Source organism: Pan troglodytes, chromosome 11 (genome assembly GCF_028858775.2).
Source record: "Pan troglodytes isolate AG18354 chromosome 11, NHGRI_mPanTro3-v2.0_pri, whole genome shotgun sequence".
Taxonomy (NCBI): domain Eukaryota; kingdom Metazoa; phylum Chordata; class Mammalia; order Primates; family Hominidae; genus Pan; species Pan troglodytes.
Window position 1 is genome coordinate 26,853,438 of NC_072409.2, and position 103,405 is coordinate 26,956,842.

The 103,405-nt window shown below is 43.5% G+C and overlaps 2 protein-coding genes across 5 annotated transcripts; one reads left to right on the forward strand and one right to left on the reverse strand.

Annotated features, from left to right (window-relative positions):
* Positions 1-16,900: 16,900 nt before the first annotated feature.
* PTGR1 (prostaglandin reductase 1) lies at positions 16,901-55,416 on the forward strand. 2 transcript variants are annotated; one of them, XM_001148123.6, is made up of 10 exons: positions 16,901-17,163; positions 20,920-21,035; positions 24,078-24,123; positions 25,356-25,412; positions 32,226-32,393; positions 34,801-34,918; positions 39,453-39,608; positions 43,558-43,666; positions 48,168-48,286; positions 55,153-55,416. In XM_001148123.6, the coding sequence occupies exons 2-10, from the start codon at positions 20,930-20,932 to the stop codon at positions 55,261-55,263; spliced, it is 990 nt and encodes a 329-aa protein (XP_001148123.1). In that variant the 5' UTR covers positions 16,901-17,163; positions 20,920-20,929; the 3' UTR covers positions 55,264-55,416. The 2 variants fall into 2 exon arrangements, with proteins under 2 accessions (XP_001148123.1, XP_001148051.1); XM_001148051.7 differs by lacking the exon at positions 16,901-17,163 and adding an exon at positions 17,299-17,427.
* Positions 41,308-93,077, reverse strand: ZNF483 (zinc finger protein 483). 3 transcript variants are annotated; one of them, XM_054658942.2, is made up of 7 exons: positions 92,988-93,077; positions 90,425-90,967; positions 87,239-87,327; positions 84,330-84,456; positions 83,842-83,934; positions 52,726-52,844; positions 41,774-42,033 (listed from the first exon to the last, which is right to left on the reverse strand). In XM_054658942.2, the coding sequence occupies exons 2-6, from the start codon at positions 90,837-90,839 to the stop codon at positions 52,738-52,740; spliced, it is 831 nt and encodes a 276-aa protein (XP_054514917.1). In that variant the 5' UTR covers positions 90,840-90,967; positions 92,988-93,077; the 3' UTR covers positions 41,774-42,033; positions 52,726-52,737. The 3 variants fall into 3 exon arrangements, with proteins under 3 accessions (XP_016816910.1, XP_054514917.1, XP_528388.4); XM_016961421.4 differs by lacking the exon at positions 52,726-52,844 and having other exon boundaries at positions 41,308-42,033; XM_528388.8 differs by lacking the exons at positions 41,774-42,033; positions 52,726-52,844 and adding an exon at positions 73,494-76,547.
* Positions 93,078-103,405: the final 10,328 nt, after the last annotated feature.

The following is a 103,405-nucleotide window of genomic DNA, read 5'->3' on the forward strand; positions in this document are numbered from 1 at the left end:
CCATTGTCCTCATATTCAGGATCAAGCATACAGATTGATGGAGAAAAGATAGTGTCTCACTGGATTAATTCATTGTTGGATGGGGAAGGTGGGAAGCTCAGCTCATGCTTCCACAGCAGATTCTACCCTGACAAAATCTTACTCCAAAATTGGCATTTAAGCACACAAGTGTTATAGCTTCTGGCACTCATTTCATACAGTCTCACCCCAAACACTGCATGATCTGACTCTCATTCTCCTTGAGTTTCTATTCCAGAACATCACCTGGCACATTTAACCTGTAGTTCAGGTTCTTCCACCCCCGAGATAGCTCTGCAAAAATCGTAGTTTTAGTATCCGGCTATTTGCAGCCCAGGCTGCATTGCTCTGTTCAATTTGTCCTAGGTCCTCAGCTTCTTTCTTTTTTTAGGGACTCTTTTTTTTTCTTTTAGAATTCTAGGTTGGAGGATGCAGGAGTATAAACTATCTTCTATGTATTCTCTTGCTCCAGTGTTTTCTGAAAGCAATTTTCCTTAGGGAGGTGCCTGGTAAATTCAAAATAGTTACTGTTAGCTTTCTGCCAGAAATATTCATCTTCGAACCTTCTTTTGACCCACAGCTCTGGTTCTGTAACTACGTCTGTCTCTACCATGTTCCTCTACTGTGGGAGGAAATTCCTGGGCCCAAACCTCTGTCAGCTTGCATTACTTCCATTCCTTGGCATCATTCTACTAGCCGGTTAGATGTCACAGTGGATATCATAGCTAGGTTGTGCCAGGTTTACAGCCCACCCTCAGTGCCCACCTCCCTGTGTGTCTATGTACATCAGCTGTCCTCCTGAGATGAGAATGACCCACAAGGAAGTGTTAATCTGCAGCTGTGCTTCAGGGACAAATGGTCAAAGAACCAATTACCTCCTCATTTGCAATTGGCTATATTCTTTTTCCTTTGCCATGCCTTGAATATATTTCTTGAATATAGACCAGTTAGAAGAGCTGCCAAGCTTTAACATATTTAATCCTAACTTCTGTGCATACACCATACAACATTAGAAATTCTGGTGGAAAATTTCCAGGACGAAATTTCTCTTAATGACTTCACTATTGCTAGAGGTTTTACTGATGTACAGAAGAGTTAACATAGCAAGCCTGATTGCGACGTTGGCCTTGGGCTGGTGTCTGGGAACTTGGACTTGAAGCGTGTCCCCACCATTCCCTAACTGACAAGGGTGGCCCATTCTGCCTAGACTGTACAAACAGTGTGGTTTATGCTGAACACCTGCCTTCCTCTGGGGGGTCTGGAATTTTGGTACATGCTAGGCAGAGGGTGCCTTATGTGACTAGACCCTAGTAAAACTTTGGATGTTGAGACTCTAATGGGTTTCCCTCTAATAAGCAGAAACATTGAATGCTTATTGCTGGGGAAATATATTTTCATTGCTGAAGAAAGAGTGCACTGTGCAATTCCTCGTGGAGGGAGGGGGCAGTAGGATGCCTGCCCATGGATTTCCCCAGGCTCCACCTGAGTCTTTCTCCCTCCTCATTACATTGCCGTAATAAACCTTAGCCATGAATACAACTATATTCTGGGTCCCGTGAGCCCTTCCAGTGACTCTCCAAACATAAGGTATCCTTGGGCACCCTCCACATGAGTAATTAGATTGATGAATCCCAATGTCTCCGATAGGGTCGAAGTCACTGGTGCCATCTCCCATCTATGTAACAAAGCTACTCAGTATGTCACAGAGAGTTTAATGAAGCCACTTGTTTAAGTTCTTACTTTTTTCTTTGTTGGTGTCCCCCTGAGCTGGAACTTGGGCATGAGCCCAAGAGTCTGGGCTGAAGTAAGATAAAAGTAACCAACACTGAGCTGAGCACTCACTTTTCCCCTTGATCTTGAACCACTTACTGTCTTTGTGCATCTTAACTCTCTTCCATACAAAGCATTCCTTTCCTACAAAATTTCTCTGCCTCTCATATAAATATTTAAAAATTATTGGCCGGGTGCGGTGTCTCACGCCTGTAATCCCAGCACTTTGGGAGGCCGAGGCGGGTGGATCACGAGGTCAGGAGATCGAGACCATCCTGGCTAATACGGTGAAACCCCGTCTCTACCAAAAATACAAAAAAATTAGCCAGGCGAGGTGGCGGGCACCTGTAGTCCCAGCTACTCGAGAGGCTGAGGCAGGAGAATGGCATGAATCTGGTAAGTGGAGCTTGTAGTGAGCCAAGATCGCGCCACTGCACTCCAGCCTGGGCAACAGAGTAAGACTCCATCTCAAAAAACAAAAAACAAAAAAACACAATTATTATTGTTAGGCTGGGTGCAGTGGCTCACACCTGTAATCCCAGCCCTTTGGGAGGCAGAGGCAGGTGGATCACTTTGAGCTCAGGAGTTCAAGACCAGCCTGGGCAACATGGCAAGACCACATCTCTACTAAAAATACAAAAATTAGCTGGGCTTGGTGGTGCGCACCTGTGGTCCCAGCTACTCAGGAGGCTGAGGCTGGAGAATTATTTGAACCTGGGAGGCAGAGGTTGCAGTGAGCTGAGATCATGCCACTGTACACCAGCCTAGGCGACAGAGTGAGGCCCTGTCTCAAAAAAATATATATATATATACATATATATAAAATTATTACTATTTTAGAGACAGAGTCTTACTCTGTCACCTGGGCTGAGGTACAGTGGTGTGATCATAGCTTTCTGCAGCCTCCAACTCCTGGGTTCAAGCAATCCTCCTGCTTCAGCCTCCTGAGTACCTGTGACTACAGGCATGCACCACCATGCCCCACTCATTTTTTTTTAAGTTTAGTAGAGATGGGGTCTCATTATATTGCCCAGGCTTGTTTTCAGATTCTTTTGAATGAAAAAATTAGGACACCACTGAGAGTTGCTAAAAAGTTCCTCCTAAGCGCCACTCATCCATCTGGTTATAAATCCAGGTAAGTAATCCAAATCAGCAGGTCCTACTCACCCTTACCCTTCCGACATAATTCACAAACCAAGGTAATAAGACCTCAATTAAGGAATGACGCCTGTTTCACAGTTCAGCATGACCAACAGCTGATAACTAAACAATGCCCCCAACCTGGCAAGTAAAACCCAAACATAACCCAAAGCCATCTGTGGGTGGCTCCTCTGCCCTTCCGAGGTCTGATTAAATTGGAACAAATCCAAGTTCTATGTTCCATGATAGTCCAAAGTTCTCCCACAATGCCTGTGAGCTCCCTGGGCTCGCCTCCTCCTGCGTCCTGCTAGCTATTTTTAAATGTGAGCTCTATTTTGTTCCAAGATCATTAGGATATTTAGCCCCTTCACCAATTTCCACAAGAAAATTAATTCATTCCAATATTCAGAGGTTCCTTTTTTATTTCTTAGCCAGTGATTAAGGAATCCATTATGTAACCCAGAGCCATTCTCTCTACTCTTTTCTTAAATTTTCCTTCTAAAATGGGGAGTTCCATTTTCTTAATTTTTCATTCTAAATTGGGGAGTTCCAATTTTTTTTTTCTCTCTCTCTTAGGCAAAGCAGTTCATGTCCTTCCTGGAAGTTTTAGTATCTGCCAGTACTGATGCCCAGTTTGCATTTTAAAAGCTCCTTCTAGCTGCTAGATGCTGAAAAGACTGAAAGGAGGCAAGGGGATAGGCAAAGGGACCAGTATCAGGTTATTTTAGGAGATGATGGTTGCTTGAACCAGGTAGTGGCAAGGCTCGTAAAGACAAGTGCATGAATAGGAATATTTTGGAGGAGATGCTGCAGTACTTGCTTATAGATTGGATTGTAGGTGGGTGTTAAGAGAGAAGAATCCCGGATAACTTGCCCACCTCTGGATTTGGCGCTGGAGGTCCCAATTACTAATGGAGAAGGCTAGGGAGAAGTAGGGTTGAGTGGTGTATAGCTAAGGCTTGGTTCAGTTGCTTGTAACAAAATGTCTGCTATACATAGTAGCTTAAACAAGTAATGGCGGCCAGGTGCGGTGGCTCACGCCTGTAATCCCAGCACTTTGGGAGGCCGAAGTGGGCAGATCACGAGGTCAGGAGATCGAGACCATCCTGGCTACCACGGTGAAACCCTGTATCTACTAAAAAAACAAAAAATTAGCCAGGTGTGGTGGCACGTGCCTGTAGACTCAGCTACTCGGGAGGCTGAGGCAGGAGAATCGCTTGAACCTGGGAGGCGGAGGTTGCAGTGAACCTAGATTGCACCACTGCACTCCAGCCTGGGCGACAGAGTGAGACTCCATCTCAAAAACAAAACAAAACAAAAAAACAAGTAGGGCATCATTTTTTTCCTGTAACATCCCAGAACTAATGTTGGGATCCCATGATGTTGTTTCCCAGGGTCCTTCTAACCTTCTGCTTTTTCACTCTCGGCTTGTGGACCTCATGATCATGAAGTGGCTGCTCTACTTCCGTGCATGTTCCATGCAGAAAAAAAAAAGAGAGAGTGTGTTCTGCCCACTTCTAAAAAGCTTTCCTGGAGGCCCTATCCAGTAACTTCTGCTCATACCTCCAGGCAGAATTGTCATGTGATCACTTCTAACAATAAAGGAGCTTGGCTGGCAATTTTTTAGCTAGACATGTTACTATTCTAAACAACATGGGGATACTTGCTAGCAAAGAACCAAGAGAGAATGCAGCTAGAAGCATCTGTTCCAGGTAGAAATCAGTTCAGTTTAGAACATGTTAAGTTTAAGATGCCATGGGGAAAATGTCCAGGTGACTTTTTTTTTTTTTTTTTAATTCTTGAGACAGAGTCTCCCTCTGCTCTGTCACCCAGACTGGAGTGCGGTGGCATGATCTCAGCTCACTGCAGCCTCAACCACCGGGTCTCAAGAGATCCTCTCACCTCAGCCTCCCGAGTAGCTGGGACTACAGGCACACCCCACCACATCTGGCTAATTTTTGTATTTTTCGTAGAGACGAGGTTTTGCCATGTTGCCCAGGCTGGACGCAGGAGGCTCTTCAGCCCATTAATCGATGGAGCGTGGAAGACATCCTGGGCAGGAGATATAAATTTGGGAGTGTTCAGTCTGCTGATGGCCTTTGTCTTTTTACTTGCAGTGGAAAGTATCCTAGTTGATTCAGAAGAGGTTAGTTATGCAGGAGAAAAGAAATAATCCAGGTAGCCTAGGAAGGTTAGGAGAAATGCATCCCAAGTACATTAACCTTTGGTAGGAGGAGAGAAGCTGCCTCCATTTTCACAGAAAGAAAAGTGAAAGATGGGCCCGGTGTGGTGGCACATGCCTGTAGTCGCAGCTAATCGGGAGGGTGAGGCAGGAGAAAGGCTTGAACCTGGGAGGCGGAGGTTGCAGTGAGCCGAGATTGTGTCACTGCACTCCAGCCTGGGCAACCCAGTGAGACCCTGTCTCAAAAACAGAAAGAAAGAGAGAGAGAGAGAGAGAAAGAGAGAAAGAGACAGAGAGAAAGAAAGAAAGAAGAAAGAAAGAAAGAAAGAAAGAAAGAAAGAAAGAAAGAAAGAAAGGAGTGAAGATGGATGCATATGCAGAAAAGTTTGTAGTCTTGACCATAAAAACACAAAGTCTCTGGTCTAATCTGTTTTAATCTCTCAGTGAAGCATCAGGTAAGAATAGTTGAGGGGTGAGGCTTGAGAACCGTGCGAAAGGATAAAATTGTCATCAAGTTTTGCGAGTAAGCAAATTTCCTGGAGAATCTCTGGGGTTACTGGGCAGTGTCGTGTGTGCCTTTGTGTCGTTTGTGATCATTAGAGGAAAACCAGTCAGTCTAGTTAAGTAATTTTCGCCAACAATGTTCAGGGGCTCATGGGAAGGCGTGGAAAAGTCAGTGATTGCTTTTATTCGGGGTTAGGGTTATGCCAGGCGTGACTGATGGAGGAAGAAAAAAGCAAGGAAGCTGAAAGCATTTGCCAGGGAGTGATTATAACAAAGCACCTTGGAATCTTTTTTTTTTTTTTTTGAGACAGGGTCTCTCTGTCACCCACGCTGGAGTGCAGTGGCGTGATTATAGCTCACTGCAGCATCGACTTCCTCAGGCCCAGGTTATCCTCCCTCTTCAGTCTCCCAGTTAGCTGGGACCACAGACATGCACCACCATACCTAGCTAATTAAAAAAAAAATTTCGTAGAGCTGGGGTTTCACCACATTGCCTATGCTGGTCTCAGACTCCTGGCCTTAGGCCATCCACCACCTCAACCTCCCAAAGTACTTGGATTACAGGTATGAGCCACTGCGCCCAGCTGGAATCCTATCTGAACTAAATTGAACTGAAATTTATGCCCACTCTGATAATAGTAATACAAAGCTAGAAAACCAGAACCAAGGAAAAAAGAGAACAGAAATAAAATACCCATAAACTGTTTAAGTTGAGCTTTATGCTGTGTCGACTCAGCCAACTCATGATTCCTGGTTCCTCTCCTGGCAGGAATCTTTTCATGAGGCCTGGCAAGTGTGGTGAACAAATTAGCAAACACCAGCATTGCATTTTAGCGCCAGCCAGAACAAGCATGCCCGGAAGTGTCCAGGCAGAGCTCTCAGCCTCAGCTTTGGGGACCCAACCAGGAAACGTTTCTTCTTCCCAGCCTTTCAGAAAGATCAAAGACTACAGACCACTCACTTCCTGACTCCCGTTTTCCTGCCAAAAGCTTCTAGCTGGGCAGGTAGTACTCTGGCAGGGAAATGGTTTGTTGTTGTCAAACCCCCGCCCCATACAAAGAGAATCTTGGGGAGCCAACATGGGGCTGGTGGGGTACATGTGAAATGAGATTGTCTGATGTCTGTGTGGAGGCAAGGAGATGGCAAGATGGGAGTGTGTGGTGCACACAAGTCAGTATCGGGGAGATGATAACCTGGAATGAAATCATGAGATAGCAAGCATAGCCCTCCACATACATTGTGTGGTCTCAGAATGCCAGGCAGGAGTTGCGGCTGGGAGACACTTCTGAGATGATGGAGTACAGTCCCGGGACCTCAGTGATGTGTGCAGAGTGGGGCATTAGGGAATACAAGACCATTTCGATTACACATAGGTACACACACATTCACCCTCACACCTAGATCACCACTAACAACCCAGATCCCTGGGTTCCCTGCTGCTACGGTCTAAATGTTTGTGTTCCCACAAAATTCATATGTTGAAATTCTAGTCCCAAGATAATGGTGTTAGTAGGTGGGGCCTTTAGGAGGTGATCAAGTCATGAGGGTGAAGTCTTTAGGGGATCTGAGTCCTCAGGAAAATCCTTTTCCAGAAGTATTTGCCTTTTCAGAACCTTTTATAGAAAACACTAATGTAGAAAACACCACTGCAAGAAATGCCTTTGAAGAAAACATTTTTATGGAAAATGCTACTATGCCAGAAGGCACCATCTCTGAAAACACAACCTACAATCATCCTCCTGCGGCAGATTCCGCTGGGACTGCGTTAAACTTAGAGACGACTGTTAAACAAACCAGTGAAACACAGTGGGAATACAACAACGTGGGCACTGACCTGTCCCCCGAGCCCAAAAGCTTCAATTACCCATTGCTCTCATCCCCAGGTGACCAGTTTGAAATTCAGCTAAACCAGCAGCTACGGTCCCTCATCCCCAACAATGATGTGAGAAGGCTTGTTTCTCATGTTATCCGGACCTTGAAGACGGACTGCACTGAGACCCATTTGCAACTGGCCTGTGCCAAGCTCATCTCTAGGACAGGCCTCCTAACGAAGCTTCTCAGTGAGCAGCAAGAATAGAGAACTGTATCAATGAGAGCACGGAAGCCCAGAGTGAACACAAAGAGCAGAAGTCGAATGAGGTGAGGACCACACAGAAACATGAGACCCAGACTTTCCCATCATTTAGCATATGCCAGGAAAGTGCCCACACAGAAGAACCTGGGACTCCCAGAGCATAGCTTGTCTTGGCCATGTAACTTTGGCCATGACAATGATCTCCCACTTTGCTCATTTAGAGAGTGAAATAGATTAGTACACAAGATAAACTGTAGGCCAGGTGCAAAGGCTCACACCTGTAATCCTAGCATTTTGGGAGGTTGAGGTGCGTGGATCACTTGACGTCAGGAGTTTGAGACCAGCTTGGTCAACATAGTGAAAACCTGTCTCCAGAAAAAATACAAGGATTAGCTGGGTGTGGTGACAAGTGCCTGTAGTCCCAGCTACTTGGGAGGCTGAGGTGGGAGGATCACCTGAGCCCAGGGAGGTAGAGTGTGTAGTGAACCGTGATGGTACCACTGTACTCCATCTAGCCTGGGCAACAGAGTAAGACCCTGTCTGAAAGAAATAAAAAAGAACCTGTAAGCTACTCACCTGTAGTACTGGGGTTTTGAATAGTTAGCTTTCATCCTCTTCATCCTTCTTGTTTTTTTTAAAAAAATGTTATTTCCTTTTTTTTTTTCTCACTAAAAAAGTTCCAGGATATGGCTATAACAACACACTCATCTCGAAAAAAACATTTTTATGGAAAACACTACTATGCCAGAAGGCACCATCTCTGAAAACACAACCTACAATCATCCTGCTGAGGCAGATTCCGCTGGAACTGCGTTCAACTGTGACTATAATAGTGTTGGGGGGTGCCGGGCATGGTGGCTCATGCCTGTAATCCCAACACTTTGGGAGGCCCAGGCGGGTGGATCATGAGGTCAGGAATTTGAGACCAGCCTAACCAACATGGTGAAACCCCGTCTCTACTAAAAATACAAAAATTAGCCAGGCGTGGTAGTGCATGCCTGTAATCCCAGCTACTCAGGAGGCTGAGGCAGGAGAATCACTTGAACCAGGGAGGCAGAGGTTGCAGTGAGCCGAGATCGTGCCATTGTACTCCAGGCTGGGTGACAAAGCAAGACTCCATCTCAAAAAAAAAAAAATAGTGTGTGTGGGGCGCACAGCAACATATTCAAGCTTATGTAGAAGGCATTTGAGGTTGGGACATGGAAAAATACTGAGGCACTGTGTGTATGTTATTTGTGCGTGAGAATGAAACTCCTCGACCCTGAAAACAGGACAGGGAGTGGAGTGTGTGGTGTGATAAGGAACGCTGAAAACAGCCTCCTGAGAATACGGTTTGAGTGCTCTTACAAGGCCACAGGTGTCTCACGACCTGACCTCAAGGCAAGCGGATCACCTGAGGTCAGGAGTTCCAGACCAGCCTGGCCAACATGGTGGGACCCCGTCTCTACTAAAAATACAAAAATTAGCTGGGCATAGTGGCTCATGCCTGTAATCCCAGCTACTCGGGAGGCTGAGGCACGAGAATCGCTTGAACCTGGGAAGTGGAAGCTGCAGTGAGCCGAGATTGTGCCACTGCACTCCAGCCTGGGTTACAGAGTGAGAATGTCTCAAAAAAAAAAAAAAGAAAAGAAAAAGAAAAAAGAAAAGAAAACATCATTTGCGTATACTCACAACTTAAAATAAGCAAATTAATAAGGCTGTGGCGGGTCGGGGGGCAGTTAAAAAAAGAAAATCTTTGACCAGGTGCAGTGGCTCATGCCTGTCATCCCAGCACTTTGGGAAGCCGAGGCTGGTGGATCACCTGTGGTCAGGAGTTCGAGACCAGCGTGACCAACATGGCAAAACCCCATCTCTACGAAAAATACAAAAATTAGATGGCGTGGTGGCGAGTGCCTATAATTCCAGCTACTTGGGAGGCTGAGGTAGGAGAATCATTTGAACCCAGGAGATGGAGGTTGCAGTGAGCCGAGACCACACTGTTGCACTCCAGCCTGGGCGACAAGAGAAAAACTCCATCTCAAAAAAAAAAAGAAAAGCAAAAAAACTTTGATTAATCTTATTCCTGATTCATTCCCTAAATCTTTTTTTTCCTTTTTTTTTTTTTTTTAGACAGTCTCACTTTGCCAGCCATGCTGGAAGGCGGTGGCACAATCATAGCACACTGCAGCCACAATCTCCCAAGCTTCAGGTGAGCCTCCCACCTCAGCCTCTCAAGTAGCTGGAACTACAGGCATGCCCCACCACACCCAAGTAATTTTTAAAATTTTTTGGTAGAGATGAGTTTCTCGCTATGTTGCCCATGCTGGTCTTGAACTCCTGAGTTCAAGCAATCCTCTCACCTTGGTCCCCCAAAGTGCTGGGATGACAGGAGTGACCCACTGCACCCGGCCACCATTCCCTAATTCTTTCCTAGAAAATTACCAAGTCAGAGGCTGCTTCAGAGAGATTCTGCCCCAAGTGGATTAGAACCACAGGGAGGCTCTCAATTTAAATTTACCTTCCTCTCATCCCACAAATGCCTGGACACAGAAACACTGCACCTAGTTATATTTTTAAAATTTATTTTAATTAACAAGTACAAATTATAAATATGTATGGAGTACAACATGATGTTTTGATATCTGTGTACATTGTGGACTGGCTACATCAAGCTTCTTAACATTTTATTACCACTGATGAGGTTAAAATATGCTAGTCTGGTGCACAGAGTAGTTAAGCTAAATGCACTTGAAAGATGGCAGGTGCAAGAAGATAGCTGTGATCTTCATGCTATTTCTTTTTTTTTTTTTGAGATGGAGTCTCACTGTGTTGCCCAGACTGGAGTGCAGTGGTGCAATCTTGGCTCACTGCAAGCTCCGCCTCTGGGGTTCACGCCATTCTCCTGCCTCAGCCTCCTGAGTTGCTGGGACTACAGGTGCCCGCCACCACACCCTGCTAATGTTTTTTTTTTATTATTTTTTTTGTATTTTTAGTAGAGACGGGGTTTCACCATGTTAGCCAGGATGGTCTCCATCTCCTGACCTCGTGATCCGCGTGCTTCAGCCTCCCAAAGTGCTGGGATGACAGCCTTGAGCCACCGCACCTGGCCTACTATAATATTTTTAAAATGTAAAAACCATTATTACCTTGCAGGCTGTACAAAAATAGGCAGTGGGCTGGATTTGGCCAGTTTGCCAACTCCTGATCTAATCTTTAGTTCATATTCAAATTTTACCCGTTGTTTCAACCATGATCTTTATAATTATCTGCGCCCCTCCCCAGCCATGTAATTCAGCTTCATCTCGTTATCATATCTCTTTAACAGTTCCTCAATCTTTCTTTGACTCCATGACCTTGACACTTTAGAAACTTACAAACTAGCTGTTTTGTAGAAGGTCCCCCAATTTGAGTTTGTCTGCTGTTTCCTCATGGCTAAATCCAGATTATGTATTTCAGTCAGGAAACCACAGAATTGATGTTGTGTCCTTCTCAAGGCATAATATGAGAAAGCACAGATAATATCTGTTGGTCTCATTGATGATATTGACTTTGACCTCTTATCTGTCAGGTTTTTCCACCGTAAAGTTACCTTTTTCCCCTTTAATAAACAATCTGTGAAGAGATAGGCTTAGAACATGTAGACACTCTGTTCCTTATTAAACTTTCACCTTCTTTTAGCTTTCATGATTCTTGCCTGAGTCAATTATTAATAAATGGTTTCAAAACTGTGGCATTCTACTGTCAGGAATTTTTTTTTTTTTTTTTTTTTCCTTGAGACAGGGTCTCTCTCACTCTGTGACCCAGGCTGGAGTGCAGTGATGCGATCTCAGCTCACTGCAACCTCCACCTCTCAGGCCCAAGCGATTCTCGTGCCTTAGCCTCCATAGTAGCTGGGACTATAGCTGTGTGCCACCATGCCAGGCTAACTTTTGTGTTTATAGAAGAGATGGGGTTTCGTCATGTTGGCCAAGGTGGTGTTGGACTCCTGGCCTCAAGTGATCCACCCACCTTGGCCTCCCAAAGTCCTGGGATTGCAGGCGTTGAGCCACTGAGCCCAGCCCTCCTTTTCTTACTTCTGTGTTTATGAACTCTTGGTAACTTATTTTAGGGGTGATAAAATATGTTCATCCATTAACATATTTTCTGTTACTTATTGATTGATTGATTTTTACCTTAAACTATTAAGGGTTAACCATTAACATGTTAATTGCTATCGTTAATTGTAGGGTGCTACAATAATAAAATGCTAATTTTATTGCCGGTTTTTATGTGCAGATTGTCTTAGATTTGGCCAATGGAAGCTCCTTTAAGGTGGTTTCTGTGTTCCTTTTGACACATCCCCTACTCTTTCGTGTTTCCATCATATTTTGCACACTTTCTTACTGACTGACGCAAAAGGATGTTTCAGGGTTTTTTTTGTACTTTCGTTGCCCTTGTCTCAGCCCAGCCATCCATCAAGAGGCAGAAGTCCCACCACAGAATTACAGCAGACGCTACCCAAGTGGAGACAGGAGGGTAGAAGGAGAGGCTGGAAGGGGAAGCTAGGATGAGATGACATTCCAAGACGTGCAGCATGTTTGCATGCCAGAAATGACATCGCTGATAGGGGTTTACAGAAATCTCATTAGTAATCTTCCCTAAGTTTGTTCTTACCTACAAAAGGAATCTACTTCACCTGTACTGGAAAGCTGAAAGTGCAGGGGGCCGAAGGCCCGTGGGACATGACCAACTCAGCATTCCGCTGGAGGCTATATGATCAAACAGCAAATTGTTTATCATGAATGCAGGATGTGGGCAAACTCACTGCCCTGCCACCAAAAGCTTTGCTGAGGGATATCACTCCCTGGCGCCGGGCTCTTTTGTACTCTTTGTACTCTTTCTCTTTATTTCTCAGACCGGCCGACACTTAGGGAAAATAGAAAGAACCTACGTGGAAATATTGGGGGTGAATTCCCCCGATAGTTATCTACTGAGAAAATTAGGGCCTATTGTTCAAAGGATGCAGTCTCGCAAGCCTGCTGTGAACCAGACGGCCGACTGACAATTACTCAACAATCACCCCTGCTTCTCGCTATCTCTTTTACCTAATAAATACGGAGGGCTGTGTAAAGCTCAGGACCCTTGTCCACTAGACGCTAGGTTCCCCCTGACTCCTTCTTCCAAATATACTCTTTTGTCTACTGTCTTTTATTCCCGCGTTTGCCCCCTTTGTTCAGTCCAATAGATCCGCGGCATAGTGGCACCCCCAACAGCAACAGAATTGGGCTGTCAACGTGAATGGAACAGAGAAAAGTGTAGGACTTTGACATGGACTGAGATTCAAATCTCAACCCTGCTACTGACTAGCTATGTGATCTTGTCTACGTTGTTTTACCTCTCAGACTTTCAGTTTCCTGAGGCTCCAAGGAAGATGATGGTAATATTTGCTTCTGAAACTGCCCCTATAAACTTTATAAAATTAGGCTGGGCACGGTGGCTCACACCTGTAATCCCAGGACTTTGGGAGGCTGAGGCGGGTGGATCACCTGAGGTCAGGAGTTCACGACCAGCCTGACCAATATAGTGAAACTCTGTCTCTACTAAAAATACAAAAATTAGCCTGGTGTGGTGGTGTGTGCCTGTAGGCCCAGCTACTCAGGAGGCTGAGACAGGAGAATTCCTTGAACCCGGGAGGTAGAGGTTGCAGTGAGCCAAGATCATGCCACTGCACCCCAGCCTGGGAGACAGAGCGACACTCCATCTCAAAAAATATATAAAATTAATCAGGAAAGAAGGGAGGGAGGGAGAAACAAAAACAAACCAAGCTGGCAGCAGGTTCAGCATTCATGATTAACTCGGCACACTCTCCCATCTGCTTCCTCACACTTTGGTGCCTATTGTTCTAGAATCACTAGACCCAGTTACAAGATTATAGTTCACCTTAACTGCTCTTTAAATAGCAACTCGAACATTATGAAATGTTGTTTTCACTTTGAGATATTCCTTCAGGTCCTGCATATGGAAGAAACTACTGATGTCAGCTGAAGGACCACACTGATGCAGCTGACCTGAAGGACTCCCCGAGGAGCTACCTCATCAAAAAATACAGTTTCCACTTTGCGATGATTTTATCCCCCTTGCCCCAACCGACCAGCAACCCCAATTTTCCAGCCCCTCACTCTCCACAATCCTCTTAAAGCCCCAGGCCAGAACTTCTTGGGAGACAGATTTGAGGGTTTCCTTCCACTTCCTTGCTGGGTGGCCTGTGATCATTAAACTCTTTCTTTGCTGCATCCCTGCTGTCTTAGTGTAATTGGTCTATACTATGCAGTGGGCATGCAAACCTGTTGATGGCCCTTCCTTGGGTCATCATGAGGACTAGAAATACTGGATACCAAGGGCTATTCTAGTGCAAGATTGCATCTCCTCTGTGCTGTGCAGAGAGGATAATCACTATCTCTTCAAACGCAGTGTTCCACATGTATTCAGGAATTCCTGCAATTATGAGACAAATATTACTGTTCGTTGTTATAATTATTTCTCAAGCATTATCCCACCAGACCAATGAAATGGAAGTTGTAGAGGAAAAAGTGGGGGACAAATCTGTCTGTTTTTGTTTGTTTGTTTGTTTTTGAGAAAGAGTCTTGCTCTGTCGCCCAGGCTGGAGTGCAGTGGCATGATCTTGCCTCACTGCAACCTCCACCTCCTGTATTCAAGTGATTCTCCAGCCTCAGCCTCCCAAGGAGCTGGGACTACAGACGCCTGCCACCATGCCCAGCTAATTTTTGTAGTTTTAGTAGGGATGGGGTTTCACCATGTTGGCCAGGCTGGTCTCGAACTTCTGACATCAAGTGATCCACCCACCTTGGCCTCCCAAAGTGCTGGGATTATAGGCATGAGCCACCACCCCTGACTAAGTCTGTCTGTTTTTGAAGTACAAAAAAAAAATCCAAAAGAAATTTCCACCAAACAGATAACAATGACTTTTGCTTTTTATAGTGTACACATCTGTATTATCTGAATTATTTGATAAAAAAGCATTTTTTAATTACTTGTTTGTTACTGCTTTATTGTTTTAAGTGAACTGTTCCCTCCACAGTTAGATCAGAACTCATTGAAACCTAAGATCAGAGAACTGAATTGAGTAGAGTTTTGTCTTGGGGTAAAGCAAAGGAAAATCTTTTTCCTTGATCCTTTATTCCATATTCTAACTCTCTGTGTGCGAGTATGTAACAGCTGTGATTTAACTTAATCACCATGACTTGACAAGCTGCAGCCTTTGAGATTGACTGAGTCATCAAGTTTGGGAAACAGATTTTGTTTGACCTGGTGCGGCCCAATCTTATCTGTATCTTCAATTTATGGACAAGTGAGTAAATATGTGAGCCACTCTGCGTTTCTGGCACTTTTTTCTCTTATTCTTACTTTGCAAAGACTTTTTATGCCTGCAATTTTATTAACACTTCTAATATCCAAAAGAAACAGTGATTCTGTAACAAGTTATCTTAAAAGAAAAAAAAAAGAGAGAAGCAGAATGCGATATGTAACCCAATACCGTTTCTATAAATTAAATGTATATGACCACAGTGCACATTATGTAAGAACATGGAAAAAAAAACTGTATGCAAATCAAATACATCACAGTAGTTACCTATAGTAGGAGGAGAAAAGCAGGAAATTGAGTTTTTTTGGTTTTCTTTTGAGACGGGATCTCACTTAGACACCCAGGCTAGAGTGCAGTGCCACGATCGCAGCTCGCTGCAGCCTCCACCTCCCAGGTTAAAGCTATGTTGCCCACACAAGTCTTGAATGCTTGGCCTCAAGTGGTCCTTTTGTCTCAGACTCCAAAAGTGCTAGGATTACAGGCATGAGCCACAGCACCCAGCCTGGGAATGGAGTTTTGTTTTATTTTAAGTTACATAAATTAATGAGAAGGGAGAGAGTGAGAAAGAAAGAATTTGGCAGACCAGTGGGGATAAAGTGCCACCAACTCTGATTAGTGTGAAGAATTCAACTCTCGGCATTGTGTTTTTAGGGTCCATCCAAGTTGCTTTATGTACATGGAACCCAGGGCTTCTGATGCTGCGTATATCCTGTGGCATGCGTCCACCACGCTTGGTCCACACACTCTGTTATGGGCTGAACTGTGTCTTCCCCAATTTCATGTGTTAAAATCCCCAAGTCCCAGTACTCAGAATGCAACTGTATTTGTAGACAGGGCCTTTAAAGAGGTAATTAAGGTTACATGAGGCCATATTAGTGAGCCCTAATCCATTTGACAGTATTTGAAGACAAGGCCTTCAAAGACGTGTTTAAGTTAAACGGAGGCTGACAAGTGGGGCTCTAATCCAATATGGCGGGTATCCTTACAAGGAGAGACATTGAGCCGGGTGTGGTGGTGGGCCTGTAATCCCAGCTTCTAGGGAGGCTGAAGGAGGATCACCTGAGTCCAGGAGTTCAAGGCTGCAATGAGCTATGATACCCACCATTGCACTCCAGCCTGGGTGACAGAGCAGGACCTCAAAATAATTAAAATTAAATAAATTAATTAAAGACATTGAATCTTCATAATGACTGGAAGTTAGGCATTCTTCTTATCCCCATCTTGCAGATGGCTGAACTGAGTGAGGCAAGGAGAAGGTAAGTAAGTCTTCGAAAGCTACACCACTAGTAAGTGGCAGGTGCAGGCTTCGAACCTGCAGTCGTCTAATACCAACGACTTAGCTTCACGTTCAACCCCTGCCTGAGACCACCTCTCCTTGCAGAAGCCAGGTCAAGGCCTCATGTTTGCTAGGGTGTGATGGGTGGGGTGCCTCAGTGGCAAGAGTGCTCACTCCTGCCTGGGGGAGTCTGGCAAGGGTTCACAGAGGTGACCTTGAATTGGCTGATGGAAGGCGAGTAGGTGTTCAGCAGGCGGACTGGGGACAGACAGGCAGGGTGTCTGCACCGCAGCCCTGGGCGAAACCTTGCACTGCGGGCAAGCGGCACGGCTGACGGGGAGCCAAGGGATCGGAGCCAGCACCGGGGGCTTATTAGAGCTGCGGCCGCCCCAGGCCCTGCCTTTGGACCCTTCCGGCCTGCTTGGCAGATGCCACGGTTGGTTCCCCCAAGGGGCATATTTCCGCCGGGCTCCAAATTAGGACCCCAGGCGGAGGTCCAGTGTCAGCTGGACAAAGTTCTGTTAGGAATTTTCCTATCAGGATTTCCCAACCCCCTACACGCACACAAACGGGCGCGCGGGCGCGCACGCACACACACGCACACATGCACACATACGCGCGCGCACATGCACATAGGCACACAGAGATACGCGCGCGCACACACACAAATGCACTCAGATTTCCCGGACCCTGGTTTTCCTCCTGTGACCCTTTCGGGGCCGGGCTCTCACCCTAAAGAAGCAGCCCCGCCCTGGGGCGGCCCCACCCTCTCTTGGTACCTGTCATAAGTCGGACCCCGGGCGCCCGGCTGCGCAGTCCCAGCCGCCTTCCCCAGGCAGTGGAACCTTCGGGCTCCTGTAAGTAGACCTCCTGCTTTCTTTCCTTCACTTTTCTCCCTCCTCTAACCCCCTTGCTTTCTTCCTGCCAAGTTTCTAGACGCCCCAGTGGAGGAGGTTTGCTCTTAGACCGCCTCCCCTTACGTCGAAATGACCGCTGGGTCTTGCACTCGGAGGATCTTGGGAGCCGAGGTCCCGACGCCTCCCGCCCCCGCAGTTCCTTGGAGAGCTTGGAGCCGCGCGCCGGAGGGAATAGGAAAGCTTGGTTACAACCCGGGACACCCGGTAGCTTCCTGCACCCGGGAGGGGGCTGGCCAGGGAACTTGCGGGACTGCACAACTGGGGGAGGGTAGAAGAAGAAAGATCGGGGTGGGGATTCGGGAATGGGCAAGCGGGCGGCGGGTGGCGGGTGGCGGGCGGCGGGCGGCGGGCGGCGAGGGTGGGAGCAAAGGGCGAGCGGCAAAGGCCGGGCGCCGCGCCAGGCCCCCTCCTCGGGCGGGCGAGACCTTCCTGGGACTTCGCCCCTCTGCGACCAGACCCTTTCCAGGAGGGCTTCTGGACTTGGAGCGAGTTTGGAAGCCCAGCGGTTGCTTTTTTGGGGAAAGGGACAAAGATGTGTGGACTCTAAAGAAGTTGAACTCATAGAAATAATGACTAGAATGATGGTTGCCAGAGGCTGGGAGCGGGTTCGGGGGGGAATGGGGGCTTGTTGGCCAAAGGGTACGAAGTTCAGAGACGAGAGGAGTAGGTTCTGAGATCTGTTGCACAGCAGAGTGACTAGAGCCAATAATGTGTATTTCGAAATAACAGAGTAAACTGCAAATGTCTCAACGTAAAAATGATACGTAAGGCGGGGCGCGGTGGCTCACGCCTGTAATCCCAGCACTATGGAAGGTCGAGGCGGGCGAATCATTTGAGCTCAGGAGTTCTAGACCAGTCTGGCCAATATGGGGAAACCCCGTCTTTACTAAAAGTACAAAAATTAGCTGGGCGTGGTGGCGGGCGCCTGTAATCCCAGCTACTCAGGAGGCTGAGACAGGAGAACCGCTTGAACCCGGGAGACGGAGGTTGCAGTGAGCTGAGATCGCGCCATTGCACTTCAGCCTGGGCGACAGAGCGAGACTCCGTCACAAAAAAAGTCTTAATTTTAAAAAAAGAAAAGAAGGAACAACCCCGGGCTGCAGATCAGACCGCCCCCCTGGCTCCCTCGCAATGCGGGAGTGCTCCCTCCAGGTCACCCGTGTCCCCTCCCGCGGCACCGGTGGGGGAGCTGGGGAGATCACTGGCAGCTCCAAATGGTTTCGTAACTGGATTGTTTGTAGCGGATGCACCCCCGGGAAGGCGCAGGTCCCAAGTGATTCGGCAGAGTTCAGTCCAAGCAGAACATCCTGAACCCCCAGCTCGGGGCAGCCTTCATCATCTTCCCTTGCTTTGGTGTAGCGTTCCAGCTTAAAATCGGTTTGGTGTGGAGTTTAAACTCAAATCCCTCCTGGGCCAAAGAAAATTCGCACCCGATGGCTGAGTGCAAGTGGTTCACACCTGTAATCCCAGCACTTTGGGAGACCGAGGCGGGCGGATCGCCTAGGCAACACAGTGAGGCTCCACTCTACAAGAAAAGAAAGAAAAAAAAGTATTTTTTTTTTTTTTTTAAATGCACCTGAAAATGGGGCGGAGCAGCGGCGCCCTCCGGTGGTTTTCAGGAGTTCTGAGACTGCCTTGAAATGCCTGGCTGTTTCCATCTGAAAGAGGTGCATGGACTTCTATCTATTGGGTTCTTTGTGTTTGATGCTTTTTCTTAGAATTCACTCCATGTGAGATGAGAAACGGAATGGAATATTCGCACTTCCGGTATCTGTTCAGTGCCGTAGAGAAACTCTAGCCTAGCAGTGGCTGGGAAGAATTTCTTTGTTGTTGTTGTTGTTTTGTGTTTTTTTGTTCTTTTTTTTTTGAGATGGAGTCTTTATTTATTTATTTATTTATTTTATTGATCATTCTTGGGTGTTTCTCACAGAGGGGGATTTGGCAGGGTCATAGGACAATAGTGGAGGGAAGGTCAGCAGATAAACAAGTGAACAAAGGTCTCTGGTTTTCCTAGGCAGAGGACCACTCTGGTTTTCCTAGGCAGAGGACCCTGCGGCCTTCCGCAGTGTTTGTGTCCCTGGGTACTTGAGATTAAGGAGTGGTGATGACTCTTAACGAGCATGCTGCCTTCAATCATCTGTTTAACAAAGCACATCTTGCACCGCCCTTAATCCATTTAACCCTGAGTGAACACAGCACATGTTTCAGAGAGCACAGGGTTGGGGGTAAGGTCACCGATCAACAGGATCACAAGGCAGAAGAATTTTTCTTAGTACAGAACAAAATGAAAAGTCTCCCGTGTCTACCTCTTTCTACACAGACACGGCAACCATCCGATTTCTCAATCTTTTCCCCGCCTTTCCCCCCTTTCTATTCCACAGAACCGCCATTGTCATCATGGCCCGTTCTCAATGAGCTGTTGGGTGCACCTCCCAGACGGGGTGGTGGCTGGGCAGAGGGGCTCCTCACTTCCCAGTAGGGGCGGCCGGGCAGAGGCGTCCCTCACCTCCCGGACGGGGCGGCTGGCTGGGCGGGGGGCTGACCCCCCACCTCCCTCCCGGACAGGGCGGCTGGCCGGGCGGAGACGCTCCTCACTTCCCAGACGGGGTGGCTGCCGGGCGGAGGGGCTCCTCACTTCTCAGACGGGGTGGCTGCCGGGCGGAGGGGCTCCTCACTTCTCATATGGGGCGGTTGCCAGGCAGAGGGTCTCCTCACTTCTCAGACGGGGCGGCCGGGCAGAGACGCTCCTCACCTTCCAGACGGGGTCACGGCCGGGTAGAGGCGCTCCTCACATCCCAGATGGGGCGGCGGGGCAGAGGCGCTCCCCACATCTCAGACGATGGGCGGCCGGGCAGAGACGCTCCTCACTTCCTAGATGGGATGGCGGCCGGGCAGAGGCTGCAATCTCGGCACTTTGGGAGGCCAAGGCAGGCGGCTGGGAGGTGGAGGTTGTAGCGAGCCGAGATCACGCCACTGCACTCCAGCCTGGGCACCATTGAGCACTGAGTGAACCAGACTCCGTCTGCAATCCCGGCACCTCGGGAGGCCGAGGCTGGCGGATCACTCGCGGTTAGGAGCTGGAGACCAGCCCGGCCAACACAGCGAAACCCCGTCTCCACCAAAAAAATACGAAAACCAGTCAGGCGTGGCGGCGCATGCCTGCAATCGCAGGCACTGGGCAGGCTGAGGCAGGAGAATCAGGCAGGGAGGCTGCAGTGAGCCGAGATGGCAGCAGTACAGTCCAGCTTCGGCTCAGCATCACTGGGAGACCGTGGAAAGAGAGGGAGAGGGAGACCGTGGGGAGAGGGAAAGGGAGAGGAGGGAGAGGGGGAGGGGGAGGGGGGATGGAGTCTTGCTCTGCTGCCCAGACCGTAGTCCTGACTCTCTTTGTTGTTTTATATTTTTTCCTTGTCTTGAAGATTTCTTTAAACCTCAGTTTCCTCATCTGTACACTGGCAATGATACTAATGTCTATCTTATAGGGAAGTTATAAGGATAAAATGAGGTAATCTATATGAAGTGCTTAGCACAGCACCAGAAACATAGTAGATGTTAAATGAATGTGGTTGGCGTGATATGATAATGATGGGATTTGAGGATATTGTAGTTGTGCTGTCTGGTCTCAGTTTGATGGCTAGAGAACTGTTAGAATGCAGTCACTTCATGGCAGTTGACTACATATTTACTGTGTTCCAGGAGCTTCAGGATGGTTCGTACTAAGACATGGACCCTGAAGAAGCACTTTGTTGGCTATCCTACTAATAGTGACTTTGAGTTGAAGACAGCTGAGCTCCCACCCTTAAAAAATGGAGGTAAGTCATACTAAAAATATTTCAGAGTTGGAAGGGACTGTATGAGTTAGCTTTTGCTGCATAACAAACTACCCCAAAGTTTAGTGACTTTAAGCAACAATGGTTTATTAGTTCACAATTCTTTGGGTTGGCAATTTGGGCTGAGTTAAGCTGGGTGGTTCTTCTTAGATCTCATCTGGGGTAAATGGTTTAGGATGGGCCTTGCTCACATGTCTGCTGATTAGCAGGCTTTCTGTTGGGGTGCATGCCTTAGTTCTCATCTATGTGGCCTTTCTAGCAGGCTAGTTTGAGCTCTATTCTTATAGTGGCCCCATAGATCTAGAGCAGCAGTAGTTGGCAAGCTCCAATGTGCAAGCACTTTCTCTTTTTTTTTTTTTTTTTTTTTTTTGAGACAGAGTCTTGCTCTGTTGCCCAGGTTGGAGTGCAGTGGCATGATTTTGGCTTACTGCAACCTCTGCCTTCTGGGTCCAAGCGATTCTCTTGCCTCAGCCTCCTGAGTAGCTGGGATTACAGGTGTGCACCACCATGCCCCCCTAATTTTTGTATTTTTTTTGAGATGGAGTCTTGCTCTGTCACCCAGGCTGGATTGCAGTGGAGCAATCTCGGCTCACTGCAACCTTTGCCTCCCAGGTTCAAGCAATTCTCCCTGCCTCAGCCACCTGAGTAGCTGGGATTACAGGCGCCCACCAACACGCCCGGCTAATTTTTTTTTTTTTTTTTTTTTGTATTTTTAGTAGAGATGGAGTTTCACCATGTTGGCCAGGCTGGTCTCGAACTCCTGACTTCAGGTGATCCACCTGCCTCGGCCTCCCAAAGTGCTGGGATTACAGGCGTGAGCCACAGTGCCCGGCATTAATGTTTGCATTTTTAGTAGAGACGGGGTTTCCCATCTTTGCCAGGCTGGTCTTGAACTCCTGACCTTAGATGATCAGCCCACCTTGACCTCCCAAAGTGCTGGGATTAAAGGTGTGAGCCACCATGCCCCGCTGTGCAAGCCCTTTTCAAGCCTCTACTTGTGCACGTTTGCTAATATCCCATGGTCAAAGCAAATCACAAAACCAAGCTCAGATTCGAGAGGCAGAAAATAGATTTCTTGATGGGAGAAGTGGCAAGGAGACAAGCACACAAGGGTGGGAGTTATTTGTGGCCATTTTGCAATCTGCCACAAAGACCTTTCCAGGGTTCTCAGTATGAATCCTCGATGTCACGTGGCAGGATTCCCCTGCTTTCATTGATAACTGAAATTCATGCTTGAGTGCATTACTCTTCATGGCTTTGACCAGACTATGGGGAGGATGTCCTCTCTATCCTCATAAGCCTGATGATGGCAGTGAGGTAAGCACTGCCCAGTAGCTATACGAAGAGTTCAGACTATAAGATGAGTCTCGGCTGGGCGTGGCGGCTCACACCTGTAATCCCAGAACTTTGGGAGGCTGAGGCAGGCAGATCACAAGGTCAGGAGATCGAGACCATCCTGGCTAACACGGTGAAACCCCATCTCTACTAAAAATACAAAAAATTAGCTGGGTGTGGTGGTGAGCGCCTGTACTCCCAGCTATTTGGGAGGCTGAGGCAGGAGAATAGCATGAACCCGGGAGGTGGAGATTGCAGTGAGCCAAGATCGCACCACTGCACTCCAGCCTGGGCGACAGAGCAAGACTCCATCTCAAAAAAAATAAATAAATAAAGATGAGTCTCTAAGGAGTGTTTACAGGTAGGTAAGCATTTGAGAAAAGGAGACGCAATCAAGTAGCATGACAAAGTGATCAGTCCCATCTAAGCTATGATGGCCATGACTCAAATTCAAAATTCCAAAGAATGAATACATGAGAGTCACTCCAGCAAAATGCATGTTCTCTCACACCAACTGGGGCTGGCGATGAAGCCATATGGTGAGCACTGTAACATAATGGTTTAAATGTGGCCTTGGGCAAGTAACTTAGCCTAACCTAAAATGGAAACAATATTTGTTGAATATCAAATGACATAATTCGTGTAAAGCATGGAATGAGTGCTGAGTAAATAGCATTACTATTATTATTATTAACTGGGCTGGGCCAAAAATGAGAACCCCTTCTTGTCTCTGCGATAGAAGCACAGATGGGAAGACATTCCTGAAGCAGAAGTATTATCTGTGTTTTTTTAGAATACCAAAAACAGGCTGGGCATGGTGGCTCATGCCTGTAATCCCAGCACTTTGGGAGGCCAAGGTGGGCAGATCTCTTGAGGTTAGAAGTTCGAGACCAGCCTGGCCAACATGGTGAAACCCCGTCCCTACTAAAAATACAAAAATTAGCCGGGTGCAGTGGTGGGCGCCTGTAATCCCAGCTACTCAGGAGGCTGAGGCATGAGAATCACTTGAACCTGGGAGATGGAGGTTGCAGTGTTCAGAGATCAAGCCACTGCACTCCAGCCTGGGCAACAGAACAAGACTAGGTCTCAAAAAAAAAAAAAAAAAAAAGAGGCCGGTCGCAGTGGCTCACGCCTGTAATCCCAGCACTTTAGGATGCCGAGACGGATGGATCACTAGGTCAGGAGATTGAGACCATCCTGGCTAACACGGTGAAACCCGTCTCTACTAAAAATACAAAAAATTAGCTGGGCGTTGTGAGGCAGGCAGCTGTAGTCCCAGCTACTCAGGAGGCTGAGGCAGGAGAATGGCATGAACCCGGGAGGCGGAGCTTCCAGTGAGCCAAGATCACGCCACTGCACTCCAGCCTGGGTGACAGAGCGAGACTCCCTCTCAAAAAAAAAAAAAAAGAATGCCAAAAACAAAGGCATCAGGCCTTGAGTTCCGTTTTTTTCTTCAACATTTATGTTAGTTTTAGGGGTACATATGCAGGCTTGTTATATGGGTAAATCGCATGTGGCTGAGGTTTGGTGTACGAATGATCTTGTCACCCAGGCAGTGAGCATGGTACCTCATGGGTAGTTTCTCAACCCTTGTCCCTGTCTCACCCCCCCCGTCTAGTGGTGCTCAGTGTCTATTGTTCTTCTCAGGCCTTGAGTTTCTAATTACCTATGGAATGCTTTATTTTGTAGAGGTCCTGCTTGAAGCTTTGTTCCTCACCGTGGATCCCTACATGAGGTATTATTTATTTCGCCCCTCAAAATGCTAATGCTGTGTTAAATGCTGTTTGGAAGTAGTTCATCTTCTAAAATATCCAACTGACTTAAAACATTGTCACTTTCCTTCTGTTTCTCCCAGCCAGTATCAGTGATGGGATTCATGCACGCTCGTCTTTTGCAGGCAAAGGTCTAAGCAGCTTAGTGAGGGATCACCTCGGTCCCTTTGTCCCAACCATCTCCTATCTGCTCTGCACAATTTGCCTTTCACTGCTCAACAGAATTACTTCCAGAAAAAAAAAAAAAAGAAGGAAAAAAAAAACCTTAAAAGAAAAAAATAAAGCCTGGGCAACATGGCAAAGCCCTGTCTCTACTAAAAATACAAAAAAAGTAGCCAGGCCTGGTGGCGCAGGCCTGTGGTCCCAGCTGCTCAGAAGGGTGAGGCAGAAAGATCACTTGAGCCTGGGAGGCAGAGGTTGCAGGGAGGCAGAGGTTGCAGCGAGCCAAGATCTTGCCACCGCGCTCCAGCCTAGGTAACAGAGCAAGACCCCGTCTCATAAAGAAAAAAGAAGCCAAACCCCAATTTGTGCATTTCACTACTGGCAAGTAATTTGGATAGAGGAAGATGCTAAGACTAAAATCAGTTTTTCTGGCCTTCCATTTACCTGTATTCTTTTAATGTAGGTGAATCTGTGGTTGACTCAAACTTATATACTCAGCAGACAACTCAGGGAGGGGAGGAAATCAAAAGCCTTTATTGACTACTAAGTCCTCAGTATTTTTTTGCCTCGGTAAATAACACAGCCATCATTCTTTTACATTTTTTTCATAGCTGATTGATAAAGATTCAAATCTTAAGTGGAAAATACAGTTTAAAAATGTTAATTGGCATCTTTTTGCGTAGCTAGTGTTTTGGGTAATAACTACCCAGTGGTGCCTGGGTTCTATTTTTAAAGTCATTGGTAGAAATTCATCTTTACTTGAACATGGCAGTAAGACTTTTGTGTTCACTCTTAAAAAAATCCAATCAGAGTGCTTATCTGAGGTCACAGAGCAGAACTTCCTCTAACAGCTTTCCTCCTGTATCTCACCTAGTTGTAGCCCTTCATCTGTCTGGGTTTTATTGCCGCATACACTTATCCAGCAGTTTTTCATTTGGCTTGAAACTCAAAACAGTCCCCCGATGCTCCTATGTATTAAGAATGGAATTTTATTTGTTTACCTATTTTTTTTTTTTTTTTTTTTTTTTTGCAGACTGGCAGCCAAAAGATTGAAGGAAGGTGATACAATGATGGGGCAGCAAGTGGCCAAGTAATTATTTCCATTTGTCCCAATGCTTGGAAAATATGTCTCCTCTTTACCTCCTGCTGGGTCCTGTCTCTGTCCATTGCTCCTACAATTTCTTCAGCCTATGTTGTTCACTCACTGTGTGATCTTGGAATCAACTTGGGAAATTCTGTCTCCTTCCTGACTAGCTGGAAAGGAGGGAAGGATGTGAAATTGTCATTTTTTCAGCTTCACTTTGCCATCCTTACTTTTAATTACTAAAAAAAAAAAAAAGTATTTGTCCAGGTCATGATTTATTGCGGGATCTGGCCAGCAGCCCACAATGCAACAGGGTTCTCTCTTTGTTCCCAGGCGGATCGGCAGGTTGAGAAATAATAGACACACACAAGATAGTGAAAGCTGGGTCCAGGGGCGTCACCGCCTTCTGGTTCCGCGGTGCCGCCAAAGCACTGAATATACCCGCATTTATTATTAAGTTTAGTGAGGGCAGGGATAGGTTAGTGAGGGATTTAGGGTCATTTGATTATGAGGTGAGATGGTCACATGGGGATGAAGTAATTCTTTAACATACATCTGTATGCAGAAGTACAGTATACAGAGATAAGAATTTACAATATAGTGTGTGCATCAGTAATTTCTAACAGAGCCTTAAAACAGAAACACAGTCTTTCCATAACCTATGATTAGCAAGATATTAATCAGCAGTAACAGTTGCAGCAAAAGCTGGTTACAAACAATCCATAGAAACAGGAGGTGAAGCTAGATAATCAGTTAGACCAGAAATTCTCAGAAGGGAGTAGGCCTTAACCGTAAAGAGGGCTAGAAGAGCCGTGGCAAGATGAGGGCATTTACAGCCCTATCTTATCCATATGGACAGGTGCCCCCCCATGCGTCCGTTTATAGGCTCTCCACAAGGGTTGCATTCCATTCCCAGAGCTATGAAAATCTGCATTTCTGGGATAGGAATCTTGGTGATGTGAAACCTCCCTGACTGCATGTCTGGTCATACGCTCTCTGCAGGGGGAAGCACATCACACGCTGTTGGCTCATTCTGGCAGTCCAACCTGGCATTGTCTTTACACAATCCTGCATGCAACTTTGTATTCACAATAATCAGGAGCATTTCATCTTTTATTCCATAGCAATAGTTTCAGGGGGTCTGCCTACAATGATTATTGTAAAAATTCAACATAGCAATAGTTTCAGGGGGTCTGTCTACCATGATTATTGTAAAAATTCAAATAAAACAAAATTTTTATCTTAGAAACTGAAAGTTCCCGTCATCTGAACCTTAAAGACAACTATTGTTAATATATTATTATTTCAAAAATTGTGGGCCAGCACAGTGGCTCACGCCTGTGATCCCAGCACTTTGGGAAGCTGAGGTGGGCAGATCACTTGAGGTCAGGTGTTCGAGACCAGCCTGGCCAACATGGTGAAACCCCGTCTCTACTAAAAATACAAAAATTAACTGGGTGTGGTAGTGCATGCCTGTAATCCCAGCTACTTGGGAGGCTGAGGCAGGAGAATTGCTTGAACTTGGGAGGCAGAGGTTGCAGTGAGCCAAGATTGCACCACTGCCCTCCAGCCTGGGCGACAGAGTGAGACTCCATCTCAAAAAAAAAAAAAAAGAAAGAAAGAAAGAAAAAGAAAAATTGTCCAGTGTACATACTTTTATATATAAATTTCATTTTATTTTATTATTATTTTTTTTGAGACGGAGTCTCACTCTTGTTGCCCATGCTGGAGTGCAATGGCGTAATCTTGGCTCACCACAACCTCTACCTCCCAGGTTCAAGTGATTCTGATTCTCCTGCCTCAGCCTCCCGAGTAGCTGGGATTACAGGCATGCACCACCGCACCCAGCTAATTTTGTATTTTTAGTAGAGATGGGGTTTCTCCATGTTGGTTGGGCTAGTCTCGAACTCCCGACCTCAGGTGATCCGCCCGCCTCGGCCTCTCAAAGTTTTGGGATTACAGGCATGAGCCACCGTGCCCGGCCTATATATAAATTTTAAATGGAATTATATGACCTTCAGAAAACTGCTTTCTCTCAATTATTATGTTAAGGATATCTTTCATTGACAGTATATAAATATACCACCTACCTTTTAATAGCTGCAAATTATTTTTAACTAATCTACTACTGATAACAACTGTTTTCAATTTTTTCTATGACAAATAATTCTTCCAGGAGCATGTATGTATTTATACGTGTGTATCTGTGTATTCTTTACCCTCTTGGATGAGTATCGCTTTACATTAAGTTCCCACAAGTATAAATTCTAGACCCAAAGAAATGTATATTTTTAATCTGAAAAGGTGATGACAAATTGTTCTTCAGAAAAATTATATGAAGGCTGGACGCAGTGGCTCATGCCTGTAATCCCAGCATTTTGGGAGGCTGAAGCAGGAGGATCACTTGAGGTCAGGAATTTGAGACCAGCCTGGCCAACATGACAAAACCCAATCTCTACTAAAAATAAAAAAATTAGCCAGGTGTGGTGATGGGCATCTGTAATCCTAGCTCTTCAGGAGGCTGAGGCATGAGAATCGCTTGAACCCAGGAGGCAGAGGTTGCAGTGAGCTGAGATCACACCTCTGCAGTCCAGCCTGGGCAACAGAGTGAGACTTGGTCTCAAAAAAAAAAAATGTATGAATGTTCACTCCTACAAATAGTATTAACCTGTTTCCCTTATACTGTTCACCATCAGTCTCGGCAACCTGAGATAAATATAATGATAGTTTATGCTTAGTTTAGTTTGCATTTCTTTTATTATTAGTGATATTGACCTTCTTTTTGTAAGTTAATTCTCAGTTTTCTTCTGTGGATTATCTGTTTATATCCTTTGCCCTTTTCCTTTAGGTCTTATCATTCGTTATATTGATTTGTAAAAGCTTCTCGTATGTTCAGGATATTAAGTGTTGCAAATGTTCAGGCCTTTGTTGATCTTTGTTCTGTGTCCAATTACAGTTTAAAATTTTATGTGATAAAATTGTAAGTATTTATAATTATGGTCCTTTGGTTTCATCTCATGCTTAGAAAGGGATTCCCCACTCCATAATTACTAAAATATTTATTCATGCCGGGGGCAGTGGCTCACGCTTGCAATCCCAGCACTTTGGGAGGCCAAGGTGGGTGGATCACCTGAGGTTGGGAGTTCAAAACCAGCCTGGCCAACATGGTGAAACCGTCTCTACTAAAAATACAAAAATTAGCTGGGCACAGTGGTGGGTGCTTGTAATCCCAGCTACTTGGGAAGCTGAGGCAGGAGAATCATTTGAACCAAGGAGGAGGTTGCAGTGAGCAGAGATCGCGCCATTGCAGTCCAGCTTTAGATGACAGAGCGAGACTCCATCTCAAAAAAAAAAAAAAGTATTCATGTTTTCTGTATTTTATACTTTAATTTTTTACGACAAAAATTTTGAGTTATTTAGCTTTTATATTAGAATAATGAGTGGGGGCAGGTTCAGTGGCTCACGCCTGTAATCCTAACACTTTGGGAGGCCAAGGTGGATGGATTGCTTGAATTCAGGAGTTCAAGACCAGCGTGGGAAACATGGCAAAACCCTGTCTCTTAAAAAAACCAAACATCTCATTCTTTATTTTTTTAAATTTTGTGTCTCAATGACTAGCCAGTTATTATAATACCATTGGTAGAAATCGTCTATGGATCTTTACTGGGATTTCACTGACCTTACAGATTTATTTAGAGGAAACTGAATCCTTACAATTTCTCTCTCCAAACACAAGGTATGCTTCTCCATTTATTCATTTTGTCTTATATCCCATTAACAGTTTTCTTCATATAGGTCTTATACGTTTCTTGCTAATAATTAAAGAAATGAGCATGTATTTGTGTTTGCTGGATTGGCAAACTATTTTTGAAAATATAATAGTAATGGAGATAATACACTCATACATTGATGGTGGAAGTGGAAGTTGGCACAACCTTCTAGAAAGGAATTTGGGAATTTGGCAATATGCAGCAAGAGTTACAAATGTTTTAATACTCTTTGACCTAGTAATACCATTTATAGAAATCCTGACTAAGGCAACAGTATTGAGCCAGGTGCAGTCCCTCATTCCTATAATCCCAGCACTTCAGGAGGTCGAGGTGGGTGGATCTAGGAGTTTGAGACCACCCTGGACAACGTGGTAAACCCCGTCTCTACAAAAAAATACAAAAAAGTCTGGGTGCAGTGGCTCACGCCTGTAATCTCAGTACTTTGGGAGGCTGAGGTGGGTGGATCACCTGAGGTCAGGAGTTCAAGACTAGCCTGGGCAACATGGTGAAACCTCGTCTCTACTAAAAATACAAAAATTAGCCAGGCGTGGTGGTGGGCGCCTGTAATCCTAGCTATTCAGGGGGCCAAGGGACGAGAATTGCTTGAACCTGGGAGGCGGAGGTGGCAGTGAGCTGAGATCACGCCATTGCACTCCAGCCTGGGCAACAGATTGAAACTCTTGTCTCAAAAAAAAAAAAAATTGGCTGGGCACGTGGCTCACGCCTGTAATCCCAGCACTTTGGGAGGCCGAGGTGGGCAGATCACAAGGTCAAGAGATGGAGACCATCCTGGCTAACAGGTGAAACCCCGTCTCTACTAAATATACAAATACATCTATATTTATATCTACTAAAAATACAAAAAATTACCCGCGTGTGGTGGTGGGCACCTGTACTCCCAGCTACTCGGGAGGCTGAGGCAGGACAATGGTGTGAACCAGGGAGGCGGAGCTTGCAGTGAGCTGAGATCACGCCACTGTGCTCCAGCCTGGGGAGCGAGACTCCGTCTCAAAAAAAAAAAAAAAAAAAAATTAGCTGGATGTGGTAGTGTGCTACTGTGGTCCCAGCTACTCAGGAGGCCAAGGTGGGAGGATCATTTGAGCTCAGGGGAGGTTGAGGTTGCAGTGAGCCATGAGCAACACTACACTCCAGCCTGAGCAACAGAGAGAGACTGTGTCTCAAAAAAAAAAAAAAAAGAAAGAAATAATAATCATGTTTATGAATATTAATTAAAATATATTTCCTAGCAAGCAGACTCAGAAAAAAGGAAAAAAATAACATTAGGAAAAATACTGAAAGTATCCTGATAATGGTGGTGTAATTAAATTCATTACATTGTTTGAAGGATTCTTACTAACATGGAAAAAAGTATAAATTATATAGACCAACGTAATGTTGACAGATAAATTATTGGTTATAAAACATATAACATTACTTCAATTATGTAAATATGTATAATACATCCGGGCGCGGTGGCTCACGCCTGTAATTTCAGCACTTTGGGAGGCTGAGGCAGACGGATCACGAGGTCAAGAGATCAAGACCATCCTGCCCAATATGGCAAAACCCCGTCTCTACTAAAAATACAAAAATTAGCTGGGCGTAGTGGCACGCGCCTGTATTCCCAGCTGTTTGGGAGGCTGAGGCAGGAGAACTGCTTGAACCCGGGAGTCAGAGGTTGCAGTATTCCGAGATGGCACCATTGCACCCAGCCAGGCAACAGAGCGAGACTCTGTTTCCAAAAATAAATAAATAAATAAATGCATACATATAGTACACATTTTTAAATATACCATTAATATTGACATAAAATACACCCAAATGTTAGCAGTTGTCTTTGTGCTGTCAGATTAGAACTGATATTTTTATTTTATATGTTTAAAATTTTCTAGACTAAATATGCGTTATATAACTTTATGATCTGGGGAGGAAAGATGGTAAAGAAGGATAAAGAGTTGGATGAAGAAAAGGGAATCAGTAAATGAGACAGAAAGGGTGCAGCTTAGAGGAGGAGGAAAAAAGCCAGCAGAGGTCAGTACCCTGGGAACCAATGAGGGAAGACTTTTGGGTGACCCTGTGTTAATAGAGTGGAAAAGGGTAGGCCGGGCGCAGTGGCTCACACTTGTAATCCTAGCACTTTGGGAGGCCAAGGCAGGTGGATCACCTGAGGTCAGGAGTTCGAGTTCAGCCTGGCTAACATGGTGAAACCCTGTCCCTACTAAAAATACAAAAATTAGCCTGGTGTTGTGGTGGGCACCTATAATCCCAGCTGCTGAGGCAGGAGAATTGCTTGAACCCAGGAAGTGAAGGTTGCAGTGAGCTGAAATCACACCATTGCACTCCAGCCTGGGTGACAAGAGCAAGACTCCATCTTAAAAAAAAAAAGTATGCAGATATATATATAGAGAGAGAGAGACAGAGAGAGGAGAGAGAGAGTGGAAAAGTAAAATCAGACAATGATTAAGGAATGTCCGCTGGATTTTGTGCTCAGGAGGTTGTTGTGACCTTAGTGGAGTAGTAGGGGTGGAAGGCAGGTTGCAGCGGGTTAGCACATGAATGGGAAGTGAAGAAGTTTGGCTGAAAAAGGAAGACGAAGGGGCAAGGAGATAGGGGAGGGATGGGATTATAAGATGGCAGAGTTGAGCATGCTTATATGTTGAGTGAAAGGGACAGTAGAGAGGAAAATCTCAAAGATTCTGGAAAGTGGAAGGCTAAGGGAAAGAGAGCAACACCTGAAGAAGAGAAGGCTAGTGTCCAGGTCACCTTGAGCCACAGGACAGAGGCCTCTTGCTTAAAAGGAAGAGAAGTGGGTGAGAACAGGCGCTCCTCACCCCATGAGCCACTCCTCAAGTGGCTGGGCCAGTTGAGAGTTCTCTGGTGACCCCTATGCCGATGGCTAAGAATTAAGATGGAGAGGGGTGGTGGACTATCAGTCGTGGAATATCAACCTCAGTGCACTTTTGTCAACACAAACCGCACAGCATCCTGACTCCCTTGAAAGGGAAGACATGTCACATGCCTTAATGCCTTAATGTGCTTTATCTTTCAGAGTTGTGGAAAGTAAAAATGCAGCCCTACCAAAAGGAACTATTGTACTGGCTTCTCCAGGCTGGACAACACACTCCATTTCTGATGGGAAAGATCTGGAAAAGCTGCTGACAGAGTGGCCAGACACAATACCACTGTCTTTGGCTCTGGGGACAGTTGGCATGCCAGGGTGAGTTTCATGGATATATTCCATTTGTTTGAATGTCTGACACTCTGATTTTCCAAAATGGTTTATTCAGAACTTGATCAACAGGAAGATATTTGATGCATGATAGGCTCAGGGGCTGATTAGAGAAGAGGGCAGGACTAAGAAGGAAGATCAACCTAAGTGTCCATCAATGGTTGAATGGATAAAGAAAACGTGGTCTATATACATAGCGGAATACTATCCAGCCTTAAAAAAGAAGAAAATCTTGTCATTTGTGACAACATTGGAGGACTTTATGTTAAGTGAAATAAGCCAGGCACAGAAAGGCCCATACCACATTATTTCACTTCAATGTGGAATCTAACAAAGTTGAACTCATAGAATTAGAGAGTAGAATGATAGTTACCAGGGGCCGGGAGGCTGAAGGGTTGGGGAGATGTTGGTCAAAGGATACAAAATTTCAGTTAGACCCACCATGCCCGGCATGCATAGACATTTTAGTAATTAATGTTTACTAAAATTAATACCTTCTTACATTCAATTAGTGGACACTAAACAGTTCCAGCACTTCTTATTCTTTCCTGCCTGCCCTGTACCCTCTATGGGTGAGAGCTCTTCCTCCTCCTTCGTTATCCTGCTCATCCTTCCCTCTGCACCGTGAGCCAGGTGTGGGGAAGGAGAGGTGAAGGTAGACATGAGGAAACTTTGGTTGTTGAGAAGGTAATTTGTAATATATTAGGAGATCCTGACTCCTGAAAGAGAAGATAATTTATTCACTTATGTATATTTCTTATTCATCTGACCAAGCCACTAAGGAATGCATGTTAGATATTTGGATTCTTAGAAAAAAATGCTGCCTGTGCCTCTCACTGCCTTCTATTCAATGCCAACCTCTCATGGGCCCCAAATATAGTCAGAGGTGTGTAAGCTAAGTAATGTCAACATGTAGTTTTTTTTTTTAATGCAGAAATAACTTTACATGAATTTGTCTGAAATTCTGCAAGTGGCTTAACAATCACTATAATGGGTCTGGATTTTATTGGCTGAGATTCAGGTCTGCAAAAATATAGCTTAACATTTTCCACTACTGAACTTCATTTCTACCTCAAGCCCTCCTTTTGGCTGGTGTAATAAGAGAAAACCTCAGTTAAATTCAGTGATTTCTCACATCATTTCAAATTTAAAACTCAGGATTTCTTTTTTCTTCTCCCTGCGGTTGTTGCAAAGCTCCAAGGGATAATACAAGTTCAGTGTCAGTAGAAGGGGGACAACAACAACTTCTTGATCTTGATCTGTACTGGTCTTAAGCTGGTCTCCTGCTCAAAGTTACCTCCTTTCTCTAAGTTTTGAGATCCTTTCCCCCTTTCCTTCTTCCCACTCTTCCTTCCCTTTCCTTTTTTACAACTTTGAAGGTCTTCTGAGGAATGAAATGGAAATATATATACAGTGCCAAATGATCACCTCTAAACAAAAACAACTCCTATGTACCCCAAATTCATATTTCACTCAGAATTTGAACTCCTCAAAATTGCCACTGCCAAGGACATCATTGTGAAAGTAGAGGATGCTTAATACCTTCTTACATTCAATTAGTGGGCACTAAACGATTCCAGCACTTCTTGGTCTTTCCTGCCTGCCCTGTACCCTCTACGGATGAGAGCTCTTCCTCTCTGTTCTCCTCTGTTACCCGTCATTCCCTCTGGACTGTGAGCCAGGTGTAGGGGAGAAGAGGTGAAGGGAGACACAAGGAAACTTTGGTTGTGAAGAAAGTCTTCAATCATATCACCTTCCAAACTCGCAATCCAATGAGATGCGGTGGTGTCTTCACCCAGTCCCCATCAGTACTGCCAGTGCTGCATCTTGGTAGGTCCAGTAGCTCTTTTCCTGCAAGCTAACTTTGACATCTTACTTGGGGTAATACGGGGAAGTTTCAGAAGGTCTTCCATACCACTTTGGAGCCATGGAAAGCTCCAGATGCTCCCTGTGACCCTCTCATGCCTAATATCACAGCATTGTAGCTACTCTGTGGCTATGTCACCATGATAACATGGGGGCTTCTCCCATGAAGCTCATCATCTACATAGAACTTATATGGGAATGAGGCACAGCTCTCTCTTCTTGAATCCCCAAAGTTTGAGAAAGATAATCCATCTTTTGCCCCTGAAATTTGGCCTGTGAATGGACAGGATACAGCCCCTTTCTAGCCAACTCTCCCTTCCCTCCCTAGTTCACATCATCTTTATTCCTATCTGACAGTAGAGATGGAGGAAGTAAAGCAACAGTGGCTGGCAATATTTATTTCCTATATTTTTGTCTTTTACTTGGACCCATGGCACTGGGCCACTGAGAAGGCTTTCAAGATATATATAAATGAGTTATAGAGGAAAGAAACAACTCTATTCATATATCCTTAATTTTCTTCCTTTAGCCTGACTGCCTACTTTGGCCTACTTGAAATCTGTGGTGTGAAGGGTGGAGAAACAGTGATGGTTAATGCAGCAGCTGGAGCTGTGGGCTCAGTCGTGGGGCAGATTGCAAAGCTCAAGGTAAGTGCCTTTCTCCAGTAACAAGCCTTTATTCAAAACCCATTGGGAATGCAACAGTGAACACAGCAAATCTTCCTTGGCCTCAGGGAGTTTATAGTCTAGTTGTCTTCTTTAGAAGTTGGAGATTGAGAAATTGGAGGAATGGGGAAAACTATACCAAAGATAAGCTGAACATTGTTATTTGATAACATTGCAGATAATCAAGTCAGAAATGGCCTCTGTCTAGAGTAGTGAGTTTATCGGCATTTATCATTTTCATATTTTTTACTGAACATTCTATCGCTACAGCTTAATCTTCTTTCTTCATGATTGTCCTTAGCAATAGAAGAAGGGACTTGAGATGAGCCAGCTAAGAGTCATCACCCACGTGGCCCCACTGCCAAGGCTGTTGTACTAGAAGGAAATGGGCATTCAGCCCAGAGCAGTGGGGCCATGGCTTGGGAACTAACTCCTGGGAGGTACCTAAGACAAGGAAACGTTGGCTCTGATTTAAGCAGATGTCTGCTCAAGGGATCCAATCTGATGGTGGGTGTATAGAGTAGGCAACAACTCAGACACAGTATGGATTTGTTATTACATAGTGGGAAGGTGATCTGGCTCAACTGATCCTTTGCCCAAGGCTGGGATGCAGGATTCAGGACCTAGGTCCTAGGGGACAAGTTAGATGGAGTACAGATGAGTACAGGGTTACAACCAACGGCCAAGGGTTTGGACTGGTCTCCAGTGCTAATAGGAGCTTGGAATACAAATGTGAGGCTACCATAGAAGTTGTAGAATAATTTGTTTAAGTAAGTAAATAAATAGGAATAGATATTAAATTTTATCAAATGCCGTTGCGGCATTTATCAGGTTCACTTTTCAGTGAATGAATTACATTAGTTTTCCAATGTCGAACCATTCTGACATTTGCAGAATAAGCTTTACGTATGTATGGTATATTATGGGCTTATACCTTTGGAATTGACTTGATAACATTTAAAACAGAATTTTTGCATCTATAGTCACAAGTGAGTTTGGTTTAAAGTTTACTTTTTGTTCTGGAATTTAGCTAGGCTTGGATTGTGCTAAAATTACAAAATGAATTAGGATTATTTCTAAATATTCCAATTTCAAATATCCTATTAAATCACAAGGGGCTTTTATCCCATAAGTTTGATAGGACTTGCGCTTAAACCTATTCTTTTATATTCAACCTTTCTGTCCATTTTATGTGTGTTTCTGTAAAATGCAGCTATTTGCATTTTTCACCCATCTGAAAGTCTCAGTGTTGTAATAGTTAAATTTAAGTCATTCTTATTAATTGTCATAACTGGAATGTTTGGTCATATTTATAATATCTTACTTTGTTTTCCGTTTATTGGTTATTTCTTTCTGTGATATTTTCTTTGTTCTTTTTTCTCTAATTACTGAGAACCTAAGTTTTATTTACATTCTGCTAGTGTTTACCTTTTTACCAATTATTTAAAATCTGTTTTATTTATATCCTGCTACTATTCATATACATATTTTATAAATAAACATATACAATACATGTATATGAACTTCAAACAGTATATTTTTTCCCCATATTCTACCCTACATCCTAGATTTTTATTCAATAATCTAATAAATAATAAAAATCTCATTATCATTAAAACTTTTTGGTTATGACATCTGAAAATGCCTTTTAATTTTGATGCATATAGAATTCAAAGGACCTGCCAGGTGCAGTGCTGTGTGCCTATAATCTCAGCTTCTCAGAATTCTGGCTGAGGCAAGAGGATCCCTTGAGCTCAGAAGTTCAAGACCAGTCTGGGCAATGTTGTGAGACCTTGTCTCTAAATTAAAAAAAAAAATTCAAAGGACCCAATCCCTTTCTCTCAGAGTTCTATAAAATTGCTCTACTTTTTCAATTTCTATTTAGGGTTGCAGATGAGACATTCAAAGCCAATCTGATTCTCTTTCCTTTTTAGGTAATTAGACTTTTCTTTTAGGTGCTTATAAGCATTTCTTGTTATTCTTTGAGTTTAGAAATATCACCAGGAAATGTCTATATCTGTCTTTGTTTAATCCTGCCTGCAACTTAGTTAGCCATTATAATCTGAAGACCAACGTTTTTCTTCAGATGAAGAACAGTTTTCTTCTTCTATTTAATTATTTTTTTCATCTATTCTGTTTTCTTCATGAGGAATGGTATATGTTCATTCTGTTTCCCTTAGGACTATTCTTGTATGCTCTCTTTGCTCTCATAATTACATCTTTTGTACTTTTTCCTCTGCATTCTATACTTTCTTAATCTGGTCCTCCAATTGAATTACATGACTTGCAGCAGCATCAGTTTCTAGATTAGCAATTAAGTTTTTCATAGCTGAGGCTCCTCATATTCTAGGATTGCTTCCTTTCCCCATAACCTGCACTTGTTGACTAATGCAGTATCCTTTTGAATTTCACTGAGAAACTTGAAACGGTATGAACACATCTTTTAAAATATCTTCTCTTCCCTGTAGAAATTCCACTGGAGACTGCCATGCTAAGGAATTTATACTCAGTCCTTAAAGAAGTAACATGATTGGTTCTGCTTTTTAGAAACATCACTTAGGCCTTGGTAGGAGAATAGTTCCTAGGGACGCTATACTAGAAACAAGAAGTCCACTTAGGAGGCTCTTACAATAATTCAAATGAAAATTTTGATGCATCGACAAAGATTGGAAGTCAGAGTCAGCTTTTTTTTTTTTTTTTTTTTTTTTTGAGTTGGAGTTTCGCTCTTGTTGTCCAGGCTGGAGTGCCATGGTGCGATCTCAGCTCACTGCAACCTCTGCCTCCCGGGTTCAAGTTATTCTCCTGCCTCAGCTTCCCGAGTAGCTAGGATTACAGGCATGTGCCACCACGCCTGGCTAATTTTGTATTTTTAGTAGAGATGGGGTTTCTCCATGTTGGTCAGGCTGGTCTCGAACTCCCGACCTCCGGTGATCCACCCACCTCAGCCCCCCAAAGTGCTGGGATTACAGGCGTGAGCCACCGCACCTGGCCCAGAGTCGGATTTTAAGGCTGTTTGGTTAAAAAAGAGGAAGAAAACCAGATGATTGGACATGGATCATAAGACAAAGGAAAGCTTCTCCTTTGAGCCATGTTTCAGGTTTGGATAACTGAGTTGTATCATTCTCTATAATAGTGGATAGAAAAGAAATAAGTAAGAAGCAAGGAAAAAAGTATATTCCCTTTTGAACACACTATTTATGAGGGACCTACAGGACATCCAAGTGTGAGGACATCTATAGGTTGTTGGAAATACTGATTTGGAACTCAGGAGAAAAAAAATGGGCTAACATTAATAGATAGAATTAATAGATTAATTAATAATCTGCATAAAGGAGGTCATAAGAGTGAAAGAGATCATCCTATGATAGTCTATAGTCTTAGAAGGAAAAAGGACCAAGGAGGGCTCTCTTGCAATAGTTTTTTCTGGAATCATGAAAGAATGGAAAAAGCCTGTGGCCGTCACTATTTGTACAGAGATTCATGTAAATCCAACTGGGGTTTTTCCTCGATTGAAAATGCACAGTGGCACATATTCTGGTCTTCATAATACATTTAGAGTATAAGGGAGCTTTCTGAAAAGCTAGTTTCTATGAACCACTATAATCTGTAGTGTCATCCTGAAAGTGCTTTTCAGAATGCTTCCTAGCTCCTCTGTGATTAGGAAGCGTGTAGTCTGGTGCTTTGGACTAAATCAAAGGATAAAGGGGGCCTGGTGCAGTGGCTCATGCCTGTAATCCGAGCACTTTAGAAGGCTGAGGCAGGAGGATCACTTGAGCCCAGGAGTTCAAGATCAGCCTGGGCACTTTAGGAGGCCAAGGCAGAAGGATCACTTGAGCCTAGGAGTTCGAGATCAGCCTGGGCAATATAGTGAGACCCTGTCTCTGTGAAAATTTAAAAAATATAAAGCCAGATGTAGTGGTATGCACCTGTGGTCCCAGCTACTTAGGAGGCTGAGGTGGGAGGATCACGAGCTTAAGAGGTCAAGGTTGCAGTGAGCCATGTTCGTGCTACTGCACTCCAGCCTGGGCAACAGAGTGAGACCATGTCTCAAAAAAATATAAACATTTAAAAAATCAAAAAAGGATAAGGGGGCAGTTACTAGGAGGGCTGTCTGTGATGTGGGAGTCACAGAGCTGAGACAAAATAATAGTCTGAAGAATGACTGTACCAAGAGATGGCATACACTGCATTGCAAGGAAGAGAAGCCCAGAAACAAAGAACCAAGGAAGTCAAATGGATTGGTTGTGAAACCAGCTGGTGGAACTATGAACCAAATAAATGCAGAAGGGACCTGCTGGGTGGTCAGAAGCAAGCTGAAGCTGAGTTGTAGGATGGTCCGGGGACTGATTTCACCTATGGGATCTGTTGGCCCATTATGGTATTCCTTTTATATGTGGCTCAGCACCTAAGAGAGTGTTCCTAGGGAACCTAGGCATACGAGACCAGGAAAGTAGTGTTGGTCCATGCTTGTGACTTATTCATGGTTTCCTTTTTTTTTTTTTTTTTTTCTACTTAGGGCTGCAAAGTTGTTGGAGCAGTAGGGTCTGATGAAAAGGTTGCCTACCTTCAAAAGCTTGGATTTGATGTCGTCTTTAACTACAAGACGGTAGAGTCTTTGGAAGAAACCTTGAAGAAAGCCTCTCCTGATGGTTATGATTGTTATTTTGATAATGTAAGTACAAACTGGACTTAATATCTAATTTATTATGGAAGTACTATATAAAGCAGGAGTCTCCTACCCCTGGGCCATGGATGGTTAGTGGTCCATAGCCTATCAGGAACTGGGATGCACAGCAGGAGGTGAGGGGCAGGTGAGCAAGCAAAGCTTCATCTGTATTTACAGCCCTTCCCCATTGCTCGCATTACTGCCTGAGCTCCGCCTCCTCTCAGAACAGTGGCAGCATTAGATTCCTATAGAAGTGTAAACCCTGTTGTGAACTATGCATGTGAGGGATCTAGGTTGTGCGTTCCTTATGGAGATCGCACTACTCAGGTGCCTGATGATGCCTGATGATCTGTCACTGTCTCCCATCACCCCCAGATGGGACCGTCTAGTTGCAGGAAAACTCACCCACTGATTCTATGGTTATGGTGAGTTGTATAATTATTTCATTGTATATTACATTGCAATAATAATAGAAATAAAGTGCACAATAAACACAATGTACTTGAATCATCCTTGAAACCATCCCCCCAACAATCGATAGAAAAATTGTCTTCCAATGAAACTGCTCCCTGGTGCCAAAAAGGTTGAGGACCGCTGATACAAGGGAATATATTCCTAGAGTTTCCATTTTGGGGTACATGAAGAAAGTATATATGCCTTTTTTAAAAAACAGCTTTATTGAGATATCATTCATGTACCATGTAATTCACTCATTTAACGTGTAGAAGTCAATGTTTTTTACTATATTGGCAAAATTGTACAACCAGTTTAAGAATATTTTCATCACCCCCCCAAAAAACGCTACTCATTAGCAGTCACTCTCCATTACCACCCTCCTCCCCACTAAAAGTGGTCTCTTATGACTGGCATCTTTCACTTAGCAAAATGTTTTCAAGTTTCATCCATATCATAGAATTTATCAGTGCTTTATTCCTTTTTTTTGTTTTTTGAGACAGGATCTCACTCTGTCACCTAGGCTGGAGTGCAGTGGTGTGATCGTGGCTCACTGCAGCCTCGACCTCCCTCGCTCAAGCAATCCTTCCACCTCAGCCTCCCAAGTAGCTGGGACTATAGGGATGTGCCACCACACGCAACTAATTTTTATATTTTTAGTAGAGATGGGGTTTCGCCATGTTGCCCAGGCTGGTCTGGAACTCCTGGGCTCAAGCAAACCTCCCAACTCGGCCTCCCAAAGTGCTAGGATTACAGGCGTGAGCCACCACACCCAGCCTGATGGGTATTAGCTTATACTTTCTGGCTATGAAGTATAATGTTACTATGAACATTCATGCAGAGGTTTTTGTGTGGATGTTTTCATTTCTTTTAAGTATATACCTATGAGTAGAATTGCTGGGTCATATGATAATTTCATGTTTAACATTTTGAGGAGCTGTCAAACTGTTTTGCAAAGTGGCTACAGTACTTTACATTCCCACAAGCAGTGTATGAGGGTTCCAACTTCTCTACATACTCACCAACACGTGCTATTGTCTGTCTTTTTTATTATAACCATCCTAGTAGGTTTGAAGTGATATTTCATTCTGATTTGAGTTTGACTTGCATTTCCCTATGGCTAACAATATTAAGGATCTTTCAACGTATGTATTTGCCATTTGTATATCTTCTTTGGAGAAATATCTGTTCAAAATCTTTGCCCATTTTTGAATTAGGTTATTTGTGAGGTTGTAAGATTTTTTTTTTTTTTGAGACAGTTTTTTGCTCTGTCATCCAGGCTGGAGTGCAGTGGCGCGATCTTGGCTCACTGCAACCTCCACCTCCCGAGTTCAAGTGATTCTCCTGCCTCAGCCTCCCGAGTAGCTGGGATTACAGGCATGCACCACCATGCCCAGCTAATTTTTGTATTTTAAATAGAGACGGAGTTTCATCATGTTGGCCAGGTTGGTCTCGAACTCCTGACCTCAGGTGATCCACCTGCCTTGGCCTCCCAAAGTGCTGGGATTGTAGGCATGAGCCACCACACCTGGCCAAGAGTTCTTTACATCTTACCGATACAAGTCCCTTATTAGATTCAGTGGATTTTCATTATTCGCAATATTTATGTTCTATAAGGTCACCACCAAGGCTGAAAACCATTGCTTCTAGGGGAAATATGTACATGTTTGCACATATCTCACATAGACTATAATCTGAAATCCTTAAAACAACTCATCCTAGTAGCTTTTATTTTATGAAAGACAAAGGGAGGTTAAGAAGTGTTAAGTAACTTGCCTATGGCCACTCCACTAGCTAATACCCCCAGAGTTGGGATTCATACCCCATCCAACTCTTCCCCGAACCAGAGCCTCTTGAACTGCACTGCAGTGGCCCCATCCTCTGGTCATCTCTGTGTAACAGTTGAAACAAGAAGGCAGAGCATGGTCTTATTCAGCCTCAGAGAACATCTGCATCTTTTTTACTGCTCCATGTATGTCTGCAAGTGACCAGGGAGAGCTTAGTGAGTACTGGTTTGAGGTTACAAATAAAATTTTAGCAAGTAGTTTACAATATGCAAATATGAAACCCACTAATAATGAGGACCAACTCTATATGGCTTGCAAATATTTTCTCCTATTCAGTGAATTGCCTTTAACCTTCTTTCTGTTTTTGTTTTTGCCCTTTTTTTTTTTTTGAGACTCAGTCTCACCAGTCTCACTCTGTCTCCCAATCTGGAGTGCAGTATGTGATGACAGCTCACTGCAGCCTTGACCTCCCAGGTTCAAGCGATCCTCTTGCCTCAGCCTCCCAAGTAGCTGGGACCACAGACATGCTCCATCATACCCAGCTAATTTTTATGTATTTATTTTTTTGTAGAGATGGAGTCTCACTATGTTGCCCAGGCTGGCTTTCACTTTCTTGATGGTATTCTTTGAAGCATGAAAGTTTTAAATTTTGATGAAGCCCAATTAATCTATTTTTCTTTTGTTCCTTGAGCTTTTGGTGTCATGTCTAAGAAGGCTTTTCCTTTCTCAGGGTCATGAAGATTTATTCCTGTGTTTTCTTCTAAGAGTTTTATAGTTTTAGCTCTTACATTCAGGTCTACGATGCATTTTAAGTTAATTTTTGTGTGTAGTATAAGGAAGAGGCCCAATTGCATTATTTTCCATGTGGAAATCCAGTTGTTCGGCACGTTTATTGAAAGGACTATTTTTCCTCTATTGAACTGCTTTAGCACTTCTGTAGAAAACCAATTGATCCTAAATGTAAGGGTTCATTTTTGGACTCGTGATTCAGTTCCATTGATCTGTATTTCTACTCTCACACTATCTTAATTAATTTAGCTTTGTATTAAGTTTTGAAATTGAAAAGTGCCAGTCTTCCAACTTTGTTCTCTATACACCTTTTGAGTATTTTTCCATACCTTTAAATTATAAGACAATGAGGTTATTGGACTGATCAGAGAACCTCAATATATAATAAAGGAAAATGTATAAGTTATAAAAGGTATGGTCTTAGAATCAAATGAAAAAGCCTGTTTATTTATTTTTCTTTTTTTCTTGAGATGGAGTCTTGCTCTCTTGCCCAGGCTGGAGTGCAGTAGTGTGATCTCAGCTCAATGCAACCTCCGCCTCCTGGGTTCAAGCAGTTCTCCTGCCTCAGCCTCCCAAGTAGCTGGGATTATGGGTGCCCACCACCATGCCCTTCTAATTTTTTGTATCTTTAGTAGAGACAGGGTTTTACCATGTTGGCCAGGCTGGTCTGGAACCCCTGACCTCAGGTGATCCACCCACCTCAACCTTCCAAAGTGTTGGGATTACAGGTGTAAGCCACCGTGCCCGGCCGAAAATGCCTGTTTCTAATGTCTTTTTCTAACTGCAGTCTTCTGCACTGTTGGGCTAATTCAGTCAGTTTTGTTGCTGCTAAAACAGGTATTGTAAAATAATGCTTGTGACTTAATGATTCTCCTGAATCTCTAGTATTTAGATTATTTAACGTTTTGTCTTTGCTATCTGTTTAGGTAGGTGGAGAGTTTTCAAACACTGTTATCGGCCAGATGAAGAAATTTGGAAGGATTGCCATATGTGGAGCCATCTCTACATATAACAGAACCGGCCCACTTCCCCCAGGTAATGAGCGCGTGCACACGATCCCATATGTCACAAGGCTGGACAAGGAGAAAATTCACAGATATGCCATAGGCCAGTGACTCTGAAATTATTAGAAAGATTTTCATATATTCTTTTTTTTTTTTTTTTTTTTAAGACAGAGTCACTTTGTGAGTGCTCAGGAGTTTGAGACCATCCTGGGCAACACGGCAAAATGCCGTCTCTACAAAAAATACAAAAATAAGCTGGGTGTGGTGGTGTACACCTGTAGTCCCAGCTACTCAAGAGGCTGAAGTGGGAGGATTGCTTGAGCCTGGGAGGCGAGGCTGCAGTGAGTTGTGTTCCTGCCACTGCACTCCAGCCTGGGTGACAAAGTGACAGCCTGTCTCAAAATAATAATAATAACAAAAACAATAACAAAAGAAATAAAAATATATATAATTTCACATATTTTGTGCTAAATCAGCTTATATTAGATTTTTATGTAGAGAAACAGCAGGATCTACAAATATAAAAGAAACAGTTATTAAAAGTTTTAGTTTTTACCTATCATTTAATGCAAAATTGTAAAAAGACAGTGATGATTTGATTTAGAAACAGAACACCTTGGTCTGGCTGGTAAAATATTCAGGTTCCTCTGGATATTAGAGACATTGCTGGAGGTGCGAGAGGAATAAAGTGTGACTTGCTGTGGGTGAAGGGAAGAGCAGACTGCCATGCCCTTCAGAAATCTTGGGCAGTGCTTCTTGGAGCAGTAGGGCATCTTGGCCTCAGCAGGCTGACAATTGCCACTAAAAGGGAAGGGAGCAGCAGCTTCCCTCCATTCCTTGATTGTCCTTGTTTTATTTCTCTGGTGCCCTGCCATGCGCTCCATTCCCCACTCCCTACTCTCTTATGCTGAAACCACATCCCTCCCACTCCACACTCTGAGGTCCAAAAGCAGTATCAACCAGAGAACCATATTCATTAAATCCCAGTCCTGTGAGATGCCTTGTACAGGCCTCTCATTTTACGGGTGTGGAGATGAATGGCCAAGAGGACCAGAGACTCTTTAACTCCTATTGGCAACAGACTCAAAACAAAGACCAGTCTTCTAAGCTCCTCATACAGAGTCTGTTTCTGCTACAGTGATTCTGTGCTATTAAGAGAGATCACAAATTACCTATGGTACCCCCCCAAAAAAGGAGAAAGTACGAGAAAGTAGGAAAAAAAGGAATCTTCCAGACTCTAATCAGGATCCAGGCAACCATAAATCAATGGTTATTTATTCTATGATGAGCTTGACTAATGGGAATGAAACCTTATAGCCCCACTGGTTAACCACCACACAACTGTATGGAGATGGGGGGGCTAGAAAGGAAGGGGCTGACAAAGGGCAACTTGTAGATTCCCTCTCAGGTTGTGAAAAATCAAAATCATTACCAAGAAGGAAACTCCAGATTTACTTGGCAATCTTATTGTTAGGGACTTTTTTTTCCCCTTATAATTTTCTAACTGGTGCTAAGCATGGGCAATTGCCTGCCTGACAACTGAGCAAAGCTGCAGGAGGCCTTTTCTTAACCACAGTCCGATTAGGAATAGCCAAATATTTTGGATACAGTAACTCGATCTAGTCTTTTTAGCAATTAGTCTTTGGAAGCTCAGCTGCTCAGACAGGACTTTGAGATGTCAGCTGGCCTTGTCCGTTACATTTTAATCAGATGGAATTCTGCCCTGCCACAGAGCCCCAGAAATTCTAACATATTCCACTGTTAGGATAGCTCAGAGGCAAGCAATGATTTCCTCCAGGTTTAATGCTACATATGCTTTTTTGCTCTCAGTAAAAAAACAAAAACCAACATTCTCATCAACACGCACAAATCCAGAAACAGCATTTCACTTTCATTTTGCTTTTTTGTTTGTTTGTTTGTTTGTTTTGAGACAAGGTCTTGCTCTGTTTCCCAGACTGGAGATTTTTTTTAAATTTTTTAAATTTTTTTTTTTTTTTTTTTTGAGACAGGGTCTCGCTTTGTTGCCCAGGCTGGAGTGCAGTGGCGCAATCATGGCTCACTGCAGCCTCCACCTTCTGGGCTCAAGTGATCCTCCCACCTCAGCCTCCCGAGTAGCTGAGACTACAGACATGTGCCACCATACCTGGCTATTGTTTTTTGTTTTGTTTTGAGACAGAGTCTCACTCTGTCGCCCAGGCTGGAGTGCAGTGGCACGATCTCGGCTCACTGCAACCTCTGCCTCCCCGGTTCAAGCGATTCTCCTGCCTTAGCCTCCTGAGTAGCTGGGATTACAGGCACAAATCGTCACGCCTGACTAATTTTTTTTATTTTTAGTAGAGACGGGGTTTCACTGTGTTAGGATGGTCTTGATTTCCTGACCTCGTGATCCGCTCCCTTCAGTCTTCCAAAGTGCTGGGATTACAGGCATGAGCCACCATGCCCATCCCACTTTCATTTAAGATGAGGAAATGAGAGTTCCAATCCCTAACTCACAAAGAATAGTTGATGTGGGTCTTCTGAAGAAGCACTCTTTCTGTCTCATTCTCTTGCATTAGTTTCTTTTGGTTCAGGACGAAGCTTCATATTTCCAACTGCTAATGTTACTTTCCTCAAAGTAATCAGTGGGAACTTTAGGCTGAGTGGTGCCAGTGGTCAAAGATGCTGAAGCTAGATTCCACCACTCGTCTTAGCACACCAGGCATCTTCGCCTGACTTCCTGGAACTTGAAAGCCTATGCTGAGGTGTCATTCTGTCAGTTTCTAGTCAATTAGGACACTTGGGAAAATCAACCAGGCAACCAAAAAACTTTTTCTTCCTTACACACAGAAGGGTAGTATCTTCTTTACAGGCTGCAGGAGAGCTGTGTGCTTTTTCTGGGGTGCTGGTTTTCAAAGTGTGGGCCAAGGACCAGCAGCATCACCATCTCCTGGGAGCTTGTTAGAAATACAAATTCTTAGCCAGGCGCAGTGGCTTATGCCTGTAATCCCAATATTTTGGGAGGCCAAGGCAGGAGGATCGCTTGACCCAGGAGTTTCAAACCAGGGCAATAGAGTGAGACCTCATCTCTGACAGAAAAAACAAACAAACAAACAAAAACTAAAAAAAATTAGCCAGGTGTGGTGGCATGCACCTATAGTCCCAGCTACTTGCAGGGCGGAGGTGGGAAGATCACTTGAGCCAAGAGGTCAAGGCTGCATTGAGCAGTGATGGCACCACTTTACTCCAGCCTGGGGAAACAGAGCCAGACCCTGTCTCAAATTAAAAACGACAACCACAAAACACACAGACACAAAAACAACCACATGTTTATTCTTTTGTTTGTTTACTTTTTTTCTTTTTGAAACCGAGTCTCGCTCTGTCACCCAGGCTGGAGTGAAGTGGTGCAATCTCAGCTCACTGCAGTCCCCTTCCGACTTCAAGCGATTCTCCTGCCTCAGCCTCCTGAGTAGCTGGGATTACAGGCATGTGCCACCATGCCCAGCTAATTTTTGTATTTTTAGTAGAGACAGGGTTTCACCATGTTGGCCAGGCTGCTCTCAAACCCCTGACCTCAAGTGATCTGCCTGCCTTGGCCTCCCAAAATGCTGGATTATAGGCATGAGCCACGCACCCGACCCCACACACTTATTCTTGTAGGTCTAGAGGTTAAAAGTAAAATGGGTTGGCAGGGCTGCATTCCTTCTGAAGATGCTAGAGGAGAATCTGCTTCCTTGCCTTTTCAAGCTTCTAGCAGCTGCCTGTATTTCTTGGCATGTGGCCCCTTCCTCTGTCCTCAAAGCCAGGGGCATAGGCTCTTCCTCCTCCTCCTCTCTCTCATCTCTGCTTCTGTCACCCCATATTCTGTCCCTGACTGTAACTTTCCTATATCCCTCATTCCCTTACGAAGACCTTTGCTGTTATATTGGGTCCATCTTTATAGTGGAGAATAATATTCCCATCTCAAGGTTCTTTTTTTCTTTTTATTTTTTTGAGGCAGAGTCTCATTCTGTCACCCAGACTGGAGTGCGGTGGCACGATCTTAGCTCACTGCAACCTACACCTGTCGGGTTCAAGCATTCTCCTGCCTCAGCCTCCCAAGTAGCTGGGACTATAGGCACCTGCCACCATGCCCAGCTAATTTTTTTTTTTTTTTTTTAATTTTTAGAAGAGACGGGGGTTTCACTATGTTGGCCAGGCTGGTCTCGAACTCCTGACCTTGTGATCTGCCCGCCTTGGCCTCCCAAAGTGCTGCGATTACAGGTGTGAGCCACCGCGCCACCCCCAAGCTTCTTAATCATATCTGCAAAGTCCATGTAAGGAACAGGTTCTGGGGTTTTTGGATATGAACATCTTTGGGGCCATTATTCTGCCTGGCTGCAGAGTGCATGTTGATTGGCCAGCAGTCCCGTGGATCAGAAAGGAGTGAGGAAATGGAAGGGGAGAAGCACCAAAAAACTCCCAGCACCAAGCACAGTGACAGTGACCTGTACTGCTTGTTTCACCATGGGCACCTCCCTGGATCCTGCCACCCAAATGTGCCCTTCTCTTCACAGGCCCACCCCCAGAGATTGTTATCTATCAGGAGCTTCGCATAGAAGCTTTTGTCGTCTACCGCTGGCAAGGAGATGCCCGCCAAAAAGCTCTGAAGGACTTGCTGAAATGGGTCTTAGAGGTAAGGAGCTCCGGAGCCACCCCTTCCAATTGTACACTAGGTCACACTCCCTTTTGCCTCTCAAGGCTTTTGTTCCACCAATTCTTCCCCATCTCTGCCGCATCGTCAGTTTTTCCCTATTGGGTCATTGTGCTTAGAGTATAAATATTCTTACTTTTCCCATCTTTGAAAGGAAAACAAAACAACCCTCTCTAAAGTTCATTTCCACTGCAAATGCAGGTCCATTTCCCTTCTCTTCCTTTTATAACAAAATACCTGGAAGTGCTGTCTACACTCACTGTCTGCCATTCCTCTCTTTCCATTCTTCCTTAAACCCACATATGAGGCTTTTCAGAGTCTCACTCTGTTGCTCAGGCTGGAGTGCAGTGGCACAATCTCAGCTCACGGCAACCTCCGCCTCCTGGGTTCCAGCAATTCTCATGCCTCAGCCTCCCGAGTAGCTAGGACTACAGGTGTGTACCACCACGCCCAGCTAATTTTTTGTATTTTTAGTAGAGACAGGTTTTCGTCATGTTGGCCAGGCTGGTCTCAAGTGATGCGCCCGCCTCAGCCTCCCAAAGTGCTGGGGTTACAGGTGTGAGCCACCGCACCTGGCCAAAATTAACTTTTGTCAAGGTCACAGGGGACCCTTACATAGTGAAATCCACTGGTTGATTCTTAGCCTCACTTGGCTATGGGAAATATTTCATAGTGATCATTCTCTCCTTGATATGCTTTCTTCCCTTTGCTTCCCTTAACTCTTGGTTTTCCTCACTGATTGGTCCTCCTCAGACTCTTGCTAGCTTTTCTTTACTCCAAATTAATATTAGAGTGCCCCAGGTCATGGTCACTGGGACTTTGCTCTTCTCTATCTACGCTTGAGCTATCCCTTAGTTAGCTCGTCTGGGCTCAGTATGCTGGGAGTTCCCATCTCTATCTCCAGCCTGGCTCTCCTCTTAACTCTAGGCTAGTATGTCCACCTGGATGCCTGATACACATCTCTGACATAACATCTTGAAAACGAAATATATTTTGATCTTTCCTGCTCAACATGCTCCATATTCAGACTTTACTATCTCAGTTATAACAATTCTATACTTCTAGTTTCTCAATCCAAAAGCCTTGGTCATCTTTGATGTCTTTCTGTCGTACCCATGTCTAATCTCTAAGGAGATTCTGGTGGTTCTATCTTCAAAATATATACAGAATCTGAACACTTCTCCCACCTCCCTGCTACCACCCTGGTCCAGGCACCATGCCTTCTAGCCTGGATGCTTGTAGTGTATCAGGGGAACCTGCCCCCAATATTTCAACATAGGTTCTTTCTATTTTTCATAAGTGTTGGCTGGCTGAGAAATAAAGAGAAAGAGTACAAAGAGAGGAATTTTACAGCTGGGCTGCTGGGGGCGACACCACATATCGGTAGGACTGTGATACCCACCTGAGCCACAAAACCAGCAAGTTTTTATTAAGGATTTTAAAAGGGGAGGGGGTGTACGAACAGGGAGTAGGTCACAAAGATCACATGCTTCAAAGGGCAAAAGGCAGAACAAAGATCACATGCTTCTGAGGAAACAGGACAAGGGCAAAATCAGAATTACTGATAAGGGTCTATGTTCACTGTGCACGTATTGTCTTGGTAAACATCTTCAACAACAGAAAACAGGGTTCAAAAGCAGAGAACCAGTCTGACCACAAATTTACCAGGGCGGAGTTTTTCCCCCACCCTAATAAGCCTGAGGGTACTGCAGGAGATCAGGGCGTATTTCAGTGCTTCTCTCAAATGCGTAAGACAGACACTCCCAGAGCAGCCATTTATAGACCTCCCCCAGGAATGCATTCCTTCCCCAGGGTATTAATTATTAATATTCCTTGCTAGGAAAAGAATTTAGCAATATCTTCCCTACTTGCACATCCATTGATAGGCTCTCTGCAACAAGAAAAATATGGCTGTGTTTTTCCCAACCCCGCAGGCAGTTAGACCTTATGGTTGTCTTCCCTTGTTCCGTGGAAATCGCTGTTATTCTGTTCTTTTTCAAGGTGCACTGATTTCATATTGTTCAAATACATGTTTTACAATGAATTTGTACAGTTAACACAATTATCACAGTGGTCCTGAGGTGACATACATCCTCAGCTTACAAAGATAACAGGATTAAGAGATTAAAGTAAGACAGGCGTAAGAAATTATAAAAGTATTAATTTGGGAACTGATAAAATGTCCATATTAAAATGAAATCTTCACAATTTATGTTCCTCTGCCATGGCTCCAGCCAGTCCCTCCGTTTGGGGTCCCTGACTTCCCGCAACAGTAGTGGACTCTACCTGGCCTCCCGTCTTTGCATCCCTATAGACAATTCCCAATGTGGTGGCCATAGCGATCTGTTAAGGCACAAATCAAATCCTGCCGTTCTTATGATCCAAACCATGCAAAGCTCTGCATTTCACTTAAAGTAAACCAAAGTGCTAATATTCAGTAAGCTTACACAAAATCTGACCCCTGATATCTCTCTGATTTCATTTCTTAGTATTCATCCCCTTATTTACTTGGCCCAGTCTCCTCCACCCCTCTGTAACTGCTTGCTGAATTCTCTCACGTCCTGCAAGCCTTTGCTAAAAAGTGCCATCTGGACTGGCACGGTGGCTCACACTTGTAATCCCAGCACTTTGGGAGGCCAAGGCAGGTGGATCACAAGGTCAAGAGATCGAGACCATCTGACCAACACGGTGAAACCCTGTCTCTACTAAAAATACAAAAATTAGCTGGGCATGGTGGCGTGCACCTATAGTCCCAGCTACTTGGGAGGCTGAGGCAGGAGAATCGCTTGAACCTGGGAGGCGGAGGTTGCAGTGAGTCAAGATCGTGCCACTGCACTCCAGCACAGTGACAGAGTACAACTCCATCTCAAAAAAACAAAAAAAAAAGTGCCTTCTGGGTGAGGCAAGTTTTTAAATGGCCCTATTTTAAGTTGCATTCCCTCTTCATTCTTGATCCTCCATATCCCACACGCCCCCACTTTTTTTGTTTTTTTTTTTTTTGAGACAGGGTCTCAGACACCCAGGCTGGAGTGCAGTGCTGTGATCATGGCTCACCACAGCCTTGACCCAGGCTCAGGGGATTCTCCCACCTCAACCTCCTGAGTAGCTGGGACAACAGTCATGTGCCACCACACCTGGCTAGTTTTTTTGTGTTTTTCATAGAGAAGGGCTTTCACCATGTTGCCCAGGCTCCTATCCTACTTTTATCCATAGCAATTAATCATCTTTTAACATAATATATACTATAATTTACTTATCATTTATATTTATTGCACATCTCCCTTCTTGAGGATGTAACCTCCATGAAGACAGCATATTCATACATTTTGCTTTCTGGTGTATCTCCAGCCCCCAGAATAGTATATGAAGCAATGTAGGCACTGAATAAATATTGCTGAATAAATGCATGTTAGAGGGGTGCATACATGTGCCACAGCTCTTCCAGGTCCCAAGTAGCAAATAAGACAATCCCTTAGTCCTGTGCTGTGATAATTTTCAAACCTTACACCATGTAAGTTTTAGTCAACAGAAATCTGAACAATCAAGTTGCATTATTTTAGTTTTACAGGGGAAAAATGACATCATGTTTCCTAATCCCTGGCCAATGATCATTTTCCAATTCCAAAGAATAGATTGCTCCTCCAGCAGCCACTGGAGCTTGGCACTCTTCCCAGTATAGCACTTGCAGTGCCGGGCTGGGCTGTCTCCAGGGAGCTGAATCTAAGTTGTCCCAGTTGGTGAAATCTAATGTAGCCCATCCGTGATCACAGTTGACAACAGGAAACCACTGTGCTGGTGTCCCCAGTGCTTCCCTCTAACAAAGTGAAGCTGATCATAGTTAGTTAGGTGTTTATTTATTTATTTATTTATTTATTTATTTATTTTGACATGGAGTCTCACTCTGTTGCCCAGGCTGGAGTGCAGTGGCACGATCTCAGCTCACTGCAACCTCTACTTGCTGGGTTCGAGTGATTCTCCCACTTCAGCCTCCCAAGTAGCTGGGATTACAGGTGCCCGCCACCATTCTCGGCTATTTTTAGTAGAGACGGGGTTTCACGATGTTAGCCAGGCTTGTCTTGAACTCCTGACCTCAAGTGATTCTCCTGCCTCGGCCTCACAAAGTGCTCGAATTATACGTGTGAGCCACCGCACCCAGCCCTAGTGGGTTTTAAGTCGTGAGTTGGCCTAATTTCTTTCACATACTCCCTTTTTAATCTCATTCCCTATTTTTTAAAATTCACTTTTTATTTTAGAAAAGTTTTAGGCTGGGTGCGGTGGCTCATAGCTATAATCCCAGCACTTTAGGAGGGTGAGGCAGGAGGACTGCTTGAGCCCAGGAGTCCAAGACCAGCCCTGGCAACATAATGAGACTCTACAAAAAACAAAAAGTTAAAAAATTAGCTGGGTGCAGTGGTGCATACCTGTAGTCCCAGCTACTCGGGAGGCTGAGGTGGGAGGATCACCTGAGTCCAAGAGTTCAAGGGCTGCAGTGAACTCTGAATGCGCCACTGTCCTCCAGCCTTGGCAATAGAGCAAGACCCTGTCTCAAAAACAAAAATAAAAATAGAAGTTTTAGATTTATAGGAAAATTGGGAAGATAGTACAGAGAGCTCCCATATACCCTGCATCCTATACCCTAATTTCCCCTATTATTAACATTTTACATTAGTATTTGTATTAGTTTGTTAGGTCTACCAAAATAGAGTACCACAGACTGGGTGGCTTAAACAACAAACTTATTTTCTCACAGTTCTGGAGGCTAGAAGTCTAAGATCAAGGTGTCAGCAGGGTTGTTTCTTTGGAGGCCTCTCTCTTTTCGACTTGTAGATGGCTTCCTTTTCCCTGCATCTTCACGTGGCCTTCTCTCTGTGTGTCTATGTCCTAACCTCCTTATAAGCACACCAGTCATATTGATTAAGGCCCACCTGTGTGACTTTGTTTTACCTTAAGTACTTTTATTTTTGAGATGGAGTTTTGCTCTTGTTGCCCAGGCTGGGGTGCAATGGTGCGATCTCCGTTCACTGCAACCTCCGCCTGCCGGGTTCATGTGATTCTTCTGCCTCAGCCTCCTGACTAGCTGGGATTACAGGTACATGCCACCACGCCTGGCTAATTTTCGTATTTTTAGTAGAGACGGGGTTTCGCCATGTTGGCCAGGCTGGTCTCGAACTCCTGACCTCAGGTGATCCACCCGCCTCAGCCTCCCAAAGTGCTGGGATTACAGACATGAGCCACTGCGCCCGGCCTCTTAATTACCTTTTTTTAAAAAGCCCTATCTCCAAATATAGTCCCATTGTCAGGCACTGGTGATTAGGACTTAAACATATGGATTTGGATTGGGGGCATACAATTCAGTCCATAACAGTATTCGTTCTCTATTTATAACCTCTGAACTGGATTCTACCTTTCCACCCTATCCAGATTCCTTGCTTCTTCAAGAATAAGAATGAGTTGGGGCTTTCAAGTCAAAAGTTCAAATCTCAGCCAGGCGCAGTGGCTCACGCCTGTAATCCTAGCACTTTGGGAGGCTGAGGTGGGCGGATCACTTGAGCCTAGGCCTTTGAGACCAACCTGGGCAACCTAGCAAGACCCCGTCTCTACAAAAACTAAAAAAATTAGCTGGGCATGGTGGCACATCCCTGTAGTCCCAGCTACTCAGGAGGCTGAGGCAGAAGGATCACTGGAGCCCAGGAGGTTGAGACTGCAGTGAGCTATGATTGTGCCACTGCACTCAAACCTAGGTGACAGAGTGAGACCCTGTCTCAGAATAATAATAATAATAATAATAATAATAATAATAAAAGTTTAAATCTCAGCTTCCCTACTTTGTAATTGACTGACTTCAAGCAAATAATCTTGTCTATAAATCCATGAAGAGTGCTAAGCCATCACTGGAATACATTAGCGAAAAACTTGTATCAGGTAACTCAGGTCTCTATATAAGACCCCTTAAAAAAATCTGAAAATGTAAATTAGTTCCCATTAGTAGGCTGTGCCTTGTAGTAGAAAGAGAAATGAAGACCCTTTCTCACTAACATGAACCCTTCCTTCCCACACTCCCAGATAAAGGTTAAACACATGTTGAAAGAACCTTGGCTTAAAGGGGAGACAGATTATTAGACTGTCCTGCCATTTATATTTCCTGAATAGGACCTGCCTCTTCAGGGGCCAGAGGTAATGAAGGGTGCTCTTTTCTCTGTCTATTTGCACCTCCTCTGAGATCATTGTGTTACTAAACTTTACTATGCATCTTATTTAGAAATTGCTTAATCGCGCTGGGCACGGTGGCTCACGCCTGTAATCCCAGCACTTTGGGAGGCCGAGGCAGGCAGATCACGAGGTCAGGAGATCAAGACCATCCTGGCTAACACGGTGAAGCCCTGTCCCTACTAAAAATACAAAACAATTAGCCGGGCATGGTGATGAGCACCTGTAGTCCCAGCTAGTCGGGAGGCTGAGGCAGGAGAATGGCATGAACCTGGGAGGCGGAGCTTGCAGTGAGCCAAGATCGCGGCACTGCACTCCAGCCTGGGCAACAGAGCGAGACTCTGTCTCAAAAAAAAAAAAAAAGAAAGAAAAAGAGATTGCTTAATCACTGCCTTATGACATTTCGCACTATGATCCGACACCTGTTATTTCTTCTTAGGTGTACTTTGTAATCTTTTTTACATGTACTGTGCAAGTGGATCTTGCCCCACCTTGACTTCATGTTCATGGAGGACAGGACTTCCATCTCTTATTTTCAAGGTTTCCAATGATGTACCTGATAAATTTGTTGCTAGGATGAGAACAGTATATCATTGAGAATATTAAATTGAGTTTTAAAATTTGTTGTTGCTTTGATACAGGGTAAAATCCAGTACAAGGAATATATCATTGAAGGATTTGAAAACATGCCAGCTGCATTTATGGGAATGCTGAAAGGAGATAATTTGGGGAAGACAATAGTGAAAGCATGAAAAAGAGGACACATGGAATCTGGAGGCCATTTAGATGATTAGTTAATTTGTTTTTCACCATTTAGCAAAAATGTATACTACCTTAAATGTCTAAGAAATAGTACTCATAATGAGTTTGAGCTACTTAATAAAATACATTTAAGTGGTATGTAATTAGTGATGGAGGATGGAAGTTTCACAGTCAACAACAACCAGTCACCTCACTGTTCACTACAGCTTCTTCTGAGTTGTGGTAGAAAATAATGGCTTTGAAGTGTGAAAATTTTCCAAACACTTTATGTTTTCATTCATAAGTGGGAGCTGAACAATGAGAACACATGGACATAGGGAGGGGAACAACACACGCTGGGGCCTGTCGAAGCCGGGGTGGGGGAGGGAGAGCATCAGGATAAATAGCTAATGCATTCGGGGGCTAATACCTAGGTGATGGGTTGACAGGTGAAGCAAACCACCATGGCACACGTTTACCTATGTAACAAACCTGCACATTCCACACAATTATCCCGGAACTGAAAATAAAATTAAATTAAATTTAAAAAAAAAGTTAGCCGGGCGTGGTGGCTCATGCCTGTAATTCCAGCACTTTGGGAGGCTGAGGTGGGCAGATCACGAGGTCAGCAGTGCAAGACCAGCCTGACCAACATGGTGAAACACCGTCTCTACTGAAAATACAAAAATTAGCTGAGTGTGGTGGCACATGCCTGTAATCCCAGCCTCTTGGGAGGCTGAGACAGGAGACTCACTTGAACCTGGGAGGCGGAAGTTTCAGTGAGCTGAGATTGCGCCACTGTACTCCAGCCTGGGTGACAGAGCGAGACTCTATCTCAAAAAAAAAAAAAAAAAAAAAAGTTTACTGCTTCTGTGACCTTAGACTTCTGATTTTTCATCTTTAAAGTGAGGATAATAACATCTTTCATATACATGTTACACATTTATTTAAAACACCAGCATGGGCCGGGCGCGGTGGCTCACGCCTGTAATCCCAGCACTTTTGGAGGCGGAGGCGAGGTCAGGAGTTCAAGACCAGCCTGGCCAACATGGCGAGACCCTGTCTCTACTAAAATACAAAAATTAGCTGGGCATGGTAGCGGGTGCCTGTAATCCCAGCTACTCAAGAGGCTGAGGCAGGAAAATCGCTTGAGCCCAGGAGGCAGACGTTGCAGTGAGCTGATATTGTGCCATTGCACTCCAGCCTGGGCAACAAGAGCAAAACTCCATCTCAGAAAAAAACAAAACAAAACAAAACAACAACAGCATAATGCCTGGCATATATTAGGTAAGTGTTAGCTACCTCCCTGCCGATATCAGTGATTTTGAAGTCTTAAGATTACCACCCCTATTGTTTGTGATTATGCCAGAAGAAATAATCACTGCAGGCATATAGGGGTCTTAGGGCCAGTCCATACTGGTCCTCTACAGATGAGTCTAATTATTCAACACACCAAAGAAGGAATCTGTCATTCACAGAGCTGCACAAAAGATAACACACAGGAATGTCTATACATCTACAAAAATGTGCAAGATTTATATGAAGAAAAACTTAAAACATTACTGAAGGGCCAGGCATAGTGGCTCACACCTGTAATCCCAGCTCTTTGGGAGGCTAAGGTGAGATCATTTGAGTCCAGGAGTTTGAGACCAGACTGGACAATACCCCGTATCTGCAAAAAATTTTCAAATTAGCTGGGCGTGGTGTGTGCCTATAGTCCCAGCTACTTGGGAGGCTGAGGCAGGAGGATCACTTGAGACCAGGAGTCCGAGGTTGCAGTGACCTGTGACTGTACCACTGCACTCCAGCATGGGCAGCAGAGTAAGACCCTGTGTCTAAAAAAAATTAAAAACAAAACAACAACAAAAGCAACATTACTGATGAACACAAAAGAAGACTTGAACATATGGAAAGGTACCTACTCTTGGACAGGAAGAATCTATATATCTATATCTATATCTATATCTATCTATATCTATCTATAGATAGATAGATATTTTAGATGGAGTCTCACTCTGTTGCCCAGGCTGGAGTGCAGTGGTGCGATCTCCACTCACTGCCACCTCTGCCACCCGGGTTCAAGCGATTCTCCTGCCTCAGCCCCCTGAGTAGCTGGGATTACAGGCATGAGCCACCATGCCTGGCTAGTTTTTTGTATTTTTAGTAGAGATGGGGTTTCATCATGTTGGTCAGGCTGGTCTCGAACTCCTGACCTTGTGATCCGGCCACCTCGGCCTCCCAAAGTGCTGGGATTACACGTGTGAACCACTGTGCGTGGTGCCTTTTTTTTTTTTTTTTTTTTTTGAGATGGTGTCTCTGTCTCCCAGGCTGACGTGCAGTAGCACGATCTCTGCTCACTGCAACCTCCGCCTCCCGGGTTCAAGCACTTCTCCTGCCTCAGCCTCCCAAGTAGCTGAGATTACAGGCGCCTGCCACCATGCCCGGCTAATCTTTTTTTTTTTTTTTGAGATGGAGTCTCGCTCTGTCACCCAGGCTGGAGTGCAGTGGCCTGATCTCGGCTCACTGCAACCTCCGCCTCCAGGGTTCACGCGATTCTCCTGCCTCAGCCTCCCGAGTAGCTGGGACTACAGGCGCCCGCCACCACGCCTGGCTAATTTTTTGTATTTTTAGTAGAGACGCCCTGTGTTAGCCAGGATGGTCTCGATCTCCTGACCTCGTGATCCACCCGCCTTGGCCTCACAAAGTGCAGGGATTACAGGCGTGAGCCACCGTGCCCAGCCTGATTTTTGTATTTTTAGTAGTGATGGGTATTGCCATGTTGGCCAGGCTGGTCTCGACCTCCTGACCTCAGGTGATCCACCCACCTAGGCCTCCCAAAGTGCTGGGATGAGGCACTTTGGGAGGCATAAGCCACCATGCCCGGCCAGAAGATTCAGTATCAGTCAGAAAGATGTCAATTCTATTGATCAATTCTGCCATCATAGAGATAAGGGGTTAAATAAATTGTAGTACAATGAAACAATGGGGAGAAGAGTGTCTGTACAAAAACTCTGGAAAGATGTAATACACTTCTAATATGGTTTGTCTTCAAGGAAGATAACTAAGGAATGCCTGAAGGACAGGGATAAGAGAAAAAAAAGTCCCTGCCCGTGTCCTCTTTTCTTACCAAACTATTCAATCCTAAAGACATTAGAAGGAGCCAAGCAAGGTGACTGTCTGCTGGGGTTTGGGGTGGGAGAACCCCACAGCAGAGCAAAGAGGTCATGCACCAAGGCTGGCTGCCTGGCACAGGGAGTCAAAGCCCAGCGCTGTGTGTGTGTGTGCTGTATGTGTGTGTGTGTTATATATGTATGTTGTATATGTGTGTGTGTGAGTGTGTGTGTGTGTGTGGACACTGGTGAGCAGGAAGAAAGAGGGGTTGGGCAGTGTGTTGTGGCCTGATGAGGGGAGTTGGAGCCCAAGCAAAATGAACATGGCTTGAGTCATAGCAGGGTTTCCCAGATGGTGTATCAGAGCCCAACAACAGTGAAGTCATCCGTGTGGGTAGGGGAGGGGCAGCAGGGCCTGACTGAGGGTGTCAGAGTCCAAGTAGGGTGAGAAGGGCATTGCAATCGCAGGGCTGCCTGGTGTGAGGAGTCAAAGTCCACACAGAGTATGGAGGGCATCATGCCTGGGGGCAGCTTGGCATGGAGTTTAAGGGCCCAAAGTAAGGAAGGTGTGCATGTGAAGGGGTGGCCTGGTGTGAAGTATGTGATCCCTAGCAGAGGTAGGAGGGTATCACGTGCGAGTGAGTGACCTGGTATGGGCGGTTGGATCCCAAGGAGGCTGAGGAGGTGCTGATGCATGGATAGCTTGGCAGGGAGGTCAGAGCCTGAGGGGAGCTTCTACCTGGCAGCATGGCCCAGCATGAGCAGACAGGGCTTTGGGAAGGAAAGACTAACCACATGGGGAGGCAAGAGTAGGGGCCAGGAGCTGCAGGATGTCAGAGCTTGAGAGGAATGGAGGAGCATCTGCAGGAGAGGGGGTAGTGGTGGTGATAGAAGATGGTTACATACAGAAGGTTTGATCAAACAAGTAAATTAAAGATAAGGGAAGCCAGAGTTTCTGTCAGAGAAGGGAGTTACAAACATGGGAAGAACCTTGTGGTGTTAGATTGCAATTGGAGGTATTGGTATGAACTCATGAATTTTAATGTATATGAGACAAAAAAATAGGTATATGTGTATATATCATATGTACATAGACACACACATAAATGAGTATGTGTGCACATATATATGTAACTCTGCCCACTAAGAGGGCCTGAAAGTAGTGACACTCTAATACCAATGAACTTATCTAAATTCCAGATTGTGGATTTTATATATTATTCTCTACTAAAAGGAACCAGAAATGGCTTGTTCTGGGGCTGGGGTAGGGAAGATACAAGATAAGCTTGCAACATTTTCAGTTTTCTTTTTTTAAGAGGATTCTTGCTATGTTGTCCAGGCTGACTTCAAACTCCCAGGCTAAAGAGATCCTCTTACCTCAACCTCCCAACTAGCTGAGACAACAGGTATGTGCCACCATGCCCAGCCTGGAGCATCTTATACCATAAATCAAAGAAGTGCTCAAAGAATAATGAAGTCATGTTGAAAGAACACAGCCAATTTGAAAGGGCTCCCACTAGACAAATCATGGAAAATTTGAGCTCCATGTAGATAATGATAATTACAGATTATATACCATTGAATTAAAAAGGGAAACCATGAGTCCGTACTGAGACAAATACCTGAATACACTGAAAACTTGATGAGGAATGGAGTACTTCCATAGTTTTTTTTTTCCGAGACAGAGTTTTGCTCTGTCACTCAGGCTGGAGTGCAGTGGTGCAATCTCGGCTCAGTGCAAACTCCGTCTCCCGGGTTCAAGCAATTTTCCTGCCTCAGCCTCCTGAGTAGCTGGGACTACAGGCGCGCACCACCATGCCTGGCTAATTTTTGTATTTTTAGTAGAGACAGAGTTTCACTATGTTGGCCAGGCTGGCCTCGAACTCTTAACCTCGTGATCTGCCTGCCTTGGCCTCCCAAAGCGCTGGGATTACAGGCATGAGCCACCATGCCCAGCCCTACTTCCATAGTTTTAACATACTTCACCACAGAATACTTTTTAATTACCAAGGGTAAAGAAGAAGTTTAAAGTGAAGAAGCCTACCACCACTGAATCAAGTGGTCAAGGTTAACATCATCCATAATGAGACAAATGGGCAGGGCGCAATGTCTCACTCCTGTATTTCCAGCACTTAGGGAGGCTGAGGCGGGCGGATCACTTGAGGCCAGGAGTTAAGACCAGCCTGTCCAACACAGTGAAACCCCGTCTCTACTAAAATACAAAAATTAGCAGGGCATGGTGGCACAGCCACTCGGGAGGCTGAGGCATGAGAATCACTTGAACCCGGGAGGCGGAGGTTGCAGAGAGCTGAGATCACGCCATTGCACTCCAGCCTGAGAGACAGAGCGAGACTCCATCTCCAAAACAAAAACAAAAACAAAAAAAGATAATGAGTTTTCCTGTTCAACGGCATGGTACCTTTCCATGTGTTCAAGTCATCTTTTTTTTTTTTACTGGAGATGGAGTCTCGCTCTGTCGCCCAAACTGGAGTGCAGTGGCACCATCTCGGCTCACTGCAACCTCTGCCTCCTGGGTTCAAGCAATTCTCCCACCTCAGCCTCCCAAGTAGCTGGGATTACAGGTGCATGCCATGATGCCCGGCTAATTTTTGGATTTTTAGTAGAGATGCAGTTTCACCCCGTTAGCCATTCCATGTGGTAGAAAAGAAAAACCAATTTTCTGGGGAGGAATTCAAGAAGGCTGCGGAAATGCTGCATGAGGAGCTGAATGTTAATAGCCAAGACAATGGGGAAAATGCTTCCAGGGCATTTCAGAGATCTTCGCGGCAGCCCTTTCCATCAAAGGCCTGGAGGCCTAGGAGATAAAAAATGGTTTCACAGGCCAGGCCCAGGGTCACACTGCTCTGTGCAGCGTCAGGACATGGAACCATGCATTGTGGCCGCTCCAGCTCCAGCCACGGCTATCACAGGCGAAGGTATAGCTTGGGCTTAATTGACTCTCAGTTCCGCAGGCTATACAGGAAGCATGGCTGGGGGGCCTCAGGAAACTTACAATCATGGCAGAAGGGCAAAGGGGAAGCAAGCACATCTTCACATGGCAGCAGGGGAGAGCAAAAAGGGGGAAGTGCTACACACTTTTAAACAACCAGATCTCATGAGAACTCACTATCATGAGAACAACAGGAGGGAAATCTGCCACCATGATCCCATCACCTCCCACCAGGTCCCTCCTGCAGCATTGTGGATTATAGTTCAACAGCAGATTTGGGTGGGGACACAGAGCCAAACTATATCATTCCACCCTGGCCCCTCGCAAATCTCATGTCCTTTCTCACATTTCAAAGCTAATCATGCCTTCCCAACAGTCCCTTAAAGTCTTAACTCATTCTAGCATTAACTCAAAAGTCCAAGTCCAAAGTCTCTTCTGACACAAGGCAAGTCCCTTCCACCTATGAGCCTGTAAAATCACAAGTCAAAAACAAGTTAGTTACTTCCAAGATAGAACAGGGGTACAGACACTGGGTAAATGCTCCCATTCCAAGGAGGAGAGATTGACGAAGACAAAGGGGCTACAGGCCCCATGCAAGTCCAAAACCTGGTGGGGCAGTCATTAAATCTTATAGCTCCATAATAATCTTTGACTCCATGTCTCACATCTAGGGCATGCTGATGCAAAGGGTGGGCTTCCAAGGTCTTGGGCACCTCTGCCCCTGTTACTCTGCAGGGTACAATTCCCATGGCTGCTCTCAAGGCCTGTTGTTGAGTGCCTGTGACTTTTCCAGGTGCATGGCACAAGCTGTTGGTGGATCTACTATTCTGGGGTATGGAGGATGGTGGCCATCTTCTCACAGCTCCACTGTGTAGGGGGCTCCATCCCCATGTTATCCCTCTGCACTGCCCTAGTAGAGGTTCTCCACAAAGGCTGTGCTCCTGCAGCAGACTTCTGCCTTGACATCCAGGCATTTCCATACATTCTCTGAAATCTAGGCAGAGACTCCCAAACCTCAACTCTTGTCTTCTTTGCACCTGCAAGCCAACACCACATAGAAACTGCCAAGGTTGAGGGTTTGTATCCAATGCTGCAGGAGGGACCTGGTGGGAGGTGATGGGATCATGGTGGCAGATTTCCCTCCTGTTGTTCTCATGATAGTGAGTTCTCATGAGATCTGGTTGTTTAAAAGTGTGTAGCACTTCCCCCTTTTTGCTCTCCCCTGCTGCCATGTGAAGATGTGCTTGCTTCCCCTTTGCCCTTCTGCCATGACTGTAAGTTCCTAAGGCCTCCCAGCCATGCTTCCTGTATAGCCTGCGGAACTGTGAGTCAGTTAAGCCTCTTTTCTTCATAAATTACCCAGTCTCAGGTAGTTCCTTATAGCAGTGTGAGAACAGACTAATACACATATTGTTTAGAGGAAAAATTTTATTAACAGAGCACAGTAGAAAATAGCACAACGGCCTTCTGATGGGGTACTAATGAAATATGGAAAGATTTAGGAGGTGGAGGCATCAGGTTTTCTGGAAGTAGGGAGAAAATCAGAGGCTAAAAAGAGTTTGAAAATGTGCACAGAACAGTTTGAGCTCAAAATGCCACTCCTACCTTATTTTGCCAGGTGATTATCAATTCACCACAATTCCCACAGGAAATGAGAGGCATTATCTTTTACCAAATAGAACTTGATAGGCTATTAACTTGGGTACCCTGGGCCTGGAGGAGGATGGAAATAAGATAGAAGACTAAAAACAGGATACTAAGTGGAAGTCTGAATAAAAGGGGATGAACTCCAACTCCTATCCCACCATGTGGCGTGCCTCTGCCTGCTCGCCAGTAATGGTAGCCAGGCTTATATCCCCCATGCTGACTAGAACATCCTTCTCTGGGGAAATTATAGAGCAGACCTCTGGAGAAATTACACTTCTCAAAGAAAAATTAACAGGCACTGACATTTAGGGTCCCAAAGGCAAAAAGTAGGTCACACTCAAAGCATCTAACTCAAAGACCCTGGACTTCAGTTGTAGACCCTGAGCAGATTAGACTTTGGATTGTCTCCCTTGGGTAAAATACAGTGGTCTCCCCTTATTCAAAGTTTCACTTTCCGTGGTTTCAGTTACCCTCAATCAATCTTGGCCCCAAAATTTTAAATAGAAAATTCCAGAAATAAAAAATTCCAGTATGTTCTGAGTAGCCTGATGAAACCTCTTGCCATCCTGCTCCGTGCCTCCTAGGATGCAAATTATCCCTTTGTCCAGCATATCCATGTCATCTACACTACCTGTCTGTTAGTCACTTAGTAGCCTTCTTGGTTATCAGACTGACAAAACATAGAACATACAGGGTTTGGTACTATCTGAGGTTGCAGGCATCCACTCGGGGTCTTGGAGCATATCCCCCATGGATAAGGGGGCTACTGTATGCATTAAGTGTGGGAAGAAAGAGTTTGGTGACCGAAAGAACAGACCGTGGTAGAAATAATCTATGTGCTCACCACAATGAGGGGAAAGCTGTATTTCAAGCCTCCCTTTAAGTTAGGTTAGGGTTATATGATTGATCTCTGGGCAACGGAAGAGTAGAAGTGACTTCTAAGACAGAGGTTCACAAAGTTTCTTAGTTACAGGATCTGTAGTACCATGGCCATTTTTCCACAATGCTCCCAGGCAAACAAACAAAAAACCCATTAACTATCAATTCCATTTGCTAAGTAGTTAGTTCCAATAACATAATAGTAGTAGTTTGTGATGTCAATAGTTGTAGTTGTGATAATCTCAAGATTTCAAAATATCCTGGGAAGCCTGTGTGAGATCTCTAGAGTGGAATGGGAAACCTTGGCACCGAGTTTGAAACCTGTGGTTCTCAGCTGTTTCTAGGCTAGTGCTTAAAAACACTGCACAATGCTCCAGTTCTTCCTTTCCCTGCCTCTGGGACGTTGGAAGTTATGTGCTCCACACAGCATGACTACAAAATATGGGAAAGCAACAAAATGCTGGAAAGACCCCTGGGGAATAAACTTTCATTCAGTTAAGCTACTCCAATTTGTTGGGTTCTCTGTGGCTAGGATTGCGTAGAGCAACTTAATATGGTAGTCACTTGAGGCTAGTGAGAAATGGAAATCCACACAGTGCCACATTTCACAATTTTAAAAACAGAAGCAGAGTCAAATACTTTTCCACTAAACGTATCTTTATTTTGATAGAACTACAATTCACTTTAACCACTGCATTGCATAGGACACTGTTGTATTATAATGCTTGTACAGGAACGTGCATTATCACTAGTGTTACACATAAACACGTCACCAATCTAGTCAGTATCAACAGATTGATTTGAGTTCAGATGATTTTTTTTTCTATGCACGGATGTAAAATCACAATGTGTTTACTTGGATATTTTATGCAGATAGCACAAGATAGAGTATACCTATGCAAACAGCACAAGTTACAGTGATACCTATGTAAATCAGAATCCTAAAATGAGATACTTAATATTTTCATTATAATTATTTTCTAGGTTAAAAAAATGAAAAAATATTTAAATTTTAAACAAAGGCATATTACTGAGGCAGAATTCAGTGCAGATACAGAAGCTGGTACTACAACTGGCATAGTCAAGAAAGAAGACTAGAGACAGTATAGTGCACATTTAATGATGAATGGCAATTGCAATTTACTGCAGCAGAGCAAAATGGAAAAGCTGTTTGTTCTATTCAAAAGTGTTAAAGATACATAGTAGATAATACTTAAGACAATATTTAAGACATGTAATTTTTAGCAACCATTTAGTGAGTGTAAGTCAAAAAAGAATACACAAAATTACTCATATGAACTGCGAGTGAAATTTCTAACAAAACAATTTAAACAACTTTTAAAAGGGTCTGAGTTTGTAAACCTGGCAAGCTATAAAATAGCTTCTTACACATGCATCTACAAAGAACCTTAGATGGAGAGATGAAGAAATTATCACTTTATCGTATTTAGAAAATCACGAGGAAAAGACCTTAAAAGACATTCATGAAAACTGAAAACGTCAATGAAAGAAACCATTAAACAATTTTGCTCTTGGATATACATGAACAGAATATATTTTTGCTAATAGAATATTTATATTTTAATAATAAAGACCAATTAATTCAAATTTTGAAAAATTTCAAGTATTTTTCTTTAGCCTTAGATGAACTGTTTGATATAAGACACTGCCCAAAGAAAACTCTGGGTATATTCTGTCTCAAAGAACCTCCAAATTTACAATGTCAATTCATGTAAAGGCAATGAAATGTGAATTCATTGCCTAAAGGCTCAAACTCATGGCAGATATTTTTGACAATCTTCCATCTGTCAAAGAATTTCAGTTAGAGACAGAAAAGTTAGTTTCTATCACAAGGATGGAACTCCAGCTAAGTTAAGTCAAAAGACCATCCATGTTGGAATTTTAAAGCAAGAGGATAACTTTTCCCTCATTGCTTTATTCTATTGCATGATACATACTGAAAATATTTGTGTTCAATTTTCTGAAGCAGACTCCAAGAAACGAGTCATGGATACATGTGTTATAATTCTTCAGTACATATGCACAAAAGCTATAAAATGTTGACAGTTTATGAAACTTCTGAAAAAAAAAGACAATGTATCTAATGATCTTGTTTCTTTACCAATGTTACTTGGATGACTTACAAAAGAATTTTATAAGGATTTCCTGTACTAGAAAATCCAATTCAATATTTCCTTGAAACAAAAGAAATGCTTACCAAATATTCAATCAAAGACAAAAAGTAGCACTGTGATTCACATTTTCTCCCTAATATCACGCTGCATATGAACAAGCTAAATTTGAAGCTCCTAAAATGGGAAAAACTTGTGACCTGGCTAGACAGGTAAAAGAATTTATTTACAATAGAAACATTTCATAATACAAATAAAACAGAATAACTCACATATTTTTCAAATGAGACAATATGCACAAAATTTTAAATGTAATAAATGGCTGCAAAAAATAAGCAAAATCTGAAGAATGATATGTTGTATTGATAAACTGTTTTGTTTCCATTTATGCACTGCTTCATCAAATTTGATGCTAATAAACTGAATTGATGTTACTGAATTTACTTAGAAATAGTTTTGAAAGTGATATAATTTTGCCTAGATATTAAATGAATTTTTCTAATAAAAGTTTTGTTAATGTGGATGCAAATATAAAAAAAAAATTGGGGTTGTGTGCGGCGGTTCACACCTGTAATCCCGGCACTTTGGGAGGCCGAGACAGGCAGATTGCCTGGGCTTAGGAGTTGGAGAACAGCCTGTGCAACACAGTGAAACCCCGCCTCTACTAAAATAATTAGCCAGGCGTGGCAGTGTGCACCAGTAATCTCAGCTACTGGGGAGGCTGAAGCAGGAGAATTGCTGGAACCCAGGAGGCGGAGGTTGCAGTGGGCCAAGATTGCGCCACTGCACTCCAGCCTGGGCAACAGAGTGTGACTCCATCTCAAAAAAAAAAACAAAACAAAAAAACTGGATACTTGATTCAGTTATTGGAAAATTAAGTATATTTAGAACAACAACAAAGTACGTTTGGAAGAACTATGTGAATCTACTTATCAACTCTACGTTTTATAAATCTAAATGTGAGTTACATATTACAAATGAAAATTTTGTGTGTAGATTAACACATTACATACCAGATTTCAAAAATAGTGCAAAAAACAAAATGTCTCAATACTTTTTTACATTGATTACATGATGAAATAATATTATGGATATATTGGGTGAAGTAAAATACATTTTTAATTTTACCTGTTTTATTTTCTAAAAGTGGCTACTAGAAAATTTGAAATTATGTATGTGGCTCACATTATATTACTGTTGGATGGTGCTGAAGTACCTAAAACACCTTCCAATCAGCTTTTTAGAGCCCTGCTCTTAAATATAAATAGTCAAAGATCACCAGAGGCTTCAGGAAAGCCTCCAGTGTGAGAGACAGAAAACAGGTGAAAACAACTCAAAGGAAACAGGGATAATGCAGGGAGCAGAATAACACAGAAAGACACTATAATTAACATGCTCAGAGAAAAAATATTTCACCTATGAAACAAAACCAATTAGAAAAAAGGAAGAATCAGATAATGCACTTGGAAATAAAAATATGACAGCAGAGATAAAAACATTCACAACATTTAATAGTAGAGCTGGAAGATAAAGTTGAAGAAATCTTCAAGAAAGTAGGAAAAATCAAAGACATGGATAGAGTGGCCCAGGAATCCACCTCTCCACCTAGATAATAATTACATCAGCAGAAAGTTCCTAAAGTGATTATTTTGGGAGCACATGAGTCCATCTGAACACTTGTAGCTTCTAGGGGAAATCCTGACTGGTAAATTGCAGTTAACATTGGTGGATTTCAGCCTTCAGTGAAGTAGCAGCTACCCATCCCCACCCACTCCATGGCAGGCAGCTGTGGAGACACAACCCCACATTTCTGGGTCAGCTTGCTGCAGCCAGGGTGGACAATAATAGCCACTTCCTCCAAATATCAGGGTTCTGATTGCAGATATCTACTTCTGATCACAGAGAAAGAACAGACAAAGAAGCAAGCTACCATTCTCCCAACCCCCAACTGGCTAAAGTGGCTTCCAGGAGAAAAAAGGGATGACACCTGTTTTTCTGGACATTTAAAAAACTGTGTATCTAGGTGAATTCAGAAAGCCATTGCTCCCGCCCAGGGAAAAACGCAGGCTCTGTAAAGAATTGAGACAACTGTAGGCATTCAACACAGGCTGATCCCTAGCACAGAGACAGCCTATGACAGTAAAACAAAAACGAAAACAAAAAACACACAACACAAAAAACAACAACAAAAAATAAACCCTGGGGAAAAAGGAATAATCTTATTTCCAGAGTTGCCACATTATAAAATTCAAATGTCTAGTTGTCAACAAAAACAATCACGATGCATACAAAGAAACAAGTATTGACCATTCAAAGGCACAAAATAAACCAACAAAAAATGGACATGAGGAAGACCAAACATTGACTCACTAGACAGACTTTAAAGCAACTGCCTTAAAGATGCTCAAAGAGCTAAATGTTCTGATTGTGTTGACAGATCAAAAGAGAAAATGAAGAAGATTGAAGCTTCAAAGCAGAAAAATGAAGGGAATATGTATCATTCACCATTACCTTAGAAGGCAAGGGTCCACTTTACAAAAGGACTACAAACACTTAGAAAATCAATGGGGAACCCTGCTGCCGCCGCCACCACCACCACGACCGCTGCCCCAGAAGAGCTACAGGTAGGTTTAGCAAAGCTTGTAGATTATCGACCCACTCTGATAATCTACAAGGGAGACAGACCTGAGAACTCCAACCTGGAACTCTCAACATCAGACTTCATAAAAAAGACTCTGAGAGAAAGATACCTCACCAATTTCTCAGGGTGAAAAACACTTTGCTTGGAAATCACAACTCACTGAGCACCAAAAGATTCATTCAGCAGAGGAACCTCACGTGTTGTGGCTTGAGAGAAGCTTTCTTAGTTCAGACCTTTATAGACACTAACATTTCCACACAAGGGAGAAACCCTAAAATGTGCTACATTTTATGAAAAGCATTTTGACAGTGTGTTTTCAGAATTGTAATATATTTCTCCCCAGTGATCAAGAAATTCCTCATCTGATAAACTATTCCGAGGGGAAAACAAAAGAGCAAAACAAAATTAAATCTTTATTTATACACTCACACACACAGAGAACCTCCAGTGACTCTCCATTGCACTGATAATAAAGCAATAAATGACTCTACAGAACTGGAAGGGTCTTTGTGGTGCAGGTTCTGAACTATGGCAACAAGCACTGCAATTGACTCCTACCCTCACCCCACAGAGACACCAAGACAAGTTATAATCAAGCTGTTGAAATCCAAAGACAAAAGGAGAATCTCAAAAGCATCAAGAGAGAAGCAAATCATCACATAAAAGAAATCCTCAGTGAGACTGTTGATTGCTCATCAAAAACCTTGGAAGCCAGAAGGCTGTGGCGTTATTATACTCTTAATGCAGAAAGAAAAAAAAAAAAAAACTGTCAACTGAGAATTCTATATACAGCAAAACTGTCCTTCAAACAAGAATTTATCAATAAAAGGAAATTACCTTAACATAATAAAGGTCAAATATGAAAAGACCACAGCTAACATCATACGGAATGATATAAAATAGAAAGCATTTCAGGAAAAGGCACAGATGCCTGCTTTTGCTACTTCTATTCAACACAGTACTGGAAGTCCTAGCTAGAGCCATTGGCAAGTTAAAGCCATCCAAATTAGGAAGAAGGAAAAATTATCTATTTGCAGATGCCATAATCTTATATTTAAAAATCCCCAAAATTTCACAAGAAACTATGACTAATAAATTCAGCAAAGTTGCAAGATACAAAATCAACACTCAAAACTCAGTTATGCTTCACTAACAAAGACCCATTTACAACAGCATCGAAAACATAAAATACTCAAGAATAAACTTGACCAAGGAGGCAAAAGACTTGTACAATGACAACTATAACACATTGCTGAAAAAATTAAAGATGGCACAAATACATGGAAAGACACCTTGGGTTCACAGACTGTAATGTTTGTTATTGTTAGTATGTCCACATTACCCAAAGCGATCTACAAATTCAATGCAAGCCCAATCTTCATGCCATTTTCCACAAAAACAAACAAACCATCCTAAAATTCATTTGAAATCTTAAGGACCCCCGAATAGCCAAAACAATTTGGGAAAGAATAAAGCTGGAGGCCTCACACTTCCTCATTTCAAAAACATACTACAGGAAACATAGTGTAATCCTGATTACAAAACATTACTGGAGTAATCAAAATAGCATGGTACTGGCATAAAGACAAACATATAGACCAAAGAACAGAGCAGACAGCCAGAAATAAACATGCATATGGTCAAATGATCTTTGACAAGAGTGCAAAGAATACATGATGTGGAAAGGATAGTCTCTTCAACAGATGGGGCTGGGAAAACTGGATATTCGCATGCAAAAGAATGAAGATGGACCCTTTACCATACATAAAAATCAAAATGGTTAAAAGACTTAAACATAAGACCTGAAACTATAAAACTCCTAGAACAGGAGAAAAGCTTCATGACATTGGATTTGGCCATGGTTTCTTGGGTATGACCAGAAAAGCACAGAAAACAAAAGAAAAAATAGAAAAATTGAACTTCACCAAAATTAAAACCTTCTTTCAAAGGGCATTAGGAATAGAATGAAAAGGCAACCCACACAGAATGGAAGAAAGTATTTGCAAATCATTTATCTGAAAAGTTCTTTATATATTCTGGATATATTAAGAACTTCTACAACTAAACAACAACGCCAACAAAACCAATTAAAAAATGGGCAAAGGACTTCAATAAACATTTCTCCAAAGAAGAGATACAAATGGTCAATAAGCACATAAAAAGACAGTTAACATCACTAATCACTAGGGAAATGCAAAACAAAACTAGAATAAGATGCCACTTCAAACTCATTAGGATGTCTATTATAAAAAAGAAATAGAAAATAAGTGTTAGCAAGGGCGGGGATACTGAAACCCTTGTACATAGCTGGTGGGAATTTAAAATAGTGTAGTTGCACTTCCTCAAGAAGTTAAATATAGAATCATCATAAGATCCAGCAATTCTATTTCTAGGCATATACTTAAAAGAACAGAAAGCACCACTGATTATAGCAATGTTATTCTTGATAGCCAAAATGGTGGAAACAACTTAAATGTCCACTGGCAGATAAAAGGATAAACAAAATGTGGTATACAAGTAAAATGGAATATTATTCAGCCTTAAAAAGGAATTAAATTCTGATATGTGCTACAACACGGCCGAACCTTGAAAACATAATGCTAAGTGGAATAAGCCGCACACAACAGGGCAAATATTGTATGATTCCATTCATACCAAGTAATTAGAACAGTCAAATTTGTACAGACAGGAAGTAGAACAGTGGTTACCAGGAGCCTGAGGAGGAGAAAATGGGGAGTTATTGTTTAAGGAGTACAGAGTTTCAGTTTGGGATGATGAAAAAGTTCTGGAGATGGATAGTGGTGATGACTGCACAAAATGTGCATCTATCTAAATGCTACTGAGCTGTATAACCAAAAAGTGTTTAAATGGTTCATTTTAAGCTATATGTATTTTACTACATTAAAAAATAATTCTAAAATAAATAAAATGACTTTATTGACCAAAACCTTGCCTTGTCCTGTGACATGAAAAAAATTTATACACGCTCATTAAGAGGAAACATTATTTAAAGCAAGGACTTCATTTTAAAGTAAAATGTGTCACAGTGCTCTTCATAAAAGCAATCCTATAATGAATCAAAAGACGTTTAAAGCCTTTTGATAATCTGACTTAATCCAAAAGTGAATTTAAATATTTGGGTGATGGGCCAGACTGAATGTCCTGCAGGCAATTATACAGACTTAACTACTGAAATCAAGACTTTGATAAATATTATCCAACAGAGTTTGAGGCTGCTCTCTGTAGCTAGTACATGGTATTTAGAAAGTTCATATTGGATAAAGGACTTATATCCAGAATAAAAAGGACTACAACACAATATCAGCAAACTCCAATTTTAAATGGACAAAAAATCTGAATAAACATTTCACTAAGATACATGAATGGCTGAAGAGCACATAAAAGATGCTTTGACATTATTCACCATCAGGAAAATCAAAGTTAAAACCACAAAGGAATATCATTTCAAACGCTAGGATGGGTATAATTTTTAAAAAACAGACAACAATGACTGGCAAGACTGTAGAGAAATGGGAAGCCCCACACATTACTAGTCAGAATGTAAAATAATGCGGTCACTTTGGAAAACAATTTGGCAGTTTCCTAAAAAAGTTAAATGAAAATTTACCGTATGACCTAGCAACTCCCCTCAGGCATCTGCCTAAGAAAAATGAAAACATGTCCACACAAAGACTTGTACACTAACGTTCAAAACACTTGCATACCAATGTTCAAAGCAGCATTATTCCTAACAGGCAAAAACTGGAAAAACCTCAAATGTTCTTCAACTAGTGAATGCACGAAGCATCCACATAATGTAATATTATTTATGATAAAAAGGAATAAAGTACTAGTATGTTACAACATGGATGAACTTAAAACACATTAATGAAAAAAACACAGAAAGATCACATATAACATAAAATGTACAGAAAAAGACAACTCTAGAGACACAAAGTCGACTGAGTAGTGGGTGCCTGGGATTAGAGGTTGGAAGGGAGATTAACTGTAAACTGGAATAACAGATCTTGCTGGGATGATGTTCTAAAAAATGGATTATGGTAATGGTTGCACAACTCAGCATATTTACTAAAACTCACTGAATTGTACACTTGAAATGGTTTTAATGATATGTAATTTGTACCTCAATAAATTCCTTTAAAAAAAAAAGTTTATACTCCAGATTCCCAATGGATACTGGGATAAAACATTGTTATGAATGTTAGGGAGTCTAAGAGTAATCATCTTGGAACAAGCCTCTTCTGAAGACTTTTACGTATTTCTTCAACTTTCTATAAATTATATTTTTCAGAAAACAAAACTTACAACAAGTGTTTTGTCTTTTCAGAAAAAAACTTAAAACCATTATGAATGATTCTCATAATAAACATTCCTTTCATGGCTAGGATGTGATTCGTTGGTCTGCTTAGCAATAACTATGCGGACCAATTTATCACACGGCAATATTTAAACTGCAGGCTTGGGGTTGGGGAGGCACCAAAAACCTTCTCCCAGAGGTAGCATTTCACACCTACATACATTAGTCACAGTAAATGTTCCTGAGTCTAAGATTAGCATTAAGGATCGCTTTACTTCCATAAGCCAAGAGTTTTCTGGTTTAGCTCTCTTTTTATAGGAGGTGCCTACAATTTCAACTTTAGGAACTTATTTCTAGACCACTGTTGAGTCCATGGGGTTCCTCCAGAACCCTATGACCTGAAGCCAAAACCTCACTCATTCAGGGCCTTAAGTTCCTTTTTCAGTTGGAAATTGTTATTCAGACTCCACCAATGAAATTTATAAGGAATAATCCACCAATACCCGTATATTCCATTCCTCTGAGGTCTAATTTCACAAAAGAAAACTTAACTGAAAATTTTTTCTGTATCAATTCTACATTCATTCCCTGAACTTTACTTGCTATCAGTGCGGTCTCTTTAGATTTTAGGGTATCTATTCTCCAAATGGTAGGGGTTATAATAGAACATTCATACAGTGGGAAAGTCAGGTTACATACATGAGAGAACTAGCTAAGTCAGAAAGTTGATTCCCCATCAAAAGGTGGCAGCTGCTACCCAGGACCAGCTGAGTGCTTTACATAAATAAAAGCCCAGTGTTGTTAGCCCTTATAATTTTTTTAAGACAAGCTTTTAGTATGAAATGCCCTAATTTTAGATAGTGGTAACAATGTATACACATACACACATACATACACACACACACACACACACACACACGCACACACACGCACACACACCCAAGCAAATTGTTATAACAGCTTTTAACTGTTGCCATACAGAATGTTTACACTCCAATTGCAAAAAAATGTACTTGCTACAGGCAAAATTGTTTTAAAGTAGAATTTTTGCAAACCAAAATCCATCCAGAATAGCTCTGTCTTCAGCACATTTCCTTACCCCCAGCCCCCATCTATTTTCCTAGGACTGTTACTCTCATGGCTGAGATGGCTCAGGTGCAAGCTCTCTGGCTTCTCAGTCCTGTTGGCCAATGCCCAAAAGAAAAAGAGTTCCCTTGTCCAATTAAAATACTCCCTCAAGGAAAAGTCGTTTGAACTTCACTGACCCATTCCTAGTTACAGCATTTGAGGGATTCCTGCACGAAGTTTTCAAAAAGTATACTGCATTCTCACTAAGCTAGAAGTCCAGCATCCTAGGAACCAGGCTTAGTGGAGTGTACCCATAATGTCAGCTACTCAGGAAACTGAGATGGAAGGATCACTTGAGCCCAGGAGTTCAAGACCAGTCTGGGCAACATAGTGAGACTCCATCCCAAAAAAGAAAAATTGAAAAAAAAAAAAAAGAAAAAAAAAAGAAAAGAAGTCCAGCATCCTGAATAGTGGTATTTTTTACTAGAGAAACTTGAAAGTAATGACAAATAAAAAAAAAATAACTTATGTCCACAGCTTCAGAGATTATCAGGATACCAATAAAAAACTAAAAAACCAAAAAAGGCAAAAATCATTAATCCCATCCCTTCATTCTGCTGGTGACGAAAATAAAATTCTGAAAGGTCAAATGACTTGTCCAAGGTGTATACAGCAAGTTGGTTGGCAAACTGGGACAGAATCCAAGTTATCTGACTGCAGTCAAGTTCTCTCCATCACACTACATGGCAGTGGAAGAAATCAGAGAGAAATCCCCTGAAGAAAAGAGCTTTTCCAATTCGTCTGGCCTCAGAATCATTTTGCATTCTTCCCTTTCCAGTGACTTTACCAACTAATTACTGTTTACCAGTCATTGCCATCCTTGAAAAGAAGAGGGATGAATGGGCAAAAGAATATTTTTCCTAACTGCCAATTTACGAAAGCTGCAGCTACTGATCAATACTGTAAGTTTACATCCCAGGGTTTCAGTAACTGACAATTTGAATTAAATTCCCCCCACTTTAATGTAGTTCCAGGATTACTCTGCAGAGTGAAATCCCCGATGTCTAATGAGGCCTGAATTACTTTTAAATGTCTTCTCACATTCGTTACATTCATATTCTCTCCTTCCGGTATGAATTTTTAGGTGTTCTACAAGGATTGAGCTTCGACTAAAGGTTGCACCACAATAGTTACACTCATAGGGTTTCTCTCCTGTATGAATTCGGTGGTGCTCATTAAGAGATGAACTCTGACTGAAGGACTTCCCACATTCTTTACATTTATAAGGTTTTACACCAGTATGAATTCTCTGATGACGACTTAGCAGTGAATGGGTTGGGAAAGCTTTCTCACACTGGTTACATTTGTAGGGTTTTTCTCCTGAATGAAGTCTTTGATGATAAATCACAGACGTAAAATGGCTAAAAGTCATTCCGCAATCATTACACAAATATGGTTTTTCTCCAGTGTGAATTCTCTGATGCCGGGTAAGGCATGAATTCTGCCTAAAGGCTTTTCCACATTCGCCACATTTATAGGGTTTCTCTCCAGTATGAATTCTCTGATGTTTGGAAAGGGATGAGCTATGACTGAAGGATTTTCCACAATTGCTACATGTATAGGGTTTTTCTCCAGTATGAATTCGCTGATGTTGAATAAGAGATGAACTGTCACTAAAGGGTCTCCCACAGTCTTTACATTTATAAGGTTTTTCTCCAGTATGAATTCTCTGATGTTTAATGAGGTGAGCACTTAGGGTGAAACCTTTCCCACAGTCATCACATTTGAAGGGTTTCTCTCCACTATGAGTTCTATGATGTGGCGTGAGCGATGAACTATCACTAAAAGCTTTTCCACATTCATTACACATATAGGGTTTTTCTCCAGTGTGAATTCTCCGATGTTTGGTGAGTGAGGCGCTATAGCCAAAGGCTTTTCCACACTTACTACATTTATGAGTTTTTTCTCCACTCTCATTTCCCTCATCTTTATTTAAGGCTGCTTCTTGACATGAATCTTTCCGACATTTCTCACACATAGGGGTTTTTCTCCTAGAAAGAGTTGATCTTCTAATAAAGATTATCCCACACTTACTGCATTTTTGGGACCTATCCCCCAAATGAATCTTCTGACGTTTCTGATGTTCAGTAAGAGCTGAAGAGTGACTCAGGACTTTCCCACCATCATTAGATTTCCGTGACTTTTCTCCGGCGGTTTTCTCCTTGCGGTTCAGAACAAGGTCTGAATGAAAACTGAAGGGTTTCTTGCTTTCATTATACCTCCGAGATTTCTTCCTCAAGTAGACTCTCAGATGTTTAATTAAGTCTGAAGTTTCTTTGAAATTATGTCCAAAGGGGCTTTTATCTGGGTCAAATTTCTTACCCCTACTGCCACTCCCAAGAGTTTTGTTTTGTGCGACTCTTCCTTTTGAATTTCCCTGATTACCGTGATCCTCCTCTGAGCTGCCACAATATTGCTGGGATTCTTCCATCAAGCCATGATCATCATCCCTGAGGCACCTTTCTATTATTTTATCTAAAGCTGATTCATCTAAAAGATATAAGAAATAGAATATTTCCTGTTTGCAAGAAAGGAAGCTATTGTATTTTGGGTCTGAAATAGGAACACATTAATAACTATAAGGAATATAGTTTCCATGGTTCTCAAAAAGAGCTTTGTAAAATAGAAAAGGAAAAGGCAATATAGGGAAACAATGTAAACACATGCGTTAAGAAAAACATTGAGAAAGATGAAAAGTTTGTGCTTTATAGTTAGATGCAAGTTCTCACCCTCATTTTGAATTTTTTTAAGAGGTTCAGGATGGGCACGGTGGCTCATGCCTGTAATCTCAGCACCTTGGGAGGCCAAGGCAGGGAGATCATGAGGTCAGGAGATCGAGACCATCCTGGCTAACACGGTGAAACCCCATCTCTACTAAAAATACAAAAAATTAGCTGGGTGTGGTGGCATGCGCCTATGGTCCCAGCTACTTGGGAGGCTGAGGCAGGAGAATCACTTGAACCCAGGAGGCGGAGGTTACAGGGTGCCGAGACTGTGGCACTGCACTCCAGCCTAGGCAACAGAGCAAGGCTCTGTCTCAAAAAAAAGGTTCAAACTTATTGTCCCTATATCCTAACTTTTCTCTTTCCAACAATGATAGCACAAACATTTGTTGAATATTTACCAAATGCCAGGTCCCGCACCAAGCACGGTGTAATACAAGTAAGTACAATACACTGCATTTAATCTTCACAACAACCCTATGGAGTACATTTTATTACCATCTCGGTTTTATGGATGTGACAACTGGGAACACAGAGTATTAAGTAGCCTGCCCAAGGTCACATGTATAATACGCGATAGAGCCAGATTTTTAACTTAGTCTGAAACCAAAGCGCATGCTCTTGATCCTTATATCCTATCACCTCTCCCCAAAGCAAACAAATAACACTAATTTTGTTGAAAACGTTAAATACATCACAGATATGCAGCACCACCAATATAGACTTTCAAAGATTACCACAAGCTGGCCCTATCAGCCTTACAGATACACTAATCAGGCATCCATTTTAAGTCTCTCCTACACTGCTGCAGTTCCAGTACTATTCTTCTGACCTGCATACTTCCTACTACATAGAATGCATTCCCACAGCACCCTCACTATCACAAACATAAATTCAACAGGGCCTAGAGTTCAATTCCAACAATCTCCAGAGCTTTCTCCAATACCATACTCTCACTGATTACGCTATTCTCAGAATTCTGAATTCACTAATTAACTACATCCTGGCTTTTTACCATGAGGTCACACTGTCACTTTTACGAAACTATTTTTTCAACAGATAATTATAAAATACAAAGTTACTCAAAATCATATTACCTAGAAGTTAACTAATGGCCAATACACAATTCTGTGTATTTCCTTCAATGTTTCTATATAGTTTAAAACAGAAAAACTGCATAATTTGTATTGTTATTCTTTTCACTTTGTATTGTTACTCTTTTATGATTATTTCCCATTTTACTGCTAATTTTTTTTTTAAAAATTTTTAAATTTTTTAGAAATAGGGTCTTACTCTGTTGCCTACGCTGGAGTGCAGTGGCATGATCACAGCTCACTGCAGCCTCAACCTCCCCAGCTCAAGCAATCCTCCCACCTCAGCCTTCCAAGTAGCTGGAACCACAGGCAGGTGCCACCATACCTGGCTAATTCTAAAAAATTATCTGTAGAGATGGGGTCTCCCTGCGCGGATCAGGCTGGTCTCTAACTCCTGGCCTCAAGTGATTCTCCCACCACAGCCTCCCAAAGTGCTGGGATTACAGGTATGAGCCACTGCACGCAACTCATTAATTCTTCATAAAGATAATTTTAATTAGTGACATGATGAACATCATATAGATATAATTGTTCATTCTCTTTTTTTTTTTGAGACGGAGTTTTGCTCTTGTTGCCCAGGCTGGATGCAATGTGCGATCTTGGCTCACCGCAATCTCTGCCTCCCAGGTTCAAGCGATTCTCCTGCCTCAGCCTCCCAAGTAGCCTGGATTACAGGCATGTACCACCACGCCCAGCTAATTTTGTATTTTTAGTAGAGACGGGGCTTCTCCATGTTGGTCAGGCTGGTCTTCAATTCCTGACCTCAAGTGATCCACCTGCCTTGGCCTCCCAAAGTGCTGGGATTACAGGCATGAGCCACCACACTCAGCCTCATTCTCAATTATTGAACCTTTATCAAATAACACTTCCTAAAAAACAGAGTCATAAAAGCAGAATTACTAAACCAAAGGGTAGAAAGGTTATACTGCTTTACATGACACATGAGGAGCAGAAGCCCCTGAGTACTATCTCTGGTCAAATATTCTTTAAATCTTTGCAAATTTAATTCATAATAAATAGTATTACTGCTTTACATGTACACTGCATTGTTAGCCAGTGAGTTTGAACATTTTTTTCATGTTCACAAGCTATTTAAATTTTAAATTTTGTTGGTGATCCATTCAAGTTAGTCCATTTTCCTAACAGACTTAGTGTTCCTTATTGATTTGAATGAGGTTTTTTTTTTTTTTTTTTTTTTTTTTGAGACGGAGTCTCGCTCTGTCACCCAGGCTGGAGTGCAGTAGCGTGATCTCAGCTCACTGCAAGCTCCACCTCCTGGGTTCACGCCATTCTCCTGCCTCAGCCTCCCTAGCAGCTGGGACTACAGGCGCTCACTACCACGACTGGCTAATTTTTGCATTTTTTAGTAGAGATGGGGTTTTACCATGTTGGCCAGGTTGGTCTTGAACTCCTGACCTCAGGTGATCCACCTGCCTCGGCTTCCCAAAGTGCTGGGATTATAGGTGAGCCACCACACCTGGCTGAGTTTTTTTGTTTGTTTGTTTGTTTTTTAATTATTGCCATTGACTCTGCTGTATCTGTCAAAAACTTTTTTCTCCGGTGTGTCATAAATAACTTTTAAAACAAGCTGTATATCAACATGAGGCATTTTCTTTTACGTAAGATAATTGGGGAAGGGACATATATTTATACCAGTGCTGCTAGAACTACACAAAACACTTTCAGAATCCATTTTTTAAATTCCTCTCCAAAATGCTACTTAAATATGATAAAACAACTGTTGTCCTTTATTTATGTAATCACAGTTGACCCTTGAACAACACAGATTTGAACTGCAAGTGTCCACTTACAGGTGTTTTTTTTTTTTTTTTTCTAAGAGATGGGGTCTTGTTCTGTCATCCAGGCTGGAGTACAGTGGCATGATTATAGCTCACTGCAACCTCTAACCCCTGGGCTCAAGCAATCCTCTCACCACGGCACACACCACTGTGCCTGGCTGATGTTTAAATTTTTTGTAGAAACAGGGTCTCACTATGCTGCTCAGGCTGGTCTCAAACTCCTGGCTTCAAGTGGTCTTCCTGCTTTGGCCTCCCAAAGTGTTGAGATTACAGGTGGGAGCCGCCATGCCCAGCCCGTGGATTTTTTTCAATAAACATGTTAGAAAAATTTTTGGAGATTTGTGACAATTTGAAAAAACTTGCAGACAAACTGTGTAGCCTAGACATGTCAAAAAAAAAAAAAAAAACCCAAAAATGTATGTCATGTATTTTTAAGATATATAGATAGATACTAGTCTATTTTGTCATTTACTACTATAAAATGTACACAAATTATAAAGTTAAAATTTATCAAAACGTACACACACACTTAACAGGCCATACTTGGTGTCACTCAGTCAAGAGAAATGTAAACAAATGTAAAGATACAGTATTAAATAATAACTGGGCCAGGCGCACTGGCTCACCCCCATAATCCCACCACTTTGGGAGGCCAAGGCAAGCAGTTTGTTTGAGCCCAGGAGTTGGAGACCAGCCTGAACAACATGACAAAACTCTGTCTCTACAAAAAATACAAAAATTAGCTGAACATGGTGGCATGTGCCTGTAATACCAGCTACTCAAGAGGCTGAGGTGAGAGGATCGCTTCAGCCCAGGAGGTGGAGGCTGTAGTGAGCCGTGATCATGCCACTGCACCCTAGCCTGAATGACAGAGCAAGACCCTGTCACAAAATAATAATAATAATAACTGCATAAAACTATAGTACATACTATACACTGTAATAATTTCATAGGCACCTCTTGTTGGTATTGCAATGAGCTCAAATGTCTGCTCTAAGTATCCACTTAAAATGCCAGGTAGGCCAGGCGCTGTGGCTCACGCCTGTAATCCCAGCACTTTAGGAAGCCAGGGCAGGAAGATCACTTGAGGTCAGGAGCTCGAGATCAACATGGTTAAACCCCGTCTCTACTGAAAATACAAAATTTAGCTGGGCGTGGTGGTGCATGCCTGTAATCACAGCTACTTGGTGGGCTGAGGCAGCGAATCACTTGAACCCAGGAGGTGGAGGCTGCAGTGAGCTGACATCACGGCATTGCACTCCAGCCTGGGTGACAGAGTGAGACTCTGTCTCCAAAAAAAAAAAGCCACGTAATGCTAATCATCTCCACATAAGCAGTTTATGTCTCCAGGAAATTGCCTATCACCGTAAAAATGGATCTCTTGCAGTTCCCTCCTATTTTTCACTGTGTTTAGTGCAATACTGTAAATCTTGAATAACATCATGGGACCCATACAAAGTGCTGCTAGTAATGCTGGAAGTGCTCCCAACAAGCACAGAATAGTCATGATACTTCAAGAAAAAGCTGAACTGCTTGATATGTACCATAGACTGAGGTCTGCAGCTGCAATTGTCTGCCATTTCAGACAGACAACATAAACTTAGTGATCGATACACACAGTACAGTACCGTAAATGTTATTTTCTTTCTTGTCTTAATAGCATTTTTCTCTAGCTTACTAGAATATAGTATAAAAAACACATAACATATGTAATTATGTTTATGTTATCAATAAGGCTTCAGGTCAACAGTAGGCTATTAGTAGTTATGTTTTTGGAGAGTTAACGGTTATACATGGATTTTCAACTGTACGGGGGCAGGGGGGTGTGGTCAGTGCCCCTAATCCTGTAGTTCAAGGGTCAATTGTATACTGGAAACAGCCAATAAGTTGACTACAATAAATGTTTGAGAAGATGGAATAGAGCAAGATGGATCATTGCTTCTTTCTTTTAAGATAAACCAAGGTATTGATACATGTAATAACTTACTTTTGTTTTTATTTTTTGAGATGGAGTCTCGCTCTGTCGCCCAGGCTGGAGTGCTGTGGCGCGATCTCGGCTCACTGCAAGCTCCACTTCCCAGGTTCAAGCGATTCTCCTGCCTCAGCCTCCAGAGTAGCTGGGATTACAGGCGCCCACCACCAAGCCTGGCTAATTTTTTTTTTTTTGTATTTTTAGTAGAGACGGGATTTCACCGTGTTAGTCAGGATGGTCTTGATCTCCTGACCTCGTGATCTGCCTGCCTCAGCCTCCCAAAGTGCTGGGATTACAGGTGTGAGCCACCACGCTTGGCCTATTTTTATTTTTTTAAATGTAAATTTAATATATATATATAAATTGTGGCCGGGCACAGTGGCTCATGCCTGTAATCCCAGTACTTTGAGAGGCCAAGGCGGGTGGATCACTTGAGGTCAGGAGTGATCCACCTCCTTTCCATGGGGAAACGCCATCTCTACTAATAAAAATACAAAAAAAATTAGCTGGGCGTGGTGGCGCGTGCCTATAGTCCCAGCTAGTTGGGAGGCTGAGGCAGGAGAGAATTGCTTGAACCCAGGAGGCAGAGGTTGCAGTGAGCCAAGATCACGGCACTGCACTCCAGCCTGGGTAACTCTGTCTCAAAAAAAAAAAAAAGAATAATAATATATATAAATTGTAAGATATAGGTAAGTATAAAAAAACCTAATCCTGGCCGGGCACGGTGGCTCATGCCTGTAATCCTAGCACTTCGGGAAGCTGAGGTAGGAGGATCAGGAGGTCAGGAGATCAAGACCATCCTGGCCAATATGGTGAAACCCCGCCTCTACTAAAAATACAAAAAAAATTAGCTTGGCGTGGTGGCACATGCTTGTAGTCCCAGCTACTTGGGAGGCCGAGGCAAGAGAATCACTTGAACCTGGGAGGCAGAGGTTGCAGTGAGCTGAGACTGCACCACTGCACTCCAGCCTGGTGACAGAGCAAGACTCCATCTCAAGAAAACAAAACAAAACCTAATTCTTCAAAGATAACCAGTGTTAACATGAATGTTTTCCAGATATTAAAAATCCATATACTCTATGTATTCAGGCATGTATTTATATGTACATTTTTTCCCTTTAACAAAAATGGAATTATTATACATGCTGTCCACTGGATGAATTCCTACTTATCCTTCAAGATTCAACTCAAATGCGAATTAAAACCTTGCTTCTGTATATTCCCACAGCTCCTTATACACATGCTTGATATAGTATGCATCAGTGTTAACACTCTTGTTTCGATACGTTCTCTAGTGTCCATAAAAATGCACCACTCACACCTCCCCCTGCGGGGATATTACCTGACAACCCCTGCTGCTGCTCTATGAATCCAATACTGCATTCACACCAATTCCCACGAGTTGCTCCCAGTCAATGATGGAGTACAGGATACTTACACAGGCCCATTTCTTTGAGACACAGGACTCCTCTGATAGGTAACTATGGCAAGGACTCCTGTTTGGCCCTGCCTAAACTTTTTTGGAACTGCACTGCAGCCGGGCGCGGCGGCTCATACCTGTAATCCCAGCACTTTGGGAGGCCGAGGCAGGCCGATCACGAGGTCAGGAGTTCAAGACTACCCTGGACAACATGGTGAAACCCCGTCTCTACTAAAAATACAAAAAATTAGCCAGGCTTGGTGGCAGGCGCCTGTAATCCCAGCTACTCAGGAGGCTGAGGCAGGAGAATCACTTGAACCCGGGAGGCGGAGGTTGCAGTGAGCCGAGATCGCGCCACTGCACTCTAGCTCGGGAGACGGTGTGAGACTCCGACTCAAAAAAAAAAAAAAAGATAGAACGACACTTTAGTCTAAGACTTTTCCTACCCAATCTGCCCTCCTTCCTGTTCTCATTCACAGGGGTTAGACCAGCATTATGCTCTGATGGCTATTCCGGCTTCTTCTAGTTCCTTCCTCATTTTCCTTCACTGAATCTTTCTCCAGTAAAGATCTTACATGGCTAATCATGTCCTGGCATCTATTCAGAGGACCCAAACCAAGTCTCCCCCACTAAAATGAACATTTCAGGAAGGCAAGGGCTCTATTCTAATCATCTTTGTATTTTAGTATCTAGGCAGCCCAACATTTCAAAGAGTCTTCTCAACAGACTTGCTAAACAACTGCTTTAATTTCGTTGTGTATTTTTCACCAACTCACCTAGTCGGGAGCCTTTTGAGACTTCTTCCAGCAGCCATGGCAATTCAACCCACTTTAGCTGGGAAATCAACTCTAATTTTGAAACTGGAAAGTCTGCTCATAGAGAAAAGAACAGAAAATTGCTGTTTTGCATAGAGTAAAGATATCCCAGCATTCACATATAGCCTTTGGTTCTCCAAGGAAGATAAAAACATGCTACCAAAATACACAGACATAAATACTGGAACTTGAGACAAAAATGGGAAAAGGTATTCCACTGATGAAATCAAAATGATGCTTCACATTTCCAATTCAATGAAGCAAAGACCTTTTCTAGAAGATACACTGCAGAAAAGCACATTTTCAGAACCAGTTTTTAGGATTAGTCCTATCAGTCCCTGGGTCCCCAGCCAAAACCAAGTACTTCACATAGCACTTACCTTTCAATAAAAGGGAACAAAAAGAGACCCAAGGTTAAACGCTAGGTAATGAAGAAAAGGTGTCTTTACCCAGAAATTCTAGGTTCCTGAGGTTTTCCAGTAGCACTTCCTTATATAGCTCCTTTTGAAAAGGCTCCAGCTTCTTCCACTCTCCTCTTGAAAAGGTCACAGCTACATCCTTCAATGTTATAGATTCCTAGAACACCAAACAGCTCTTTTGTATTGGATTATTCCCAAATAGAACCTAAGTACTTTTTTTTTTTTTGAGACAGGCTATTATGGCTCTGTCGCCCGTGTTAGAGTGCAGTGGTGCTTCATGGTTCACTGCAGGCTCAACCTCCTGGACTCAAGTGATCCTCCCACCAGTAGCTGGGACTGCAGGCACGTGCCACCATGCTTGGCTTATTTTTAAATTTTTTGTAGAGGCATTGTCTCACTATTTGCCCAGGCTGGTCTCAAACTCTTGGGCTCAAGTAATCCTCTGTCCTCTACCTCCCAGAGCACTGGGATTACAGGCCTGAGCCACTGTGCCCAGCCTGGATAGGATATAAAGAATGGTTTGGATAGCATGCAAGTTTTTAAGAATTCCAAAGAAAGCTACGGAGCGGCTAATCATTCTATGACTGTTATAAGTGATTCAGAACAAGGGTATTACACAATCCCTGCCTCTTCCATTCAGTCTCTAGTGTTAAATACTGTACAAGAATTATCTGGAATGTGTAACATTGATCAAGTTCACCCTAACACATAGATTTCTAGGACTAAAATATTAAATGAAGGGTATGATTTACATTCCTGAACCCTAAATTTGCAGAATTAATGTAAGCTTACTACAGGTAATAACTGTATAATAATATCTGCAACTACATTCCAAATTTTAACTTCCAATTATGAGCAGCAATTATCTTCCATCATATTCAGAGAATCTATGTTCAACAACATACTGACACTTGCAATTACTTCACAATTACAAACAAGAATACTGACTCACTAAAATACACTTTCCTTTTTTTTCTTTTTTTTTTTTTTGAGACGGAGTCTCACTGTGTTGCCCAGGCTGGAGTGCAGTGGCATGATCTCAGCTCACTGCAACCTCCGCCTCCTGGGTTCAAGCGATTCTCATGCCTCAGCCTCTCAAGTAGCTGGGATTACAGGCATGCACCAACGCACCCAGTTAATTTTTGAAATACACTTTCTATAGCATTCTCTGCATGCTTTTTATAAGGCAGTAGAGCCGAATGGCTATTGGTATGTGTATTACCTTCCTCTGGGAGCTGTAACAAATTCCCATAACCTTGGTGACTCAAAATAGGAATTTGTTCTCTCACAGTTCTGGAGGCCAGAAGTCTGAGATCTAGGTGTTGGCAGGGCTGTGCTCCCTTCAGAGGCTCTGGGGGATAATCTGTTCCTTGCCTCTTCCTGCTTCTGGTGGCTGCCACAGTTCCTTGTCTTACGGCCCTATCACTCCAAACTCTGCCTAACTCTTCACATCACCTTCTCTTTGTGTTTTCAATCTCCTCCTGCCTCTCTAGCAAGGACACTTCGGATGGCATTTAAGGCCCACCTATATAATCCAGAATAAATTCCTCATCTTGTTTTCTTTTCGTGAGACTGGGTCTCACTTTGTTACCCAGGCTGGAGTACGGTGGCGTAATCATAGCTCACTGCAGCCTCAACCTCCCAGGCTCAAGTGTAAGACTATCTTTCCCCCTTACAGCTCTACCACCTCAGATCCCAGGTAGCTGAGACCACAGGTATGTGACTATGCCCAGCTAATTTTTAAAATTTTTTATATAGACGAGGGTCTCGCTATGTTGCCCAGACTGCTCTCGAACTCCCAGGCTCAAGCAATCCTCCCACCTCGGCCTCCCAAAGTGATGGGATTACAGGCATGATCCACTGTACCCAGCCAAGGATGTTCTTTATCATGTTAAGATTTAAGGACATGTATTTCTGTCTGGGCACAGTGGCTAATGCCTGTAATCACAATGCTGTGGGAGGCCAAGGGAGAGGACTGCTTGAGGTCAGGAGTTCAAGACTGGCCTGGGCAACACAGCAAGACCCCAACTCTACAAAAAATATTTTAAAATGAGCTGGGCACAGTGGCGTGCGCCAGTTGTCCCAGCTACTCATGAGGCTGAGGAGGGAGGATGGCTTGAACCCAGGACTTCAAGGTTGCAGTGAGCTATGCTTGCACCACTGCACTCCACTCCAGCCTAGATGACAGAACAAGACCCCATCTCTTAAAAAGAAAAAGAGCAAGGCTGGATGCAGTGGCTCACACCTGTAATCCCAGCACTTTGGGAGGCTGAGATGGGTGGATCACCTAGGTCAGGAGTTTGAGATCAGCCTGGCCAACATGGTGAAACCCCGTCTCTACTAAAAATACAAAAATTAGCCGGGCATGGTGGCAGGAGCCTATAATCCCAGCTACTCAGGAGGCTGAGGCAGGAGAATCGCTTGAACCTGGGAGGCGGAGGCTGCAGTGAGCCGAGATACCGCCACTGCACTCCAGCCTGGGCAATGGAGTAAAACTCTGTCTCAAGAAAGAAAAAAAAAAAAAGAAGGAAATGAACTTCTATTTCACCTGACTAATTTTAATAGTGGTAACTGCTGAATTTTAGTAAGTGTTTTTGTTTCATTACAATCAGACTCATGGCATTCTGTGAACTGAAACAAAATTGCATGTGGAAAATGAGGCATCAGTTCCTTGAAAGGGAGATTACATTTATTCTATTTTTTTTAGAGACAGGGTCTTGCTCTGTTGCCCAGGCTGGAAGGCAGCAGTGGCATGATCATAGCTCACTGCAACCCTGAACTCTTGGGCTCAAGCGATCTTCCTGCCTCAGCCTCCCAAAGTGCTGGGATTACAGGTGTAAGCCACCGTGCCTAGCCTTTTATTTTTATATCTTTATACCACTCAGTAGGAGCTCAATTAAGTATTCACTTAGGAATAAAAACCATCAAAGGAAACTTACACAGGACTCAGTATTGGGACAAACAGTGACCATTTTATCCTCTTTTGAGTTCTCCTCTTGGGAAACAGTAGAATCTTGAGAGACTGGATCTAGGAAAGGGGAGAAAACCAGTCCAGTCGTTCATACAGATTCCTCAGACTAAAAATCTTTATATATATATATATATACACTTCTAAGTGATAAACAGGAAAAAAACTAAGTCAGTTTCTCCTACTATACTCACAACACAAAATAATTCTGTGACTCCAGATATGTGGGGGTGTTTCCCCCACACCCAGCAGGCAATTCTGTGTTGGACTCCCCAGCAGGCACCAGCTGGGTGTCCTCTAATTCATTTCTAACGCTATCTACCTGGAGATAGCATCAGTTCCCAAAGGTTAAGGCCTCAGTCCAAGACTGACCTCCACTTCAGATGCCAGTCTCATGTCCGACCCTCCAGGGCTTTTGACCAACAAGATACAAATTGGGGTTCCCATGAGCCCCTCCCTGGGTTCCAATAATTTGCTAGAGTGGCTCACATAACACTTTACTTACGTTTACTGGTTTAATGTAAAGGGTATTACAAAGGATACAGATGAACAGCCAGATGGATGAGGCATTGCATAGGGCAAGGGGCTTGCTGCTTCCATGCCATCTCTGGGTACACAGCTCTCCAGGAACTGCCACGTGGTTAGCTATCTGGAAACTCTCATGAGCTGTGTCCTTTCGGGTTTTTATGGAAGCTTCATAGACAGGCATGACTGATTAAATCACTGGTCCTGTGATCAACTCAACCTTCAGTCCCTCTCCCCTTTGACAGGTTGGGGGGTGGAGCTGAGTTCCAACCCTCTAAGCACTGGGTTGGTTCCCCTGGCAACCAGCACCCTTCCCCAATTCCAGGGTTATCTAAGGACTTTCCAAAAATCACCTCATTAACATAAACTCAAGTGTGGTTAAAAGGGGCTTATTATAAATAACAAAAAGACTGTCTTTCTCCTTTATAGCTCAGGAGCTGTTTCAGGAACCACGGACAAAAGGCCAAATATTTTAACAAAAGATACTCTTACTGCTCTAATCACCCAGGAAATTACAAGGGTTCTAAGAGCTCTGAGCCTCTCTGGATAAAAAGGTCAGAAGAAACAAAAAGTTGTCCCACTCTTTAAAATAGAGAACAGCCATAGATAAAAGTTTCCTGTGAAAACCTAGGCATTTCCTCTTAGCTCATATAAAAATCTTTTCAAATCCTAAGCTCACGAAAACTTCTTTCTATATACCCTCAGTTTAAAAATATTTAATTTGAACAATAATGAATTTTGAAGTATCCTAATTTAAAAGATGTAGTAAGGTAAAACTGTGTATTCTTCATAGTCCTAGTACAAAGCCTTGCTCAAGAGTTGCTCAAACCTGCTAACTGAATGAAAGCACCAGGTTAGTCTCAAGAGTTGACTCCACCAGATTCCTTAAGACAGAGAAGAAGCATCTAATAAACTCATAGGAACTAAATGTATGCAGTATCTTCAGATTGGCCCATTCTGGGCATACTGCCTATGAGTGATCCCTGCTCCACAAGGAGCAGTAAAAAATACATACATAAAAACCCTCGGATGTCAACAGCTCTTTTTCAATTAAGAAAAATTATTTTTTCAAATCATACTCTACCTTCTTATGAAAAGAATTTTAGGCAAATTTAGTGATTAGACAATCAATAAAAATTAAGAATTAGAATTATGTAATCAAAGAGTAAAGTGGGGTGAATTTAAGAAAACTGTTACACCCTACAGAATCCTAGAAATCAATCCTTTTTTTTTTTTTTTTTTTTTTTTTGAGACGGAGTTTCGCTGTTATTGCCCAGGCTGGGGTGCAATGGCGTGATCTTGGCTCACTCCACCTCCCGGGTTCAAGCGATTCTCCTGCCTCAGCCTCCAGAGTAGCTGGGATTACAGGCGTGCACCACCACACCTGGCTGAGTTTGTATTTTTGTAGAGACGGGGTTTCTCCATGTTGGTATGGCTGGTCTCAAACTCCTGACCTCGGGTGATCCACCCGCCTAGGCCTCCCGAAGTGCTGGGATTACAGGTGTGAGCCACCGTACCCGGCCCGAAATCAATTCTTTATTGCAGGGGCCTCCACAAAGAGGCCCTAATTTTGTAGAAGCATGACACTGCAGTGACAAATCACAGAGGAGTCAGGAAACCCAAATTTGAGATACACTAATTAGCTGCGTGATGGCGAATTAAGTGTATGGAGGTAAATACTATTTATTTCCCTATCTCAGAACTCTTCCAGAATACAAACTGTCACACATATATGTCAGGAGCCCTATGGTAAATAATATACTACAAATATTCCAAATATATTTGGAATGCAAATATTCCAAATATATTTGGAATGCAAATATTCCAAATATTTGTAGCATATTACACTGCAAAATACAAATATTTGTATCATATTTGAGAACATAAATAGCTACAAATTTGAGAAAAAAGGCGAGCCACATTCCCTGAAAGGACTACTCACCCTAGAAGACTTTACATCAATATTTTATAATGATATCACCGTAATTCAGTTTATAGTTTAACATTTATATTTATAATATGTAATTACATACATATATCCAGGTTTTCCTGCCCTAAGGCTGTGGAACTGCACTATAAAATAGTTACTAGTCGCATGTGGCTATTTAAACTTTAAATTTGATTTAAAAAATTCAGTTCCTTATTTGCACTAGCTGCTTTTCATGTACTTGAATTGCAAAACAGTGCAGAAACATTTCCATCAGCAAAGACACTCACAGCCACCCTCTAGCAACGTGCTAGTCCACACAATGGAACTAGGCATTAGGGCCTGAGCTGGTTGATTTGCCTGTGACTCCAAACACTTTCACAGATAACTTGTGTTCTTGAAGGGGATGGGAAAGAAATTACTATTTCTTGAGCATCCACCATATATTATATCCTATCTTGTCTCACCTTTACAAGAAAACTACAAGGAAGATAAAATCCCTTTTTAACAGATAAAAATATTTACATTCTGAGAGTTTACACAGCTTGCCCAAAATCACACAGTAAATGGCAGGGCTGATTCAAACCCAGTCCCAACTTCTAACCTCAGACTCCTCTTTAGCAGTAAATTGCCTTCTTTTGAGGAATTTACTTTCGGACTTTGAGGCAATGTCTCCCGCTTCCTCCCTCCATCTATAAATCTCACCTTCTTTTTCTTCAAGCATCTGGGTCAAATCTTCTATTAGGGTCACCACTTCCTCACTACTCTCAGGATGTTGTGACTTTACCCAAATCCTGATCTCCCCAGGCAAAATGGTCAGGAACTGCTCAAACACCAGAAGCTCTAAAATCTGTTCTTTCGTGTGAATGTCTGGTCTCAGCCACTGATTGCAGAGCTCCCAGAGTTGACTCAGAGCTTTCCTGGGTCCAGCTACTTCTGAGTAACAAAACCACCTAAACCTCTGTCTGAAAGACTCTGCATCAGCAGCATTTCCTCTTAAAATAGCTTCTTGTTCCCCAGAAGTAACCACTCTTGGGACCTCATTTTGTTCAGTCGAGGCCAGAGTTTGAGGTTCTGGTGAGATGGCTGTCATCTTGTTCAAGGGCACTACAGCTTGCATTGTGTCTCAGGGGCAGGAATCCAGTCCCTTCACACTCTAGTTGAGTATCAGTACAGTCCACCAACAGGCACTATACACAGCCAGGAATATCAAAGGTTCCAGGAATCCAGTTTACAGTCCTGCAGAAACTGTCAAGAAGAAATATTAAGGCATTAAATAAGTAAAAAAACTGTTGTTAGTCCTAAAAACATCGTTCTTGGTTTGGTTCAGAGAAATATATCCACACACATACCAGCAAAGGCCTAGAAAAGCCCTGCTCAATTAAAAGGATAATTTTCTTTCTTTTTTTTTTTTTTTTTTTTGAGACGGAGTTTCGCTCTTGGTGCCCAGGCTGGAGTGAAGTGGTGCGATCTCGGCTCACTGCAACCTCTGCCCCGGCTGGGTTCAAGTGATTCTCCTGCCTCAGCCTCTTGAGTAGCTGGGATTATAGGCGCCCACCACCATGCCCGGCTAAGTTTTGTATTTTTAGTAGAGACGGGGTTTCGCCATGTTGGTCAGGCTAGTCTTGAACTCCTGACTTCAGGCGATCCACCCACCTCAGCCTCCCAAAGTGTCAGGATTACAGGCGTGAGCCACCGTGCCCAGCCATAATTTTCTTTATAGTCAAAAACCAGGGAGCTACTTAAGGGTTAAGGAAACAGTTGCTTTAGATTCAATACTCCTCCTAAACAAAATGTTATCAGAAAAGGTTCACAAGGGGACCCAGTCACAAAGCTATTTAACAACTCCTACCCTTTCTTAATGAAAGGGCACACATTTCTCACCAGTTGCTCAACTCAGAAGCCCAATTTAATATTTGACTTTAAAATTTCTCTTCCTCCTTACTTCTCCCATCAATCGCCAAGTTCTGGCGATTTTATTTCCTAAGAACCTCTCCATTCTATCCTACTGAAACTGCCTAAGTACAGGGTTCTTCACTCCAGTCTCACACTGTGGCCAAAAAATTCCTTCTAACATGCAAAATATGATCTTATCACTCCCCGGCTTACAGTCCCTCCCCAGCCACCGAACTGTCTCTCGATAAAGTTCACATGCAGGGACCATGGCATTGTGATCTAGAGACACCGTCTGATGACCTCACCTCTTGAGCTCTAGCTACCCGATTGACACTACAGCCATAAATTAGTATCTCCTCTCTCTCTACATACTCTCCTAGCCTTTGCACCAAGGCTATTCCCTCTCCTCGGAATGTTGCTTTCTTTCTCCTACCAAACTTTTATTCGTTCTTTAAAGCCTGACTCCTTTCAACTGTCACTTCTGGTGTGATGCTCTGCTTGATCCCAAAGCACTCCTTTGCACACAGACTGCCCTGTGTTGCATGCATTCATTCATTCTACAAGTGACTGAGCAACTACAATGAGCTGGAACGGGACCAGGGGCCATGAGCTGCGGGGCCAGGCGTGGACAGGCCTGAAAGGGTCCTCACGCTCACAGAGGGTCCAGGAAATGACAATACAGCCGGAGCGGGACTACAATGCGACAAGTGAAGGATGTGACAGCCTCGCATTGCAACTACCATACCAATAACAACCCACTTCCGAGTACAGCGCCCGGCACACAGCAGCATGACGTCATTTATTCCTCTGCCAAATATTAGGCGCCCACCACGTACCTGGCGCCGTGCTGGGCACCTGGGGCTCCGCGATGACTAAGACACTCGGCTCCGTCTACAGGGAGTTTACATAGGAGGCCCGGTGAAAATGTGACGCAGCCAGAGGATCTCAACCAGAGGGAAGAAAAAAGGAGAGATTTCACCCCCCAGCGGTCCTCTGGCAATGTCTGGACACATTTTTGGTTAGCTCGACTGGGACGAGAGGTGGTACTGTTATCTAACGGGCAGAACCAGTGACGCTGTTACACATCCTGCAACAACGGGAGAGCCTCCCCCTCACCGCCACACCACACAAACAAAACAAGGCATTATCCCGCCCAAAATGTCAACAGTGCCCAAGTGGCGCACGGAGGGATGGAGGGAAGCCAACGGCCCCATCCCGCAGCGGAGTGCGCACCTCCCACAGAAGCAGCAGCAGCAGCGCAGCGCACAGCCCGTTGGTAGGCTGCTCCCGGCCCCCATCCCGCCCCAGGTGCGCCCTCGGAGCCGGCGACCCGGCCACGGCCCCGAAACTCGGGGCCCGGGACGACCAGTACCTGCATCAGCATCCGCAAACAGCACCAACGCCACCGCAAACAGCTTCCAGAAGCTTGTCCCGCAGCGAGTGCGCGCGCAAGCCTGCGGGGACCACTGCGCCTGCGCAGAGGCGCTGAACCGGACTCCCCGAACGCGCTCGTGCAGCTTTCCGAAAGTCTGCGCTTTCCATAGGCTCCCACCTGCCTGTTGCGCATGGTCACTGGGAAGCGGCTAGTGGGCTCGGCTGCAGAATTATTGCTGCGCCAGAGGCTCAGAGGCCTAGAATCATATGAGGTTTGCAGATCCAGGAGGCTCCGTCTGTTTAGTAACCTCAGACCTTCCCTACCCGCTCCCATCACTTCCATTCCCTGAAATCTAAGGTGGAAAAATCCACCGCAGAAGCATATTACCGATGCATTTAATGCAAGCCATAATTAATGCCACAACTTGAGTTAAACACATATTAATCTTATGACTTCCACACCTGCCCCCATGGTCCAGTCCACCCTCATGGCTCACCTGGATTATTGCAATAGCTTCTTGATTATACCTTACTTCTCTTGGCTATTCTCCACAGCCAGACGGACGCTTTAAAAACGTCAAATTATGACCCTCCTTTGCTTAAAACCCTGCAATGGTTTCCCATTTCACTCAGAGTTAAAACCCAAGTCTTTATAGTGGCCTACAAGGCCTGATGGAATCTAGCCCCTGTAACCTCCCGCACCTCTTCCCCACTTTCCTGCTCCAATCTTGATAGACCCCTTCCTCTTCTTGTAACCTGCCGGGTACTTCCGGCTGACCTGCTCCTTCCCTAAGTGGCCATACGGCCCCGCTCTCTCATCCCTTCAGGTCTTCTCAATGAAGCTCTCCCACCATTCCACTTAAATAGGAATCCCACCTTACTCTTGTTTCCTCTTCTAACATGCCCTATAGGTTTGTTAATTTATTTTTTTACTACTTGTCCGCCTTCTCCAGTAGAATACTAATTTCAGAAGAGTAAGTATTTTTATTTCATTTGTTCTAGGTTGTGTGTTTAGGTCCTGGAACAGGACTTGGCCCATGGCAGGCACTCAATAGATATTTGTTGAGTTTATGAATGAGTATTTGCATGGATTATTGGGGGCATCGCAAAAAGGGCCAAAGAACTCCAGAAAAATTGTTTGGAGGGTTCTAATAACTGGATGATCCCTGAAGGGGTGGAGTTAGGAGAGAAAGACTAGATTCATTCTAGACTGAAGGAGCAAGGTGATTCAAGGCCCTGAGACTTCAAAAGGGCAGAGCAAGCTCAACTAAATGAACCACTCCTCTCAAAAGGAGTGGGCTTATCACAGGCAGCAAGTCAAGCTGAAGAGACAGGGCTGAGAATGGCCGGGCGCGGTGGCTCATGCTTGTAATCCCAGCACTTTGGGAGGCTGAGGCGGGTGGATCACCTGAGGTCGGGAGTTTGAGACCAGCCTGACCCATGCGGAGAAACCCTGTCTCTACTAAAAATACAAAAAATTAGCCAGGTGTGGTGGCACATGCCTATAATCCCAGCTACTCGGGAGGCTGAGGCAGGAGAATCACTTGAATCCGGGAGGTGGAGGTTGCGAAGAGCCGAGATCAGGCCATTGCGCTTTAGCCTGAGTAACGAGTGAAACTGCGTCTCAAAAAAAAAAAAAAGAGAGAGAGAAAAAAGAAACAGGGCTGAGAATGAAGACAAAAGTTTTCTCAGTCCCGAGTCCCACGGCATATTCTCCTTTACCCACCTCCCCTTGGCTGGCTTATACACATCAGGAAGAAGCTGGAGAAGGCAAAGGAATAGGAAATGTCTATTGGCTCATTATTTTAACCAGGCAAGTCAGAGGCACTTTACTTAGTGGTTCTCAAGCTTTACTGTACTTTAGAATCACATGGTGTTCTTTATTTGAAGACAGATTTTGGAACCTTCTGGCCCTCCCCACCCATCAACTTGTTGCAGGTGATCTTGTATTTTGAGAAACACAGTACTAGTTGAAATATTCTGTAAGTAAATGACATGCTACCTATGAATAAATTACCAGGAAAGAATGGCATCTTTTTGGAACTGGTAGTCAAACTATAACTTTTGATTAAAAGTAACCATCATGGTAAGGAGTGATGGACTGTGCATCAGGAAGGAAGCAGGAAACTACAAATCAGTTCCACTGGTAAGCAAGCTGGTGGGATCTCTAAACAGGAAAACATACTTAGGAGAACTTTAAGTGAGCTGTTTGTTTGTTCGTTTAACTGTTCTGGTTTCAGTATGGAGAGTAGATTAGAAAGAAGTAACACCAGAGATAAAAAGACTTTGTCTTATCATAATCCAGGTAGCATGATGGTGACATAAAATGAAGGTGGTTTAAAAGGTGATGGAAGGGCCGGGCTGGTGGCTCACGCCTGTAATCCCAGCACTTTGGGAGGCCGAAGTGGGCGGATCACGAGGTCAGGAGATTGAGACCATCCTGGCTAACGTGGTGAAACCCCATCTCTACTAAAAATACAAAACTTAGCCGGGCATGGTGGCGCCTGCCTGTAATCCCAGCTACTCAAGAGGCTGAGGCAGGAGAATCGCTTGAACTCAGGGGGGCAGAGGTTGCAGTGAGCCGAGATTGCGCCACTGCACTCCAGCCTGGGCGACAGAGTGAGACTTCATCTCAAAAAAAAAAAAAAAAAAAAAAGTAGAATCCTACAGTACATATTCTTCATATACTATGACTTCTTTCATTCAACATTATGTCTGTGAGATTTATCAATATTGTTGCATGTGATTATACAGTGTTTATTTTCATTGCTGCATAGTGTTCTCCTATGATTTTTTTGTGTGTATTTGTTTTTTTTTTTTTTTTTTTTGGAGACGGAATGTCGCCCAGGCTGGAGTGCAGTGCAGTGGTGTGATCTCAGCTCAGCTCACTGCAATCTCCACCTCCCAGGTTCAAGCAATTCTCCTGCCTTAGCCTCCTGAGTAGCTGGGATTACAGGGGCTCACCACCACACCTGGCTAATTTTTGTGTTTTTAGTAGAGATGGGGTTTTGCCATGTTGGCCAGGCTGGTCTCAAACTCCTGACCTCAGGTAATCTGCCCACCTTGGCCTCCCAAGGTGCTGGGATTACAGGGGTGGGCCACTGCGCCTGGCCTGACCTGTTATTTATATTAACATTTCCTGTTTTCTTAGACCCTTGCCCAGCCTCTGTTCCCCTATACAGAGGTGGGGAGGAAGTATGTATGATTGTGTATCTGTAGGGGAGAGTCTGTCTAATTTTCCTGTCTTCTTTCTTTTTTTCTTTTGTTTTTTTTTTTGAGACGGAGTCTTGCTGTGTCACCCAGGCTAGAGTGCAGTGGTGCGATTTCGGCTCACTGCAACCTCCGCCTCCCGGGTTCAAGCAATTCTCCTGCCACAGCCTCCCAAGTAGCTGGGATTACAGGCGCCTGCCACTGCGCCCAGCTAATTTTTGTATTTTTAGTAGAGATGGAGTTTCACCATCTTGGCCAGGCTGGTCTTGAACTTCTGACCTCGTGATCCACCCGCCTCGGCCTCCCAAAGTATTGGGATTACAGGCGTTACCCACTGCACCCGGCTTCCCTGTCTTCTTTCTAGACTCACTCCACTTTAAAGAAACTGAAGACCCAAGGTCCTGCCCACTCCTCCCCATACCCTATTTTTTCGAAAATGAGACCCAGAGCAGGGAGGGGCTTGCCCAAGGTCACTCAACTGGTAGATTGGAAACTGACTGGCTCTGAGCCCAAGGCTTTTAGGAGAAAGGAGCACATCTTCCCCATCTCTAGAGGGAGGAGGACAGGCTGGGACTCTGATCAAGGATCTAAGACAGGTGTTTTAAAACTAGTTGTTGTTTAATTGCCAAACTGTCCAAAAGAAATATTACAGATGAAAGAGGTGCATTCCTGATTGAAGTCCTGGCTTCCCCACCTAGCAGCTTTGGAGTTATCTCCTTAAGACCCTCAGGGCTCTTGTGCATCCACTTTGGAGGCCTCTGAGCTCTAAAGGTTTGAGCTGCCTCAAGGACACCAAGTCCTTGCTTCCAAGTGCCTCCAGTCCTGGTTTAGCTGGGACTCCAAAGATCCCAGAGCCAGTTGAAGGTCATGATTTCCACTCTAGGGGAGCTGACCCTCTCCTGAAAAGAAATAACAAAAAACTCCTCTTGCCTGGCTCTGTAGAGCCACAGAGGGTGGTATATTCCAGAAAGAAAGAAAGAAAAAAAAAAAAATAGCAAGCAAGTGAGCTACGAAGCTCCCATAAGGATCCACTAGAGAGAAAGGGGATAAAGACAAAGAGTGTGGGAATATGCTGTAGAGTGAAGACTGAGAAACTAGGGGGAAGCACAAGTGGAGAAATTAGCCTTAAAACTGCCAGAGCCAGCGTGCAGTGTTCATCGTAATAGCAGGGAAGGAGGCAAAGAAGGGGGTAGATGCAGTTGGATTTGGAACTGGTATCTAATGGATCCTGCTGAGATCCACTATTGGGACCTCCCCAGAAGGGAGATAGGGGTGGGATCTGAAGCTTGATAAGAGTAGATTAGGTTTGGCCGGGCGTGCTGGCTCACACCTGTAATCCCAGCACTTTGGGAGGCCAAGGCAGGCAGATCACGAGGTCAGGAGTTCGAGACCAGCCTGGCCAACATAGTGAAACCCTGTCTCTACTAAAAATACAAAAAAAAAATTAGCCGGGCATAGTGGTACACGCCTGTAGTCCCAGCTACTTGGGAGGCTGAGGCAGGAGAATTGCTTGAACCTGGGAGGTGGAGGTTACAGTGAGCTGAAACCACGCCATTGCACTCCAGCCTGGGTGACAGAGCCGAGACTCCATCTCAAAAAAAAAAAAAAAAAAAAAAAGAGAGTAGATGGCTGCTGGGAGAATATGAGTTGATCACAAAAACACAGAAGGATTTCCCTGCAGTGTTAAGGGCCCATTTGAGGTTAGAAACCCCCATTTTATGTTACATCAATATGTACATTAAATGATTTTTCTCAAGGTACACAACATAGCTCCAGAATAGGTACAGGGAAGAGGGACAGTTGAATTGATCCAGGGGATGGGAGTTGTAGCATAAGTTTGACAGGAGGACAGTGGGATAACCAGTTGAGGATATGAACAAAAGTTTGTTTAAAATGATTTATGATGGAGTCCAATTTGCGTAAGGAAGATGAGGATAAGAGTTAGTTAACATAAAAGAAGAAAAGAGAGCTGGGCATGGCGGCATGCGCCTATAGTCCCAGCTTCTCAGGAGGCTGATGCAGGAGGATTGCCAGAGGCCAGGAGTTCGACACCAGCCTGGGCAACATAGTGAGACTCTGTCTCTTAAAAAAAGAAAGAATGAGCCAGGTGTGGTGGCTCACGCCTGTGATCTCAACACTTTGAGAGGCCGAGGTGGGTGGATCACTTGAGCCAGGAGTTCGAGACCAGCCTGGGCAACATAGCAAGACCCATCTCTATAAAAAATTTTAAAAATAGCCGGGCATGGTGGTGCATGACTGTGGTTCCATATACTCAGGAGGCTGAGGAAGGAGGATCTCTTGAGCCCAGGAAGTTGAGACTGCAGTGAGCTCTGATTGTGCCACTGCACTCCAACCTGGATGACAGAGTGAGATCCTGTCTCTAAAAAAAAAAAAAGAAAAAAAAGAATGAACGAATGAAAAAGAAGAAAGTAGAGAGATTAAAGGACAAGCGAAATCAAAGCATCAAAGCTTAATAAATAACGTACTTATGGCCAGGCGCTGTGGCTCACACCTGTAATCCTAGCACTTTGGGAGGCTGAGGCAAGTGGATCACCTGAGGTCAGGAGTTCAAGACCAGCCTGGCCAACATGGCGAAACCCCATCTCTACTAAAAGTACAAAAAATTAGCCAGGTGTGGTGGCAGGCACCTGTAATCCCAGCTACTTGGGAGGCTGAGGCAGGAGAATCGCTTGAACCTGGGAGGCGGAGGTTGCAGTGAGCCGAGATCACCCCATTGCACTCCAGCTTGGGTGACAGAGCAAGACTCTGTCTCAAAATAATAATAATGATAATAATAATGTACTTATAAAGTTAAATATATACTTACTATATGACCCAGCAATCCCACTTCTAGGTATTTACTCATGAAAAATGAAATCATGTCCACAAAAATATCTGTCTGGAAATGCTTATGTATGTTTTATTAACACTTGCCAAAAACTGCAAATAACTCAAATGTGTAGCAACTAGTGAACAGATAGATAAATTGTCTTACATTCATACAATGAAATACTACTCAGCAATAGAAAGGAATGAACTACTGATGAGGGAGCAGGGACCCCTCTTATGGGCCTGTAGGCCCCCCTCACACATGAAAATAAAGGAAAATCTTGAGTTCCTTCAAGCGAAATTCCAGGCACTTAGCTAGCCCTGAGAAGTAAGTGAACCACTTGATAAGCAAGAAGGGGGTAATAGTAGCGTAAAACAATAGCCAAGGAAGTTAGAATCACAAGATGTTTGGTTCCCTATAGAAACTAAAGATAACATCATAACATATGTTCCTGAGTTGTTAGAAACTCAGACCCCCACCAAACAGATCTGCTGTCTTGTAGAATTCAGATAAGGGGGAACTGAGGACTAAATTCTGACTGCTCTTCTTTGTTCTAAATTTCTTCCTGAGAGGCATAAAGGAAGTCATACCCATGGGCCAGAGCTAACATTCTTTTCTGCTGATCCCAAATTTTTAGACTTAAAAAAAAAATTTTTTTTTTTTTTGAGACGGAGTTTTGCTTTTGTTGCCCAGGCTGGAGTGCAATGGCGCGATCTCAGCTCACCACAACCTCCGCCTCCTGGGTTCAAGCGATTCTCCTGCCTCAGCCTCCCAAGTAGCTGGGATTACAGGCATGCGCCACCACACCAAGCTAATTTTGTATTTTTAGTAGAGACGGGGTTTCTCCATGTTGGTCAGGCTGGTCTTGAACTCCTGACCTCAGGTGATCCATCCTGCCTTGGCCTCCCGACGTGCTGGGATTTCAGGCGTGAGCCACCGCGCCTAGCCGCTTTAAAAAAAAATTAAAGCTTTACCTCCTTAACCAATCAGAAATCAGAAAACCTTTGAATCCACCTGTGACTTCTGGGCTTCTGTTTTGAGAGGTCTAGCCTTTTTAAGTCAACTCAATGTGTAGCCTCCATATATTGATTTATGATAGTGCCTGTAACTTCTGCTCCCTGCCTTTAAAAACTCTTACATATAAGCCATCCAGGGGGTTGGGTCTTAAGCATGAGCTGCGCAGTTCTCCTTGCTTGGTGCCCTGGAGATAAACACCCTCCTTTCTCCTGCTACAAACCTCAGTGTGGATGTTTGGCCTTACTTGCTGGGCAAGCAGACCCAGTTTGATTTGGTAACAGATACATGCAATGATGTGGCTGAATCTCAAAAGCAGTATGCTAGGTGAGAGATGCAAGATGCAAGAAGGTAGACCCTGTATAATTCCATTTATGACATTCTAAAAAAAACAGAATTATAGGGACAGAAATCAGATAAGTGGTTGCCAGGGGATGGGAGTGTAGAGAAGTGCCCAAGGGAATTTGGGGGATAATGAAAATGGTGGTTACATGATTGTATTTACCTGTCCAGTTGAATATTGCATTGTATAGATTTGTCAAATGGAATTGTGCACCTTAAAAGTGTGAATTTTACCTCAATAGAAATGAAAGCATATTTCCACACAAAGACTTAGATATGATTGTTCACAGCAGCTTTATTTAAAATAGTCAAAACCTGTAACTATCTGTAATGTCCAGCAAATGGTGAGTGGATCAACAATAGTGGTTCATCCACAGGATGGAATACTGCACTATCCACTGATAAAAAGGAATGCACTATTGATACATGCCACAACAGGGATGAAATCTGAAAGTGAAAGGAATGAAAAATGTATAGTATAACATTCCATTTATAGAAAATTTGAGAAAATATAAACTAATCTGAAGTGATAGATCAGTTGTTGCCTGTAAAGGGAGGAGGTGGAGAGAGGGAGAAATTACAAAGGGACATCAGAAAACTTTTGGAGGTGACAGATATGTTCATTATACTATTGCAATGATGGTTTCATGAGTGTACAAGTATGTCAAAATTCATCGGCCAGGTGCAGTGGCAACTTATCAAATTGTACTCTTTTTTTAAAATTTTTAATTTAATTTTTTTTTTTGAGACGGAGTCTCACTCTGTCATCTAGGCTGCAGTGCAGTGGCATGATCTCGGCTCACTGCAACCTCTCCTCCCAGGTTCAAGCGATTCTCCCACCTCAGCCTTCCGAGTAGTTGGGATTACAGGCACGTGCCACCATGCCCAGCTAATTTTTGTATTTTTAGTAGAAATGGGGTTTCACCATGTTGGCCAGGCTGGTCTCGAACTCCTGACCTCAGGTGATCTACCCACCTCGGCCTCCCAAGGTGCTGGGATTACAGGCATGAGCCACCGCACCTGCTCTGTACTCTTTAAATATATGCAGTTTATTGTTCATCACTTAAGCCTAGATAAAGCTTTAGAAAATTATACGGCAATAAACTTGACTTTGGGAAAAGAAGGGGTGCACGGAAAAAACGTTCAAGGAAATGAAAGGCCAAAGTGCGGGATGGCTCCATGGATGGATGTCAGCATCCAAGATACTCCAAGACTTGGGATGTAGGGGAAGATGTAAGCTAAGTGAGCACTGATATGGGAGCAGCTGGAGGAGCAAGGGTGCTGAGCCTACCAACTGTCCCAGTGGCAGGCCAGGTGTGAGAGATCTAGCAGTTTATACTAGTGAGGGCTGCACAGGGAAAAACATCAGATAAGGTAGGAACATCAGATAAGTGTTAATAGTGTTAAAAGAAAAACTTCAGACAAATTAAATTTGACAGAGTTTTTTTTGAGCAAAGAATAATGCATGAACTGGGCAGCCCTCAGAACCAGAAAAGGTTCAGAGAACACAGTGTGGGCCGGCAGTGTTTAAAGACAGAAAATGGAAGTGAGGTACAGACACTGCTGGATTGGCTACAGCTCTACTTTGCCTTATATGGGCATGGTCTGATCAGTTGGCAGCCTGTGATTGGCTGAAGCTTAGCTGCTGTGATTGGCTGCAATTCAGCTATTTGTTTCAAAAGTATGCTCCCAAGTTAGGCTTTCAGTTTGTTTACGTGCCAAGCTAGGTTGCAGTTCCTTATGTAGGGACTCGAGGTACAGAGGCAGCCTCAGGCCAAATTTAGTTTAACAGTCCGTTCTGTGAAGCTGTTGAGGATGCAGGGGAATTTGTGAAGACTAAATCGGTTCCAGAGGCCTCAGTGGAGGGTTTGAGGGTGGTTGTGAGAGGGTGGGTCAGCCTGGAAAGAATGCATGGAAGCGTGGGGTTTCTAGCACAGGAAGAGAAGTATCCCACCTTCTCTTGGGGCAGGAGGGCAGGGGCAGAAAGGGACTGGGATTATCAGAGAGACAAAGCATTTCTTAGTCTAGGGTAAATTCAAACTGGATTCCAGCAATTATTTTCCCTCTGCCTGATATTTGTTGACCTAGAGGAAAGCAGCTTAGGCAAAATTAATATAAGCAGGGAGTTTATTTGAGCCAAGTTTGAGGAAGCACAGATTCATGTTGCCTTTTATACACTCTGATTAGCAGCACTTACAAGAGGTTTTTGTTTTTGTTTTGTTTTGTTTTTGAGACAGGGTGTCACTCACAGTCTCTGTTGCCCAGGCTGGAGTGCAATGGTGTGATCGCAGTTCACTGCACCTCGACCTCCTGGACTCAGGTGATCCTCCCACCTCTGCCTCCCAGGTATCTGGAACCACAGGTATGCACCACCACTTGCACAGCTAATTTTTAAATTCAGTGGGATCTCCCTACATTACCCAGGCTGGTCTCAAACTCCTGGCCTCAAGCAATCCTCCTGCCTCCGCCTGCCAAAGTGCTGGGATTACAGATGTGAGCCACCTTGCCCAGATGGATTTTTCAGGGAAAAGAAGAGGTAGTTCCTAAGTTATTTACCAATAATTCACATTAAAATAACATATTGATTGGCTATACATAATTTTTTGTATCACAAATTTCAGGAGCATGAAAATAATGGGTGAGACAGCTAGTCAGGCTTTAAACAGTTGCCACCAGGTATGGGTGTGGGGGCTGACTCATGTTTCTCTTGCAGACCTCACAGTGCTCAGACTGCTGTGAGCCATCTTTCTTTTCTCATATTGATAGTATTGTTTGCCTACAGATCTTTCTTACCTTGTAGATACTGGCCCAGTCCAATTACAAAGCTAATCTAGGCAGAGGCACAGTGGATGGCTATGGGTGGGCCTTGGAATTCTTTGAGGCCCCTTCCTCCCCATGAAACACACTGGGCACTTATGTTGCTCCCACTTTCTCTCAGTCTCCTTTGAGGCCACATGACCTGGGAGTCATTTTCCATGCTCAACATTGGATGCCAGCCCTCCCCAAAAGTCCTCATTGGT

Excerpts from the sequence above, each read along its gene's own strand:
- PTGR1 (XM_001148123.6), top strand. The coding sequence starts at position 20,930 with ATGGTTCGTACTAAGACATGGACCCTGAAGAAGCACTTTGTTGGCTAT. Across the intron at positions 24,124-25,355 it reads ACCGTGGATCCCTACATGAG|ACTGGCAGCCAAAAGATTGA; the intron begins GTATTATTTATT and ends TTTTTTTTGCAG. Across the intron at positions 48,287-55,152 it reads TGCTGAAATGGGTCTTAGAG|GGTAAAATCCAGTACAAGGA; the intron begins GTAAGGAGCTCC and ends GCTTTGATACAG.
- ZNF483 (XM_528388.8), bottom strand. The coding sequence starts at position 90,839 with ATGCAAGCTGTAGTGCCCTTGAACAAGATGACAGCCATCTCACCAGAA. Across the intron at positions 84,457-87,238 it reads GTCCCAATACTGAGTCCTGT|GAATCTATAACATTGAAGGA; the intron begins GTAAGTTTCCTT and ends TTGGTGTTCTAG. Across the intron at positions 83,935-84,329 it reads CAGGAACCTAGAATTTCTGG|ACTTTCCAGTTTCAAAATTA; the intron begins GTAAAGACACCT and ends CTCTATGAGCAG.